Below are 121896 nucleotides of genomic sequence, written 5' to 3'. Positions count from 1 at the left end.
CTCTCTGCTCGTATTGTAAAATCGTTTGCAAATAACTAATATTACAAAATGATTCATGTACGCAAGAGATCAAGAAATGGTGATGCAATTCAATATCGTTTTGTACATACCAGTACTTCGTCAGTTCAATAAATTTGTTTTTTCATCACAATTGCCTGTAATCGAGTTTTATTCCCCATTTTCATAAAACTGTACATCCATTGTGCTTTAATAAATTTGATCTGTATGTCTAGTTGCAAAATTTAGTGCAGCATGTGAAAACCGTTGTGAATTTTGTACTTACAAGCCCTTATCAGACTGAGCATCAGAAGTACCTGCATACCAGTATATATAGTATATAGAATGTTGTAGTTTTCTTTTTGAAAAGAAATGAGACATGAGGGTAGTATCATTTCACTCAGCCATGTGATCAGGAGTGAGATATTCTCCCTTGAGAACCTTGACTTTGTGAGTGACCAATCATATTCGGTACTGTAGTAGTTAAGTCCCAAAACGGCATTTTTACCTTCGCCATGGCGATGACAAAAAAAAAAGACTCCAAGGCCAAAACACTCCATTTAGATTTAGGCTCAGTCACTGAGCAAAAGTTGGTTTTTAATATATTATATATTAATATGCTGAATAATTTTAAAGAAAATGCCACACGCAAACTTGATTCGAAAATCATTTTTATTCAGAAAATGTCGAGGTGAATGCAATATTGAGTAGCATTAGATGAGCGAGAATGGTGGCATTTCATATAAGTTCAACATTATTTAAGTATTCACAGTGACAGTGGATTTCAAATCCACATAAAAAACCTCAAATCTAAACTACAAATTGCTGCAGTTCACAAGTAGAAATATCAATCCATGTGACAAGTAAGCATGAGACTGGAACACCACCTGATAAATAAAAAATCTGTTGTACTTTCTAACTCTCACATTAATCAGTTCCTGGTAATGAAAAATACACAAATCTAAACCACAAGCTTTGCCTCTGCATGGACGGACTTTGATGTACATGTATGTGCAAAATTTCCAAAACAATCTTGTCTCATTTAGTGCAGAATGACAAACACACATTGTCAAATTATATAAACTACTATAAATTTGAAGTGATTTTTTCTGTTTTATATAAACTTTCTTACTTTTCAAGGATTTTTTCCAAGCGCACAAAATCACATTTGCCCACAATTGATAGACATTATTTGGAATATTTTGTAAATATGTTGTCATAAGCGATAAACTGACACTACATGTATGTTTCAATTGGTTTTAAATTAAATATTTGGCCAGGAGAACATACAGAGTATGTATTAACTTTATATCATTTTGTATGTTTTGTAAACAATTTGAGTATTGGCAAAATTTAATTATTATTGGCAATGGAGTGAGAATAAATTAACCTTATTTGTTACAATTACTTTAATAATGTCTATTTCTACACATGCCATGTGACCTTTGGCACTGGGATGTATATTTCACATGGTGCAATGATATGTACAATATTTACACATCTGTACATTTAAATCAACAACTTCAACTTATGTAAACATTTTGATCCATACAAAATTATATTTTACACTCATTTACTCTAGCAAACTTACAAAAATTTACAACTTGTCCCTCTGCCCAGACCAACCATCATAAAACAAGAAAACAACTTTGAAAAGAATTGCGCAAAGAAAGCCTCGAATCGGTCAACTGCATAGCTATTTTGACTTTGAACGTAAAGAAGATGGACGGAAAATTATTGGAGTACTAGCCTACTGGTGTATATACATGTAACATGTTTGATCACTTCACTAGCACCAAATTTTGGCACAGTTGTTGAATTTCTCTGACAGAGTCATTATGGAGTATATCGGAGTAAACAGGGATATAAGCTTTATAAAGTCAGAGGTCATAGATCTGGTTTTTGATTGCAAATCGTTTTTCTCAGAAGTGCAAAATATTATCTTAGCCTAGATGATTTGATGCCAAAGGAAAATCCTATAATTTAGCAAACTCGTAAAATGTTGGCACTAGATTAAGGTATTTTTCTGTTTTATCATTGTTTCCATGATCATGGCGTTACACGTAAACACCTATGATTTTACGGTTTAATAATTTATGCTTTACCACATGAATAGCTCACTGTTGACCTGACTGTTAAAAAACTTGAGGGAAAGACTGTTCCTTGACACGATTTCAGTGAAAATCTTCACAAGTGATACTCTCAAATGCGAGAGGCTGAGCCTAAAAGAATTACCATTCAGCAAAGGAAGGAAGAAATATACATTGATTTTCATGACAAACACAAAGAACTGGGGGCACCTTGGCTCCATTTAGTCTAGACCCTATTTCTTCGCTTGAAATTAGCCTCCGTGCAGAGTGCGGTCAGCGGAATGGAGGCCAAAGCGAAGAAACGGGGTTTAGGCTAGGCTCTATTAGGCTTCAGAAAGAATTAACTCACTACATAATCTCATAATGTAAATGTCACTGAACAATCTGGAAGACATTTGCTTTGTCACCATTGTGGTGATCTGATATGATGTATGTGTTGCGGCAAGGTGGTCAATCATTTCTTTCGACGTTTCTGAACAGAAAGTGTTCAAAATCTGAAAATCAGCCTGTTGACAAATTTAAGTGAATAATAATTGTGTTATATTTACAACCAAAAAAATACTGACAGTGTTGCAACATGACAAAATGAAGATACCTCATTGCAGTTTTGAAGACAAAGCCCACTGTTCAGTATGAAACTTGATGATATTATTAATATTTCTGCATACAGTTTGGCACCGTTGCATTTTCAGAAATTTGGATGGAATGTTTGGCAGAAAGCTTGAATTAGAGCATTTACAAATACATGCATTTGCTTTACTCCTCTATTTAAAATGAAGCTGTACAAGAAAAAAAAAACTTGCTTCAAACATTCATACAGCACATTAAATTCACAAAGGAAAACAAAAAATAGGTGAGATCTGCATCTCAAATGTACACAATTCACCTCCCCATTAGTAAAGTAATCTGACACCTGATTGGAAAGACACAGTTCACAGACCATTACAGCCCTAGGTGGGGTATACACAGGGTCAGTATCAACAATGTCAACACTGTCATGCATACCAAAGTGACACTAAAGTTGCTTGTATTATAGTTTGATGGAATTGTGAGCTTTGACTAAAGTCGTCCCTGCCTTGGTAATCACTTCTCTGCAGTGTTTATTTGTCAGTCTCCAAGCCTTTTCAATCAGCAATGCCAAATTACATATTACATTCACCATCCAACTACTGATGAAGCCGTAATGATGCATACATAATTTGTGTACAATCAATACAATGTACTGGTACTCATCTTTATGATGTCCTTTCTATGATTGGCGCCACCATGGTCGAGATTGAGAAATGGTGGTTGGGCAATGCCTGTGCAAGCACATCATGTCATACATTATCTTAGCTCAATCTTGGTAACAGAGTGCCCAACTGATCTGTAAAATGTGGTTTAATTACTCAAGCACATTGGATATGTTTTTCATTCAAGGAGAAATTCTGCTTGCATCACTGAGGGTTTAATCAATGGATGGATGGACTCACAAATGCCTGAATGAAAGACTCATAACTGAGTAACCAACCCGGGTAATCAATGCCACTGAGGAGCAGCTGGATTCCCTGCTATTTCTCAAATGGAATACACTCACTCTGCCGAAGTCAGTTTTCTCACATACGGCATGTAGACTTTCCTGACAGCCTCCTTGTGTCTGGCCATGATATTCTCTGATCTGCTGTGCAACAGGAAGTGGCTATAATCCCTCCTCTGCTCAGTGCCGGCAAGCGATAGTGTCGGCTCCTGCTGGACGGGTACGCGATCCATAGATGCGGTGGTGCCCGGCTTTGACCTTGACCACTTTGGGTTTCTGTTTGGGCTGGCCGACGGCGTCTATGGATTGCAGGGCTTGCGGTTTCAGCGAGTAATCGTGCCAGTCGTGTGCCTTCATCATGTAGTAACGATACTCGGCCTGGAGATCATTCAAACTGGATGGAAGAGAGATGTGGGACAAAATATTGATGAATATGCTTGTCAAGAGACAGGTGTCATTGCAAATATACAAAAGATAGGCTTTGTTGATAATTACACATCAAATTTGACACGGTAGTTTTAGTAATGGCATTGCTCTATTATAATATGATACAGGTACATTTTGAGTTTGGTTGAACCCATTCAGTGCTGTAATTTTCCCACCAAAATTTTTTGTGCTGTAGTTTATCAGGTTTTATGAATTTTTCAGCAATTATTTGATAATTTTAACCAGATGGGCATACTTTCTATCGGCTGTAGTTTTTGGTCAAAATTTTGGGAAATTTGACAAAGACGTTGTCTGGAACTGAAAACAAAGTTTCTGCATTATTTTAATCAAAGGCAACACGTAATGATTCTGGCACTCAAAGGGTTAATCATCTTAAAAACCACAACTTCCTACGTAGACTTCAAATTTAAAGTTTGCAATAAAAACGAAATAAGATGCAAAACATTTGCTGATGAGAGGTTTGAGGTTCCTAAGGTGTTTGTGCTTAATTGATTGTTGTAAGATTTATGATTTGATGACCATAAGTGGTCATGTGACAGTCTTTATCGTTCTGGTTAGCAATACTTTAAATGAGTAATTTTGCAAAAACTGCACATATTATGCCAAAGCAGATTTCTTCCTGGAATGTCAAGAAACTTACAAACTTTCCTACATGTTGAATTACTCGATAAACTGATAACTTTATTTTCTTCTGCACAAACATGATGAAGAGGAATTTCACAATTATAAAGAGTGCTCCTCTGTTGAAATGGCATGCATGTGTACACTGGCAACCAGTTCATTTGATGCAAATGACAATTGGTCATTTTTCTTACCTTCTTGCCATCTTCATCTTCTCCTTGATTCCTCCGCATCACTTTCCATTGACAACCACGGAGTAGACATGTGGATCTGTACAGAGAGAAAACAGTGATTGATAATCAGAGCTGATGATAAACATCCTATGAGAATGCGACAAACGTCACTATGGTATCATGAATACAATGCTAAATTGAAAGCAATTTCAAGGAACAAGGGAAAAGTCTGAGAGTAATTAGATGCCAATGTCCTAAACCGGGGCTGTACATCACAATGACTTTCAGATACATATCCAATGTCATATCAAATTCTGATTTTGTCAGCTTAGGGAGTTATGGCCATCATCAACATTTGGCGACATTGACATGTAGATTAGATATTCGTGTTTATCCTCATCAGAAAGTGAAACTATGAGCTACAGTTTGTATGTCAACTGCACGTACATGTATTGCATCCTTTAAATATGTACCGGTATATCATAGGGCAAACTGTACCATAAAACACAGTGGGGATAGATCATCAAACTCCAGTTGAAAATTTCAAAAGGACCAACAAAGTAACATAAATGGCTATTGTAATACAGTTCTCATAACTGTTAAAAACTAAAACACAAATGTCCAACGGTGTGACATTTACCCTATTTCTGGCCAACAAAACTGGATTGAGTGAGGGCAGCTTGACTTGAAGACGCCCTCTTGTGAGCACTGGCAGATCTGATCTTGGCACTGGTTACACCTAGGTAGTTGATGTCCACCTTCTTCAACATGGCTTCTCCCTTCTCACCTAGCACTGCAGCCAACACATGCAGACTACCATTGAGCAGTTTTCTGTAAAAGTGAAAATATTTCATTAATATTATAGAAACAGTGGGTGGACTTGATTGGGATGACTGGTGTACACTGGTGCAGCAGGCCAACTACAGTAAGTTCGTACTTGATTGGTTGTGGGATTGTGTGCGCGCATTTATTTGGGGAACCCCGACTAGCCCGATCGATTTTGGTCGGGAGCAGATGAATACAATATGGCGGCCACTTGATTGGGGAATCTGCCGGATGACCCTGACAACGTGACAGAAAAACTGGTCACGCTCTGGTCAGGTCAACTAGGGTGCCTCAATCAAGTCCACCCAGTTAGACTGAAAGATCCATCGTTTGAGGGCGGTCTTCCCCCTCCCCTAAGATGGGAAGAGTAGAGCAAGCCCTTTCGGTCTAAGATACATTTCCCATACCAAACTATTAAACATTGAGTTGGTGATACAATTTGGCTCTTCTAAAGTCAAAATATGATTTCTTAGAGGCCCATCTTTAGAGCAGTACTGTATCTGAGAAAGCGATAATATTCAGATATATTTGTGAAAGGAAACTATCAGAACCATTACCTGTTTACACTTGTATTGGTGAAGAGCAGCAGTATGCCGACTTGTTTGAAACCAATGGAGAGCAAGAAGTCTCTGCTGGTGTGATGACCCCAGAGCGTCTTGACCCCGATGTCGGTGACCTTGAGTTGAACTTCCCAGGTATGCTTGGTGATGCTCACCTTGATGGGCAAAGAGACAACAGAAAGTAATATGAGTAACTTTAGAGGAAAACCCTTGAGAATTAGATGGTGATATAAATTTATATTTACGTGTATTCTTCTTGTACACTGGTGTGATCTTACCCCTGACAACATTTTGGCAATATGAAACAGCAGAGATCTGAATTAATATGTAATATAAGACTGTCAGTAACATTTGACTACAAAGAGTTTTACTTTTTAGGTTGCTCTTCTCACACACTAACTGCTTTTTATGTTCCATTTATATTTGATTAAAAATGAGAAATGTTTAATTGTTTTCACCAACATTACCGAGTAAGCCTCCAAACATTTCACATCATTTTGCAGTATACAATAATTTGAAGAATGGGATTCACAAACTTTTTCTACAGGCACAACAAAATATATGCAGTAAAGTTAATGATAGGATTTTTGCACCACTGAAGTTCACTCATTTTCATCAATTTTGTACTTACAATATCAATCAAGCCAGAGAGAGCATCTTCCGGACCAACAAGTAACTTAGCCAATGAATTGCAGCACGGTGGATTGCTTGATAAATCTGCACAAAGAGAAATGACAAATTATTCATTAGTTCATCTTTCCCATTATTCAAGCCATTATTACATGAATTGTCCTTCACTGTCCCATGTGAAGATTGAAAAATGTGATTTACAGGCTGTCTGTAATTTGGTATGTCTATACTATCTCTGAGTGTTTGAGGGAAAGGGTGATAATCTGTTGATTAGCTCCATACAACTTTAGCTGAATCAAGCATGGTAATTAATGAATACACAAAAGTGTATGTACACTTATCATATGTAATAATGTACATTTATATGCAATGTTTGTGCCACTGTTAGAGTACATACAGGTAGGTATCAACATGTTTGGAACCTCAAAACTTTTGTGCCCCTGGCATGTCCAAGTATGATAAATGCACTGTGCAAGAGAATGCAGTATAATGACATATAGCAAATTTACTTGGGGTCTACGTACCCTGTACAAAACACTGAAGGACATATCATCTTGGCCAGCGCATTACCGTCATATCTGCCAACTTCAGTATATGACCGGTCCACCAGAAAAACTCAATTTTCTAATAATTGCAGCAATAATATGTGAAGCATATTCTTATAGATATTGAATAATGGTTTTACACAAAGATTTCACTTTAATTCGATTTCAGCCTATTTAACAAGTCATTCTCGGTTATTTTTTGAATGTCAGTCATAACTTTCTTGCACTATGAAATGATACAAGTGTCATGTACCAGGGTACATGTATGTCTATACTGTATGTACCTCTGGATACATAAAATTTCATGCTATACAGTATCCAATGTCAGTTCAACTTATCACGGTCACATTACCAAGCAGTGATTAGCTCTTTATGAAAACATTGAAGAAATGACCAGACAACTATGTTTCAATGACTTACCTACGAGGGCATGCAAAGCCATCTGTGTGGGCTGTACCAGGCCATCGTGGTCCCAGTGTGGGAACACCACGTACGGATCGGTCTTGTGAGCTCCCCTGGCCTGGAAGTGAAAACCCAACAGATTCAACAGGGACATTGCTCCTGGCGACAGCATTGCATCGTGGGACAGCTGCCTGGTCAGCAGATCCTTCTGCGGGTTGTCAAGCAGGGCTACACTCTCATTGACCTTGAAAATGAAAAGAAAAAGTATTAAAAAATACCCGGTACAAGAAAACACAGAAAGACATGTAAAGCTATGATGCATGATATCATGATGTTGGGCATGAATTAGACACTGTGCAGTGGCTGTCCCTGATGACACAACCTTCAAACTAAGCACCTACAATCTTGTGTAAAATTCAAGCATCATCCGATATAAATGACAGTATGTAGCTGCACAGTCTCAATTGAATATCCATCGATTCTCATATTGTTGCTGAGGCATTTACAGAATTGATAAAGACTACAGGATTTGCACTGCATCTATGATGTGATTGATGAGCTTATACTGGTGCATGCGTTCACACTGTGTAATCTTTTGGCACAACCAGAGACGGTTTCATTTGTTTTGGTGAAAAAGACGTGACCTTTCAACTCACCAGCTGTAGTAACTGTGGAATTGCTGTCGGATGATCAAGATGGTGCAGAGCCAGTTCAGAAAGTGCCTGTCTCAGCTTGGGCAGGGTGATCTCTGTCGAGGAGACTTCCGCCGGCTCGGGGGGAATGTTCAGTGCGTTGACCGGCATGGCTTTCAGGGCATCGCTTTCCACACTGTCAACCAACTGGTCCAGCATTGCTGATTTGATGTGACGGATACTGATGAAGATGTCTTGGCCAATCAGCATGAAGGGAGCCCAGTACATAGGATCAGTGAACCTGTGAGTTGCAAAGATTTGTAACATATCTGTCAGTGACAAAGCGGTTCACCATTATTGAAACAAAGCCTGTGATTTGTGTTATTGTACTTGTTCCGTAATACTTTTATGTATACTATACAAGCACAGCCAAGTAATAGCAATGCACATGTACAGCTGTACGATCGACTACATGAATCACACAATCTTGTCCAGTCTGTACATTTGTGATCTTATTGTTTCGCAAGACACAGTTCAACCCATACATTAGAAGTCACAGAATGAATACTGTGAAAAACTGACTCAGTTCCATCCATACATTAGAAGTCACAGAATGAATACTGTGAAAAACTGACTCTCAAAACTATTTCATTATTGTAAAATCTCCAGTCGTCAGTTTGGTAATGTAAATTAAGTCAAGTAGATAAATGAAGTCAAGGTTTGATTGAACAGTGAAACAGACTCGACTGAAATTTCATGGAGTTTCAACGGAACACAGAGAGTCTCCTATACCGTACCTTTCATCCTGTGCCAGACATTCCTTGGCTTTGGCGACAGCGACGGACACATAGTTACCTTCCTGAAGTACTTTGTAGAAATGAAACCAGAATTTATCCCTGGCTATGTCTGGTATCAACCATAGCACTACCAGCACACATTTACAACCTGGGAAGAGAGTGTGAACAGCAATGTTTAAATGTTTAATAAGATTTGTCAACAAGGATGCAAAAGAGTATATGCCTTGTATTTAGAGGCATTTCAGGACTACTGTGTAGCATTTTTCTCTTTATCAGTGTTCCTCCCGCTGACTTTTTGGCAAGACTTAACTACACTGGACAAACACCAAAAATTTACAAATTAACATAATCTTAGAGGCCTCCTTGCAATTGTTTTATAGTGAAAATTGGGCCTAGAGTTCTACAGATGCACTGATATTCTTTGACCTGCTCAACTCTTATTTGCTATAAACAGGTCAACAATCACCATTGATAACTATGGGCTTGGCCAAACCATCGTGGTGAGAAGGGCTAATGCTTCTGTCTAGATAATTTCCAGTCTGTATGAAAGCAGTATGCACATCTTGCTTTAAGAGAATAATTCACCTCTACAGCAGTTTGTGTTGTCATTATTGCAAGCTCTAGATTTTACAGAAGATGGACGTTGAGTCTATCACAAATGATGACAGTAAAGCATCTTAGAAACCTTTATATCTTTCTAAAACGGTCATGGTTGTGCATGAATACTCCTTCACTACGTATAGATGTCCTGAACTGATGGTATGGCCATATCTAACAATGCTAGATTTTACCACATTTTACTTTCCTCTGAAATACCAAAGTTTTATCCTCACCTGCTGCCAACAGGGCTGACGGCAAAGTGAAATCAATGTCCCTGTGTATTTCACCATAGCAACAACTCAATACAACCAGGTCTGCCTTCATTTCAACATTCATGATGTCTTTGACGCCGATCTGGTAATGGCTTTCATTGTAGCTGCCGTCTGGGTTTGGTTGACTGGTGGGACTGGGGCGAAACACCAGTACACTGTCCTCCCAGGAACCATAGGTCGCTGTGAAGAGAGCACATTGATATTGTCATATTTGTTACAATCATGTGCTTCATATGATGAATTTCAATGGATTTTAACAGATTATTCACAATACGTGTAGTGACAGAACATCATTGCGATAAAGCACACTTCATGCATAGCTACACATTCCAAACATATGACTGAGACCAAACATAGAAGTTATCTGTTTGTCCACATGTAAATTGTACACACAATGTAGCAAAGCTGGTATTGGCTCTTCACACACATTTAGTACTTGTTGGTTGAAGTTAACTCATATTCTTTTCAAGCTGTGTATTGCCCTGTTCATTTAGACCATAAAGTGGTCATGTGACTTGCATGCCTGGCATGACACTGACTTACTTTCAGACAAGCCTGCAACTAGTTTACATCCTATAAGGGCCATACACTAATCCTTTCATTGGCACACTCATTGTAAACTTACCAATATGAATAAGAGTTGTCTCAGAGAACTTTGACAAGACGTTTCCTTTGGTTGCATTAGATCCTATCAAAGCCTTGGTGTCTAGGTAATCAGCGACATTGAAAGCCTCACACTGAGACACAATCAGCTCTCCAGCTGGCTGCCATATCTTAAATTGAAAGACAAGACAATATCACATTTAATATTCCACCATTCGATTTATATGTGTATTGTGAGCATGGGTGCCTCGGCCATCAAACAATGAATTTTTGGGGTGAATATTGGTTGTAACTACAACACGTGCATGTTGTTCTCGTGAAGGTTGTGTTTTCGACTGTAATAATAACAAATACAGCAGTATGATACCAATAAATGGCATTGTATACTTTTAAGCATAGGAGGGACTGTTTTGAAAACAATACACACTGCAGTGTACATGTGAACTGTACGGAATTTTACAATATGACTCAATTGTTAGCCACACATAACCAGTCATCCACTAATTTCAGCAAAGTAATTTTCCAAAAGCAACTTTCTCATCAATGACAAGTTGAAACATTTTTTCAGGATCCTGGCCATGAAATGTTGACAAGAGAACATTTCTCTCACCGTAGTTGACACATAAAGCTTGTCAAAAATATTCAGTCCTCTAATGATTTCAGAGCTCTACTGTATTTGTAGGTTTAACCATTATGGTAGATGAATGAACGAGTTTACCGTACGCCTACTGATTCACATATAAACAACATGACTTGAATTATTTGCAGACAACCTTTTGCTGGAAAAATTGAATAAAGGGACTAGACTGAAATTATTTGGGGATAAAGTTTTGTCAGTTCAAATGATCAAAGCATCCATGCACATTTTCCTTGGTATTCTATTGTCAAGTCTTTTAAGACTACAAAATTGATTCATGAACTTTCTCTTCCGCTATTCTTCACAACCTGAAGCAATATTTGTGTCGTATATTCATCACAAAATACTGTACATGTAATCATGAGGCGATGTAACGTGACTGGTACACAAACATTAGTGAGTAACATTTTAAGTAAGCATAATGTCATTGAGGTCATTCCTTTACCTGTCCATGTAATTTCAATTTCTTTGGTAGAATCGGATTTCCAATGACAGAGACTTGTGTTGTAGACTGTCTTGTTTGAACTCTGTCACAGCGCCTTCACCTTTGCTGACTTCAGTATCCGTAGATGAGTGCGTAATGAGAGTGCCCACTTTGGCGCGTTCCCTGGCTAGGATCACCTGGGCCTTGTCCTGCCTGTGCCGGGGAGTGGGAACGTAGTCGTAGTGATTTGTTCCAAATGTGATCATGCTGGGATTATGTTCTTTTCCCGGGCCATCAGCGGCGCCTGCCCTCAGCTGCTTGCGGATTGGACTGAGAGGTCTTTGGTCTGGTGGTACGACCACGCGCAAGTGATCATCAAGGTACACGGGAAAGAATTCGTGGTACGACTTTTTCGCTTTCTGTTCCCTCTCTTCGTGTTGAGTTTGCTTGGTAAGAACATCAAGAACTGCTATGCTTGGCACGCAGCTTATCTTAAATGTAGCATTCAGTTTCACATTTTTTTCATTCTCGAGCAAGTCCACTGGCACTTGACTTATCTCCTTGTCAGGGATAATTAATACTTGCTCCACACCAGTCAGAGATTTCTCAATAGGAGCAATGATGATATCGTAGAGTTGTCGTTGAGGAGACAGTTTTGCAGTCTTCAGCCGTTCTTCTCTTTCAGCGTCTTTTTTCATTTCTTTCGACTTCCACTCTTTTGACTTGGCAAGGTTCTTCCTCTGCAGGTACTGGACGGTTCTGTCGCTGGACGGCAAAGCACGATTTTCACAATCTATGTCGCTCTGTCTTTCATGCAGCTGCTGAAGTTGCTCAAGGGCGCTTCTGATCTTCTTCCGACAGCTCTCCCTGATGGCTTTCTCAACCTGCACTTTGACAACGCCTTTGTCGGGCTGCAAGACCCAAACCAAGAGGTACGCGTCAGTTATGGAGTAGTACAGCACGGTTGCTTTCTGTCTGTTGACGATCTTGATCAATTCCTCCTGGGACGGCATCTTGGAAGTCTCATTCTCGTTGCGCGGCTCTTCCTCATCGGTGCTCAGCTTCTGTTTCAGGATTTGTTCAAATTTCTGTTGGCGATACCCTTCGGCATAGCTCAGGGCCATATCTGCTTGATCTAATTTGCATAGAGCGATCTGCACACCGTCATAGCAGTTTTGCAAGGCTGTCTTCAGTTCATCTGCGCACTCGATGCTTTCGCTGTCACACTTCTGAATCTTCTTGGTGTAAAACGGAATCAGTTCATCAAATACCAGCCGTGCCCTTTCCATGTCGTCTTTTGAGATCGAAAGCGTCAAAGCAAATGCGACTTCACAACGGCACAGATTGACGAGGTCCACATTGTCATTCAGTTTCTCACCGACAGCAGCAGCCATTTCGTAATAATACTGCGCATGCTGGTGCCTCCCTTGGCTCTTGAAGACATCTCCTATCTTTAGGAAAGCTCGGCACTCAGTCTCATACTCGTCAAGTCTGCGACTGACACGCAAGTAGCGTTCAAAGTAAGACAAAGCCTTATCAAAGTCTTCCTTGGCAAGGTTAAGGTCACCTAAACTACAGAGGGCTTTGGCCTGCTTGTCATTGTCTTTCAGTTTGTCGACCATGTGCAGTGCTGTTCAAGGTACATTTCAGCCAACTTGAAATTGCACAGAATTTGGTACACATACCCAAGCGATGCATAAGCTGTAGCCATAGCAACCTTGTCTCTTTTCTCTTTCGCGAGCGTGAGGTAGACCTCGTGATGTTTCAAAGCAATGTATAGTCTTTGACCATTTCGTAATACTTGCCGGCATTGTGGTGTGCCAAAGGTAACAACGTCTCCACATCCTCGCTGCTCTGTACAAGGTCAAGGTGAGCTAAGGTGTGATGGAGGGCTCTGGGATAGTTCCGTATTTCCTTGTAGGCGATGCTGAGATTCTGATGCAAGGCACATCTCAGTTCCATGGACCAGTATTCCGGGTAGTCTCCGTCTTTGCTGTTCTCCTTCAGGTCATCGCCGATGGCCAGCAACTTCTCGTAGTAAGCGATTGCCTGTGGAATCTCGTTTTCAAGTAGGTACACGTTAGCCAGGTTCACATAGCACTGCGACTCGAACTCCAAGTCTTCTTGACTCATGGCCAGGCTCAAGCACTGCTCAAAGTAGTTCTTGGCCTTGGCAAGGTCTTTCAAGGTGAGGTATGAACTCCCCAAGGTGAATAATGCTTTGATCATGTACTTGATTTTGTCAGATCTGATCTTGAGGGCCCTTGTCATGACTTCTATGCACAGGTCGTGGTGGTTTTCCTGCTGTAGCTGCATACCAACCTCAACTAATTTCTGCAATGGGTTCATATCTGCAATAAAGGACAAATAATACATGAATTATTTCATCGAAAACATGTATTATGTAGTAGATTAGTTATTTAAATCTTGAATTCAAAACAATTCTTATCATGAGTTATTTCATAAATAAATTAATATCTGGTTTTTCTTTCTTCAATTCAAACTGCCTCATAACTGCAAAAACCATTTTGAGCCCAAAAATGTCTCTCTTTCATTCGAACCAATTTCAAAAATTTCCAAATTGTGAACAATTGTGGTTCCCATTCATTAAAACTAAGATTAAACGATACATGTATACTAAGATTTGTGGGTGCACAGTTTGTGGCTACACAAACATGTACAAGTGCCAGTACCAAAAACCATGGGTCAAAACTAAGTTAGGGTCCCAATATTGTATTTAAGGTACTGTAGTATGCGCCTCAAAAGTGAAAGACTTAAACTTTCGCCAAAACTTTCCTAAAGAATATTTCAACCATTCTCTTTCAAAATCAAGAATAAAATCAAAGGTTGCCAGAAACTTTTGTTACTAGAGAAACAAATTACCCAAGATTTACCAATATTTGAAATTCAAAATGGCCTCCATCCCTATGGTAATTATACCAGGAAGAATGAAATTTGCAATTTTCAAAAAAAATTGTAAAAACATTTCTGACTCAAAGAGCTCTAAAATGAGCCCCTATAAGTGTAGATCAGACTAAAATTGAAAAGTGTGAGCTCAGAGTAAGAATATCTGTCCCCAAGACACATTCTACTTTCATTGGCAAAAAAGTGACCCCCCTTGATGTCATACATGTATTATCGTAACACTGCTCTTACCTTCAAATCCTTTGATGATATCTTCAGGAAAGCTGCAGAGATTGGATGCTACCACTGTTATGTTGTCCACCAACTGTTCCTCATGCTCGGCATCATGGTCTAGGGCATTCAGGAATGAGGTAATCGCTTTGTCATAGTAACTCTGGTGGTCAAGGCTAACTGCCAGTAGGTAGTGACCCTGAAAATTTCAAAAAAGTAAGATGACATTATACAAATGCAGTGAATACCGGTATTACATGCTACAGAAATGAGAGAATAATAATATTGAATTATTTGTAGCTTTGTCATTCTTGATCACTTTATTTTATTATTTTATAAATACATTTTTGGTTTCAGAAATGGATTTTTTAACCTTAGATTACAAAGGACCAACTCAAACCACAGGCGACCCAATAAGTATTACTGAGTTTTTCACACTGTTTTCTCTACCATTTCTCTTCTTTCTTCTCTGAATGATCGGAATAAATAAAATAAATGGTTTATATAACCTAACCTAGCCTCTGTGACTCTTTATTTATTTTACACCCCATTACAAGGACGTATATCTCTCATACACACATGCTGTAATTAATTAGTCAACACAACTAATTATGCTAATCCGTGGACTTATCAGAGGTTGGTCAACATCGGAAAGATAGTGATGTTAATGAAAAAGGAGTAACCATTCCTATCTTTCGCGATGTTGACCAACCCGTAAAATCCCTGATAAGTCCACGGATTAAAACTAAAACACTGCACCTGGTTGTAGTTCAACCGAGCTCTGATTGGAGGCAGATACGAGGCTGTTACAATTGCTGTTACTAAAGCCGGTGTTCTGCCATCTATACTCATTGCCATCTACACTCCATTTGACCTTTGACACATACACTGGCATATCACTCAATTGTTATGCAATAAAATATCGCATTCAATCTATACTCTGCCCTTGACACGGCTCAGGGAAATCGGGAGGAAAACATCTTTTACAAATTGAATTTACGATCAACAGGCTGACTTGCCCAAGCAGAACCATGACAACGGACTCAACAAAGCGAGGGCTTGTATAGTCTATGGCCAGAAGAAACGGTTGCAGGGAGTAAAGATGGCAATGGGTGGAGTATAGATGGCAGGAGTATTGATGGCAAGTGCACTTGCCATCTATACTCCGTTGCCATCTATACTACATTGCTGTTGATACTTTGTTGTCATCCATACTCCATCACTAACTATACTCCATTGCTATCTATACTTATTGCTTTCTAATCAATACCAATTGCTTTCTATACTCCATTACCATCTATACTCCATTGCTGTTGATAGTTTGTTGTCATCCATACTTTGTTGTCATCCATACTCCATTGCTATCTATACTCCATTGCTATCTATACTTAATTGCTTTCTATACTCAATTGCTATCGATCTTTACTCCATTGCTCTTTATATTTTTAACCTTGACGAGAAAGAAGTTTTGAAAGGTACACAATGAATGGAGCACTGAGGAGTAAAGTGCCTTGCTCAAGGGCATGAATTTATTTTAGACATTATGTTTGACAGTGACTCAACAAATCGAGGGCCAGTATAGTCTATGGCCAGTAGGGAGTAAAGATGGCAATGGATGGAGTATAGATGGCAGGAGTATTGATGGCAAGTGCACTTGCCATCTATACTCCGTTGCCATCTATACTACATTGCTGTTGATACTTTGTTGTCATCCATACTCCATCACTATCTATACTCCATTTATCTATACTTAATTGCTTTCTATACTCAATTGCTTTCTATACTCCATTACCATCTATACTCCATTGCTGTTGATAGTTTGTTGTCATCCATACTTTGTTGTCATCCATACTCCATTGCTATCTATACTCCATTGTATCTATACTTAATTGCTTTCTATACTCAATTGCTATCGATCTTTACTCCATTGCTCTTTATATTTTTTAACCTTGACGAGAAAGAAGTTTGAAAGGTACACAATGAATGGAGCACTGAGGAGTAAAGTGCCTTGCTCAAGGGCATGAATTTATTTAGACATTATGTTTGACAGTGACTCAACAAATCGAGGGCCAGTATAGTCTATGGCCAGTAGGGAGTAAAGATGGCAATGGATGGAGTATAGATGGCAGGAGTATTGATGGCAAGTGCACTTGCCATCTATACTCCATTGCCATCTTTACTCCAATGCTGTCCACAAATATACTTAATTGCTATCTATACTCCATTTCTATTCATTACTATGACAAGAGAGAGGTTTTGAAAGGTACACAATAGATTCTAAACTTTATAAAAATAAAAAAACCGAGAAGAGACTTCTTGGGGCTGTACATTATTTCTTTGTTCATTATATTTCACGAGGATTTAATTAATTTTGGAAATAAGTTTGACAATGACTCGACAAATCGAGGGCAAGTATAGTGTGTGGCCGGTAGAAATTTGGTTGTACAAAGAATAGATGGTAGGAGTATAGATGGCATGTGTACATGCCATTTATACTCCACTGCTATCTATACTGTTTTGCTGTCTATACTTTGTTGTCATGTATACTCGATTGCTACCTGTATATGATAGGTTCCTAACTGAATTTCTGATACGGAGCTTCATTGTAAAAGCTGCACTGACATATTTTTAATATACCAGAGGGACAGTGAATAAAGATGATTACTGCTGTGAGTTAACGGAATCATTGACAAATTCTGCCAGTCAGCGACTTTGGTAAATGGATGCTTGGAGTACAGTTGGCAATTGCTTTCAATAATCAAGATTAACTACGGGCGTTTTGCAAGAAAAAAATGTTAGAAATGGATCTGAAATATATTAAAGCATTAGTACATTACGGAGACAAAAAAAACAACAAAAAAAAACAATGAAAACATGACTGACAACACAAAAAACTACCAACTTCAGAATGTGAGTTCACATAAAAATATCACGGATCAACCAATCGCCAGTATAGCTACAGGACCCGGGCCACTACCCATGCACTGTACACCTAGCGAAGTTCGTACATAGAGATTGGATCTGGAAGATTGGTGAGCTTAGGTGTGCACAGTGCAGCGGATTCTGCAATGAAATCAAACATTTTATATCCTTTTTGCAATTTCTTAACATCGGAAAACGATATTTTTTTCTGTTGATAAAACTGATAAAAGTGGAGTATAGATGGCAAGAGAGCATAGATGGCACCTTGCACTGCCATCAACACTCACACTGGCAGTTATTTGCATAACAATGGAGTGACATGCCAGTGTATGTATCAAAGGTCAAACAGAGTGTAGATGGCAATGAGTATAGATGGCAGAACACCGGTAGCTTGAATTTTGTTTTGTGAAACTATTTATAATAAAAAAATATAAAATTTGATTGACAACTCACGCAAAATTTGCAAAATATCCCCCAAAAATAAATAGAAGTGGGACACGGGGTCCCCTGGTTTAAAATTCCTGGCTGCAACACTAGACATACAGTAACAATTGTATGGAGTGTACAGAGTATGACTAATTACCTGAGGTATGAGGGGGTTGATCTTCACCAGATGTTCGCATCTTTCTGTGCCAGGTCATACTTTCCAACTTCCAGGTAGACTGCAGCCCTTGCACTCAGCACCTCTGGCTTCTGTTCATCAATCTCCAGTGCTTCACTGTAGTATTTGATGGCTTCGATGTAATCCTTGGCTTGGAAAGCTGAGTCTCCTTTGCTTTGGAGATCTAGAACCTGAAAATATCAAGATGCAGAAACGAAGAAAATGATGGGAATGGTTTTTACATATGGTGTTCAGACTTTAATTAGTGTCCACCACTGTATGCTGCATGGCCCTTCATGTTCATGATATGTGTAGCAGTGTGATAAAGCACTGGTACTGGTTAAAGGCACTTCTAGCGATCCCTGGGATGGCTTTGTTCTAGTATGTAAGAGGATTATGGAGGTGTGGTAGCCTTTTGTTTTCCATTGAAATTGTAATCTAGCAAGTAAATTTTCTGATGAGACAATCTTGTGCCAATGCAAGATCATCTAATTGATGCATGAATATTTTTTCCTTGTAAGATACTTGTATTATGACATACGGGCCTAATACAGAGACTGTAAGATTGTTAATATTTTTTCAAAAAGAAATCATTAATTTAAAATAACTTACACTTTGTATTCATCATTTTCACTGATTGGTTCACTGCCTTCAGCTATGCTGTACAAACTGCCAATGCTGACACTCCGTATCTGACCATTGACAACAGCCGCCAGTGCTGGGGAGAGGGGGAGGCAGGATTCATCTTGCAAACTGGGGGTTCCTGTGCAGGGGAAAAAAAATGTTAATATCCTTTTTTCATTCATATTGACTAATGTGCAGCTGATGTCTTTGAATGTCACATACATGTTATAAAACTTGTATGTGACAATAGACAATCTCCAAGAACTCTAAACTTGGGTTTTCCAAGATTATTGGCCTTTCTGTCAATGATGTCAGCATACCTAATATACTAATGATCAATCCACCCCTCACCAACAACATGCAATTGTGACAAGCCAATTTCGAATCCATGCAAATTAGATTGTCTGTTGATTGGGAATGCTCTGAAAATGGCCTGAATACTCAATGACACATCATTTCTCCATGGCCCCTGCTTTACATGTCGCACAGCCCACCTGGACATCTCAATGCCTGACCTAACGACTTGCTCTAAGGTGGTAGAAATTTTGGAAATCAACAAGGAAGGAATAGTGAGCTATTTGAAGGCCACATGCACTACTTGGACAGTCAGAGTCAGCTCCCTCCCTATCGTTTACTGTTTAGAGAGTAGTACTTGTGACCGCGCATCAAGTTACTGTTCAAGTTTCATTTCAATGCTGCCACAGTGTAACTATATTGACCATATTTCTGAGGGTCTGCTACATGTACATGTACAACTACATGTATGTGAATTTGGTATAAATACTGATATCATTTAGGATTTGAGTGATATAGGGTACTTTTGTAAGAGTACAATAATGATAGAAATATTACTTTTTATCAAGAATATTCAGAATCATAAATTTATTAATGGTCTGTAATACAACTGCACGAATTGGCACGGAAACTGATCATCGTTCAAGATTTGAGTGGCGTAGGGTACTTGCGTAAGACTGTAAGTATACAATAATGACAGAAATATTTAATTTTTTTGACAAAAATATTCATAATCATAAATTTATTAGTTTTTTTCACACTCTTGCTATGACTGACAATGCTTATGGCCCTGTGCTATTTCAGGAATAAGCACAACTTTGCTGATTTTTCTTTGAATGACATACTCATCAGTTACTGGAAGCATACCAGCAAAATTGCTTTTAATCATAATATCTTTCTTTCAAGCATTTCTAACTGTTTGACCATACTTTATGGTAGAATGCACATCAAGGATAGATATTTGGACTTAAAAAACTATTGCAATACTGTTTTGGTCTACATTTTGTGGTAGTTCATTTTGTTGCTCATGACATAAATAAACTGAATTTTTTCCCCCTGAGTTAACACAGGATGGTGGAATTGTGTAAGGAAATATCCGTTTATTATAAAAGTACCAAATTTTGCACGGTGACCCCTGTTTTTTTCCTTGATTTTGAAAGTGAGTTGTTTAAAGTTCCATTCCAGATAGTTTGAGCAAAATTTATGTCTTTTAATTTGGAGGTGCATATTACCAAATGGACCTGCAACGATACATTTAATTTTAACATTTAAATGGGCATTACAGACTTTTTACAAAATCCTGCTACATCTACAAAGGGTATGAGGAGCAATCTCTCTTTTCAGAAAAGAATGTGAATTTTTTTTCGAGAGTTATTCCTTAGTCAGTGCATACATGTGTAGCTAGTTAACTGTGGTATGGTTGATTGAGTCTTGTTTGTTCGTTTGTTTCTAGAGGGCACTCTACCTATATACCTGAGAATGTCAAATTTGTGGTCAAGCAAGTCAATTAGCAGTTCATAACATTAAACTTTTATACCTTCTCTCACTCTATCCTGTATATTAAATTGCAAAGCTGATATTTTCGGGAAAAGGCAATGGGGCCATAGCCGCATTAATAAACTTTTGACAATGGCCAAAACCAATGTAAATGCATAAGTTTCATGACAAGCAACAATATACTGGTACTCTGGAGGGAGTGACTTTGTCACACCTATTACTCCCTGAACAAGAATTTGCACGCTAGAGTATACCAGTACAGTCCCTGTGAGGTACGCACATCTTTTTCTACTATCTGTAACCAATGGTTGGTACTTATATAGCTGGCAACTACGGGCAAGTTTGTTGCATCTGCTGTCCCTGTTCATACAGAATAACAAGGTCACTGCACTGAATTTCACAAAAAAACCTTATAAAATCATAGCATAGACTGATTATACAGAGACAAAATGAGACAATCATTCATTTGTACAACAGTCACTCCGACAAATCGTGCTTCAATCATTGAATGATTTCTTATACAACAGTCTTCCACACAAAATGGTATGACTGATCTCAGCTGCAGTACAGTAGCTCAAGGTTTTGCCTGGGTATTTGGGTCGGACGGCATACTCAGGCAAAACCTCGAGCTACTACATGTACTGCAGCTAGACTGTTCTTGGATTTTGCTGAGGAACTTACAAACGAATCAGACGATTCCCAGACACTTCGCACCAAAACCACTTCGCACCATACCATCTCGTCCCATACCATTTCGCACCAAAACCACTTCGCACCAAAACAACCTCGTACCAAAACCTCTTCGCCCCAAAAATCACGTCGCCCAAAACCATTGCGACCCGAAAAAAAAACACGACTTAATTCCCCAATTTATCGGTAACCGTTAAAAGCTGAAAATAACCAACCACTGCCAGTGAAGTTTTAATCACCTTTCTACCATCCCAGGACTAAAATCTTGAAATTGTACACATTTCGAGAAAATGACATCGCAATGTACTGCGCAGGGCACCTGAAATGTACCATTTAGTAGTTTGTGTGTTTCTTTTATCTAATATATGGTATGGTTTCATGGAAGAATAAATGGTTCGTGGTAGCCAAGTTGCAGGTAAAAACAACATTATGATACATCGTGACATCAATGTTTTAGGACGAGTTAACGGAACTATACGGTAAGCTAGGTGGTTTTAGTACGAGGTGGTACTTGGGGCGAAGTGGCGTTGGACGAGGTAGTACTTGGGACGAGGTGGTTTTGGTGCGAAATGGTTTTGGGACGAAGTTGTGTGGGGCGAACTGGTTTTGGTGCTAAGTGTCTGGACCCCAATCAGACAGATCTGATTTTGTGCCACTACTGTATTTCTACAAGGTCCCCTTTGCCATCCTTTCTACTGCTGACATTTATTATAAAATTGCGTTTTGCCATGCTTTAATAGACTACAGTTGTGTTTCAACATTTGATTGTGCTCTATTATATTCAATTGCTTTAGATTCAGCTGGTGTATAATTTCTTTCAAGTTTGATGTGTTAAGTACTGTCTGTTTGAATTTTTCTGTAAAATTGTTTGTTGTGAGTCCTTCACACTGGAGCGTTTCTGGGACACCTGATTATATTCAGTCACCTCAAACTACATATGCTTCTCAAATGTTTACCCGTCAAGTTGGTAAGGTAATAATAATATAGTGTAACTGTAATTCAATGTATAGCAAAGTGTACATGTACAATGTAATTGTGTAAATGAACGTGTAATGTATCTACCGTCATATTCATAACCACAGAGCAACGGTGCACTCCGGAGATGCACAATTACAAATGTTTGGAGCAAATAAAATGAAGAGCAAATTTTACAATAATATGTTTGTAAGCGTTACAATCCTGGGTCAGGTTGCCTGTAGATAATTTAGGGCATGGAGCTCGGAGGTACCTCTTGACTGGGGTGACATGAATATGATGATCATGGACACACGTCTTCACAACAACTACACAAACTTGCTTTGATATAGAAGAAAGTGACGGCTGGAAATTAACTGACTTACATCAACCAGGACTCTGTTGTATTCTTGTCACTGCTTACATTGTGTCAGCACCTGCAGTATTCAGTAAGTGGTACAATTCCGGTGATTTTCCGGATAACGACAATCCATTACAACGTACCCGCCATTACAAACACTGTACTTTGCATATCGATGCACTCTTCCCTGGCAACATGCGTTTAGTTTACATCGATATAAACTACATTAGCTTAAAGGGTCTTTTTAATAACTGGATTTGTAGTCAGAGTAGATTTTAAAGTTTATAATAGCTACGATGTTACATTTGAATATCATCTAGTTACAAATGAATATTTTTCAATCGTTTGTTTCCATAAGTGGGCGACTTTTAATGTATGTTAGCAAATTACAAAATTACAATTTTTTTTAGTTAGTTAGGTGGTAAATGGCCCTTTGAATGACCTCGACAGCCATCCCCCTCTCCCCATGTTTCTTACGGCGCATGCACAGCAAACCGCGTAATTTCAATACTGCGCGCTGTTCGTCAAGTTCCCCCCAGTTTCACTTTCAGGCGTAATTTTTCTAGTGTCGTGTACGTCCATTTCGTACAAAATAGAATACATTTAAACAGGTGGTTTGGCTGAAATGCAAAGGCGAAAAAAATGTCCGGTAAGTTTGGGTTTTTTTTCATATTTTAACATTGGCACGTCGGATCACAACAATTTGAAACAGGAACTCTTCATGTCTGCGGCAACTTCCTCTGAAAACTGTCGTTTTGCGCCGTAGTTGTTCACACAACATCAACTTCTGAATTCAAAACCGTAAGTTGAGAATAAATGTGGTTTTGCAACAGACTGTGAGTGGGACCTGTCTCATTTTCATCCCAAGGTGTCAGGTCACCTGGCCTTGGTGTTCGAACACAAGTTGTCTCATGTCAGGTCATTCACCTGCTATTGAACCATGATTTTAACGCCTTCATCCATTTTCGATGAACTTGCCAGTCGAAATATCCTCCATAGTACATGTGTACTTTCCTTTTATTTAACTTATCATATATACATACTCTACGTGTTTCTCCAACAGGCAATATCACAGGCTTTCGACTCAATGTAAGCAAACCGTCAAACCGCCACTGATGCAATAGAACAAATTCTATTGCAACAGTGACGGTTGGCTTGCATTGAGTCGAAAGCCTGTGGGCAATACAGTGAATATCACATGGTGAGGGGTAGGACGATGAGACTTAAGAAAAACAATAAAACTAGCTAAATGTTTCACTTCTTAAATTGTGCCAAAAAATGCAAGACTCCAACTTTTGCTGCAACTTTCCACAATGAAATCTTCAACAATATTTTTACAAAATCAGGGATAAAACTCAGGGTCATCAAGCAAAATTTGAAACTAAAGAAACAAATTATATAATGTTTAATATACAGATGTTACAGTGATACCTATTTTTGGGAAAAAAATTCAATTTTCAAAGAACTAAGACTGAAAAGTTTTCGTGCTCCAAGAGCCTGAAAATGAGCAGAGGTGCATTCTACCTTAAAAAGCAGTTTAAATGTCTCCCTGGAATGATCCGTTTTACACAAATGTATAATTTTTGTGCCTTTTTACATCTCTACAGCCTCTGTTGTGTAAATCTTTTCCTGGGGCAGAAGAAACTGTTTCAGCTGAAAATGCGGCATCTGCATTAAAGTTATCAACGCAGAGGCGTCCTCTTCAAACGAACAGACTTTGGATCGATGCAACAACAAAACCCAGCACAGTAAGGGGTAAAACAGACAGCAGCATATCCAGTGCTTCGAATGCCACCACCTGTTGTACCTCTGACACCAGTGCGTCAGTCAAAGGGTTTGTCAAAAAGGCATTCCAAAGCTGCCCTTGGTCAACACAAACACATCGATGATAGGCGTTTCAGACAAGAGATACCATCATCACAGTTTCTCAGTACCCTGCATGTAGAAAAGACCAAGATGGTATCCAAAAGTTCCAACCAAGTCCGTCAACAGCTTATGGTAATGAACCCTACCATAGTGTGGATACGGGGCCCAGGCATAAACCACCTTCAATGCACAGAAGCATGTCCTTGACTCACAATCTCGACAAGTGCGAGACCAGACTTAACAAAAGTGAAGGTATATTTGTCACAAGGGCAAACCGGGAGCAGCTGTCTGTCAGTGGATACAGCCTGTCTCGTAGCCTTTCAATCGGTAGAGTTGAAACTGCAAACAGTAAGCCTGAGATGTTACCAGGGAATGCCTCATGGAGACCTAGCTTCCAGAGAAGCCAGTCTGTGAATGCTGTTCGAACTCCAACAGTTTATTCTGTGAGTGCAAGAGTGTCTTATCCAGGCCGTAGTCTCACAGGAAGTACATCTATGAAAAGACAAAAGCAGAAAAGGAGAGTGGACCGTCAACAGACGTTCGTGAAGAGCTCCACAAGTGTGGAAACTCTGTGAAAGATTTGTCTCAAGAGAAACAAAGTCACAGGTGTTCAAGATTCATTTATTGGTTGCTCTTCCCTGTGGTGGTAACCCTACTGCTTGGAACTCTCAATGTCGCTTACAATGTTGATTTACAAGCAAAACTCCAAGGAAGAACACAGTTTATAGCATCAGAAGTTTGAATCTAAGTACCCCGGGCTGAAAGAGAATTTTCAGGAAATGGTGTTCGGTCAGCACATTGTTTCAGAGGTTTACCTCAGATCATCATGGACTATGTTTCCTCTGATGCTGATCCAAATCCACTGGTTCTGTCGTTTCATGGCTGGATTGGAACCGGTAAAACTTTTGTCACCGATCTCCTTATGGAACAGCTCTTCAAGAAACAAAACCTTGTAAAGTGTACCCACAGGTTTGTTTCCTCCTATGATTTTCCTCTTCAAGACAGACATGATCAGTACAGTGCCAGGCTCATGCAAGTCATCAATTCAACTGCTCTCAACCGTTGCAAAGTCATACTTATTATCTTTGATGAAGCTGATGCCATCCCATTAGGTTTAATTCCAACACTGGTGGTGCTGTTCAAGGACACAGCTGAAGGTGTAGGATTTGGGAAGGGGATCTACATTCTAGAGAGCAACCTCTTTGGGCAAGAGATCAACAGATTCTTGATTCATCATGTACTTCAAGGGCAATCACTGGAGTCTGTGACAGCATCGGAGATAACTGACTTCCTGCACAATACTGCTGTCCGCCAAGTGGATTTCCAGCAACCTGACATGGAGGGTGATGATGAATTTGACAGTCACAGGGCGCTTGTGGGTCACCACCAACTAGAGTCTGTCATAGACTATAAGATACCTTTCCTACCTCTCACACGGGATGCTGTAAAGCAATGTGTCCAGCGGGACCTGAAGCAGAAACGCCATGAAGTCACTAGTTCCATTGTGGACCAAATCACTGAGCAGTTAAAGTTTTTCCCTTCAAATTTAGGACTGTTCTCCGTCACTGGGTGTAAGAAGGTTTCACCTCATGTTGATCTTGTCATGGGTTAAATGGAAAGTGTTATTTATATGTTAAAGCCCATTTTGTGAAAGTTCTGACTTGTCCACTGATCCCAGTGTGATAGGGTATAGAAAAATCAGCTGTAACTTACTTTCTTAAAACGTATAATGTACGGTAAATTACTCGTACATTTATTAAGGCAGTTTGCACCTTGGAAATGAAAGACAAACTTTCACTCAAAATTTTTCTCAAGTAAACTTTTAACCATTCGCTTTCATTAGCAAGAAGATAAATCAGGATTCACCATCCAAATTTTGGTACTAGAGAACTAAATTACCCAATGTTTACATTTATAGCTTTGTCAATACCAGTGAATTTATTGTGTCACACCCTCAGATTATTGCTGCTAATGTATCTGACTATCCAGCATTGTGGCCCAAGATGTTTTCTACATCTACAAATTCACTGGCATTGGCAAACCTATAAAATAATAGCAATAACGTACGCTCCCAGCCATAATGGACTCAAGCAAACTCTGCACTCCATAATTTACTCAGCTCCGCCTTGTCTTAGCTTTGCCTTGTACATTATGTCGTTCAAAGTTTGCTTTTGTCCATTATGGCCCGGGAGGGGATACATTATTGTTTAAATTTTTCAGATTCAAAATGGCTGCCATCCCTGAGTGATCTCAACTTGATGGGAAAAAATAAAATTCCTGATTTTCCACAAAACTAAGCCAGTGAAAACTTTACTTACTGCAAGAGCTTCAAGATAAGCCCCCACAAGTGGTAAGCCAAACAGAATTGTGAAAGTTTGAAAGTTCAAATATCTGTTACTGAGATGCGTTAGATCTTAAAACTGCCAGTGAGATAGTGAAACTCATATCAAATAGAGACTTTGATGTGCTCACTTTGAAAAAGGAACACTCATCAGTCAGATAACTGATTCATTCCAATTGACCAAAATCCAGCATTGATTGTATATTTTTTGTTAATATATATCTTCTCTCAGCATAATTGTATTTATTTCAAGAGACATTTACTGTTATTACAGCCTTAAAAAGATTCTGAGGATTGAAGAAGTGCCAGTACCTTTCTGTCAATATTAATATGAACTGGCTTTACTACCGGTCAATGATCTCTGTAATAATTCATTTACATTTACATACATTTACCTTGAAAAGTTTTTTCATTTGTCATTTCTTAATTATCAGCAAGCATTGTGTAAGCTACTGTAGATGTTCTAGATTTCAATACTACTGGGTCTGAAGAGTTGCTCGCCTAACCTGTTCACCCCATTCCCAGTAAACAGGTCAACAATCACTGTTGATAACAATGGGTTTGGGTCAAACCATTGTGGTGAAAGGGTCAATGAGACCCGGTGTTTGCTCCAGTGGTGTTGTGAAAACAAATTCTGTGCTTTCCGTTTATCACACTTCCTAACCGTAAAGTATGATCACAGTTGGCAACCACAATGCAAAACGAATAAGAGGAGTGTGTAAACCTTAGCAATCACTGTACAGGTCTTATGTGAATGCCGTGTCAGACAAATGGTGTATATAGTTCCATTTCACCATAATAGGTTGTGAATTTCTCTTGACCATATGTATGTTTTTGCTTACTCTTTCACGGTTTTGCTTAGACTATTATTGTATTTCCTCTTTGAACGTAACAGCAACACAAACATTTTGTATTTCATCTCAATAAGGAGTTGAACCCAAAAGTTATGTAGGTCACAAATATTTCATGATGTTAATGTTTTCATGGATTGGACTGATAAGAATGCCAAGTACTGTCAATGTCGTTGCAGAGATTACAATACACAGGTCAGGTGTTAGTACCAGTATTTCCCTCGTAGAGGTATTTTTCAAGGTAACAGTGAAGATATTGGACACAGACAGCATCATCAAATTTATAATGTATAGCGTAGGGGGGTTGTTTTTGTTAAGGACAGAGTGCATAGCTACAGATTCACTCGCTTCCAAAAAAAACACTTTCAGTTTGTATCCAAAAAGTTTGTTTCCTTTTATCATCACTCAATGCATTTGAAAAGACAATATTCTGAAGCACTGGCATGTAAACTTAAAGAATCAAGGGGTTGCTTGCCCTGCTAGACTATTGTTTGGGTTTTGTTTGTTATCATTGCACATTTTGTGCAAACATACGTAAGCAATTTATGTGTAATCATGTTGAAGATGTAACAATGTACCTAGCATGACCATTTGTGCATGTGATCAATCTCACAGGGTCAGCTACATGTCACATTCAAGATCCCATTAAAATTTTGAATGTTACAAAACTACAGTCATGTTTGACTGATCAAACACAATACCTTGGTAATAGTCTTCCATAATGGCAAAACTTACACCAACAAAAAATTTCATTCGTTTGAGTTATGAAGTATATCATTTTGGTGCTATTTTGGAAATCTTTCATGGTATTCAGGCTTATACAAAGATTGGTTGTAAAAGAAACCCTCTGGTTTACCTTACTCTAGTGATCATGTTGTTCGGTACAAGCAGTACCTCAGTTGAATTGGTTAAAAATGTTGTTTCAATAAAGTTCTTTTGATCAGACCATACAAGTATCTTTTGTTGGCTTGTTCCTCCCCCCCCTCCACAATTACACACTTTTGACCCAAGATTTAACAGAAATCATATGGTGTGCGCTTCATAGTTTCACAGTCCGGGGTACACCTGTACAAAATCAGTGGACAGCCCCTATCCTCACAACCTATAGGATTAGAAGCAGTAGGCGTGCATGATTTTGTAATGACAATTTCCATATGGCTCTTGCATTAACAAGGGTTTGGCAATCTTTTATGAGTTTTGAGTGTTATTATTCTCACATTCTTGCTTTTCTTCCCAGAGCATGTTCAAGAGCTGTGCATGTGACAGATTAGCATCTGACACAAATTCAATTGCCAACACTAGAATTGCATTTTACGCTGACACAAATTTTGATTATACACCCTATCATGGCTATTTCAAGATCTGCATGTAGTAGACCATGGAAGATGTTACACAGAATAAAATTACAAGTTGTACAACAAGCAAAATACTCTCACATCATGAGTACTCAAAATGATCCGTCACTTTTATTGTCATATTTAAAAACATTTTCCAAATATTGCACCAATTATAGATTTTACACATACATAAAATCTTTCAGTAAAAAATAATCAACTGTCTGAAAACATTCCCCTTTCCTGATATACAGGAATGTCTTCAAAATGCAATCAAGACAGCAAGCGTCACAATGCAAAATAAATTAATAGCAAATCGTGGTAGAGACGCTGTACAACGATGGTACCATATATCTCTCAAGCGGTTCAGAGTTCTCAGCTGCTGAGAATAATAGAATCTCACACCCTCAAGGACCTGGGATCAGATTTCTCACACGAGTGTGAGAAATCTGATTCCAGGTCCTTGGTGTGTGAGATTCTTTTTCTCACATGACCACAAAATGCGTTAAATTCATATTGGACACGTACAATATTATCCAAAATCGTGACAACTCTGTCGTCTACCGCTGTACTTTGACCTGCTTACTTTGTAGTTCTAGTCCGTGCGTTACTCGTCGTGCCATTGGATAACATTTTGCGCGTGAACAAAACAGACTGCTTATCATCCAATCAGAGGTCGTGTAATATTTACTGCAGAGTGTGGGACGGTTTCTGAGAGTGTGGGATCGATTTATCCCACACTCTCGATCCCGCACTCCCAGCAGCCAGGAATGTGAGAAAGAGCAGTCTATCTGTTTGTTTGTATTAGAAACTAAAAAACTTCCAGAACAAGACTTCATCCATACCTTACAGATAGGATCTCATTTCCTGAACAACACTACAGACCATACACATTGAATTTGCTTCAAGTTCAAGTGTGAGGTATCAGCGTACCTTACGAACACTGGGCCACGTTTCTCCTACAGTAGTAATCAATGCTTTTCTTAGGGTGCCTTGCATGATGAAGAAGTGCAAGCATACCCCCTAAGATACTGTTAAATTGTACTAAAGCTTAGTGTGGGCCCAGGATTTGTTAGACTTCCAGGAGTTGCCACTAGTGTATAGTATTGATATGTGGTAAATACACTATGGTTCATTGGTAAATATGAAGGTATCATACAACAAATCTTATCAGACACATTTCACAGGCCATGTCTGGGTTGAAACAATCCACTGTTGATACAATAACTTAAATACATGCAGCTGCGGTAAGTTTACATTTCAGTTTGATGATTTATAACCTGAGAAATATCACAATAATTAGTGTAATTGACTTTGACTGTGTCACTGTTGAAATGCATCTGCATTTAGAATGAAAAAACTTAATTATCCATGAGCAAATATTTAAATATCAAAAAGCATACACAAACCATAGACAAGATGAACATGTAAGCTTTCAAACTTTCAAACATGTTGTTTCAGGTGAGAAGCATTGTGCCTCTTCAAATCAGGTCACCCATACTTTTTTAAAAGTCGGTATTCGTTTAACATTTTCCACATTCACAAAATGATCAATTGGGATCTAAAATAATACTGATAAATCCCATTATGTAGACTTGGTTCAAGTCAGGGGGTTATAATGCATTGATGACACTCTTTGTGTGAAATGCTTTGAATGAGATGATCGCAGTATGATCAGATCTTGTAGTACATTTGTGCATGCGTTGAGTGAATGCAATCTACAGCAAGTTTCTCATGGAACGTGAATCCAGCGACAGCTTCAGTATGTTGTGGTCAGAAAAAAACAGTCGCAATTTCTCTACTACATCGCATTTGCCAAATTAGTTCTTTATTCTCAGACATGGACCAAGTCTACACTTAATTGAAAATGCCATCAAAGTTTGGCAAACTTTTAATCTGTGCAGAAGAGTTTGGATTTCTTGTAAGTTTGGATGATTAAGTCGAATTTTGATCAAAAGCTGATTTCAAAAGGCCATGAAGAAATGGGAATTTTAATTTCCATACTTTTTTTTTCTGTTTTTAACCTTTCACCACCATGGTTTGTCCCAAATCCATTGTTTTCTATGGTAAAGTTGGACCTGTACACAGGGAACTGGGGGTGAAAGGGTTAAGACAGATATCCCTATCACATGGCTTATAAGCCAATACTCTGGTCACTAATGGAAAAATCACTCACGCCAGACCAAGTCATCTGAGCTGTAGTTTCAGAAAAATGAGATTTTATATGCACCAAAAGCGTACCGTTTTATGTCTTCTAAATTTGATCATGGGTTCCCTTTTGGAAAATTTATTGAAATAACACTGATGAGACCGGGGACTGGCGGCTTTAGGTTTTTTCTAAATAAATGCAAGCAGGAAAGACCTGAGTTCCAGATTTGCTGCCTTTTCATTTGGGCAAGGTAAAATATGGCAACAACTGGACCAAACATCATGATGAACACATACCGGTAAACTAGGTTCTTATCAAGGTTATTAACCCTTTGAGTGCTGTACATTTTTTGCCATCAAAATTTTAGTGCAAAATTTTACCATTTTTTATAAAATTTTTTGTAAATGTTTTAACAATTTTGGACAAAAAAGACTTCACTTGTCATTGGCTACAATTTTTGATAAAAATTTTGGAAAAATCTGAAAAAAAAATTGTTGAGGTCACATTTTATAAAGGTGAAAAAAAATTGACTTTGGCACTCAAAGGGTTAACAAGAGGATTAGGACACTGTAGGAAAGCTACTTTTAGTTTGCTACCTCTGCCAGGTTCACTGTTATGAACCCAGTCAGGCCTAAACCCCCTGTATGTGGAGATTACTCTGGTAAGTTATCAGAAAGTCCGGCCCAAAAGAGCTAATGTATAGCAGAGAGATTATCGTTATTAGACTCCAGTTTTGATGGATTGTGCAAATTTCATAATATAACGTCATGGTCATTTTGATGATTTTGGATATTAGAAGTCGTTTGCATTGGTTTGCATTTGAACCATATTACAACCATTGATGCACAGACACTAATCTGCTTCACCATCTATGATTGACAGTAATTTGTGTTCTTATTTTTCTTTTCTATCAAAATTTAAACATAAAAGAAATTTGCATCTCTACACATTTTTCTTTGGCAATTGGATAATTTTATACCACGATTGCCCAGTTTGCCATCAATCTCTCTTGTATTTTCTCCTGTATGTCTGTTCCATTGCCACCAGTTTCTTGTAAAGTTGCATTGGGACGTCCTTCTCATAAGTCAGCTGAAATATCATGAAAAGAAAAGAAAACAGAGAAGAGGAGTAAACATTTAGTTGACACTTATATAGGGCATAGATCAAACAATAAAGCTGTTTGCAAGTATCAAAACTTGTCTGCAATATTTGCATACATTTTTAGAAACTGTGCCAGTAAAAACAACAAAAATGCACCTTAATGGACAACCGTTAATGTTGATATAAACACTAGTAAAGGCATATAAATGGCTCAGACTACAACCTGCATGCAACAACAGCCATGCATGCAACACTAAAAATGTCACAAAATTCCTGGCAGCAGTGCCCGATGTTGTACGCAGGCAGCTTGGGGTACAGTTATATGTACCAAATGATTTTGGGAATATCTAAGCTCTGAGTTAAACAAAACGATTTGTATAGTGTTCTTAAAATTGAAATACATTTGAAAACTACAAATAGCTTCACTGGGGATGAAAATAGGCTACAGAATCAGAATGTGAGTCTCAGAATGGTTCTTAAAGACATTTTATTTTATTGTCACTGTTTTTGGACACAGACTCGCAATGACAAGAGTTAGATTGTTAGACACTTTGGTAATGCGCAGAGTAACTTCAATTTTGCTGAGGTCAAAACTTGCTGTCACATTGCATGGTTATTAACCCTTTGAGTGCTGTAATTGTTCCCACCAAAATGCTAGTGCAACATTTTTACCAATTACAAATTTTTCTGTAATTTTTAAAATAATTTTTGACCAAATGGACATAACATTTCATTGGCTACAGTTGGTTATCAAAATTTTGACAAAAATCTGAAAAAAATTGACTGGAGTATATTTTCTAAAGGTGACAAAAATTGGCTTTGGTGCTCAAAGGGGTAACATATGAATAGACTGCTATAAGAGCAGAGGGGTGGCGCACCTCTGAAAATCCCCTTGTAGAGAGCTATGTTTGAATCATAATGTAGTTATCAATCCAGATGTTATTACAATATCCTATTTTCCACTTCTTTAAGGTAGTATGCACCTCGAAAGTGAAAGACTTAAACTTTTGCTCTAACTTTTCTCAAGGGATCTTTCAATCATTCTCTTTCAAAATCAAGAATAAAAATAGGGGGTCACCGTGCAAATTTTTGTACTAGAGAAACAAATTACCGGGTACCCAAGATTTACCGATATGGAAATTCAAATGGCCGCCATCCCTGTGTTAACTCTATGGAGAAAAATAAAAATTTTCGAATTTCGAAAAACTTAGCCGGTGAAAAGTATTCTTTCACCAAGAGCTTTAAAATGAACCCCCACATGTGGTACATCAGAAGAGAATTGTAAAAGTTTGAGAGTCCGAATGTCTGTCCCCGAGGTGCGTTCTACCTTAACTTGTCACAATGAACTCTTTGTCAGTTTCCCACTCTGTGGCTGTTAACAGAAATTCATTTCTATCTTTCTTCACAATTCACTTTACAGCCAATTAACCTTTTTATGGACTAGAAAAAACTAATCAAATATCTGGACTTTTGTTAAGGTATTTAAGACCAACCTTTTCTTGTCGTAGGAACCTGTTTCCAAGGACTGTTGCACTGCTGTGGTACTTTTTATCTACGTCTATTTTTGATGGGTCTTTGTTGAAGAACCAGAACTGTAAGAGCAATAAAATGGTCTAAAGGTATCTGCATATTGATATCTACAGTGTACTTAATTATCTATTAAAGGCAAAATTTATTTGGTGCCTGGTATTTTTGAAAGATTTGAGTGTCAACTCAGTTGTTTGTCTGTAATCACAATATCGCTTGTACCAGTATGTATGCATTCAAAGAAAACTGAAATATACCACATTGTTGGGATGACATTGAACTGAATGCAGCTTGGCTCAAAACAACTCACTATGGAGATGTTAAATATCTACATTTGCAAAGCCTGACCTGCTGCCTTACAGAATGAAAGCTGCCTCATCCACACAGATGTGACGTCAAAATGGGTGGACACTAACATCATGATGCGAAATAAATTTGCTGGGTTGCTATGGACAGACTCCACTACTTACCAAACACTCGGCACCATTGTATGGACTCAGTGTCATGGTTGGTGATACAATACGAAACTGGAAAAAAGAAAAACATGCAATTGAAATGTATTAACGTGCCAATCATTCAGTAAATTTTGTACAGCTTTATTCAGTATGTCTTCAACGTAAACTGTCAGGGTACTGAATTTTCTCATGTCACCTGCACATTGTTGTTCTTTTCTACATCACTGGCAAGGCTTCTTTTCCATATCAAGGTAGAATGCACCTCGGGGATAGATACCGGTATTTGGACTCGCAAACTTTCATAATGATGTGTTAGTCTAACACTTTTTGTGGTTCATTTTGAAACTCACAAAGTAAACAAAGTTTTCATCGATTTATTTTCTTGAATAAACAGTAGAAATTTTATTTTTCCCTTTGGAGTTAACACAGGATGGCGGCCATTTTAAATTTAAAACATTATTTTTGTTGAAAAAAAAAATCTTGTGTGCCTAACCATGACTCCTAGCAAACTTACCAAAATCAATATCGGTATGAACAAAGACCAGAACCAGCTTGGCATGATGTTGTTTGTCATGTTGGTCATGACAAGTCCCGGATTGGTCACATGATTGTAGATTCCTTTGGAATTGAGTTCTTGGTTGATGGCGATGCTCAGTAGATCCACTGCGTATTTAGACGAGGCGTAAGGCTCATACCTGAAGGAGTAAATTTCATGTGACAGTCTGTGAGTCAATCTGTTTTGACGTCAGATCTGATGTTGAACAGAAAAACAACTACTGGGCGATTGGGGGTTTGGGAACAGTAAAACCGTTTCAGGTAGGGTAGCATGCATCTCATAAACCGTTAATTTGAACTGTGGTTCAACCTTTCTTACAGACAACTTTGAACCATATTGTGCAAGTTTTGACTTTTTGAAATTATACTTTCTGGCAAAAAAAGTCATAATTTCAATTATCACAAAAAACATGAGTCAACATGGAGGCTGTTCCAGGAGATCATACTCCTCCCCCTGATTTTCTAATAAAACCTACGTTTTTCATTAATTTAGTAGCTGTTAGGTAGATTTGAAAGTTCATTTTTACAATTCCCTATCTCCAGTTACAATCACATCTTCCTACCAAGTATCATTGGTGTATGCTGCCCTTTTCAAACCTTTACTGTTGACAGACACTAAACAAACACAAAGTCTAACAACTCTCTTGACTCTCGCTCTACAATGAAACAGTAAAAATTTCATTGACTTTACAAGCTTCAAATGAGTACACACAAGGGGCAGATCAAAAAGCAGTCATCACCAAGAGTAGATATTACTAAGTTGTAAAAAAAAGAATTCAGTGGCATACCCATTCTCGTGTTGTATATCATCTAAACTAAATGCAGCTTTCTTTGCATTGCTGGAAGACGTCCACACAACTGTTGCCGGCCTGGACTGTTTACTGAGTAAGTCTTCAAGTTCCTTCAACTGTAGACAAAACAGCACAGCATACAGATTCAACCTTTCAATAGTACTGATCGCAAATGGCGTCATTTTTCTCTCATTAATATGCATAAATAAACATTTGTCCACATTTTCCGCGTAAATGACGAAAATAAAACCTGCTCACGTTACAATGGCTACTAAAAGTCACCCTTATTTGTATGAATTTATGGCTCAGACTACAAGCTGCAACAACAGCCACGCATGCAATGATAAAATTTGTCTGAAGTTTAGGCACCCTTGTCCGATGTCACGCGTGTGCAGCTATATTCAGTAACAGACCTGAAATCACGATCAATGCTATTATATACTATGCTGTGAGATGACGAAGTTCAATGAGGCCGTTGTAAAGACGTCACATTTCATTATCAATATGCAAAAGTTCAAATCTGTCTGAAATTATTTGATGACAATTAATTAATGCAGAAAAACGGTAAAGTTAGCACTTTGTTGCTACCAATATGACCAAAACCAGAAGATTCGCATTTAAAAAGATCCGACAAAAAAGGCTGCAGAACTGAAAGATACAGTAAGAAAGGGACAAAATTTGTCCAAATTTCTATCTGAAACAGGAAATGAGGCGTGTGCGAAGCTGCAATGATGAAGGCTGCCCCTGAACATGGTGAGTGTATAAAAGAGTTGGGAATGATTTCAATTAAACCAATCAACACCGACTCTTATCTGATTCAACACAGTGTTCTCCCAGGATTTTGTTAAAAGAGGGCGAAGACGTGGTGCAAAGCACCACAAGCGACCGCGGGGAGGGTCAGGAGGGGGGTGGTCCCCCTCCTGCCATTGGAGCTTTTTGAAAACAGAGATTAAAATAGTGTTATTTGGTGGCACTTGGGGAGTATTTTTCCAGATTTTTTTCATATAAAAAAGCTCAAAGGAAAAGAAATCTGAGACAGTGTTCCATAACTTTTATTCCAGTTCACTGATTTCAATGAAGATTATATTTTTTGAAAACGAAAACATAGCGACAGACATACATTTATTCATCGATGTCAAAATTATCACCATAACACTTACGCTTATGTGTTCTCAGCCTGATACACGTACATGTCCGACCGAGTCTAACAATAGGTCGTTTTGCTTTGGGAAGGAATACACAAGCGAAATTCTAACCTCCTATAAAAACTTCAGAGTACTCTGCTGTCCTTGGTTACCCTCAAGTTCCTAGACATGTTTATGCAGCTAAGTCGGTTACCTAATGCACGGCCCCTATGGAGGGACCGACCGTGGCTAACATTACGGCCTGTGCATGCAAATATGGCTGCCATCAATCACCGTCCCTCCACCCATGCACGAGGGAAGAGGGACGGTGCATCAATGAATGAGTTGCACATGGGATGATCTCGGATGACATCACAAACTCGCGAGATTTGCATGATCGATGAGAGTTATGTGTGAAGCCTGCAGGATCGACGCTCATGCTTGAATTTTGCCTGTAATCACTGTCAACTTTTTTCCCGTACATTTTATTGTTTTATTTTTCAAAAAAATAAATCTTTTCATTTCTGGCAAGGGGGCGCTCGGAATTTACAAGAGGGCGCCACGTCCCTGTTACCTTATTCAGGGAGAACACTACAACACTCTTTACTGACACTTTGCATCATGTCATTCAAGGTACGAGTTCACAAGGTCAAAACTATACAAGGTCACAAGGTCAAACCTCAAGCAACCAAGCATCACTATTCAAAGTATTCATGTAGTTGATTGTCTTGTAAGTGTCCACATCAGTACATCACCTTTGCTTAACCCTTTTCCTGCCAAGTTCATATTACACCATAAGATCAAGTTGGTTAAAACTCTGGTAATAAAGCAACACGTGTCCCATGTGGTGCATTTAACTGAGACTTGAAAACTTGAAAGTCCCTGAAGACAGAGATGATGTAAAAATGATTTTTATAGACTAAAGCTGCTATAACATACCAAGCCAAGTGGGTGAAAATACATACGGTTTTGGCTTGATACCGCTTTTTATTGACTTGGCATATGGGGAAGTGATACTGTCTGGCAGGTCAAGGGTTAAAGGGACAAAGTCGGCCATTTTTAATGATTTTTGTTTGATACGAGATACTACTGATATTGTTTGACATGTTGTAAGGTACTGAATAAATGGGTGACCATGCATATATTCGAACTAAGCTTTAGACAAATTAAATGAAACCATCGCGAAAATGAATTAATGGTAATGACATTAATTCATTTTTGCAATGGTTTCGTCTATCGTCTCTAAAACTATGGTCAAATATATGTATGGTCACCCATTCATTATCTTTCAACATGTCAAACAAAATAATAGTATCTCGTATCAAACAAAAATCATGAAAAATGGCCAACTTTGTCCCGTTAATAAAGGTGGACCATCATTAACAACACTGCCCTCTAGTCTGATCCAATCCTGTCAATCCACTTGTGTTCTTGGACATACTGCATATCAACAATGCAGTTGTGGGTTGAAATGGTTAAAGTCTGGAAGAGGAAAGGATGAACCTGCGTTTACTCACCAGTACGAAGTGACCAAACACATTGGTGGTAAAAACTGCCCTGAGACCATCTTTCGTAGTACTGTCCTGCTGCATTAAGAGACCCTCACCAGTGGAAATCATATGAACAACTTTCCTACATTGAATGAAGAAACAAAAATCACTCAAATCATTTTGTACTTGTCCAGTCCTCTCACAGTCGGATTGTGAGGATCTCCATGTCAAGCATGTAAGGAAAAGAATAATGTGGTGTGTAAAAGATGGGTAAAAATCTCATGTGGTGGTGTACCACATATTGGCCTATGGGGCACAGTGATGTATTTTAGTATATTTTAACTTGCCTTTGTTCAGCTAATGATTTGAGACTGACTGTTGCTATGGCGTGCCGGACATGATGCCAGTCACGGCATCAGTGTTCCAATTGACTTAGGATGCTGTGCAGCTTATCAACACTATACAACTTACAAGTTTCAGTTTCAAGTTGTCACGGAGCTACAAAGTGCTGGTAATGTCAACACTGGCATTATTGATCAGTACATGTACCAGGGCAGACACTATAAATCACTGTTCTGTGTGGTTGCAGCAGAATGCTGATTTGGTTAGAGCAAAAAATCACAATTCAAAAATTCAAATAGGTCCTAAAAAGTATGACAACACGCATCTATGGATATTATAACAGGGAATCAATGCATTTCATGAAGCTAGTGACACCTACATGTACCTCTCTCTCTCTCTCTCTCTCTCTATATATATATATATATATATATATTATATATATATATATATATATATTATATATATATATATATATATATATATATATATATATATATATATATATCCAACAACACTCTCTAAACATTACCAACACAAAAACTGCCACTTACGTGGAAAATAGACCCCTGAAAAAATTGCCCCAATCAACTGATGGATTTGGCATAATCCCTGCATTGAAGTAAAGGTAATCAATACGACTATATCTGAAAGGAAAGAACATGAGAGTATGAAAGAAACACACAACCAACACTATTTACACATTGTTGCTTTTGTTGTTGTTCACAATATTTTTAGGAACATTTGTGTTTTGCAGACACTAGTAAATTACAGTTTTAGTAAATGCATTAGGAATTACTGACATGATGAAATGGTTAAAATGAATTTTCTTTTGCACTTAATTTCTGTGTCAGGCATCAGATTGTCTTGCCAGGCAATTTACTTAATACATTACAATTTCAAAAAAGGTTTGACACCTCCATAATCCTCTCCCAGACTAGAACAAACTGATCCTTGGGAGCAAGTCCCTACCTTTAATTTTCTTTTGAAAATCACATTTACCTTTGATTATGTTAGTATACATGCATACATACATACACACATACACAAGATTATATTATCAGCCCTTTCTAATGTTGTAATGTTGGCAGTAATAAATTGAAGACTTACATACCTTTCTTTGAGTTCATCTGCAGCATTGTAAACTGACTGTACATCACTGACATCAATTTTCAAAGTATCTACATGAGATCCCGGGTGAGAGAGTTGTAATGCTTTCTGGGCGGCATCAGCTTTGGTCATGTTACGACAAGCAAGGCAGACCCTCACAGTCTGATCAGCTGTCAGGAGCCTCTCAGCCAATGCTAGACCAATACCTCTGTCAAAAACAGAATTGAAACATTAGCCTTTCTTTGCACAGACTGTATGTGGGTTGTCCCTACGACAGGGCTCGAAATTAACTTTTTTCCCGGGTAGTCCACTTGGGCTACCATTTTCTGAAGTTGGTAGTCCAGTAACAATGGTTGGTAGCCCATGCATATTTTAGTTCAGGGATATTTTTTCTTTTTGTGAACTAGACAAGAAAAGGCTATTTTTCAAGATTCTGCCCGTGAAGTGAATTGTCTAGTCATTTGATGTAAATATTGCACAACTTTAAAGGAATAGTCCACCCAAATAACAACCTGCCTTTAAAAGTTGAAGAAGATTATAATTGTAACATTTATGATGAAAAGATGAAAAATGTGCTGTTTATTATCCTAGAAATTAATGTTTTATTAACTGATGTGTATGACGCCATTTTCGCGATATGGAAGCGCCGCCTATCGGAATTCCTCAGAGAGGCTTAACTTTTGATGACGTAAAGTTTTCGTGTTTGGTTGAGGAAGTTAGGGGGTATCGCTAGGGGGTCTGGTCTACCGTACGTTTCTATTGAGCTACTGCCCCATAGATGCACTTTGCCTTCAACCTATAACTTTGAACCGGAATTCAGCGACTCCGAACTCCAGGATTTCGAACTTGGTTTTTCCGACGAAAAGACGGACACATGGACGATAGTGATACTCAAAAGTTTGGTGACCTATGGACAACCCTTTTCACTCTCAGAGTTGTATGCAAACTTTGATAGTCATCATGGCAACGACACATTCTTCTCCGCACTGAGACATACTGTAGCAGGGCTAAAAATAGACCATGGGCTTTGTGTAGGAGGAGGCATAATTTTCGTGTAATTGTGATTGATACATTATGATCAAAGTCACCGTCCCTGTCAAAATGCAATGAAAATGCGTTTCCATTGACCATCATTTCCTGTGCCTGTCATTCAAGTACATCAGAGTTCAAATATTGAAACTTTACTGCAAAGTTCCACTACACGGTGGTCTTCGTAATTTGCATAACGAAGTCAACTCTGGCCTTTTTTTTATGTGTCCATCTGGGTTTGACTGCATTTAGTCCGGCATTTAGCTCTTCCCAAAATAACGGACCAGACATGGCATGCCAAGTACCGACTGAATTTCAGGTCCGAGGCTTTGGTAGTCCATGTGGACTACCATTTCACGGATTTGGTAGTCCCCGAGAAAAGTTGGTAGTCTGTGGATGCCGGACTATCGCTAATTTCGAGCCCTGTACGAGTATGGTGAGAGTGTACGGTATTGGCCATGCTGCCTGTGGGAAGCAGCATTGCCAATGCCGGATACTCTCATCATATTCATAGGGTTACATAATGGGCTACATTTTTTTGCCTGAATGTGGCAGGCCCAATCCCTGGTTCTTGCATTAGTAGTAATGGTACTTGTTAACATATATCTATTAAAGTCTTGTTTTCCCATGGAGCTAGAAATATGTTTTTCGTATCTTCTCCTTTGGAACTTGAGTCAAGTTGATCAATAGACTACTAGTATTGATTTAGAGATAAAGCAAATGAAATCCTGTCCAACTACCGGTAAGCTCAAACTAGAGGGCTTTTGAAAACATTCTTGTTCTCCAACCCCCTGTAAAAATAGGGAACAGACAGACTGGTATTTTGCAACATAGATGTACAAGCTTACCACCATGATTGCAACAATATCACATTATTGACTGGCCATAAGGGCGACAGCATACGTCTGTACTCTGAGGGACTGTGAGTCGCCCCAAAACAGACTGTTTCCCGAGGCCAAAGGCCGAGGGAAACAGTCTGTCTTTTTTTGGGTGACTCACAGGCTGAGGGGTTAAAGAAGTATGCTGTTGCCCTTATGGCTAGTGTGTGTTTTATAACACACCTCATAAGACAGTACCATACACAAAACTTGTCGCATATTATATGTGGAGTGGTTCGGCAAGAAAAAGTTGGTTTTTAATCTGACAGAGTCGCAATACCTCTGCAGAACGTCAATGCACCTTCAATTATCATGTTCATCCGTTACGAGTCCTTGTTGGCAAGCAGAGCATGCAGTTCTTCTTCAGAAAGTAGGATAAACTGAAAAATTTCTCGACTATCGTTTCGCTCAGCTGCAGACGACATGTTTGTTTACATTCCAGTTCGATGATGTACAAATTTCACTTTTGAAGTCAGCAGGCATCAGTTTTCGGGACTGATTCCTGGCAGGCAACGGTTCTGACAAATGATGCCTGATGACGTCGTTTACATGATCAGCACAAAAAGAACGCATCCCATGTGACTATCAATTGACGAATTAGAATACAGACTGCAGATGAGGTGTGTTATAATCATCACTATACGCAATGCCTTCCAGCTGTCCACATCCCCTTTACTGTGTTCCTGTGGGGTCATGGAGGTAGCATGGCACACAGCAGATTACATGCATTAATTGCTGGGATTGACAGCTGAGCCGCGCAAAAGACAACTGTAACTCTGTAATTTGTAAAAAGTCATAAAGTATTCACGGTCCCAAGCACAGCCATTCAACTCAATGCAAGCAAACCGTGGTTGCATCAGTGACGTTTTGCTTGCATTGAGTAGAATGCCTGTGGTCTCAAGGGTTCCCTATTCAACTTTTTAAACTTTAAAAGGCGAAGCTAAAATCGCCACCCAGAGAAAAGTCTGACTTCGCTCTGCGTGGCAGGGGTGTGTGTTACCGGCTACAGGCCTGAAAACACAGGCCTGTAGCCGGTAACACACAGCCCTGCAACGCAGATCTTGGTCTGACCTAGCTCCATGGTCAAACTGTCCGAACGTCCATAGATACAAGGAATACAGCATATACATGTTCAAAGGTCATCGGTTCTCAGACTGGTGCCAGGGCTGGGGTGGTGTTGTTCGAGGTTCATGGTCGGCTCTGTACAATAACGCATCGGGTCACATCTACGTACGAGAAAATTTCTGACATTCTCTTCTGAGTTTGTGTCAGTTCTCGTGATTTAAACTCATTACGACTGCACTTACGCATTTCCTCCTGTAATGACAGCGACTTTACAGTCCGTCGTCGACGGGCAGCTATCCGACATCTTTCGAACTTTGCGACATCACCTGATATTCGTTTCCCAAATCTGCCGCTAGCGGCGTGCTGTAAGTCGATCTCGACGCGACGGCCAAGTTGACCCACAGTGGACCCAAGGAGAGCAACTGTCTGTTGTTGTTGATATACCTATTGTTCCCATAGGTGCAAGCAAAAAATAACCTAAAATTACCCCACTGCTTTAGAATTCATTGCGTACTTCTAGTCTGTGTGAAGTATCGAAACGTTAAATGTAAATATTGAGCAGAAACATTGTTTGACTCTTTGAGCGTGAGGTAACACATTATAAACAAACAACCATCATTTCCGAGAATTTGAAGTGAGCATGGCCTACGCACAGTGCCTCGATGCGAAAATGCATTTCTCAAAAACGATGTCATAATATCTTGCAACGTGATTTTGATTAATATGTAAGTAGTCTTACAGTTTACATCTTCGATTGTCCCCTCTTACGGCAGCGCCGCTATGAGATGGATGTTTGACTCTGGGTGTATCTGTTGCACGATCAGAACAGCACAACCACTTTGTCACTTTCAATTTTGACAGGTGTAGCAAGCTAGCAGGGTACGCTTACCCATTCGCGTATTCGGATACCTGGTACCATCCCACTTAACTAGTGGTTCGAGATTGCACCATCGATTTTGTCATTTTTGTTAGCTCATATTTGGTATGTATATAAATACCAAAAAGAGCTTATGGTGAGTTGGTGGTGTATGTAAGTTAGCTGTGATATCGCAGCGGTACTTGTGGCGTGTATCGAACGCGATCGGGTCATTGAGGTCATCGCCACAGTCCCGCTGCGAGCCAACGCATAGGCTTCGTTGGCAGTTTACTATGAGACCGACCGGTATCGTAGATTTAGCTCGCAAAATAATAAAATAGATAAAGCATGCAAAAAATAAAAGTATACCTACTGTATCACTGACTATCTGAGACTCATCTTCTACTCCTGCTAACGAGCCCGACCGTGACAACATGTATTTTCGACCGTTTTTCGATGAGTCGTCGATGGTTCCTGCTTGAATTTGAACTTTTGACCTCCAACGTATTCAATGCGTTGTACGCGCGATCGAGCAAACATCGTAGAACCGTCGACGGCTCACGGGAAAATGGTCGAAAATACGTGTTCTTATCTTCAAGAAAGTTAGCAGGCGCACAGAATGAGTCTCAGATAGTCAATGATAAAGATGATACAAGTTTATTTATTCAAAGGCTAATATAGTTCATTATTTTGCAAGCTAAATCTACGACACCGGTCGGTGTCGTCGTAAACTGCCAACGAAGCCTATGCGTTGGCTCGCAGCGGGACTGTGGCGATGACCTCAATGACCCGATCGCGTTCGATACACGCCACAAGTACCGCTGCGATATCACAGCTATATGTAAGTATATGTGGATGTATGTCCGTCACACGCAAAAGCTCCCAAACCGCCGCACCTAACATCACAGTATTTGGTGTACAGGTAGACCCAGGAGTTGAGATGTGACGTTGCTCAAATGAACTGTCAGAGTCAAAAATATGCAAATGAGGTAAGAAAATGGGAAATCCTACAAATGTGCGGGAGTGGTGGCATTAACTGAAACAGCCCACACATAGATTCTGTAATCTCTAAGCTATTTGTATGCCATATACCTACTATGTGTAGGAGTGGTGGCAGTAACTGAAACAGGCTACTCCACTGACCTTGAGTCATTTCCTGTCATTGTTCATGAACTGATACATATTGGCAGACCTGCTGAAACCATGAAGGACTGTGTTGAAACATTCTTCTGCTAAGCTGTTCCTAAAGTTGACCTCCAGTACCTAAAGTTTACTTTTGTCATTGTGTTTCTGGTTTAAATATTTCTTGAAGGACCAATTCAAAGCAAATATGAGCACACTGTCCTTGACAGTATTTTTGTTGTTTTGTTTGTTTGTTTGGACCTGGTGATTTACTTGCCCTGAGTTAGAACGATAGCTGGAATCATGGAGCTAGAAATGGAATTGATTTGATGTCATATTACATTTGTTGTCAGATGGTATAGGGAACTCATATTAAAGAGCTTGGTTTCGTCAAGAACATTCAATAGTTTCTCACTATTAATAAGAAAATACTTATTAGCATACAGTGTTATTGTTACCATTCCATGATACACTTCTTCAAGTTCTTGGATAATTTCCCAGTTCTGTATGGGCCGGATAATATCATTCACCGTTACTATTTTGCATTTCTTCCATTTGATTTTCACGCAGTTGAGAACAGCCACTGAGTCAGGATGAGTCGATCACACGTCAGAGGGCGTGCACCGATAACACGGTCACGAGCAAAGAAGGCTGGGATTGATATGGAAGATATTGGCAAGGAAAATCAAACATCAGCCAGCTTCTCTTCAAACCAATTCCAGAGGTCACCATCAAAACGGTAATTGCTTATTACTACCACTAAAAGAAGCACTGGTACATACAGGAATATGGCTGAGACATATCCCGTATGTAAAAAAGTTACATTGGCTTTCAATGACATAAAACCAAATTTATTCTAGCATTGTATAGACCTGTAGCCACTGTGAATTTGAAGTCAAAGCGAGGCCACTGGGGAACGTCCTCCAGCCCCTGCCCAGGGTTTTCCCCAGTGGCCTCGCTTTGACTTCAAATTCACAGTGGCCACAGGATAGTCTGGTTCCCTGACCCATTTGCCCGGTAGAGGGCGTGGGGAAATATAGGGTCAGGTACCGGGTAGCCATCTTGAACAGAATTTTGTTCAAGATGGCGGAGGTTAGTCACCTGACAGAACATGCTACAACAAATATGGCTGCTACCATGAAAACGCCGGTCAAAATTCGACTGGATCAGAATTATGTTCGAACACTGGTATCCGAACCAAAAACATTGGCACACGAGACGGGAAACATAAACTGAAAGGATTAATCCAGAAGTACGGGGAAATAGAGATGATTGAAGGCTGGCTGTGATATCGCAGCAGTACTTGTTGCGTGTATCGAACGCGCTAGGGTCATTGAGGTCATCGCCGACTGTGGCGTGACCCAATGACCCGAGCACGTCGATACACGCCACAAGTACTGCTGCGATATCACAGCTAATTGAAAGCAAACTTTGTTGGAACTGTGAACGATGATTGATTTCGATGGATAGAATGGTGTCCGAATTTCGTGAAAAATGCCAGGCATCATGTCGACGTTCTAAAAGTATTAAGAGGTGTGCTAAATCACAGTGGCTAAATCATGGAGGTAGAAAGTCTTTCTTTCTACCTCCACGGCTTTGTGGTACAAACAAGAAGTTGGTGTCAAGTGAGCCTGAAAGTGCGAAACCCAAGAAAGATGAGAAAAAGTTACAAGTGTTACTTTCATCCAATCACAGCTTGTTTTATTTTAACCCAATAGCGTCCATGTTTACATTAGCCGGTACCTGACCCTATATTTCCCCACGCCCTCTACCGGGGAAATGGGTCAGGGAACCAGACTAGCCACAGGAGGGCACTAGACTTATGAAAAGGGTCAATGGATTAGGAGAAAACAGGATGACTCTTTATCGAGGGTATCTCAGTACCTGAATGCTTTATGAGTGACATTTACATTGACATAGGGGAAAAATTATCATACAAATCCTTCATTAAGTAATTCATGTTAAACACAACAATGTCAGTCTCTTGCACAGTACACCTACAAATGTACCATAGCTGTTTTCCATTCACTGTCCGATACTAACACAGAATAATTTCAATTGTACTCCCTTGTCAAGTGTATATCTTCATATAAGACATGCAAATCTTGTAAGATACAGCGTTTGCAAAACTTTGCTTACTTGGTTTGTTCTAAGCATAGCCAGTGGAATCCTTTCTGTACTACTTGTTTGTTCTGAGAAATTGGTTCATATCAGTATCATGTGCGAATATTGACTCCTAGTGAACTCCACTTTTCAAAATGTGTAGCCATGCCATTTTTTTTTCATGTACCAGTCTTGTCTCTCTTTAAAGGGCTAGTAATGCTAACTTTTGATAATTTTTTCACCATTTTTAGCTCATATTTGGTTTTGTATATAAATACCAAAAAGAGCTTATATGATGAGTCTGAGTGGCGTCTGTATGTCTGTATATTTGTGGGTATGTGCAGATGCAGTGTTTCCCCTGGGTTACAAAATCTTGTAGCAAATTTGGCTAGAAGCCCTAAAAAATTATTCGCCAAACCAGATATTCAATTAGCCAAGCTGATACCACTGATCACAAATGACGTCATTTCTTTCTCATTAATATGCAAAAATAAATATTTGTCTGCATTTTCCGTAAGAATGACGGAAATAAACCCTGTTAGTGCTACTATGGATACTAAAAGTAACACCAATTTATGGTTCAGATTACAAGGTGCCATCATCAGCCACGCATACAACATAAAATTTGTCTGAATTTCAAGTGACACTTGTCCAAAGTTAGGCGTATGCAACTACATTTAGTAACAAACCTGAAATCGCTATCGTGTGATACTGTACATATCGCTACAGACAACGGCACGAAACCTGGTTCAGCATACTAGTTTTTTCAAACGAATCAGATATCCATTCTCGTAGCAGTTCGAAAGTAAAATACTCTCAGACTTAAGAAATATGTGCATTTTTTTAGACTTCCAATACATTTGCTTTACGCTTGAAGTTTAGCAAGCGAAGCTCGCACAGCCTATCAATGGCGCTTGGGTCAGAGGTCATCATCAAAGACGTCAGTGTGTATTCACAGCCAACTTGAATCATGCTATGGATCGCGGAAATCACGGATCATAAATCCAAATGTTCACGTCTATTATGTTAAAAGAACCGTAAAATATCAAATATATACCCTTTTGATATGGAGAAACATCTTTTTGTTTCACTGACGATCAAGTTAAATGCTCAAATATCGCGACAAGACTTTGCGTATAATTTATTTGCACGATGTGAACGCGGAACTGGGCCGACTCGGCGGACGAGCGAGGGCTTCTCTGAAAGTCTGTATTACGATGTCACGTCACAATACACCACGGTCCGTGATACACTGAAAATTGCCGCGAATTTATATTTAAGGAAGCCAATTCACACAAGTTTCTAACGCCAGTAAAGGTATTTTCTTGTTGGCAGCAATACACCACGAACATTTTCGCTATTCAGGAGTGCCTTACTCGCTCTACGTTCTAAAAAATGCCATGTGTATGCTTTTGACCACCGTCCCTCCACCTTTTGACCTTGCATGCCGCTACCTTCCTTTCCAAATTCACGGTCGACTTTCCTACATTGATCATAATTTTTCTTTCCATTTCATAGCTTTACTTGCGCTTAGAATGTGTGTTGTAGGGGTGGTTCCCCCATATTGGTGGAGCAGCCAAAGTCAAAAAGGAAAGTTTGCCGTTTTTGCTTAGTTTCACCGTCTCTACGATCCTTCAATTCAGTGTTGACGATGACATGGCTGTCACTGCACGGAGTTATCTGTAGGAACACATTGCGCGTAGTCAAACCCAAAACTTCGCAACATTTTAGTCAACTAGTCATGATATACATGCGGTACTATTGATTTGTGAGTTATTTCGTTGCAATTTTATTCATACTGTATGTGTTACAAATACGATCTCCTGATGCATGAGGTCGGGGATGCACAGAGATAAAGCATTACGTCTCAAGTTGAATGCAGGACATGTGCGCGCGGACAGACAAAGTGATGACGTCATAGTGCAATTTTCGATTCGCAAGTTTGGCTAACTTTTGCCAAAATCTTCTCGCCAAACGCTACTTTTTTCTCGCATTTGCGATTTGGCGAGCGGGCAGCGGAAACACTGACATGTATGTTCGTCACACACAAAGGCTCCCATACCGCCAAAGCTACCATCTCAGTATTTGGTGTACAGGTAGATGTAGGGGTTGAGATGTGACTTTGTTCAAATGAACTTGTCAGTGTCAAAAATGTGCATATGAGGTAAGAAAAGCGAAATCTTGCAAATGTGCAGGAGTGATGGCCAGTGTTTGAAACAGGCTTGAGTCATTTCCTGTCATTGTTTATGAACTGTTACATATTAACAGACCAGATCAAACCATAGACAGTAGAGGGGGGAAGACTGTCTATGGTCCAACTAAGAGGGACTAACTGTTTCTGCTATGCATGTTGCTAAAGTTGAACTCCAGTACCTAAAGTTTCAGACCTTATTTACTTTTGTCATTCTTTTTTGCTGGTTTAAATATTTCTTGTTGTTTTTCTGGTTGTACTGTGCAGAAATCATTGTCATAACATCAGCGTAGAATTTTCCTGCACTGAACAGATAGAAACAATATGTATTGTTGATCTTTGGTACCCATACTGGTATATACCAATTCTGATCAAATTTGAGCGACACCGAATAATTGCGGTATTTTTGTTTTTAATGTCAACCACAATTCTTTGTTCTACTCCTAAAGCATGTTGATATACACAGTATCAGCTTGTCAACTCGGCCATTTCGTGTGTAAACTGCATTATTATTGTTTAAAAGTGAGTTCTGGTCCAGACTAGAATTCAAATGTAAACAATAAAAATGCATTTTACACATGCAGGCGCTAAGTTGACAAGCTAATTTGTGGGTGTTTCAACATTCTTTTGGGAGTAGAATAAGAAGTTTCAGTCGACAAACAAATAAAAATAATGAAAAAAAAATCATCAAAAGTTAGCATCACTGACCCTTTAAAGTAGTTTCTCATATATTTCTCTTGCATCTCAGAAAGCACACTGAGAGGTGGAAATTCGCCTGATAAGCTGAGCACATCAGTGATTAGTGACATTGACGTTGAGGGCTTCAGCCCAAGAAGGCCATCAGATGACTCTTCAGTCAGTGACATCCATGGCAGTCCAGTCAGAAGAAAGAACAGAAACAGGTCAACAAGTAGCGGTGCGCAAGAAGTTGCCGACAGTCCTAGACTCTCGCCTGTAGATGTTAAGAAAAGTAAATTACTTGAGAGAAGTCCGACGTCAGAAATCAAGAAACCAAGGAAGACTGAAGAACAGGAAACAAGGAAGACTGTTTCTGGTTCTCATCACCATGGCAACAAGTACTTTGGGTTAATTTGTGTATCATGTGCGGTGGTCTTCATTTTGATAGTTGCAATCATCTTTCAGCACGTCAGAGGGGGTCCCTTGAAGGAGAAGACAGTAGAAGAGGCAACAGACATGGCGACAGATTTCACGAACAGTTTTCGCCAGCTGCAGAAATCTTACCCTGGACTGAGCAAGAGGTTTTGGAAAATCTGTGGGGCTCCCATATACTCGGTGATGCAAAGTCCAGCGCCGAGCCAACCAGCTGTAATTCTCATCGCCATACCGCCGGAACGGTACAGACAAGGGGAGGAGATAGCCCATCAGCTCAGCAAGATATACCCAGGCAAGGCAGAGCCTGTCTACATCAACAGTACTCACTACAACTCAACAGACCCTGATTCTGCCAAGCTGGACATCGACACCATGTTAAACGATGGCTTCGGGAAGGGCAGTAAAGCAGCAGTTTTGTACAGATTGGAGGAGATACCCCCACCCGCCATGTTGATTTTCTACAAATACTGCGATAACGAAAACGCTCCGTACAAAGATGCCGTGATAATCTTCACTGTCAACCTGCCTGAGCCAATTAGCGAAGATCTCAACAATCAGGAACAGGAAAAGGCCGTCCAGGAGTTCTTGAGGTCAAAGTGGGAAGGTCGTGCAGACCTGGACATCGATAAGATAGGTGCCCTTTTCAGCAGAATTGCAAATTCAGTCGCCATAATGAACACAGAATATAACCCAAATCCAATGATTTGAAATAATTATTGTATAAATGCTGAAAAAATACAACTTACTCTGGGAAAAATGCAACTTGTGAAGTTAAGTTTCTCCTCTAATAATTTATTTTCATATGCAAATGCGCAAATGTCTAACATGATGTACAGTCTGTTCCTATATTGCCAAGTATTCTTTTACACTACCATAGACAATAAAATCTATAACACTACCTTCTATGCTAGCTTATCAGTCAGAGTATGTGTACTTACGGAATGTAGGGTTTTGTTTGTCAGAAGTGTGTGACCATTGTCAAGTTCGACAGCTTTATGTCACAGTATTTGACTGATTGATATCACACTAGAACTTGTGATAAACCGGCACTTTCAGAATGTAATACAAAAATTCTACAGATTTGAAACAGTAGAGTATCCCCGACAATGCTTTGTGTTCACGAATATAGTACTTCACTGTTATGTGATTGACAACTCAAGAATAGTACAAGGACTTGAATAAACTGTAGTTTCTAGAAAGTGATTGCCAAAGAAGTCAGTTAGCAAAACTTTCATATTTTAGAGCTGGTGCATTGGGATTTACCATGGTAGACTTGCCATTGTGATGCCTTCACGCGCACTTGACCACGCAAGTTACTGAGTATGAGGTAGAATCGGACAACTTTCAGTTTTGGTTTCGGCCACTTGTAAATCATATGTTGGCACAATCTAAAATTTTGAAAATTTAAAAGTGGACTTCCTTATTCATCATTTTCTTAAATGTAATTTTTTCTGTCAAAGTTGACTCTAAATAATGATTTTCAATTTTCATTCCGTTTGGCAACCACAATCATCAAAAGTAGGCCAAAAAAAAAAAAAGAAATGTTTCTGGTCAGCGCGCGCGTCACTTGAACAACAGCGCGTCACCCTTTTTTTTCTGTTTGTGGCCGGCGGCCGTGGCTGACACCAAACCAAAATGGCTGAAGAGAAAGACAAAATTCTTTGGGGGGAATGATCAGTGACTGCATGAACAGTATATATGTGACTTTATTGATAAAACTATAAAACTGACCCTCCCTCCCTCCATTGAGATAAAATAAAAATAAAATAAAATGCGCGTCACCGCACCATTTTTTAAAGAAAGACCTGACCAGAAACATTTCTTTTTTTTTTTGGCCTAATGTAGAAAATAGATTGTCCCCTGTGAAGAATTGCTTCTCTTTGATCTTTTAATGTCACTTTTTCAGCAAATATTCCTCATGTTTGGGAACTAATTTGTGAAATTCTTTTATGGTTCCTGAACTTTATATGGTCAATAGGGCACAAAGGCAATCATAGAAAGTCAAATTACAGTAAGGAAAATGTATATGTTTATTGATTTTTCAGGTTTCCTGTATGCTTAAAGGAAAACTGGCTCTCTACTATCCATTTGAAGAGTACCGAGTCTTTGAAAAACTAAGTAGCACCAGGATGTGTGACCTTTGACATCCATTCTGTGGCTACAGCTGAAACTTAAATTAAGATACACATGCATTCTGTGCTTGGTTTCAAAAACCAGGATATTGTATTGTTGACATGCAAAGCAAATAAAAATTTTGTATCGCAAGTTTTTGCTTGTCTTAGTTTTTTTGATACATGGTATTACAGATGCCTATGTTTCATGCTTTTGAAGCCAGCTAAATACTGACGACACTTTCACAATAATCCATTCATAGCAGGTGGAACAATAGTGTCTGCTTGACCAAAGATAAATTGTCACCTTTAGAAAATATACTCCTGTTAATTTTTTCAGATTTTGTCAAAATTTGTGATAACAAACTGTAGCCAATGAAATGTGATGTCCATTTGGTCCAAAATTATCAAAAAAACTTCAAAAAAATCATAAAACTTTTCAAAATGTGGCAGCAAAGTTTTGGTGGGGAAAATTACAGCACTCAAAGTGTTAAAGGTAAAATACGACAATATTTCAAAACTTTGCAAATACTGTGACTAGAACTATAAGGGAAGGTACTGTATTACAAAAAGAGCGAAATAAAACAGGTACTGTACATGTATAGAGAACAGTCTAGCAATTGAACTCTATAGAAAACTTGGTTGCAAATTCAGTATGTTTGTTTGTTTTTTATTCTGCTCATCAAAGGTGTACCCATAGCATGTCACATGTAAATCATGCAAAAATGAATCACTTGCTTGGCAGAGGTATGGAGGTAGAACCTGCATGACGGGAGACAAAGACCGCTCTTATAGAACTCAGAACGTTCTACCGCCCCCTCTGCTGGCCACAGGTTATCGTAATGTTGCTTGAATAGTCGAGTCGTTCCACAGGCGATCCAATAGGTTCTGAGTTTTTCACACTGTTTTCTCTATCATTTTCTCTTCTTTCTTCATGCTCTGAATGATCGGAATAAATAAAATAAATGGTTTATATACCTAACCTAGCCTCTGTGACTCTTTATTTATTTTACACTCCATTACAAGGACGTATATCTCTCATACACACATGCTGTAATTAATTAGTCAACACAACTAATTATGCTAATCCTTGGATTATCAGAGGTTAGTCAACATCGGAAAGATAGTGATGTTAAAGGGACATTATTTGTATCTTTTGACCTTATATTGTTGCAAACAAGAAGTTGATAATGTTGTTCGACTAATTGAAAGATGTCTAAAGAACGGTCGACCATAGACAACTTCCATCCCGTTTGCGTACACTGTATAGAAAAACCTTGGATCAGGGGTTAATGGTGGGCTACCGTTGACCTGCGATCAGACCACACTGCTAACTGGGCCGCTGTAAGCATCCGCGTGTAAAAAATTAACCACACGAAGTGAAAGTCGTCGAGAGCGCAGTGTAGCAGTTTCGGGATTCCCTATTACCAATGCCGTTTGCTCAGTTACATTTTGACAGTCAGTTTTTCATGGAGATCCTGACGGCCAATCCTGCTCTTAGATACACCATTCTTTGCTGCTACAGAGCACATTTTTGTGATGGGCATTTCAAATGCCTACAAGCTGCAAGAAGCCGACGACAAGGCCCGGTGACAAGGCCTATAATTGCTGATTTTTTTCGTCTCGTTTGTACCTCCATATGTAGACTTGCCCAAAGCCTGTGGGCATAGAAATGTCAAAACAGAGGAAAATGAAGGGATAAACTTCAGTAGACAGTCACGTTATTGTCGAGGTGATCGCGAAATTGAAGCATATAAAACAGAGGGGCCTCTACTGTCTGTGATTGAAGCTGCTTTGGCGACTGACACGTACATCATGTACATTGTTGGGTGAAAGCTAACTCTGCGTAGCAGGGCTGTGCCAAATCGCTGGCAGCACCTCGGTTGCGGTGTGCAGTTTCTCCACAAATAACAACCCATTTTTAATCCCAAACTCGCACTGAGTTTCGTTTTCAAGCACACCCGCCTCGCCTGGGTACACGATTAGCCCTGCGTACAGGTCTTTGTGTTCCCGGCGTTAAACGGCCTCCACGCCGTATAACGCCAGGAACACAGACCTGCACGCAGGGCTAGGTACAGGATGTGCTCAGCTACGCAAAACCCACTTTTGGGAGTGGACGGAGGCCGTAAGCGACGTTTAGGGTCTAGGCAGCTGTCATTGCGATGTACTCACTTTTGGTTCGAAATGGGATTCGAACTGATCACTACAAATAATTACACGATGCATTGAGAATAACAACATTCGAACAGATCTTGTGTGTCGAGATGTGACTCCAATCGCGAGCAGTATCAATCGACAGTACAGTACCCGCTCAGCGTGGTGTCACGATGTCACAGATGCTACGCCGTGCACTGTTCTGTCCGGTGCGATGTTTCCAAGTTCAACAAGTTATCATGTCATGTTTGTAAAACAAACCAACGTAATGGCAAGAAAATGCCCTAAAAATCTTAAAAGTTGCCGAAGATTTGTTAACGATCAAATGCACAGGAAATGCATTACTCTGTACCTGTTTCACTACCACCACAGCAATCTGACATTGTTTTAGTTTTACCATTGACCCAATTGCGTTTATGGTCTTATTTCTGTTTCACAGTCCCTATCATCGATACTAAAATCAGACTTACAAGCAAATGCCCTGTTTATTTCACTATTTGACAGTAGTTTGTGAGACGTGCATTTGTTTATGCGACGTGAGCTCATCGATATGCATTGTGCTGAAGATAGTGTGTAGGTGACGGCCGCTCAGCGTTCTAGTACTTTGATAGTTGACGTGTGCGTAGTAATATCGGTCATGTGCTGGGGTTCAATCATGGCGGTTGGTTCAAATCGCGCGGACGCCCTTACCAACATTGAACCTTGCCGTAAAGAGCAAGAAGGTGGTTTTACATATCCTTGAAGCCGTCCATAGTCACAATTTAGGTCTCCCATTGATTTGACCGGGGATCTCAGTCATCGAAAAAATGAAAAAAAATCAAAAGATACAAATAATGTCCCTTTAATGAAAAAGGGGCCATTCCTATCTTTCGCGATGTTGACTAACCCGTAAAATCCCTGATAAGTCCACGGATTAGCATAATTAGTTGTGTTGACTACTTAATCACAACATGTGTGTATGAGAGATATACGTCCTTGTAATGGAGTTTAAAATAAATAAAGAGTCACAGAGGCTAGGTTAGGTTATATAACCATTTATTTTATTTACTCCGATCATTCAGAGCATGAAGAAAAGAGAAAATGATAGAGAAAACAGTGTGAAAAACTCAGAACCTATTGGGTCGCCTGTGGTCGTTCGAGGCGGGCGGCCGCAGGTCGCCGTTTACTTGGGAAAAAAAAGACGGCGACCTGCAGTCACCTGCCTCGAACGACTATCCAAGCAACGTTACGATAACCTGTGCTGCTGGCTATGATTCTATACTCACTACATTGTCAGGCTAACAGGTGTGAAAAGGCATCAGTCAAGAGAAACAAAGTATACTACATGCATCTTGCTTCTTCTGCCATTATATTGGCCACAGCTCACTCTGGTGAGACTAGCACATTCTGCATACAAAGTAACTACCTTTAGGTGTTTAAGAAGTCAACAACTCATTGAGCTCTGTTCACTTTTGATAAAATGTCTCATGTATGCCAAGGATTTTCTATTGATCTCAGAATCTAAAGTAGACTTGCCATGCGTCCAGATAAGCTGCATGTTTTTTTTTTTTTCTGACTGGAAACTGATACCAACATAAAAAAACTAAAATTTTCATCTTTAATAAAAACCATCTTCTGAAACTACTACAGCAAAAAACAGGATGGTTGAACAGTCTCATATACGTTACGTTTACTTTTTTATACGTGGCACACAAGTTTTGTAGATAACATTGTAGATAAGAAGAGCCGACTCATTTGAGTGTCTGGATAGTCCTGTTTCATAAGTCAGGTCCATGACATATGTACCAACATCAGTGATTGGTTCATCTGGTAATTTAAGGTCCATTTGCGTTACGCTGATTGGTGGGACCTCATGCGTTAGGTCTCATTACTATGTATTATTCACTTTACAACTCCCTGATTGGTTAATGTGTAGGTCCGGTCCTCCAGTGTTCACTGCCTCATTATGCAATGTCCCACGTGCTTCCTGGCTACCGCTGAAGTAATACGTTATTCGTGATGTTCACGGATCGGCCGAAAGTTACAACGAAAAATGCCCGACAGACCTTCATGCGTTAAATTTCCATGTTTTTACTTATCCCTGCCCCTTTATGCATTAAGTAGACTCGGTTCAAGTCTGTGATTTGTCAATGTTTGAGTTGAGAGAACGCAACGATACTAGTATTTTGCTTTCATGTGAAACGCGCGCGTGAGTGGAGTGGACGCGATGTGTCGGGTGAACGCGGGGGAGTTTCACCTGGAGGTGAATCCGGCAGAAACTAACTCACTATACTGCGCAGACTCAAAGGTCACCCATTCAATCGCTAGGAAAAACCCCGGAAAAACATGGCCTGGGCTACCAAATTCCGAATAGTTTTGTACGAAATTGGAGAGACACAAGAGAAACTATTATAAATGATTTTATTTTTTTTAAATTCATCGACTTGAATCAAATCTAGCATAACAGGCATGTTGGCTCTTTGTTTCCAATTGTTGGTTACGTACAAGTTCACGCTTTTCGTTTTCATTTTGATTTGACGGGGGCAATGGCCGCATCCACAGCAGTGAGGCCTGTGAATGACAAGAGGAAACAATAGAGCTTCAAGGCATTACGTAACAAAAATTACGTAACGGTTTCAGGCGTCAGTAGCTCATTTCAACCAACTCGTGCAGAAAAAAGGACAAAATTTCTCCTGACAATATTTAATTCGTGTATAATTCACAGTATCACATAAAATGCCATGAATACTGAAGGAACTCTCGAACAAGGTCAAATCTAACTAGATATTTTGACAAATACTCGGCATGAGTACCTTTCTTCATATACTGGGATCGAGCTGCGACCAAGTGCAAGCATCATCCAAACGTACATGGGACATTGCATAATGAGGCAGTGAACACTGGAGGACCGGAACTATACATTAACCAATCAGGAAGCTGTAAATTGAATAATACATAATAATGAGACCTAACACATGAGGTCCCTCCAATGACTGCTCCGAAAGTGGACCTTAGAGAAGCGGATTAACCAATCAGAGCATGCAGTACATGTGTGTAGGACGTGTAATGTAGGTCATTTTGAAACAGGACTAATGGACCACACAAGGGAATAGCTAAATTAGTTATCGAGTTGATAGTAGAGACCGAAGTTAATTAGGACAGCACTCTGGCTAAACAAACCATAATACAACGTATACGTACTGGTGCCAATCTGTCTAGACACACAAGGATAAACAGTGGAGTGGAGAGTTACATGATTAGTATTTCACTCAAATGAGTCGGTTCTTGTTATCTACAATGTATCTACAAACTTGTGTGGGACGTACAAAAAAGTAAACGTAATGTATATGAGACTGTCCAACCATCCTGTTTTTTGCTGTATGCTCTATATACTCAAAATGGAGTGGCCCTAGATTTAATGAAGAATACTGTTACCTGGGTTATGTCACTTCTCGAAATGATAAGTTCAAAAGAAATTTTCGTGATTTTAAATTAAAGACAATTAAATCTCTTTTTTTTGCCTTCACAAGGGTCTATTTCAAAATGGTTGAGTACCTGTGAAATTATTAAGAGTTACCTCTTTTTGATAGCTTAATTGTACCTATGACATAGTTGATGTGAAATTTTAGGACACAAAATTAATTTCAAGGGTATATTCTTAATGGTGTTATCAGATTTATAGATTTATTCCCGTGTTCAGTAAAGCATGCCTCTTTGCTGGTACTGTTGGAGAATTTTCATAGGCTATTGAACTTATACACCGGGAGAGTACATGTTTGCGTGTTTGTAATATCAATGCTACAGTCAGTTCTGTTTGTGATAATCTGTGTAAGAGACTCAACTCAGCGATTTGGATAATGATTCAACATATTCAAGGAATGTGGAATTAAAAAAAAAATCAGAACATCCAGACTAGTTAAGACTACATGTAATTGTATATCACTCACTCATTCACTGTTGTTGAGCAATATAAAGTGAGTGACTGATTAATTTGTGCGAGAAAAACGAGGGTCTGTGATTTGTCCTGCATGGAGTGAGCCCGTCCAGCCAGAGTTGGTCATTTATTTGCATCCGGACCAAAAAACCTTCGATAAACTTCTCAAAAGTCTGTGTATGGATAGGCCGGTGTTCTGCCATGTATACTCGTTGCCATCTACACTCCGTTTGACCTTTGATACATACACTGGCATGTCACTCTATTGTTATGCAAATAACTGCCAGTGTGAGTGTTGATGGCAGTGTAAGGTGCCATCTATGCTCTCTTGCCATCTATACTCCACTTTTATTAACAGAAAAAATATCGTTTTCCCAATGTTAAAGAAATTGCAAAAGGATATAAAATGTTTGATTTCATTGCAGAATCCACTGCACTGTGCACACCTAAGCTCACCAGTTTCCAGATCGGATCTGTATGAACTTCATAGGGTGTACAGTGCATGGCTAGTGGCCCGGGTCTCGTAGCTATCCTGGCGATTGGTTAATCGTGATATTTTTGTGTGAACTCACATTCTGAAGTTTGGTAGTTTTTTGTGTTGTCAGTCATGTTTTCATTGTTTTTTTTTGTTTTTTGTTTTGTCTCCGTAATGTACTAATGCTTTAATATATTTCAGATCCATTTCTAACATTTTTTCCTTGCAAAACGCCCGTAGTTTGTAGTCTTGATTATTGAAAGCAATTGCCAACTGTACTCCAAGCATCCATTTACCAAAGTCGCTGACTGGCAGAATTTGTCAATGATTCCGTTAACTTTAACAGCAGTAATCGTCTTTATTCACTGTCCCTCTGGTGTATAAAAATATGTCAGTGCAGCTTTTACAATGAAGCTCCGTATCAGAAATTTAGTTCAGAACCTATCATATATAGGTAGTAATTGATTATAGATGACAACAAAGTATAGACAGCAAAAGAGTGTAGATAGCAGTGGAGTATAAATGGCATGTACACATGCCATCTATACTCCTGCCATCTATTGTCTGTACAACCATTTCTACCGGCCATACACTATACTTGCCCTCGATTTGTCGAGTTATTGTCAAACTTATTTCCAAAATTCATTAAATCCTAGTGAAATATAATGAACAAAGAAATAATGTACCGGCCCCAAGAAGTCTCTTCTCAGTTTTTTGTATTTATTATAAAAAAACACCCTTATTGAAGTTTTCATTGTTCTGAATAAAAACAGTATATGATTTAAATGAATTGGCCTTGGATCAAATGAATTAAGTTTAGAATCCATTGTGTACCTTTCAAAACCTCTCTTTTGTCATAGTAATGAATAGAAATAGCAATGGAGTATAGATAGCAATTACGTAAATTCAACTTGTAAAAGATGTTTCCTCCCGATTTCCCTGAGCCATGTCAAGGGCAGAGTATAGATTGAATGCGATATTTTATTTGCATAACAATCGCGTGATATGCCAGTGTATGTGTCAAAGGTCAAATGGAGTGTAGATGGCAATGAGTATAGATGGCAGAACACCGGCAAGGCAGCGCTCTTTCAACAGAGTTTCGTGTAGGACAACATTCCTGTGACTGCGTCTAGGGGCCAGTACCGTTACACCCCCATAGATGTAAAAAAATAAAGGATTTGTTTTTTTGGTGTTTTTTTTTGTTTTGAGTGTATTTGTTGTGTTTTGTTTTCCTATTATTTACCACAGTCCCTGTGTATTTACAAAGTCTAGCCATGGATGATGGAGGTAGGAACACAGGTGCGATGTGGACTGGGTAGTTTTAATAGTGCAGTGTAGAGTTTATGCTTCGACGTTCCAATCGTATCAGAACGTTATTGGAGCTTACAGGCATTGCATTGCTACACCGTACACGTCGCTTTGCGATCGGTACTGATTCACAGTACACATGGCAAACAGATAAAGCTTTCTCTGTGTGAATCAGTACCGATCGCGTGTCGCATGCTGTGTTCTGAATCGCGAGCCCGTCGAGCTGTCATGTACATGTCCACATGGAGGTCCCAGCCTGCAGCAGCTGGTTGTCACGGTCACTCGTGAGCTATTCAGCTCTGGGACTATTCGCCCCATAGACGTGTGTACATAAGCGAGAAAAAACTCCAAGAGCGGAATAGATCACAGGGGACTGTGGTCTTGTACCTGTCAATGGACCCATAGCTATCACGGATGTTCCCAACCACCTCCCATTCCCGAAGCAGACGTCTCGTCTCCACAAGCATTCATATGCAAATTTTATTAGATCAAACGAGGCCATGGGGATTTGCCGAGTCCAATATAAAGGCGTAACAGTGCTGTAGCATGTGTCTTTTGGAGATCTTATCTACAACTATTTATTAATCACTTAATTAAAGTGTATTATGCTGAATAAAAACGTAATCTTTACACTGCTGGTGCTGTAAATTAATTTTTCGGACAGACAAGTCTGCACATGCGCAGTAGTTCAACATATTCCCTTCATAGTGAACCGCACATCAAGTTCCGTACACATGGGTATAAAGTTTATGTAACAGAAATACTAGGCATACTTACCTGGCACAGAGGTTAACCGTGATCACGTAGGCGGTTCCTCCAGGGCGAGGCCTGTCCATTGCACTCCGGGCGGGTTGACCCTTGCGATCACCCCAAATGTGGGTGACTCGGGTGCATAATTTCTGGTAGTGGGGGACTGCGTTCGCGCTATCCCCTGATAATCAAAATACAAAAGTAGACTCCAAAAGATGGCAAAGCTTTAATTAATGCTCTTAATCTCGCAATCCACCACTGTGTGGTTCTTTTGTCTATAGGCCTATAAATGAGACACAAGTTGTGTATGTACCTCATTAGTACACTATTAGTACGCAAAGTTAGCGTCATCCTCATCCTGGCTGACGCTGAAATATGACATTAGGGACGGACCATTAGATCTTGAAAGGGGTGGTCAAAAACAGAAAAAAAATTTCAGAGCAGAAAGTTAGGGAAAAAAAATCTCGAAACCAGTTTGCAAAATAAATACGAAGACAATGCGTAAAAAAAAATCTGCAAAAGTCTTTAAAATCTTGATTTTTTTTTAGATTTTACCGACAGGAAGCAACTTTCTGAACATCCTCCAGGCACATTTTAAATTTTAATGTATACATTTAGAGTGACTATATTCCTTATACTGGAAGTTGTGATTATCTTATCTTTTCAGGACTTTTGTATTCTGATCACTTGAAAATTATAAAATTATAGAGCCTGTTTTCTCCTTGTTTCCTGCGTACAAACCAAGCAGGTACACTAGGTAAAACATTGAAGCTATGGTATTGTTTGTCAAGACAGAAAGTTATATATGCCTTTTAAGATCAAGGTAAACAGATGCAGGCCACATCAGGTTCTTTTTTTACAGCATTTTATTGCAATGATGAATGCAAGAATGGGTGAACAAGTAGAAAAACGTCAATAATGATAAAACAACATATCAAGTCATTATGTATTATTTTGCTTTTAAAAGGCATTTTCAATTCTTTTTTCTCAAAAATCAGCCTCAAAAACAACAGCAACACATTTTTTAACATTCAACAATACACTACGTAGAATGCCATCTATCCAACAAATCCCGACACAAAAACACACAAAATGGTTGAACTTTTGAAAGTTTCTCGATAGCAAATACTGAATAAATCTGCATGAATAATCGTTTGTGTGTAGCAAATGCTAAATGACAATTATCTGAAGAATTTTTCCACCACAAAAAGAGCATGATTAAAACAAATCTTAAGGGACTTATGTAGCAAATTTCAAAGAAATTGGACAAGCCCTTTCAGAGAATACAGATTTTTTGACCATGAATGGCATTAATTGCCCTAAAAAGACAATTATTGAAATTTCACCACATCTATACACATCCAATCAATTTGGACATGCTGCTACAGAGAAATAGATATTTGATCAAAAAAAGGCAACAATTGCTCTAAAAACACAAATATGCAAAACATTGAAACTATGGTATTGTTTGTCAAGACAGAAAGTTATATTTGCTTTTAAGATCAAGGTAAACAGATGCAGGCCACGTCAGGGTTTTTTTTCACAGCATTTTAGTTCACTGCATTTTGCAAACAGCTTCTCAGCTTGTCAAAATCAATTGTAAATCATGAGATATGCATGATGTTTGGTGGGGTGAATGTACCGTAGGCATTTCACCACGCAGTAGAAAGGGAAGCCAGGAAACCAAAATAGTCAATTTTCAAACTATAGGAAGCTACTGAGGAGCAAGATGACCATGTTTCAGAGGAAGAACTGGTTCGCAACACAGTCCTTCCACTAGACTGTAAAAGCTCAGTCGCGTGTGCGGGCGCTCCGTACCTCCGCCCCCTAACGACTGTACATGATTTAGCCGGCTGCAACACAGAAAAAAAGCCACGCCCGTACATGTCAAAATCCTGCCGATATACATGATATATGCAAACTTCCCCAGTGATCTATTAAAATTAAATATTCGTCATCCAACTTCATTTGCATGCATAATACTCCGATAGTCATGACAATATCTGTCAATCACAGCTTTGCCGAGACAGTGGGATCTCGAACATGTGGCATCGGGGATTGCATAAATTGACTAAAATCGAAACATCACAACGTGAGAGCCAGCCCTGCGTACATGTCTGTGTATTCCCGGCGTTATACGGCCTCCACCACAGGCCGTATAACGCCGGGAACACAAAGACGTGAGAGCGCACTACTATCGCACTGCGTTAGCGTTCAAGATCGCGTTTGGGAGTTTGCAAGTTGTTGAGTTTCATGGAGATTTTCCTCATGTGAATTTTGGTTCTATATTCTTACATGGCGTTAAAAGCAACACCTACGAAGAAAATTCTGGGATCGTTCTCGTTGACGTTGACTGAATGCGCAGTTTGCGGTGACACATTGGACGCAAGGAAAAGACGATCTATCTTTTCTGATACTACGGACATTCATCAGAAGTTGCAGCAAATTTACAATCAGCCTGGCGCCGGATCTACATAAAGGATCCAGTATTTGCAAGAGATGCTACGACAACGTGCAAAGTTTGTATGCTGGTCGGGCGAAAATGGACGCACTGGAAAGAAATCTCAAATCCCGCCGCGGCGTTTTGCCCAATGTGACTACACGCATCTTCACTTGCCAAGGCCTGCCTGCTGTTCGGGCAGCCGGATGCTTCCGAAATCAGGTAGGTAGTGGAAGACTCCTGTCTGGCTAACGAGCCGCTACACGTAGCAAACGTTTTTCGCAAATAACTTCGCCATCCTCGAAACGGCATAGGGCGACTGTCAAGGAAAACCAAAGCAGGCGTTCAACAGCGCAGCTTTTCAGAGATGACGCAGTACAAGTGAGTTTAGTTTATTTTTCCAGTTTATATTTATTACTTGATTTTATCGCTCAACGTTAATAACCATACAAATGAAGTTCAAGCCAACCATTAAAAACTGTTACACGGATTTGTCTTCAACGTCAACCCCTTTACACTGTACATTTACCAGTGTCAGCTGAAATTGAATCAAGAGCCAAAAATGAAAATGTTACCATGTCAGCGGACAATTGAAGACTTAATGATCTTGAAGTCACTTGTGAGACGAAATTTCAAGAAGTTTGCGTCAGAAATACTGGTGTGTCCGGAAGTTAAGAGGAAGTAATCAACAGAGTGGTGTACGAAGCTGCAAGCGAATGTCAGAAATTATGTTCTGACAAGAATAAGTCTATCCTCAGAGGATGTGGGCCAGATGACCTGACGTCACTTACCTGGAGTTCAATTCTTGATGAATGGAACAAAAGGGCACCGTGTTCAATCAGTTTTGACCAGCTGCAGTAAGTTTGTAAGTGTGAAATCTTAATGAATTATAACCCTGTTTGCAGATAAAATTAGTTTGATAATTTGAAATTTGTGATTAATTTTAAATCAAAATTTGGAAGTAAGGATGTTTCCAGACAGGGAATCTATAATTATTGTGAGTTGTGTTACAAAAACTATTGTTTCTCAGCTAGCAACATTCACACATTTGTATGACACTAAGTGCATCAGCATTGTTATTTCACAATGGATGACAGGAAGTATATAAAGTCTTTACAGGGGCTTCAGGTATGAAAGTAAGCATAAGCATGATGTTTATTTTATTTCAATAGCAAAGATTTTTTTTCATTCTAGAAAATTTATAACCAACGTTAAATGGCTTACAGAACAAAATGAAAATAGGGGTATTACATCTAATTTGCAATGACAAATTATTCTATCAAAACCTTACTTAATTTTTTTTTAATTTTTTAAAAAGGTACGTCAAGGCGAGCCTCAATTGGAAACTCAATGACTGCAAAATTGCTACGGCTAGCAGTCTACTGCTGTTTGCTCGGTCTCACAAAATGAATGCGGTACAGTACTTCAAGAGTCTCATCATGGCTGGTTCAAACTGTGAATCAATCTATGGCAAGTATATGATACATACCTTTTTGTTGTTATTCAATCACGATGCTTTAATCGTGTGTGTGCTTATAATATTAGAACTTAAAGGCATGCGACACGTCGCTTTGCGATCGGTACTGATTCACAGTAAACTTGGCAAACAGATAAAGCTTCTCTGTGTGAATCAGTACCGATCGCGTGTCGCATGCTGTGTTCTGAATCACGAGCCGTCGAGCTGTCATGTACATGCCTCATGTCCACATGGAGGTCCCAGCACAGAGGAAAGAAATCAGTCCCCAGGGGTGGGCACGGAAGGTTTTTTGGTGCAACGGTTTACCTCATTTGATTTTATTAATTTTGAATGTGATATTTCAAATAAAGATTTCAACTCCACACCGTCTGACTGCTTTATATATTACCAACAAGTCCTTATCTCCTCTCCAACTTGTGTATACACCCCTGTGATTGTTCCGAACTTGCTAATCCGGTGTCCGTATCAGCGGATTAATTGATTGAGTCAATTATTCCGCTGATACGGACAGCGGATTAGCAAGTTGGCAATGTTTTCGGAGCAATTACAGTGGTGTGTACACAAGTTAGAGAGGAGAAAAGGACTTGTCGGTAATATATAAAGCAGTCAGACGGTGTGGAGTCGAACTATTTTTTAAAATATCACAGTCAAAATTAATAAAATCAAATAAGGTAAACTTTTGCACAAAAAACCCTCCCTCCTCACCCCACGGACGGATTTCTTTCCCCTGTGGTCCCAGCAGTTGGTTTTGTACCTGTGGTGATGTGGACCCATAGTTATGGATGTTCCCAGCCACCTCCCATTCCGGAAGCGGACGTCTCGTCTCCACAAGCATTCATATGCAAATTTTATTAGACCAAACGAGGCCATGGGGATTTGCAGAGTCCAATATAAAGGCGTAACAGTGCTGTAGCATGTATCGTTTGGAGATCTTATCTACAACTATTTATTAATCACTATAAAGTGTTCTATGCTTAATCAAAACGTAATCTTTACACAGCTGGTGCTGTAAATAGGTTTTTCGAACAGACAAGTCTGCACATGCGCAGTAGTTAATATCCCTTCATAGTGCCAACCGACCATGAAGTTCGGTACACATGGGTATAAAGTTTATGTAACAGTGATATTAGGCATACTTACCTGGCACAGAGGTAACCGTGATCACGTAGGCGGTTCCTCCAGGGCGAGGCCTGTCCATTGCACTCCGGGCGGGTTGACCCTTGCGATCACCCCAAATGTGGGTGACTCGGGTGCATAATTTCTGGTAGTGGGGGACTGCGTTCGCGCTATCCCCTGATAATGAAATCGAAAAGTAGACTCCAAAGATGCTAAGACTTGTGCGGTTCTTTCGTCTATAATAAGGGACCGAGCACAATTAACGGCGGGGGGGGGGGGGCGGAAGAGAAATGAGTGTTCTTGGGGTGGGCCATGAAAATTCCAAGGAAGGTAAGGGGTGGGCCACCAAAATTTTTTACACCATGACAGACAGAGAATATTTTTCAGCATTTTTGTTCCTTGTTGAGGTTGGAGTTCCTTGTTAAACTTCTTGTAGCGTGATGAAATACCAAGTCTTGAACCTCACAATGCAGTTGTTCTGTGTAAAATCAGCAATATTATGATTAAAATAGCAAACACAATACTGACAAGTATATTCCCTTACAAAACTGAACTGCCTATTAGCCAGTCCACATAACTGTGTGGAACAGGTGGCATGGCTATTTGAGGGAAAATAGGCAGTCCATAGCAGCCAACCTGCCACATGCCAGTATTGGAAATACGACATGTTAAAATTTGAACATTCATCACAAGCTATGCATGTGAAATCAGGCTCAGCCATGTGAAGTAACCATTCATTAGCAGTCCTATTGAATTCATGACAGAAGGGAAGATTGTCAATGGATTGAATGGTAGCTTACACATGTGGCAGTAAAAATTTAGACATGCATTAATAAACTCCAAGGACTGACTTGTTTGTCAATTCTCATGTTTTCATATCCCTATTGTCTATTTAATTTAAATAAATTAGGCAGCACTCATGTGTAGAGTTGTTTTTACTTGAGTTAAGTTTTTCAGGTGAAATTACTCATGTTTGCACATAGAAATGTCACATGGGTCACATGCACTGGTTACCAGTTAAATTGTTCTCAGACTTAAATATTTAGTGGATACAGAAGCAACGGTTTGCCATTTTAAAGTGACAGTGTAAAGCTGTAAGTTTTTGATTTTGTTAATATTTTTGTTATGTATTACTTTATTGGTTCACAAATTAAGTTGAATTAGCTCGTTGATATTATCAATACAACCAACATACACTTTGTGTGCATGTATATTATAAAAGTCCACGTGTTATTGTGTTCAATTAAAGTTTAGTCCAGACCAAAATGTGTTTACCAACAATAACAATGCTGACTTTACATAATACAGGTTGTGAACACTGGACATTTGAACGTGTTTTAGAAAATAGAATAACATTTGCAATACTGGCTAACATGATTTTGAAAAGAGAGAAAAACCTGTAGTCGATGTACGAAGAACAAAATTTCTGCCAAAATTATGAAGTTACAGACTATCCCTTAAATATAGTTAGAATTAATTTAATTCATCTCCATTCAAAAAAAGAGACCAGGATTTTCAGCATAACCAATGAATATGACAAGAGGGGAGTAATGCAGATGGCTGCGAACGTCTGTGAGTAGTAAATTAAATCAGATAAATCAGCACAGATCAAATTTTAAACATCGTTTATTTTTATTTTCAAAATGTGAAATAATTAACACATGTTCACCGCTAATATTCAATATGATCGGAACCTGCATTCTATTGAAAGGTACTCACATGGTTGGATCTGTCAATAAATTTTGTCAGATCATCACACAACGACGAACACACTTGCGAAGGTTCTGCATCTGCCATTGTAAAACTTTCGCGATCACAACTTACATAAACTTAATGGAAACGCAGTACAGGTACTGTTCATCCCCAAACCGTTCAAAAATCGAGCCGGATCGACTAACGGTTCTGACGATGTATGATGTCGTGACTTTGGAAAGAGTTGCGTTTCCGAGAGTGGACGGCACGCAACAGGGTATGAACGTAAGGGTCCCGTAAATGAGTATGCTGGAATTTAACAAGGCTGATCAGTATTGCAACGGGGTTCACTTAGTGTGCTGGCTTAGTGTGCTGGACTTCCGTATTTTAACTGATCTCTTCATATAAAGTCATTTTTTGCTTATTAGAAAAATCTAAAAGAACAGTTTACGCGTACTTGAAATGTCAAATTTTGCGACGGTCACGACCCTTGACCTTTCGAATTTGACCAATGCTTTGTGTTCCCACGCGATCGTTATCGGACACATTATGCGTTGCATCTCTCAAATGAGATAACGCATAGTTTTTTCAAGTATTAACGGCTGTTCAAATCTCCAGCTGAATCTTACGAATTATGGCTGATTTCTCAGTCATTTCTTCCCCCAGTGACGACACATTTTTAGTCAAAACAGCAAGTGAGTTAGGTCTATGTATGTTTCGGTGGACATTTCCCCGCGACATTGTTGGATGCAGTGACCGAGATAGCAAGTCGCCGTGGACGATAATTTTCCATTGATCCGGTAAGTATTTGAAATGCATATTTATAAAGGGCAATTACGAAATTAGTATGCCTTATAGAGAGGCTTTTCTCTGCACATCGATGTTTCCCTGGGAAGCTTGGCTTTGTATATGGCCCGACATTTTTAACCTGAGCTTGAGGGCCAGTGGCAACAACTAGTCAAGTCAATACAACTTACACAAGCCCAATACATTTCTAGATATGTTACACTTTTAATGTGTTAATTTTGCACTCGCAAAGATGCATGTAAAAATTCCTCTATGTGTATGTAACAAATCACACACATGTTCTGAAACTGTATTGTAAATTTGTTGTCTTAATAAATGTTGCTAAGTTCATTCTCTTCTTTCTGTTTCATTTCAGTGTGCATATCAGCCAAGGCCCAAGAAAAATTCGGCAAGAATAATCATGACCTACCTAAAGAAGTCTTCAATATCAAATTTCAAACAAAATAGGACATGAAAGACGAGACTTGGCCAGAGCTAAATGAACTCTTTTAAAAACTAATCTTTGACTAAATCACTTTTCACTGTGTCTATGAAATTTGTTGAAGCCAAAAATTTATTAAATTGGTCATCAGACTTACAGATATAGGCCTATTTTGTGCTTTTTATTTTGAACGTTTGGAAAGGTGAGTCTGCTTGTGTTTGCTGTGATCAGGTGAGTCTGAGTTGCTTTTAACTCTGTTTGGCCTGTCTTAGTTTTAGGCCAAATATGGTTAAATTACATCTCTAACCAATTGTATCATATAATACATGTACACTAAAAGAGCCTGTGTAAAAAGTACTTGATTTCACTGGAATTTGATTTCACTTATTTGATATTTGCTTACACCTTGCAAACATGCAAATGTAACAATGTTTACCAAATTCGTACCAGCAACATCAATAAAAGTAAAATCTGGTGTCAAATCAGTACTTTTCATGGTGCTCTTTTTCTGCCAGGATGACCCTGTCATTCATATGTGCATTCAAAATAACCGTTCGTTCACATACATGTGAACAGTTCAAAATAACCATTCGTTATTCAAATAACCATTCGTTCACATTTATGTGAATGGCTAGCTGAAATGAATGTGTACTGCCTAACTGCCTATTCCCTATGCACATACAGTTAGCCATGCCAACTAGCCATGTGAATGCTAATTTCACATGGTACTGACAGGCATTCCTGTTCTATAAGCTAGCTGTAGGTGTTACAAGTAGTAAAGCTTGAACATATGTTATTTTGTTTATTATTTATATATTTATTTGTTTATTATTTATTTCAAGAATGCAAGAATGTTGTTTTCACTAAAGCATATATTAAAAGTTATAAGGATTATATATATGTGTACAACTTTGTACCCATGTAATCTTTCTTTTTTTTCGGGGGGGGGGGGCCACAAAAATTTTGTTGCCGGTGATGGGGGGGCCACTAAAATTTTTGCTGGTGTTAGGGGGGGGCCTGTAAAAAATTTTTGCACCACATATTTTCTCTTCCAGCCCCCCCCCCCGCCGTTAATTGTGCTCGTTCCCTAAAACACAAGTTATTATGCAACACGTTTTAACGGGCGTAAAGTTAGCGTCATCCTCATCCTAGCTGACGCTGAAAATGACGCTACTCAGTTTTATATCCGAAGAATGCCGAAGTGACACTACCCGATGACGGATAAATGATAAATTCGCCTACGTCTTAAAAAATAACAACTATGTTCTTTCACAATTTTCTTGTGGTAAAACTGGTTCGCAACAAAGTCCCTCCCCTAGACTGTAAAGCCCAGTCGTGTGCGGGCGCTCCGTACAGTCGTGTGCGGGCGCTCCGTACCTCCGCCCCCGAACGACTTTTTCAATTGCAGGAATCGAAAATGATAATAACGCAACATCTGACATTATTTGTTGTATTACTTCCCTTGTAAAATACACAGTGTGGAATATTCCAAATTAATTTACTCTTGATTGGATTAAAGTTTCCCTTCAAACCTATGTTATGCAATTAAAATGTTATCTTTCCTCGTGGATGAACACATTATACTTCATAATAATAATAATAATAATAATAATAATAATAATAATAATAATAATAATAATAATAATAATACTTTATTGTCCAATCTAAGTGGAAAATTATCTTTGGCACCAGGCGTTAAAAAGCAAAACACTTCAACTACATAAAGAACAGTTACACAAAACGACAAACTACACATAAGCCAATCCTAAAATCCTCTGTTAAAAATGGAAGCTCTGCTTCCTGACGATAGTTTTGACATATTCTTATTTAAAATGGCAACAGCAGACGGGATGAACGATTTCTTAAAAACATTTTTCTTTGCTCTAGGCACCAATAATCGGCGACCCGAAGGTAAATATTGGAAATGACTATGTAATGGGTGAGATTTGTCATTCAAAATCAACAAGCTTTTCCTCCGAAGAGCCTGTGTGTACATTTTTTCCAGGTCATTGAATCGTACCCCAACTAGTTTGTTGCAGATATTAACAAGTCTTGATAATCTCGTTTTATCTCTGACGGAGAGATGGCCAAACCAAGAGATAATATTAAAGTTAGCACACACTCGATACAACAACGATAAACCGAAACTAGTACATGGGTGCTGACATTGAAATTCTTAAGTTTACGTAAAAGATACATGCGTTGCTGAGCTTTTTTGTAGATGTTATCGGTGTTTAACCTGAAACTGAGATCCTTATCTAAGTGTGAGCCCAAATACTTGAACGATGTCACAATTTCTACATCTTGACTGTCAATACGAATGGGTGTCATTTCATTTGATTTACAATTACCAAGAACCAACTCTTTCGTCTTTAGTGATACAATGTGAGGAAATTATCTTTAAACCAACAACATAAGTGTTCTATTTCAGAAAAGTAGGTAGACAGTGAAGCTTCATTTTTCAGTCTGGCAACTAACGCCATGTCGTCGGCGAATTTTATATCAAAGTTAACAGGTTATTTGAAAGAATGACATCATTCGTGTAAATTGAAACAAAACGGGAGAAAGAACACAGCCCTGTGGGGCGCCCGTATTTAGCGTTAGTTCACCAGACATGTGACCATTAACAATAACACGTTGTGGTCGATCGCTAAGAAACTGTCTTATCCAAAGCACGATAGTATGGTTGACCTCTAAATCTAAAAGCCTTTTGATCAACAGATGGGGCTGGATTGTATTAAATGCTGAGGAAAAGTCCATGAAGAGAATACGAATGTAATTTGTGGAATTATCAAGATGGCTTGCAATCAGGTTAATGAGAGTTAAACTCACATCTTCTACCCCTCTTTTGGGCTTGTATGCAAATTGGAAAGGGTCTAAGCGATCGGACACAGACGCCTTGAGCTGAGTACCTACTAATCTTTCCATACATTTGGCAATGATTGATGTCAATGCGACTGGTCTATAATCATTCAACTGGTTTGGATTTCTTTTCTTAGGTACAGGGACGCTACTCAGTTTAATGATAATAACGCAACATCTGACATTATTTGTTGTATTACTTCCCTTGTAAAATACACAGTGTGGAATATTCCAAATTAATTACTCTTGATGGGATTCACTTATAAGATGACGATAAAACTTAGGATTTCATCGCAAAGTTTCAAGTCTTGTAAGACCTGAAGGAGAAGAATGATCTTGAATGCTTCGTATGATGATCTTTGTAATTACACAGCTAATTATTTTTTGTTTGTTTTTCGTTTCAGACAAGACGCATTGTAATTTTAATGCATTCACAGTTATGTAGATTTGTCTTATTTGTGACCACGTTGAAATAAATTTATCTTTTTCAAAAAAACTGTGAGCAGTCTGTACATTTAGCCGGCTGCATCACAGAAACAAAGCCACGCCCGTACATGTCAAAATCCTGCCGATATCATAGGGCGATGCCTACGTGTCCGTCCCCAGAGGTGGGTAGGTGTTTCGTTGTATTGCTAATAAAGATATATTCTACCAACCTTTGGTGTTTTGGTCTTAAACTTAGCACTGCCCTTGACAATCTTGCGTTAACGTTTTATCAACATGCTGTATCTATTATCTGATGAGTTTGAGTGCCTAATTGGCTAAAGTAAGCAAGGGTAAATTACTAATCTGTGAACGCTATCACCAGATTATCACCGGATTAAATTTGACAAAGTCAACAACGAACGCGCCAGCAAGGTATAACTAAAGGTGATCTAAATTCAATATTCATCACGCAACTTTATTTGCATGCAATGCGATAGTCATGACAATATCTGCCAATCAACAGCTTTGCCGAGACAGTGGGATCTCGAGCACGAGTTTAGTTTATTTTTCCAGTGTATATTTATTACATTGATTTTATCGCTAATGACCATACAACAATCGACAAATGAAGTTCAAGCCAACCAGTAAAAACTATTAAAAGGATTTGTCTTCAACGTCAATCCCTTTATACTGTACATTTACCTGTATCTCCACAGCTGAAATTGAATCAAGAGCCGAAATGTTACCATGTCAGCGGACAAATTGAGGACTTGGTGATCTTGAAGTAACTTGTGAGACGAAATTTCAAGAAGTCTGCGTCAGAAATACTGGTGTGTCCGGAAGTTAAAGAGGAAGTAATCAACAGAGTGGTGTACGAAGCTGCAAGCAAATGTCAGAAATTATGTTCAGACAAGAATAAGTCTATCCTCAGAAGATGTGGGCCAGATGACCTGACGTCACTTTCCCGGAGTTCATGGAACCATGGAGGTAGGAAGAGATCTCTTCCTACCTCCATGATGGAACAAAAGGGCACCGGTGTTCAATCAGATTTTGACCAGCTGCAGTAAGTTTGTATATGTGAAATTTTAATAAACAACCCTGTTTGCAGATAAAATTAGTTTTGATAATTTGAAATTTGTGATTAATTTAAATCAAATTTGGAAGTAAGGATGTTTCCAGACAGGGAATCTATAATTTTGTGAGTTGTGTTACAACAACTATTGTTTCTCAGCTAGCAACATTCACACCTTTGTGTGACACTAAATGCATCAGCATTGTTATTTCACAATGGATGACAGAAGGTATATAAAGTCTTCACAGGGGCTGCAGGTATGAAAGCAAGCATAAGCATGATGTTTATTTTATTTCAATAGCAAAGATTTTTTCATTCTAGAAAATTTATAACCAAAGTTAAATGGCTTACAGAAAAAAATAAAAATAGGGATATTACAACTAATTTTCAATGACAAATTATTCAATAATAATGAATATACTGATGAAGATAATTGTGTACAGAGTCTGGATAAATCTCCCTCTGAAGTAGTACAGGTCGTCGCACACAGTGAAGAAATCTCAACAGCGGAGAAAACTGTGTGCTGTGAGCTTGAAAAAGTTTGACATCCTGGCTCAAGCTGTGATACCGAAGAAAGGAATCATGAAAGTGAGCTTTGCATAGACCATGAGAAAACCCTATGCAATACAAATGTTGTGAGTGAACTAGTTCATAGCTGTGATGGCATATCCTACACAGATGAAGCAAACTGCTTAACATCTACTCCTCACACACACCCACACAATCTGATGGAAAGGTTAAATACAGACCAGAACCTGGCCATTTCCATTCCATAGTTTCTGAAAACTTAGACCTGCATAAGAAGACCAGGACATGACAACAGAAAAGCAAAATCAGAGCTTCCATTTTGTCAATACATATGCTGTGAGAGACAGGGTAAACTGTGAAGATTTACCGGATGACACGCCAAGCTGTGACATTTTGACACTGAAAACTTCTGCATTTCTGCCAACAGCACAAGATACTTCAGCCCTGAGAGCAAACTTGTCCACGTTGATATCCAGGATCATTGTGAATGACATTAACTTTTTTCAATAAGTTCACTTAAAACACGGTCCCTCTATCATCGTGCTTCAAAGAAGCAGTTGACTATCACATACCGCACACGTATGCACATGAGTCAACTCAAAAGTCGGAATTGACAAGTTTTTTGGTCGGATAAAATCAACTAAATCAACCAGGACATTGTAGGTCTGAGAATATTCAATGCTTCGCCAGAACCACTGCTTCTTTTGCACATTGTATATTTTTAGATTCAAATACGATAAGTACCTTGAATGTTAATTCACATCTCCTCCCTCAATTATCTGCAGCCTTTATTGACAAAAAAATCGACATAAAATTGTGAATAATGCAATCTGTAGTCACTGTGGCTTAATTCAAATTGTTTCCTGAAATTTTATTGCAGATTCGGGTTGGCATTCTGATGGAAAATGAATACATTACTGAAGAGTGCATAGATGTTCTGCGATATCTTCATCAGTATGTCCCTGGAGCAACATGCAGTGCATCAAACGGGCACCACGATACTGGTAGTATCTCAGTGATAAAAGCGAAGATGATTCTGACTTGGAGGAGGCATCCTCTGTCCTGAAACCTCCCAGCTGTGTAGATCCTGTAAATGAACTGAATAATGAGGACTGTGTCATCAGAGGTCAACGAGTCCAGGTATGTTACCTGTTATTAGTTTTATTGTTCTCATCATATTTTCCATATATTTCAAGCCTCACAAACGTAATGAGATCATTTTCCACTTGCATGAAAGATAGTCAACAGGTCAATGTCAGTGTTTATCGTTTTCCTATGGCAGTGTATTTTGTTTTCAACAGTACCACCCAGCTTCAAGGTCATCACAAACACAAGTTTTCTGTGTTTATTTATTATTATATTTTTTGAAAATACAGAGAACACAGTCGCACTTTGAAGAAGATAGTGTGTACTGGTGACCAACTTAGTGTGAGAGAGCTGTCTATGGTGTTGAAGCACTGATGGATAGAGAGACACCAGAAGACAGGCTGGAAGGCCTAGAGATGAAAATTGCAGACCGGCATGCTGACCAGATTTACCTTCGCGTAAGGTCAAAGTTCAATTTTCTAAGAATTTGCTCTCAGTTAATGTACAACCACAAAAAATATACTTTTCCACTTAAGCTTAAAAATTGTGACTAAACCTCACTCACACGTCACTCTCCACAGACTCACTTGAATGACATCTGAGTAGCACTTTCAACTTGCACCCTTGACAACTTTTGATTAATTTCCAATATTTGAATTACAACAACACTTTTTTACAGATTATTTGGTCAGAATTTTATAATACTGGATCGGCCAGAGATGAAGGAACTCTTTATCAATTACGAAACAGGTTTGATAAAAGAAATGTGGTGAAAGTTGTTCACAAAAAGTATATTCAGCCAGGGACTTCAACGACATTGTTCTTCGTGGTCACATTGTAGCAGCTGCGATGAAACATGGTCAGCATGGCAGACAAGAATGGACGTCCTAAAACTCTGCCACGGGGAATAGAAGTTTACATACTTAAGGTAGTATGCGCCTCGAAGGTGAAACTTTGAATCATTCTCTTACCAATAAAGAATAAAAATCAGGGGGTCACCGTGCAAATTTTGAAACTAGCGGAACAAATTACCAAAAATTTTGCGATATTTGAAATTCAAAATGGCGGCCACCCCTGTGTTAACTCTATGGAGAAATATAAAATTTTTAATTTTCGAAAAACTGATTAAGTGAAAAGTTTTCTTATATCAAGAGCTTTAAAATGAACCCCCAACAAGTTGTAGATCAGAAAAGAATTGTAAAAGTTTGAGAGTCTGAATATCTGTCCACGAGGCGCGATCTACCTTAAAGACAAGAGGGATTACCTTCTACCAATTGCATTATCAATACTTGATAATGATGTTTTAGCACATTCCATCCAGAGGAACTTTGCAATGAACCAACATATAACACATCTGTAGTAGAGGGGTTCAAGTGTGGATACCCTGGTTGTGATAAAGTATATAAAAAGAATGGTAAACGCATGGCTGATCATAGAGCTAAATTTGTAAACAGACGCCTTGAGAGGACTGTGATAGACTCAAGGGACAGTATGGACCAGCAGAACAGTGACAATCATGAGCCTGTGAATGAAACAACCACAAGGCCAAATAAGGTCACAAACACAGCCAAGAAGAAATCTGAAGAGGACTGCATCTTTGATTACCATTGCAGTTATCTGAGGATGCACTGTTGGATGCAGCACTCCGAGACAGCACCAGAGAAAATGATGGTGGAACGATGAGATGGGACATTCGGCCGTGAATTGTAAGAACAGTATAAAGTGTACCATTTGTAGAGAAACGGGCCACGTTTATAGAAACTGTACTTTATCATTCGCCAGTAAAGTTTCGATGTCCAAGTCATGGACATCCGCGGCCTCTCAGCCACCTGAGGCTCCTCGTGGAGACATGCCATCCCAGGCGGCTGCGGAGGAAGGCGGAACAGAAAAAGTAGGTTCTGATGAAAAAAATGACGACCAGGTGATTGGAAGTGATATGGAATGTAGTATTGATAAAGTTGATTCTGAGGGGCATAAATTAGATTCAGGCACAGATCCGGATGAGGACGTGGAACCTGCCACGTCACCGGGTGACCCAGATGACATTGCAACAGACTCAGTGGATACTCAGGGTCACACCTGGTCAAAGAGAAAGGGCAGAAGTTGAAGATGTGATTTAGATTATAGTCCGAACACTGGCTCGCCCACCTCAAGCCAGGTGTCGGACGCAGAACCTGACAACACTAGCGGTGACAAAACAGTTCACATGGAAGCTGGTTCTTGCTCGTTGCAAACAAAACGTCCTGCCCCTGACTGTTTCCTCAGACGACGACACTAAACGCCTCAATTTGGAGGACAGTACAAGCGATAGACTTGTTATTGACGAGAGTAGCTTTGACGAAGGGATTATTTCACCAAACCCTGTCTACCCATCGGCCCCGAGTCCCTCACCATGTATTAAATCAATATGGGGAGGTCCAAGCTTCCCGTAAATGTGTGTATGCGGACCATCCGCAAGTATTTAATGGTATAAGACAGTATCGTATGAAGTTGACTAGGAATATTCCTTCGGAAATAAGAATTGGGAATAGAAATGTGGGGTTGTCCTATGCAGGGCAACCTAACGCGTTTCAAATGCGGTAGATTTGGTCACATGAGCAAAGATTGTCGTGAAAAATGTTTTCAAATGTTAGAGATTGCGCATTCTGCCGAGGACTGCAAAGAATGTCACAAAGTGCACTATTTGTGGGGAAACTGGTCACGTGTTTAGAAATTGTTCCTTGTCAATCGAAAGTAAAGTTTCAATGTCAAAAGTCTTGGACAATCGCGGCCTACGAACCACCTGCTGCTCCTCGTGGACACGTAGGTTCTAATGACAAAAATGACGACCAGTTAATAACATTTTTTAGACTTACATTTTAAATTAGATTGTTAGGTTGTGTTTGATATTAATTTTTTTAATAATTTCAATTTTGTAGACATTTTTGAATTTGCTTTTATTCATTTACTATTTTTAAGTGTATTTTAAGCGTCTCTGATCAGTGTTTTTATGTGGATTTAGACGCTATAGAAATAAATTATTATTATTATTATTATTATTATTATTATTATTATTGTTATTATTATTATTATTATTTCGGGAAGCGACATGGAATGTGGTATTTAAAGGAAAATTCTGAGGTGGATTTTTTAGATTCTGGTACAGAACCTGATGAAGATGACCGACTTGCCACATCACAAGGTGACCTCGATGACGAGGTTATCGACTCATTGGATACTCAAATTACACCTGCTCAAAGACAAAGGAATGAAGTTGACGAAAGTGACATCAATTACAGTACGAACACTGGCTCGTCTATCTCTAGCCAGGTGTCAGACATGGGACCTGACATTACAGGTGGTGATAAAACAGTACACGTGGATCCCAGCCCTAGCTCTTTGCCGACAAAACGTCCACCCCCTGATTCTATTTCGTCTGACGATGACACGAAACGTCCCAATTTGGAGGATAGTGCAGGTGAAAGGCTGGTCATTGATGAAGATAACATTGATGAGATATATTCCGCCGCATCCGGTTTATCCATCGGCCCAGAGTCCTTCCACGGGTCAGTCTAATGTTCGCAAGGCGATTGATGGATGGAAACTTCAGTCTCTGGTTATTCCTTGTGGTTCGATATCTGGTAAGAAATGTGATACGGAGTTGGTTGGATGGGAAGCCGTAGTGAGTCATTGTAGAGATCGATAAGCACAAATGATCAAAAATTGTACAGTAAATCAGAGATTTAAGAGACCATTTGGCCCGTCCATTTGGCTTGACCAGTTAGACAAAGGGTTCCATGTTCTTTCTTCTTTCTTCACTTAAATTATGGTACACTTTGCTCTCTTTTTCTGCTTTTGTTTTCTATTTGTTCACTCAACCTAAGCGGCCGTCAGGATGCTCGTCAACGAAGTTAGTAGTAGTGTTTTGACGTATCTTTTATAGAGACCAAGCATGATGTGGCCTTTTTACAAGAAACTCGTATTTCTTCAAGTATGAGGCCCGTCTAGCGGCTGTGGAATAAGGACTGGGGAGGGGAAGATTTTTGGAGTATTGGTTCAAATGTTAGTTGTTGGTTTGGAATACTGGTTAAAGAGGTGTCAATTGTTCTTTCGAAAATGTCAGGGTAGATGACATGGCGAGAGTGATTGGTGGAACTCTGGAAATTGATGGCTCTCTAAGTGTATAATGTTTATGCTCCGAATAACATCAGTCAGCGGCCCCAGTGTTTTAGAAATCTTTCAACACTTCATGGCGGGTTCCAGTCCAATTCTTTTAGGAGATTTCAATATTTCAATTGCACAGAAAGCATGTTAGATGTTTTTTTGTTTTGTTTTTTTTTTTGGGGGGGGGGGTTATGACTAGTAATTCTCGCTTTATTGGTGGTAAAGAACTTGCTGAAATTTGTGCTGATTTTAATCTTTTAACGTGTTTCTGGTACAAAATCCCACTAGCCGTATTTATACATGGCGGGATAAAAATAATAGTTTGGGTAGTCGTCTTGATAGATGGTATGCTTCGAGGTTTCTCAATTGTAGCTCCAGTCTTTTTCGTGTCCTTTTTCAGATCACGATGGAGTTTCCAGAGAGGCTCCGGGTACTGGAAATGTAATGACAGTATTATCGATCACTGACAGTACTATTGATTCCTTTCTACATAGTCAATTTGATAAAAAAGGTTTCGATTCTATGAGTGGTTGGTGGGACATGGTCAAAATACGCATCAGATCTCTAATAAAATACGATGTCTTCAATCGAGGTTCGAAGAGCAAGGGAGGTGGATAAACGTCGTAAACAAATTCAAAATTACAGAGTCATTTGACTGAGCTGACGTCGAGCTTAAATTCGTACGAAAAATCACGTAAGATTTTGGCGAATTTTTATTACACCAGGGATAAGTTCACTTTATAATGATTAATGTGTGGGAGCCAACATCCACTCTCGTGCGAGACTGCTTGATGAGGATGAGAAACAATCGCGTCAATTTTTTTCAAGGAGAGAAACGGGGGCTCGCAGTAAATTAACTACAAAGCTGATTGATGATAATGGCACTGTTTACTCTGATCAAACAGACATTATTTGAACATTACTTTAGTTACAAAATTGTAGCGCTACGGTGAGGCGGTAGGTGGATTTTTTTTTGCGACCTCGCTCGCCAGTAGCTACTGTCGAGCAGCGAGTAGCTATACTGGCAAGGTCGCAAAAACCAACCAGATATGAACTGAATATGCTCATGTGTTTTACAACAGGTTCATTAATAGTAGTGCGCTTCACAGAACAATGAGATATATGTTATCACTATATGTAGCAGGTTTTTTTCAACTTCGCACAGTACTCTCAGAGTTTAATCACTAATTATAAAACTTTATTTAATATGCAAATGAGCTGTTCATTAACTTGACACTGCTCAATGCTTTATGGGACAATTAGATATCCATCAGATCAACATTTGTGGCACGTTTTATTTAATTTAATGCTGTAATTTTAGAGTAATGTCACTAATTACAAAGTTCATTAAATATGCAAATAAACCCTAAATTAACTTGACACTGTTCAATGATTCGTAGCACAATTAAATATTTATCAAATCAATATCTGTAGCACGTTTCACAAAATTTTGGTGCCGAAATTTCAGAGTTATATACCTAATTACAAAGTTTATTAAATATGCAAATGAACCCTTAATTAACTTTACACTACTAAATGCTTTACAACACAGTTAGATATCTGTCGTATCAGTATGTACAGCAGTTTTCATCACATTTGATGCAGTTATTTCGGAGTTATATGACTAATTATAAGACTTCATGAAATATGCAAATGAGCTAATTATTAACTTGACACATTTTCAATGCTTCTCAGTACAATTGGATATTTATCAGATCAACATCTGTAGCAAGTGTCATCAATTTAACAGTGTAATTTTGGAGTAATATCACTAATTACAAAGTTCATTAAATATGCAAATGAACCCTTAATTAACTTCACACAACTAAATGTTCTACACCACAATTAGATATCTGTCGGATCAGTATCTGCAGAAGATTTCATCACATTTGGTGCAATTATTTTGGATTATATCACTAATTACAAAACTTCATAAAATATGCAAATGACCTATTTGTTAATTTGACACTGCCAAATGCTTCTCAGTACAATTAGATATTTATCAAAACAATATCTGTACCCAATTTCACTGACTTTGGTGCCGTAATTTCAGAGTTATATACCTAATTACAAAGTTCATTAAATATGCAAATCAACCCTTAATTAATTTCACACTACTAAATGCTTTACACTACAGTTAGATATCAGTCGGATCAGTATCTGCAGCAGATATCATCACATTTGGTGAAGTTATATCGGAGTTATATGACTAATTACAAACCTTCATAAAATATGCAAATGAGCTATTTATTAACTTGACACTGCCTTATGCTTCTAAGTATAATTAGATATATATCAGATCAATATTTGTTGCAAGTATCATCAAGTTTGGTGCAGGACTTTCAGGTTATCTCACAAATAACAAAAGTTCATCAATATGCAAATGAGAAGATCATTGACATGACACTCACAGTATCATAATAATGTTCTTAGATTGTCATCTGTGAAAAGTTTCATGAAATTGTGTGCAGTATTTCTTGATATATGTCTACACTGTCATTACCGTCTCCATAGGGAAACCATTGTACGGAAAAAAAAACGATATTGCATAACTTCATTGATATGCAAGCCACACGAACCAAAATCTAATCAGTTCTTGCAAGTAGCATATAGTACCTGTGTACCAAATCTGACTTGAATCCGTTCAGGCGTTTTTGAGTTATCGTGTAAACAGACAGACAGACAGACAGACAGACAGACACACAGACACACACACACACACACACACACACACGGACAGACAGACATCGCTATGATATTAGCCCACGTGTTTACACACGTGAGCTAAAAATCACCGACCGCCTCACCGTAGCGCTACAATTTTGCGGCTAAAAATTAATTAATAAGTAGAATTTGTTTACTCACATCACAAGAGCTATTGGAAAGTGCAGAGTCTTTTCGTATTGGAGTATTAGTGATTATCCACATCATCCATAAGTGTACCGGCGACTTGCAGGAGACTTGCTTGTAGAACTGCACAGAATTGACCTGCACAGAATTGAAGTCCACGTGGCGCTCAGAAAGCTCGATGCATGCACATACAACTGGCTGGCGTGTTGCAGCACGGTGTCAGTGTCCGGTTTATGTGTGAAAACTGGCTGGTTCAAATTCAGCTTTCTTTGTTACTTTGCTGGGCTGAGCAGGCAAGGTGATCCTTCAGCTGGAGTAGATAGGAGTGAGCACCTAAATTTAGGAACACTGTATTTTATACGTCAAACACCTTGTGCACAAACAAGTATGATAATAGTTGAGAAGGAAGGTGCACACACCCTAACATGCAAATGATCGGCAGAGTACAATCACCTGTTATCGGTAGAATACAATTATCTTTGGGTACAATATAATCATCGCTGAGTACAAAACTAGACTTAGTTAAAGTCGGTGAATTTCTAAAAATAAATCATTTGCAGTATTTTCTCATGTGTCTCTCCTTTTTTCATACAAACCTATTTGGAATTTGGCAGCCCAGGCCAGGTTTTCCTTGCGATTGAATGCGTTATCTATGAGTCTGCGCAGTCGTGAGTTAGTTTCCGCGAGATTCACTGTGATTCCGAGAGAAACTAGCTCCCCTGTATAGAGTTCACCCCACTCACGCGATTCAAATTAAAACAGCCTGAGAACATAAATCATCGCCCCACTCAGAAATTCACAAATCACAGACTTGAACCAAGTCTAGCAAATCAGAATTGTCAACGGAACAGCGTAAGGTTAGAAATTGTCTGACAAAAATCTTACCTTGACACTTACAATCAAAATATCTCTCTTCGCTGTTTGTACGTATGATCTACTAAAACCAATCGCCTTATCACGTACCACCAATATGTCTTTGTATTTCGCGAACAATAAGAGACAGTGCTAGATGCCTTTCCACGGACGTTCGTTCTTCCCTTTATGTACTGTATTGTCTATTCTTTCGATGTATTACTCCAAGGCAATAAATATAAGAAGGTATGACGATAAACAGTTCGTCAAACGTCACACGGACATGTTTTCATTTTCTCTAAGACTTGCTAGAGAGACAATATGCATGACCGACACTCCGAAGTTTTGAGCCAATCATCTGGGCCGGATTTTCTCTCGACTGCGCAATCGCGCAAATTGAGCATTTCGAGCCATTTTCTGCCGTTTAAAAGTTACTGACCGCGCGAAAATCGCGCACAAAACACACCAATTCAGCAAATGATCGTGACCCAAGCTCACACGGTGACCTGTGATTTTGCTGTTGTTTCTGCCCTCCCCCTAAAATGTCGTCTCCCCCCCCTAATTTTGATGAATGGGGCAGAAATTGCCCCTTTCAGTGAACATGCAGAGAAAACACCGAATCATACGCCTGATTTGAGAAAAAAAAACTTTTTCGAGAGGTAAAAGTTCTGCTGCAGTGCATTTATTTTTTATGATAAGAGAACGTGGGGCAATCGACAGTCAATCGGTGTGACTGTGCCAAACGCTGAAACTCCAAACTCACATGACAAGGGCTGTATGTGTAGCTTTTCGGACGGACACAGATTACATCAGCTCGCTAATGTTAAAGTAACTTGATGCTTTGTGAATAATTGACCATGAAACATCAAAGTCTTGGTCCTTGTTCTTGAGAGAATAAATAAACGTTGATAGTTCAGTACTCTTCTCATACTTTTTGTTGCGGAACGATTGCATGTGATTAGCGAAGCGTGTCTTAAAGTGTTATCAGTGAGGCCATGTAAATATTCTCCTTACTTTCTCCTGTTGAGACTATGGTTCAAAGTGACATTATCAAGCGATGTAATCTTTGTCTGTGAGAAAAGCTACACATCACCAATGCTGAATAATCTACGCTGTTAAATAAAAGATCTGAGTAGGTTTCAAAAGCAATATTAATTATATCATGCCACCATGCGCCATTCTGATTGGACGAGAGCTCATTTAGTCCGTGGGCTAGAGGGGTCTACGTGCACCCCCCCCCCCACAGGATAACAAAACCTGTATTTTTCAGAAGCCTTGGGATCCCTAGAATACGAAATGGAATTTTAACAGAAAAATATAGGGATGGAATAGCTGTTATGGTCATGTTTTGAAGGGTACCGCAAAATCACGATTTTCCAAGCCAAATGCATTTTCGTCAAATGTGTCTTCTTGTAAGTCATGTGCTGAGCTCATTTTTTAACATAACCTCACTTGTTTGGTATCATTAGAAAGGGAATTTAGTCCTCTTTAAGATGACATATTGTACTATGCAATATCTTCTACAGTTTTTGTCAAATATAACCAAAACTTACCCCTTACCCCAATTTAACATTGCAAATTACAGTAAATCTCAAATTCTACCAATTTTTTAGCTAGGCATAATAAAAAATGCAATGCTTTGTCTGAAATCTGTTTTATTTCATACAGGGACATGTCAGAAATATGAAATAGACTTTTAACAGAAAAAATATTGGGAATCTACAGCTGTAACAGTCATATTTTGAAGGGTACCGCAAAATAACAGTGTTGCAGATTTGCATGCATTTTTGTTAAAACTGTCTTCCTATAAGTATCTGCTGAGCTTGTTTTTCAATATAACCTGGCTTGTTAGGTATCATTAGAAAGATAATTTACTAATCTTCAGAATGATATATTGTAACATGCAATATCTTCTATAGTTTTCATGATATATAACCAAAACTTACCCCCTTACCCCAAAGTTTACATTGAAAATTTCAGTCATAGCTAAAACCAAATTTTACAATTTTTTTAGCTTGACACAAAAAATCTGGCCCTTTTTGCTATTAAATCTATTTTATTTGGTACAGGGACATGTCAGAATATGAAATAGACTTTTAACAGAAAAAATATTACGAATCTACAGCTGTAACAGTCATATTTTGAAGGGTACCGCAAAATAACAGTGTTGCAGATTTGCATGCATTTTTGTTAAAACTGTCTTCCTATAAGTTATCTGCTGAGCTTGTTTTTCAATATAACCTGGCTTGTTAGGTATCATTAGAAAGATAATTTACTAATCTTCAGAATGACATATTGTAACATGCAATATCTTCTATAGTTTTCTTGATATGTAACCAAAACGTACCCCTTACCCCAAAGTTTATATTGAAAATTTCTGTCATAGCTAAAACCAAATTTTACAATTTTGTAGCTTGACACAAAAAATATGGCTGTTTTTGCTATTAAATCTGTTTTATTTGGTACAAGGACATGTCAGAAATATGAAATAGACTTTTAACAGAAAAAATATTAGGAATCTACAGCTGTAACAGTCATATTTTGAAGGGTACCGCAAAATAACAGTGTTGCAGATTTGCATGCATTTTTGTTAAATTTTTCTTCTTATACGTTATCTGCTGAGCTTGTTTTTGAATATAACCTGGCTTGTTAGGTATCATTAGAAAGATAATTCACTAATCTTCAGAATGATATATTGTAACATGCAATATCTTCTATAGTTTTCATGATATATAACCAAAACCTACCCCTTACCCCAAAGTTTACATTGAAAATTGCAGTCAAAGCTAAAACCAAATTCTACAATTTTTTTAGCTTGACACAAAAACTCTGGCCGTTTTTGCTATTAAATCTGTTTTATTTTGTACAGGGACATGTCAGAAATATGAAATAGACTTTTAACAGAAAAAATATTACAAATCTACAGCTGTAACAGTCATATTTTGAAGGGTACCGCAAAATAACAGTGTTGCAGATTTGCATGCATTTTTGTTAAATTTTTCTTCTTATACGTTATCTGCTGAGCTTGTTTTTGAATATAACCTGGCTTGTTAGGTATCATTAGAAAGATAATTTACTAATCTTCAGAATGACATATTGTAACATGCAATATCTTCTATAGTTTTCATGATATATAACCAAAACTTACCCCTTACCCCAAAGTTTACATTAAAAATTTCTGTCATAGCTAAAACCAAATTCTACAATTCTTTTAGCTTGACACAAAAAATCTGGCCCTTTTTGCTATTAAATCTATTTTATTTGGTACAGGGACATGTCAGAAATATGAAATAGACTTGTAACAGAAAAAATATTGGGAATCTACAGCTGTAACAGTCATATTTTCAAGGGTCTCGCAAAATCACAGTAATGAAAACTCGCTTGCTTTTTTGTTAAATCTGTCTTCTTATAAGTCATCTGCTGAGCTTGATTTTTGACATAACCTGGCTTCTTAGGTATCAATAGAAAGGTAATTTACTGGTCTTTAAAATGACATATTGTAATATGCAATGTCTTGTTTAGGTTTCATGAAATAGGACCAAAGCTTACCCCATACCCCAAGGTTTACACAGCAAATTACTACAAATCTGAAACTCGACCTTTTTTACAATTTATTAACTTTATATACAAAAGGCAATGCTTGTATGCAATCTACGAAATCTGTGTTTTTGTTAGAAAAGTATGTTACAAATATGAAATTAACTTTTAACAGGAACATAATATGATTTTGTAGCCTTTTGGATCATATTTGGAAGGGTACCCAGGTATCAGGGCAAATTTGCCGAAACACATACATTTGCAATATTTGGGTTCCCCCTCCAAAAATGATCCAAGTGGCTACTAAATTGTATCATCTTCCCGTGAAAAGGTAATTTTATACTTGTAACATACTTTTGTAACAAATAAATCAGATTTTAAATAAGAATTGCCTTTTGTATTATGTGCAGCAAAAAATGGTAGAATTTGTGATAAGCTGTAATTTGCGATTTGAACTTTTAGGGTATGGGGTAAAGTTTGACCATATTCCAGGAAAACTATGAATGACATTGTATATTACAATATGTCATCTTAAAGAAGAATAAATTTCCCTACTAATGATACCTCACAAGCCAGGTTGTGTCACAAAATAAGTTCAGCAGATGACTTACAAGAAGAAGAATTTAACAAAAAGGTGCCAGTTTGCGGTACTGCGATTTTGCATTTCTCTTCAAAATATGGCTGATACAACTATTTTTTCTTTTAAAAGTCTATTTCACATTTCTGACATGATCCAGTACCATATACAACAGATTTAATACCGAAACAGAACTATTTTTATCATGTCTAGCTAAAAATTCACGGAAATTGATCACGTTATCTATGACAGTACTTCCAATATAAACCTTGGGGTATGGGGTATGTTTGGGTCATATTCCATGAAAACTATACAAGATATTGCCTGTTACAATATTTCATTGTAAATACCAGTTAATTACCTTTCCAATGATACTAAACAAACCCGGCTATAATCAATAACAAGCTCAGTAGACTACTTATAAGATGACAGATTTAACAAAAACGCATACGAATCAGGAATACTGAGATTTTGCTGTACCCTTAAAAATACAGCTGTTACAGCTATAGATCCCAATACTTTTTCTGTTAAAAGTTCATTTCATATTTCTGATATGGCCAAGTACAAAATTAAACAGATTTCATACAAAAAAATTGCCTAATTTTTTATGTCTGCGTAAAAAAATTGCTTGAATTTGATATTAGCTATGACAGTAGTTTTCGATGTAAATTTTGGGGTATGGGGTAACTTTTGTCATATTTTATGTAAACTATGCAAGATATTGCATGTTACAATATGTCAGTTTAAAGATTAGTTAATTATCTTTCTAATGATATCTAACAACTTACATTACATTCTATAAGAAGCTCAGCAGATGACTCATAAGAAGATAGATTCAACAAAAATGCACGAAAGTCAGGAATACTGAGGTTTTGCTGTAACCTTCAAAATCTGACTGTTACTACTACAGAATTTCAATCTTTTTCTGTTTAAAGTCTATTTTATATTCTGAGATGACCCACTACCGAATGAAATAGATTTCATACAAACAATGTCTGATTTTGTATGTCTAGGTAAAGAAAATGGTAGAATTTGATTTTAGCTATGACTACAATTTTCAATGTAAATTTTGGGGTATGGGGTATGTTTTGGTCATATTTCATGAAAACTATGCAAGATATTACATATTACAAGATGTCATTTTAAAGATTAGTTAATTATCTTTCTAATGATACCTAACAAGCCATTATATATTCAAAAACATGCTCAGCAGATAACTTATAAGAAGAACAATTTAACAAAAATGCATGCAAATCTGCAACACTGATATTTTGCGGACCCTTCAAAATATGACCGCTACAGTAGTAGAGTCCTAATATTTTTTTTCTGTTAAAAGTCTATTTCATATTTTTGACATGTCCCTGTACCAAATAAAACAGATTTAATAGCAAAAACGGGCAGAGATTTTGTTTCTAGCTAAAAAATTTGTAGAATTTGGTTTTAGCTATGACTGAATTTTCAATGTAAACTTGGGGTAAGGGGTAGGTTTTGGTTATATATCATGAAAACTATAGAAGATATTGCATGTTACAATATGTCATTCTGAAGATTAGTGAAGTATCTTTCTAATGATACCTAACAAGCCATTATATATTCAAAAACAAGCTCAACAGATAACTTATAAGAAGAAAATTTAACAAAAATGCATGCAAATCTGCAATACTGTGATTTTGCAGTACCCTTCAAAATATGACTGTTACAGCTGTAGATTCCCAATTTTTTTCTGTTAAAAGTCTATTCGATAATTCTGACATGTCCCAGAACCAAATAAACAGATTTTATAGCAAAAACAGCCAGATTTTTTGTGTCAAACTAAAAAATTGTAGAATTTGGTTTTAGCTATGACAGAAATTTTCAATGTAAACTTTTGGGTAAGGGGTAAGTTTTGGTTATATATCATGAAAACTATAGAAGATATTGCATGTTACAATATATCATTCTGAAGATTAGTAAATTATCTTTCTAATGATACCTAACAAGCCAGGTTATATTGAAAAACAAGCTCAGCAGATAACTTATAGGAAGACAGTTTTAACAAAAATGCATGCAAATCTGCAACACTGTTATTTTGCGGTACCCTTCAAAATATGACTGTTACAGCTGTAGATTCCTAATATTTTTTCTGTTAAAAGTCTATTTCATATTTCTGACATGTCCCTGTACCAAATAAAACAGATTTAATAGCAAAAAGGGCCAGATTTTTTGTGTCAAGCTAAAAAAATTGTAAAATTTGGTTTTAGCTATGACAGACATTTTAATGTAAACTTTGGGGTAAGGGGTAAGTTTTGGTTATATATCATGAAAACTATAGAAGATATTGCATGTTACAATATATCATTCTGAAGATTAGTAAATTATCTTTCTAATGATACCTAACAAGCCAGGTTATATTGAAAAACAAGCTCAGCAGATAACTTATAGGAAGACAGTTTTAACAAAAATGCATGCAAATCTGCAACACTGTTATTTGCGGTACCCTTCAAAATATGACTGTTACAGCTGTAGATTCCCAATATTTTTCTGTTAAAAGTCTATTTCATATTTCTGACATGTCCCTGTATGAAATAAAACAGATTTCAGACAAAGCATTGCATTTTTTATTATGCCTAGCTAAAAAATTGGTAGAATTTGAGATTTACTGTAATTTGCAATGTTAAATTTTGGGGTAAGGGGTAAGTTTTGGTATATTTGACAAAAACTGTAGAAGATATTGCATAGTACAATATGTCATCTAAAGAGGACTAAATTCCCTTTCTAATGATACCAAACAAGTGAGGTTATGTTAAAAAATGAGCTCAGCACATGACTTACAAGAAGACACATTTGACGAAATGCATTTGGCTTGGAAAATCGTGATTTTGCGGTACCCTTCAAACATGACCATAACAGCTATTCCATCCTATATTTTTTCTGTTAAATTCCATTTCGTATTCTAGGGATCCCAAGGCTTCTGAAAAATACAGGTTTGTTATCCTGTGGGGGGGGGGGGTGCACGTAGACCCCCTCTAGCCCACGGCCTAATTCCACCGATGCTAAAACACTGTTTTAGCAGTGCTAAAACGGGCCCCTAAACCAGCATTTTCGAAAATTGCCCAGTCGGTGCATTTGAACGTACCGATCTAAACTTAATCCGAAACAGTCCGCTTTGTTTCAAAGACCGAAGTCCGAATTTCGAGACACAGATAAAAGTATGGGTCTGTAACTCACCTCTTGATGAAAATACGTTGGGGTCACTGGGTCAATGACGAAAGACTGGACACCTCTGAAGCAACACATTTGAGTTTGATCTATACACGGCACACCGTGCACTTTTGCTTGACAAAGCGGGAGTCGAGGCATGACACAGCTGCACAGCTCTGTAAAATGAAGCTGCAGTTTTCGTTCATATGTACACAAATAAATTGACACTTCCTCACCGAAACGGTATGTCAGACATTCTTTGCCAAAGTTTGGGCTGTAACAGACGAGGATGTTCTAACGATGTAGACCAAGAAGTTCAAATAACAATGGGATTATTCCTGGTGACTGCGACGAAAGTTGACATATACAGTATTACAAATGCAATGTAAACAAGCAGTGTCAGCGTCCAGCTCTCGCTGAATCGGGCAGCACAGTTGATCACAGTTGCTGTCATCCCAAGTCTGGATTATTTCAAAACTGCTTGTTTACTGGTACACAACGTCCAAACTATCCATCATTCAAAAAAAAACGCCTCTAAGGGATGGAGCATTAGATCTTCGAGGGGAGGGGTGGTCAAAACAGAAAAAAAAATTCAGAGCAGAAAGTTAGGAAAAAAAATCTTCAAACTAGTTTGCAAAATAAAAAAAAATAAATAAGAAGACAAATGCGTAAAAAAAATCTGCAAAAGTCTTTGAAATCTTGAATTTTTTTTAGATTTTACCGACAGGAAGCAACTTTCTGTATTTTTAGTACATCCTCCAGGCACATTTTTAATTTTAATTTATACATTTAGAGTGACTGTATCCCTTATACTGGAAGTTGTGATTATCTTATCTTTTCAGGACTTTTGTATTCTGATCACTTGAAAATTATAAAATTATAGAGCGGTTTCGATAGCTCTGCTGGTGGACAGAATTGTCCCCGAGGCTATCTTCCGCCCGGTGTAAAGCGTTGTATTCATTGCTTCGCTTCGATATAGTTTGTGTGAGATGTATGATAGCGTGTGTGCTAGCGTGAGTGCTTCACGAACTCTACGGCGAGTGGAGAGGGCGCAGTCAAAATTGTAACATCCTTAGCTCGGTTATTGAACCAATCTTTTGGATTGGGGAATTAGTCGAGCGGTTTGACTGGTGTCCTCTGCGCTAGGTGATTGGGTGCCGTACGTTGTGGGTTCGAGTCCCGGTTGATACCATCGTATTTCTCTTTCCGGGTCGATAGCTCTGCTGGTGGACAGAATTGTCCCCGAGGCTATCTTCCGCCCGGTGTAAAGCGTTGTATTCATTGCTTCGCTTCGATATAGTTTGTGTGAGATGTATGATAGCGTGTGTGCTAGCGTGAGTGCTTCACGAACTCTACGGCGAGTGGAGAGGGCGCAGTCAAAATTGTAACATCCTTAGCTCGGTTATTGAACCAATCTTTTTGGATTGGGGAATTAGTCGAGCGGTTTGACTGGTGTCCTCTGCGCTAGGTGATTGGGTGCCGTACGTTGTGGGTTCGAGTCCCGGTTGATACCATCGTATTTCTCTTTCCCGGGTCGATAGCTCTGCTGGTGGACAGAATTGTCCCCAGGCTATCTTCCGCCCGTGTAAAGCGTTGTATTCATTGCTTCGCTTCGATATAGTTTGTGTGAGAGATGTATGATAGCGTGTGTGCTAGCGTGAGTGCTTCACGAACTCTACGGCGAGTGGAGGGGGCGCAGTCAAAATTGTAGCATCCTTAGCTCGGTTATTGAACCAATCTTTTTTAGGATTGGGGATTTAGTCGAGCGGTTTGACTGTTGTCCTCTGCGCTAGGTGATTGGGTGCCGTACGTTGTGGGTTCGAGTCCCGGTTGATACCATCGTATTTCTCTTTCCCGGGTCGATAGCTCTGCTGGTGGACAGAATTGTCCCCGAGGCTATCTTCCGCCCGGTGTAAAGCGTTGTATTCATTGCTTCGCTTCGATATAGTTTGTGTGAGATGTATGATAGCGTGTGTGCTAGCGTGAGTGCTTCACGAACTCTACGGCGAGTGGAGAGGGCGCAGTCAAAATTGTAACATCCTTAGCTCGGTTATTGAACCAATCTTTTTGGATTGGGGATTTAGTCGAGCGGTTTGACTGGTGTCCTCTGCGCTAGGTGATGGGTGCCGTACGTTGTGGGTTCGAGTCCCGGTTGATACCATCGTATTTCTCTTTCCGGGTCGATAGCTCTGCTGGTGGACAGAATTGTCCCCGAGGCTATCTTCCGCCCGGTGTAAAGCGTTGTATTCATTGCTTCGCTTCGATATAGTTTGTGTGAGATGTATGATAGCGTGTGTGCTAGCGTGAGTGCTTCACGAACTCTACGGCGAGTGGAGAGGGCGCAGTCAAAATTGTAACATCCTTAGCTCGGTTATTGAACCAATCTTTTGGATTGGGGATTTAGTCGAGCGGTTTGACTGTTGTCCTCTGCGCTAGGTGATTGGGTGCCGTACGTTGTGGGTTCGAGTCCCGGTTGATACCATCGTATTTCTCTTTCCCGGGTCGATAGCTCTGCTGGTGGACAGAATTGTCCCCGAGGCTATCTTCCGCCCGGTGTAAAGCGTTGTATTCATTGCTTCGCTTCGATATAGTTTGTGTGAGATGTATGATAGCGTGTGTGCTAGCGTGAGTGCTTCACGAACTCTACGGCGAGTGGAGAGGGCGCAGTCAAAATTGTAACATCCTTAGCTCGGTTATTGAACCAATCTTTTTGGATTGGGGATTTAGTCGAGCGGTTTGACTGGTGTCCTCTGCGCTAGGTGATTGGGTGCCGTACGTTGTGGGTTCCAGTCCCGGTTGATACCATCGTATTTCTCTTTCCCGGGTCGATAGCTCTGCTGGTGGACAGAATTGTCCCCGAGGCTATCTTCCGCCCGGTGTAAAGCGTTGTATTCATTGCTTCGCTTCGATATAGTTTGTGTGAGATGTATGATAGCGTGTGTGCTAGCGTGAGTGCTTCACGAACTCTACGGCGAGTGGAGAGGGCGCAGTCAAAATTGTAACATCCTTAGCTCGGTTATTGAACCAATCTTTTTGGATTGGGGATTTAGTCGAGCGGTTTGACTGTTGTCCTCTGCGCTAGGTGATTGGGTGCCGTACGTTGTGGGTTCGAGTCCCGGTTGATACCATCTTATTTCTCTTTCCCGGGTCGATAGCTCTGCTGGTGGACAGAATTGTCCCGAGGCTATCTTCCGCCCGGTGTAAAGCGTTGTATTCATTGCTTCGCTTCGATATAGTTTGTGTGAGATGTATGATAGCGTGTGTGCTAGCGTGAGTGCTTCACGAACTCTACGGTGAGTGGAGAGGGCACAGTCAAAATTGTAACATCCTTAGCTCGGTTATTGAACCAATCTTTTTGGATTGGGGATTTAGTCGAGCGGTTTTGACTGGTGTCCTCTGCGCTAGGTGATTGGGTGCCGTACGTTGTGGTTTCGAGTCCCGGTTGATACCATCGTATTTCTCTTTCCCGGGTCGATAGCTCTGCTGGTGGACGAATTGTCCCCGAGGCTATCTTCCGCCCGGTGTAAAGCGTTGTATTCATTGCTTCGCTTCGATATAGTTTGTGTGAGATGTATGATAGCGTGTGTGCTAGCGTGAGTGCTTCACGAACTCTACGGCAAGTGGAGAGGGCGCAGTCAAAATTGTAACATCCTTAGCTCGGTTATTGAACCAATCTTTTTGGATTGGGGATTTAGTCGAGCGGTTTGTCTGTTGTCCTCTGCGCTAGGTGATTGGGTGCCGTGCGTTGTGGGTTCGAGTCCGGTTGATACCATCGTATTTCTCTTTCCCGGGTCGATAGCTCTGCTGTGGACAGAATTGTCCCCGAGGCTATCTTCCGCCCGGTGTAAAGCGTTGTATTCATTGCTTCGCTTCGATATAGTTTGTGTGAGATGTATGATAGCGTGTGTGCTAGCGTGAGTGCTTCACGAACTCTACGGCGAGTGGAGAGGGCGCAGTCAGAATTGTAACATCCTTAGCTCGGTTATTGAACCAATCTTTTTGAGATTGAGGATTTAGTCGAGCGGTTTGTCTGTTGTCCTCTGCGCTAGGTGATTTGGTGCCATGCGTTGTGGGTTCAAGTCCGGGTTGAAACCATTGTATTACTCTTTCCTGGGTTGATAGCTCTGCTGGTGTACAGAATTGTCCCCGAGGCTATCTTCCACCCGGTGGAAAGCATTGTATTCATTGCTTCGCTTCGATATAGTTTGTGTGAGATGTATGATAGCGTGTGTGCTAGCTTGAGTGCTTCACGAACTCTACGGTGAGTGGAGAGGGCGCAGTCAGAATTGTAACATCCTTAGCTCGGTTATTGAACCAATCTTTTTGAGATTGGGGATTTAGTCGAGCGGTTTGTCTGTTGTCCTCTGCGCTAGGTGATTGGGTGCCGTACGTTGTGGGTTCGAGTCCCGGTTGATACCATCGTATTTCTCTTTCCCGGGTCGATAGCTCTGCTGGTGGACAGAATTGTCCCCGAGGCTATCTTCTGCCCGGTGTAAAGCGTTGTATTCATTGCTTCGCTTCGATATAGTTTGTGTGAGATGTATGATAGCGTGTGTGCTAGCGTGAGTGCTTCACGAACTCTACGGCAAGTGGAGAGGGCGCAGTCAGAATTGTAACATCCTTAGCTCGGTTATTGAACCAATCTTTTTGGATTGGGGATTTAGTCGAGCGGTTTGACTGGTGTCCTCTGCGCTAGGTGATTGGGTGCCGTACGTTGTGGGTTCGAGTCCCGGTTGATACCATCGTATTTCTCTTTCCCGGTCGATAGCTCTGCTGGTGGACAGAATTGTCCCCGAGGCTATCTTCCGCCCGGGTGTAAAGCGTTGTATTCATTGCTTCGCTTCGATATAGTTTGTGTGAGATGTATGATAGCGTGTGTGCTAGCGTGAGTGCTTCACGAACTCTACGGCGAGTGGAGAGGGCGCAGTCAAAATTGTAACATCCTTAGCTCGGTTATTGAACCAATCTTTTGGATTGGGGATTTAGTCGAGCGGTTTGACTGGTGTCCTCTGCGCTAGGTGATTGGGTGCCGTACGTTGTGGGTTCGAGTCCCGGTTGATACCATCGTATTTCTACATGTTTCCTGCATACAAACCAAGCAGGTACACTAGGTAAAACATTGAAACTATGGTATGGTTGTCAAGACAGAAAGTTATATTTGCCTTTTAAGATCAAGGTAAACAGATGCAGGCCACATCAGGTTCATTTTTTTCACAAGCATTTTATTGCAATGATGAATGCAAGAATGGTGAACAAGTAGAAACACGTCAATAATGATAAAACAACATATCAAGTCATTATGTATTATTTTGCTTATAAAAGGCATTTTCAATCCTTTTTTCTCAAAAAACCGCCTCAAAAAACAACAGCAACACATTTTTTAACATTCAACAATACACTACGTAGAATGCCATAAACCCCGACACAAAAACACACAAAAGGGTTGAACTTTGAAAGTTTCTCGATAGCAAATACTGAATAAATCTGCATGAATAATCGTTTGTGTGTAGCAAATGCTGAATGACAATTATCGGAAGAATTATGTCACCACAAAAAAGATTATGATTTAAACAAATCTTAAGGGACGTATGTATCAAATTTCAAAGAAATTGGACAAGCCCTTTCAAAGAATACAGATTTTTTTACCATGACTGGCATAAATTGCCCTAAAAAGACAAATATTGAAATTTCACCACATCTATACACATCCAATCAATTTGGACCTGCTGCTACAGAGAAATAGATGTTTTGATCAAAAAGGGCAACAATTGCCTCTAGAAACACAAATATGCAAATTTCACTGTATTTTGCAAACAGCTTCTCAGCTTGTCAAAATCAATTGTAAATCATGAGATATGCATGATGTTTGGTGGGGTGAATGTAGGCATTTCACCACGCAGTAGAAAGGGAAGCCAGGAAACCAAAATAGTCAATTTTCAAAACTATAGGAAGCTACTGAGGAGCAAGAAGACCATGTTTCAGAGGAAGATGTGTAATCTGAAAAAAATACTCCCCAAGTGCCACCAAATAACACCATTTTAATCTCTATTTTTCAAAGCTCCAACGACAGGAGGGGGACAACCCCTCCTGCCGTCCCCCCGTGACCACTTGCGCGGTCGCATCTTTGCCCTCTTTATCTTCAGGCAGCGACGAACTAAAAAAAATTATAAATCTGAAAATTTACTCTGAAAAAAAATTTGCACAGCTAATTTCAATTGCAAAAAAATTTTTTTAGAAATTTACAATAGTAAAAATAAATTTTTTACAATTTCATTGTGACCACCCCCTCCCAAGATTTAATGGTCCATCCCTAACCTCACTGTATACCAAGACTGAATTTTGCGATGGTCGACGCATCGCGCATCGGTACAAAATGAGACAAATATATTTTTAGTATGCCAGGGCTATTGTTCTTATGTAAATTTACGAAAAAAATTGTTACTTTTTCTTGTGATTTGAACTCTTGACCCATTTTCTGTGTCTGCAGCTTAGCAGGTCGCAAGTTAGTGTTTTCGTTGTATGTGAATAAAATTAAAATTAAATGCAATGTTGATGAACGTTATTATCGTAGGATATAGCTGCAATAATTGTAGCCCTTGGTTGGTGGGGTTTGGGCTTCTGTCGTTCGGCTCGCGCCTTTCGCCAACAAGGGCTACAATTTCTCCCTAAGCTTATAGGCCTACCTGCTCGTGTAAAAGCTTCAGTGCGGATCTGAACTGAACGCTCTCGCCTTACGTCACGGTACGCGTGTGCAAATTTCACCATAATCCCGCTCCCGGATAATGTTAGAAACCTTGTAACTGGTTGGGGCAAGGCGCGAGCCGCACGACAGAAGCCCAAACCCACTAACCAAGGGCTACAATTATTGCAGCTACGTTGGACACTGTGTGCGTCTGTTGTCAACGTAATCCAAACTTATAAAAATGCTCGATCTCGGGCGCTGAATTTCCGGCGTTCGATTTCTATGTCCGTTTTCTGCATTTTGGGCTTAAAAGTGACGAAAATATCCAAACAAGACAACAAAGACACACAAGTTGATATAATATAATAGCCATAACCCCCTTCGCAGTCGGGTATACACTCGATTTTGGTACAATTCGCTCCATATAGCACTCGCCTGTCGGCTCGTGCTATATATGTCGCGCATTGTACCAAAATCTCGTGTATACCCTCCTGCGGCGGGGGTTATTGCTTTATCGCATTACAACACCACCTAGAACTATAGTTGGTGTGTATACACGTGTGTAAGTGTATGTATGTATGTATGTATGTATGTATGTATGTATGTATGTATGTATGTATGTATGTATGTATGTATGTATGTATGTATGTATGTATGTATGTATGTATGTATGTATGTATGTATGCATGTATGCATATAGAATCTTTCAAGATATATTAAGTCGATCCAAAGAAAACGTTGACTAGGTTTGGATGTACATATATATATTTATCTTTATTATATGTTATAACATTACATAAGAGGAAGAAGCTAAATATAATATTTAGAAATTACAATATTAAGGAAATATTTCAGCTTTTTCCAAGGGAGGAGAAAGACATAAGAAACAAGTAATAATTTCTACCCAAAATTCTTAAAAGTTGAAAAATCATCAGAGTGCTCTTTTGAACTTTTGCATTGATTGTTGATATTTCAGTATTCTTAAATCCAATTATTTTTTTTCCTCAGAAATACTATGTTACATCAACGTATATTTTCCCCGCGAAATGTTTGTAGTCCATGAATATTTCCAAGGGAATCACACAGTTTACATTTGGTTTAAGATGAAGGAGAATGCAGGCAATCACTTACTTGGTAGGCCGATATCTAGTACTTTGGATGTACATGTTTGTCGAAATTTTGTACACTCACCAACCAGACACAACAAAGTACTATAGTTACGTTTTAACCCTTTCACAACCAATATGCCACTGACTCTTCCTTCTGAGTACATCCATCAGTCGAATCTTCTCAATTTGGTTCGTCATTTTGACCTATTTCTGATCTGAAAGCGCTCTGCAGTATTACGAAACTTGCAGAGCCTATCGACGGCAGTCTCGTGAGAATACCTGTGATTGGTCTGTTTCTCTTATGCTTTAATATGTTAGCAATCTGTGAACCCTTACAGCAAAAATGCAAATACTATGGCTTGCTAAATGCTCGGACCCTTCAATGCACTCCGACTAGCTGGCATGTGGTTCTAAAAATTACAAGTGACTATATCCACACGTTGTACTTTGGAGTTAACGGTTTCTTTCCCTAGATGGAAGTTATCTCAAAGACTGCGACAAAAATACAGCCTGCATAGCTCCTTCAATGTCGTCCATGGAAAATATATGACATATTGAATACCAGGATGTGTGACCTTTGAACTTTCAGAAAAACATGTTGCATTGGAAGTTGCTTCTTGTGTGTCTACGACTGTAATTGCTCTTGGACAGACTAAAATCAAAATACGATTACATACTCTCATTGGTTTGAAATATGAAGACATATATATTGCCCTGACATTAGTTATTGGAGTACACTGTTTTGCATTGCAAGTTGCTTTCTTTCCGTCAATATTTGGACAATCTCTATACAATCATGTTTGAACAATCTCTATAACAATCAATGTTTGAACAATCTCTATAACAATCATGTTTGAACAATCTCTATAACAAACTACACACACGAAATACAATTGCATACCTTGTTCTTTGCACTGTGAATGCGTAAACCTGGTCAATGATATGTGGCATGCAAAAGATGTGCCTTAAAAGCAAAAAATGAAAATAAAATCGATGTATGGAAACATCTGATTTGTAATATCATGATGCACCGTGTGTTACAACAGTTACCCTTGCGTCGGTATAAGATGATTTTTGTTCCATTAAAGAATTTAAATACCTCAAATATTTTATTTTGTATTGTTGACCGCGATAACAGAAATGATGCCACTGATGTGCACATTTCTCTTTATCCTTAACTTGTTCTGTTTAATCCACTTCCCTACATTACAGTTCATTGTTCATCTGACAAATGTGACAGTGAAAGTCAAGGCGTTTCCGAGTTCTGTAAAACTTTCGGGGACTTGCGTCCTCTAAGTTGGAAAATTAGTGATGCTACTTTTTACACCTGTGTGTCTTAACATCGGGTTGTAGGATGATCTCAGTTGCATCGTGAAGTATGCATTGTATATTTTACATGATTTTTGGACATTTGATGAATAAGTTACGTAATCTTGAAGAGTATATTTCAATGTCATGGGCCACGGACTCAAGAGACATTATTCTGCAGAACAATTAATGCGTCACATTTGTGCAGAAAATAATCTGATACAGGCAATTTCAAATTTACAAGATTTGACAGAAAAAAAAAAGTTCTGCAGAGATTACCGCCAAAATACTGATAAAAAGTGATCTTGTAAAATTTTCTGTCATCCCTACATGTTTTGAAATAATTGACTCGCTAGAAACAATGAGCATTTGAGTACGAAGCAGAGATGTATCTGTTTCATACATTTCGGCAGTAGCTAGATCTCCATGTGGTACAAGAATTTAAGATTCAAGATTCAATTAAAAGCAATAATCTACCAAAACGTAAACTCTATCATCTACCAAAATACAAAATATGAATAATTACATATATTCGAAGCTGTGCATGTCTAGAAATATACATCTTCACTCTTCATGAATATATACTTATGTATAAACTTATATAAACATTACGGAATGAGTTTATCATCTTTGCCTCAAAAGACTGTCATTTTCACACGATCGTCTTCTTTTTCAAGCAGAGTGTTTCGAATTGAATTGGTTTGCATTGATTTCGTAGGTATTGTGATAAGACAATTCAAAGCACAGGATTGGTCCTAGCTTGGGCTGAAATGTGACAACACTAAATTTGCATACGTCAGACAAAACTGATAGCTGGATTTTGCATTTAAACTACTGAGTAAAAACCATAGGATTGTCCTAGTTTGGATTTAAATGTAAACACACTAACCTTTGCATGAGAGATAAGAGCTTACATTTGCACTGATAATGTGACACCATTGTCACGGAGTTAAATTTTATAGATGAGAGTATCGTAATAAGCGTGGTCAAAGATCCTACATACTTGCATAAATACAGTACAATGATGACACTAACATCCAGCTAACCCTAAGCCATGAAACAAACCCGTGATACCACCGCAGAATGTTGGAAAGAACGGGTTGTACCACACTTTGCTGTGAGGTGCAAATTTCCGTGGATCAGCCTGGTTTTTGGCAAATCCAGTTGCTGTGTGCAGAGTTCGCCCTAGTCTGGCAGAGACCCTGCGATTCGCGTTCTTCCCTGTTGGAACGCGCGCGCCCTTCAGAGACGCGACGCGAATCCCAGGGTCTGGACGTTCTTGCAAGCGACCGGTCGGATTTCTGCCTGATCCGGGTACTTTATAGAACCAGACACATCTGTTAATCAAAACAAAAACGACACGTACCATAGCCAAATAAAATGAAAAATGAAAAATAAAACCATACCGCGTATATAGGTTTACTAGCTACTAGTATACATTCTCTCCGCCAAGTTAGATAGGTGTTTGTTTTGACATCACTACCCTTATGAATATTCATACCCTTGCAAAAACGGACAGTCGCTGTGTCTGGCAGCGCGTGCTCACAGCTGCACAGCGTAGCCTTCGAATGCAGGCCCACCGTGGGCGCGCACAAAACAAGGCACAGCGACTGTGGAGAGTCTAAGTTCGCCCGTGCACGTTCATGAGAGCAAATGCAAACATACAGGCGATTCCTGTATTATTTCACAAGTACTTTTAGATGTAGCACAGACACGAAGCGAAGACCATGGTTTGAGACCCAAGGAAAATTATTTATACTGACACATTGAGGATACTGATTTATGATAAAAGATCCTATTCAAACTATGTTGTGACTACATGAAACACACAAATACGACAAGATATCTTGCGTGAGTGAAAATCAACATCTCTGATGGACAAAGCAAATATGCCTCCTCGTTCTTTTACAAACTAGTCGAAAACTAGTTTTTGTCAGATAATCTATACCTGCAGAAATTTCGCTTGGGCTTTTTGCCAACATATTTATCATGTCAGGTTGTCTCGTTTTCTTTGCTTCTAATCGCTTGTCTCGATTTTCTATAGCGTTGGGATCATAACACTGGCAAGCAGTTGTACAGTCTTCCGGGAATGGAGTGACTTCCTTTGCCGGCTGTGGAGGCGCAGCAATCACCGCCATCCCAGTCACAGTAGGCCCGGTTGTTTTCTGCATCACAGAAGCCATCTTCAATGAACCGCTGCAAGAAAGAGTCAGAGAGTGCGAATAGTCAATAATGAGGCTGTTTTGTCAGAAATAATACACTCAGGCATCAATGAGTCAATTTACAAAAAAATTGTAAAAACCTGTGGTCCACTTATCAAGTCGTTTCATGAATGTGGCTTGGCCCTGTCCATTGTTTCGATAGTGATTCTGTACGTCATTTCCTAATTTTCAACAAGTTCCATTTTGCACTGGAAATCACTTACCCTGCTACAGTGTTCCACGCACTTGAAGGCCATTGGCTCTGGGTACCATTTTTTCTGGCGGTACACATGATCTCATCGACGTTGATGACGCCATTCTTGGCATTTATGTCCATGATGACCGGGTTGTCTCCCGCAAGGCATCTCACTGTACAAGTATCACCTATCAAACAGAGAATTAGTTTGGAATTTCATATTACTGAAGAAAACTGAATGGGTACATAATTTCCAAAAAGTGCGCATAACATACACAGTATATCGCCCACCATCATGGAGAACACTCCTTTAACCACTTAGTGGCCAACACCTCAATACCTAGTATCGGACACTAGACTTGGTTCAAGTCGGTGAATTTTAAAAAAATAAAATCATTTATAATAGTTTCTCTTGTGTCTCTCCTATTTCGTACAAACCTGTCCGGAATTTGGCAGCTCACGCCAGGTTTTCCCAGCGATTGAATGCGTCACGTTTGAGTCTGCGCAGTAGTGAGTTAGTTTCTGCCGGATTCCGGGTGAAACTCCGCTGTATAGCGTTCACCCCACTCATCGCGTTCACCCTACTCATCGCGTCCACTCACGCGCGCGTTTCACATGAAAGCAAAATACAAATCATTGCGTTCACTCCACTCAAACATTCACAAATCACAGACTTGAACCAAGTCTAATCGGACACTTGAATTATGATGTACATGATAAGATTGACCGTTATCCGGCCAAGCAGTTTCAATTCTCAGTCTGCCGAGTCGGTTAAAATCGGCATTTAAGGTAGTATGCACCTCGAAAGTGAAAGACTTAAACTTTTGCTCTAACTTTCCTCAAGGAATCTTTTAATCATTCTCTTTCAAAGTCAAGAATAAAATAGGGGGTCACCGTGCCAATTTGGTACTAGAGAAACAAATTACTCAAGATTTACCGATATTAAAAATTCAAAATGGCCGCCATCCATGTGTGTTAACTCGATGAGAAAAATAAAGATATTGATTTTCGAAAAACTAAGATGGTACAAAGTTTTCTTTCACTAAGAGCTTTAAAATGAGCCCCCACATGTGGTAGATCAGAAAAGAATTGTAAAAGTTTGAGAGCCTGAATATCTGTCCCCGAGGCGCATTCTACCTGAACCAATGTTGTAGCAGGTTCAGTAAGTAAAAATCACGTTTACAGAATCTGTTTTCAAGTGGCCTTGAAATGCCCAAGTCCTTATCGAAATGCAACATATGCGAAATGGTATGACTCGCTGGTTTAATTAAGCTGACCTAATGGTGGTATATGAACGAAGCAGGATAACGTTAACCAAATCGATTTCTGCTACTGAAAATACTGCAATATGAACATTGCCATTGTGAATATTACAGAATCATTTATTTATTTGAAAATGTTATTATTTCGGATTGCAAGTGATTGTAAGACTTACCGATTGAATTATCTTTACATTTGAATTCTACAAGTTTGCTTGAAGGCGGTGGCGGACACTGTCCAGTCAGCTGCCTGCATCTTTTAAAACTTCCCTCCCAGGTACCATCACGGCCACAGACAATGCTGTTTGAATTCTGTAGTGAAATCAGACCACGAAAAATCAGATCAAATCCAAGTTTAAAGAAAAGACATTATGTAAGTTGAACTGTAAAATTAAATGTAAGCTTACTTAGCTCTTGTTTTTCAAAAAATGTTAGAGGTTAGCTTTTTTATACCAATCCTTTAGTGATATCCATTTACTTTTATCGTGGCAAGTTCAAATGTCATCATAAGGTCAAGTTGGTTAAAACCAGTATTTTTCAGAAAAAAAAGTTCAATATTTAAAGCACTTGACAACAGTGAAATTATTTGATTTTACCTGACTAAATCTGCTTTAATATGATGCCCAGTAGGTGACAGCGTGTATTGGTTTTGGCGCAATACCGCGTTCTACTTATTTGGCAAATGAATGAATTGTTTATTTCACAAGGTAAAGGTACAATTACAGGAAAAATATTACAGTGAAAGTATGACTTTATCTGGTTTGGACCATAGAAACAGTCCACAAGGACTAGTCGAGTTCATGGCCCACTGTCAGCTCATAACTGTAAGCGATGATGGGGAAGTGATATGTCTTGCAGGATAAGGGTTACGAGTTACCATACGTAAAATGTCACTTTCCGTTTATGTCATCAAACTGGAAATGTAAATCCTCTTTTTGTCTTCAAAAGTAAGACAGATCACACTGTAAATGACACATTCAATATTTACCAAACTGCGGTTTTACAGTATATCTTATTCATTGAAGTGCGCTGAAAAAGATGACCAGATGACACACGACACCACAGAGAGTGATCATGAAAAGAAAGCGTATCTCACCCTGTCGTTTTCCCCGGGGCATCTAAGTCTACATTCACTTCCATAGTAGAATTTGTCTGTGCAATTGTACATGCCGAGGTACAGAGGAGAGGGTGGATCACACGTGACACGCTCGCATGTGCCACCCTGCCACTCAGCAGTCTCTTCACAACTCATGCGAAATGTTCTCCTGAAAGAGAAAACATTAAATGACAGGGTGTGTTTCGTTTCACTTTAGAAATTGCCTAGCAACAAAATTTAACGCTAGAATTGAGATATACATGTACTTATAGGCAATGCATTGGGAGGATGTTTAGATAACATTGTTTCAGTTGACTAAAAAAATCTGTTGCATTTTTGCTTTGCTTTTGTTGTTTTGCCATTTGGTGCTAAGTTTCTACAGAGGGAGTGGTAATATAATGGATCACCAGATTCGGTCATCTACGTCTATTCTATCATATGAAGGTATGTCTACATTTAGGACATTGGAGGCGTGACACAATAAATCTGTGAACGCCCTAGAGGATACATGATGAATATTTGGTGTAATCATAGATAGTAAAGTGGGGATACTGCCTATGGTTTAATCTGGGTACGTTTCTTTTTACTGTTGTACTCTATACTTATATCATACTGAGACTGGCACAAAGGTAAAGGGACTTTAAGCCAGAAAGCTATTATTACATATTAAGAGGTCAACCAAAAGAATTCATTGACACATTTTTATGGTACGAGTGGGGATGTGAAAATCACTAAATTGATGCCATCAACATTCTCTTACTTCCTCTTTGCCAGGCCCTTCACGTAATATCCCACTTTACAGCGGATTTTACAAGTCTCCCCGATATTCAAACCACCTTGCTGACACTTCTGTGAGACAAGGACAGAGTTAGGTGGAACATCTGGCTTGTCGCAAACCAGCTGGCAAAAGGATTCCGGTAGACTGTACAGCCCATCTGCCTGGCACACAAGCTTGTTGTCAGTGCCTGAAAGTGAAAGTTAAAGAGACCCTGTTATTTCTCCGCTACTTTGTATCCATTTGCATCTTTAATGATGACAAAAGTAATTGACATATATGTACACGTTTAAAATTACAGTTTAATTCACATACATCGGGTAATTTAATGTCTATTATTTTCATATATGGGCAAGTCAGTTAATAGCGACCATACATTAATTCTTTCCCTCAGGATCCCAACATTACACTCAAGTCTTGAGCTCACACTCTTCAATTGTGAGTCTGGTACTCAGGTCGTTCTTGATCTTGTATTCACCATCCTCTGATAGTGAGTCTGGTATGATCCTTCTCATTTTGTCATTATAATTCCCCAATTAAATATAACTATTTCATTATAATGAAATTTAATAGCAATAGCATAGTGGCACATACCCTGTAATTTAGCCGGTGCTATGCATTTGAATGTGCACTCTTTGCCATAGGTTGTTCCCAGTGAGCAGACCACTTCTGCGTTTGTGATGATCGGCATTCCACAGTCAATGGGAAAACACCCCAAAGTTGACAAGCCCTCCCACTGTCCATCAATACACATCACCTGAAGAAAAGAAAACATAATGCAGACACATTGATTAATGAGCAGGCGTTTTGAGGTCATTACTAATGTGTTAACTTGGTTATAAAACATATGGAACAAATGATATACAGAAAAGTATACGATGTTGAAATCATCTACGTAACGGTTGAGATACATCATCAAGCAGCTTTTTGCATAATTACATGTTCAATGGCAATACACGTCGATAGTACTTTGTTAACATAATCAAAAATGGGGTAACGCGGTCAGTGTTAACAGATGGCACTATAACAATAATATTTGTGATACATGGGTACATTTTCCGAGATTATATCTGCCTGAATGCTGTGTGTTGCTTCTAATAGTAATCGAAGTAACGGTGAAACCTTTGACATATGAATGGCTGGCTTGTAATAGAATATCTTCTTAATGACCATCTCTAAAGTTCACAACTGTCATCATCCCGACTTCAAATACAAATTATTTATTATTTTATTTTGTTGCTGTTGTCGATTTGTTCTTGTGTAGATGTTGAACCTTTATTGTATTTTTATACATCAAGATCCCAAAGGAGATACGATTTCAATAAACGCTAGGAACTTTCGTATGTTCCATCTTAGTTAAACATGCAGTTACCATAGTCGAAAGTTTTGAATGTAGCATTACCTCTTGTGTCGCTGATGGTACATAACCAACATGACACTTCACCTCGCACACATCCCCTTCTTCGAAGTTGTTGTCAGGGTAACACTCAAGGTCAGCGTGTTTGATATTCAGTTTGGCGCAAGCCGGCTTCTTGCACTGATACGCTGAACACTGCCTGGTGTACGGATTGTAAACCTCGTCTCGGCCACACTGGCTTATCGTGATCGGTCAAGTCCGTTGTGTGACCTCAGTGCCACCGCAGAGATCTTTACATGGGGCGACTTGAACTTGATGATGGCCGCCTCAGTCATGTAGAACGGCTTGCTGAGATCGTGCAGAACGTTGATTTGGATGGGATTGTCCCTGCAGTAGATGAAGATCTCCTTGCTGCTCAGAGGGTGGCTCTCACCATATGTGTCCAGCAATGCCACAGATATGGACTTGGCTTCTGGACTCAACTTTAAAGCATCGATACCGTCTGACGCAAGGTATATAATGATGGACGTTGCAATGACCGGCTTTCGGAAACCAACCTGTATGACGGAATCACACAAATGTAAAGCAATGGGTATATTCAGAGGAAATAAAAACACTTTTGTTTCATAAAAGTGAGTGTAGGTGGCCAACCAGTCTCCACGATTCCTCTTCAGTAACTTTTATTTTGTGTTAGATACACGAGCACATCACACCGTAAAAAGACATAAAATATCCAGATATCGGTCTGACACATTATTTGTATAACCAATTGAAAGTAATAGATGTACAAGTGGACACTACGTGTTCTGTCAGCTGTCTTACTGCATACTCACCCTAACCAATATCTTCATCATGCAGATCCGGGTTGCACGGATGCCATGATGCGGTTGGGTCATTGTCCAATCCGCATTTCTGAAAAAAAAGTCACGGCTGATTTCTGAGCTTTCTTGGAACAATTACTGGCAGTGCAACAATTACACCCGTAGCGAAGATCTTTTTTTCAATTTTTCAATTCAAGTCAGCATCTATCTCTCTCCACTATCTTGCAACGTGCAACTGTTTCTCTGATCTTACACTACAAAACTACGAATCAGTAACAGATGTCAAACGCAGCCAACAACTGGAGATAGAATGACAAATCAATCTTTCTGCGTCTTTGTCTATGTCTGTCACCCCTTTCATCACTTTGGTTTGGCCCAAATCTATATTTTTCTGTCACAAACTGGACCTCAATATTTGTAAATCATTGAGTCTGATCCTGGCAAAGTAATGTAATCTTCAAATTCCTTCCTTCTAACAAGTCTATAATCCCTAAATAGCTTGACAGAAGTTTAAAGACTATCCACTATACCAAAATTTGGGATCAGAAACTCACCTGTGTATGTGCTGGTTGACCAATCACAACACTTTCTGGACACTCATCTGTTTGATATTCCGGATTGGCTAATGCTGTGGATGCCCATTGGTCAGAGTAGCCAGGTGGCGTGTAAAAACCACAGTCTCGGACGCTGAATGTCTTTCGAATTCTTCACAGATGCCATCACCATCGTAGCGGTAGCACAGGCTCGGCTCTCCTGACATTTTAAAAGGAAAATTCCCATAAATAAACGTGTTAAGTTGACAACATCCTGGGCTTTCAAGTTTAAACCACAATGATTTTGGGTCACTTTGGGCCATCTATTGGGTCGAGAATGGAAAATATGATAACTATTTCCATTTCTCTCTTTTGCAAAAATCTCAAATATAGGGTCATGCCTAAAGTTAATGAACTTTTGTGCGTATGTAAACTTTTACGCATGGTGTACCACATTTATTGTAAATCATTTAATAGTCGCAGGTGAGACTCAGTTCCCTTCAAGGATCATCTGATACAATTGTCAAAACAACCGATATAACTTCGATTAAAAATCGGTGAGCATCGATAATAAAAATGTCTGCCAAGCAACTCAGATAACCATCTCCATCAACTGCATAGCCATCGTCGCATATTCTTCCTCACTGAGTATGCACTCGCTGATGAAGATGGTTTATTGATCTGTTAGCTTCAAAAATACAGCATAGCCATTAACCATTACATCACCACGTAAATAGTGCAATTGACAGAATGACAAGATATTAATCACGCACCTTCACAATGAAAGAATTCATCCTTGTGGCATTTCAGACTACATCCATCTCCATCAACTGCATTACCATCGTCACATTCTTCACCAATGGATCTGTTATGTCATATAAACCATAGAAAAAAACTTTTATGAAATAGGTTTAGCAAACCAAGTCACATATTATTTCTTGTCTAGTGATCCCTGCCTTGAAAAGTACAGTCACCACTGAAAACACACGTCATATATTTTGCACAATTTGAAACTTTAAACGATAATACTGCAACTATTAATGTTTTAATCATGTTTTTTGCTCCTTGAGACGAATATCTTTTCCTGTTTATCTCCCTACACGAGAGAATGTTGAAATACAAAGCGTACCAAAGTCATGCCCTGTCTTCAACATGCAATGTTATTCTTTACGAATGAATTCTAGTCTGGTTTTTCAACGATATCATTTGGCACTGCGCACAAACAGACTTTATCGACAAATTGAAAAACTGAACTTTTGATGAAATTAAAGTTAGTTCATGAAGTTGTAATCAAATTTGTGTTGAAATTAAAATAAGGAAGTGTTTTCTACAGTAAGGTAGAATGCATCTCGGGACGGATATTCAGACTTTCAAATGTCAAAATTCTTTATGATCTACCACTACTATATTGGGGCTTATTTTAAAGCTCTTACAGTAAGGAAAACTTTCATCGTCTTAGTTTTTCGAAATCAAAAATTGAACATTTTGGTTTTCCCAATACGGTTAACACCGGGATGGCGGCCATTTTGAATTTCGAATATCTGTTAATGTTGGGTAATTGTTTTATTGTACCTAACTTTGCGGATTCACCCTGATTTTTATTCTGGGTTTGGTAGAAAATGTTGAAATATTCATTTGGGAAAGCGTGAGCCAAAGTTTAAGTCTTTCACTTTCGAGGTGCCTACTGCTTTAAGGTTAGTGGTATCTTCATTTGAAAAGCGTGTTACTGATTTTTGTTTGTTTTTCATTTATGAAGTTTCATTACCTGTCAATGATGCCATCACCACAGAATGTGTGACCGTGTTGGTACACGAGAGGAGGTGAAAGGTCACTGCTCTTTGAACCCTGCACTGCTTCTATACGGTATACGTATTCTGGGCCGGAGACCACATCACTGCAAACGAAGAGTACATTGAACTAGAAACGAAGAGTACATTGAACACTTTACAACAGGAATGCCAGAATTTGTCAACCATGCATAATTGCTGTACATAAATGCAATACATGATTCTTTGTGATTTCGTATTATGGTAAACACGATTGGAACTAATTTGGGATAATTGGATAGTGAAGTGATGTCCGCTTAAACTGCAAAATAAGCTCATCTGCTTTTCTTTTTAAGTTATACACTTGTTTTATGAGTAATTTGTAATATTGCAACATTCAACCACAGGGCACCTAACACTTTTAAGAAATTTGAATAATATGAAGATCCAATTCTCCGAAATTAGTTCCAATTGTGTTAGTAATATCTGCATTTCAGTGTTGTTGATGTTCTAATTTGTTCATTATGATGATTATACCTATATACCACTAGAATGTTTAACTAGACAGTAGATCAAGTGCGCATCCCACAAATCAGTTTTAACCCTTTCACCGTCATGGGGTAAGCCCGAACCGATTGTTCCAAATTGTTGTAAATGGTGTGCGTGTGGACATGTTTACAGCGAACTTGGTGAGCAAATTTAATTATAACACACCTCTTCCGCAGTCTGTGTTCTAATTCGTCAACTGATAGTCACGATGGATGCTTTCTTTTTTGTTGCTGATCCACGAAAACGGTGTCATCAGGCATCATTTGTTGGAACTGTTGCCTGCCAGGCATCGGTTCCGAAAAGCGATGCCCGCTGACGTCAAAAACGACATTTGCGCATGCGCGAACTAGAATGTTAACAAAGATGTCGTCTGCGGCCGAACGAAATGATAGTCGAGAAATTTCTTGGTTTATCGTACTTTCTGAAGAAAAAGAACTGAATGCTCTGGTTTCCAACAAGGACTCGAAACGGATGAAAACGATAACCAAAGGTGCATTGAACGTTTTGCAGAAGTATTGCGACGCTGTCGGGGAACACATTTTCTTGCCGAACCCCCGGGCCGAACCACTCAAACATGTCACGTTCGGTAAGCTTAAGTTTTGTGTATGGAACGTTCTATGCATGACTGTGGTTGAGTTGTGTTATAAAACACATATTGACTGGCCATTAGGGCAACAGCATACGTCTTTCCTGTGAGTCGACCCCCAAAACAGACTGTTTTGGGGGTGACTCGCAGTCCCTCGGGGTACAGACGTATGCTGCTGCCATCATGGCAAGTCAACATGAGTATACCGTATATTTGTTCCAGAACCTTCAACTGTCTATTTCATAGGATAAATTAAATCCTTTGGGACTTAAACTAGTTTTAAATCCCAACTTTTTCACTGTTATCTTCGCTAAACTTTACACAGAAAACAGCATACCTGGGTTTCTTGCAGACGAAATAGTAAGAAGGCCGATAACCTATTTCTTACAATCTTCAAACAAGTTCCTGAAAGCTTGGTTTTTCTGTGAAATACAGGTAAGATGAAAAGTACATTTATTTCTTTGAAAACATACCTGTCCGCGTATCTCGGCGTCTCAACGGTTACTGTGTTTTCACCTGATGGAAAAGCTGGTGTACGGTGCACTGTATACTTCAGTGGTTCGCATGGCTGGCAGACAGGATTGTTCGGTTCGGATGTGATCTGCACCGCATCGATGCTGACGAACGGCTTCTTGATGTGCACGCGGACTTTTGATACCCGCTTATTGACGTTCAGTCGTGTCGTGTACGGCATGTCGCAGTAGACGTCGATCTCACCGAGTGACTTTTCCAATCCGTCGGTGAACACTAGCACCATGTCCTTCACGCCGTTTGTCGGATACCAGGCGACCCAGAGCGAAAGCTGTACCGGTATGACGGGGATGTTGAAGCCAAGTTCAATGTAACAGTCGTCGCACACACCGTCGACTGGGTCCGGCATCCACGCTTTTGTGCTGGCATCACAGCTTTCAGCATCAGGTGGGCCTGAAAGAAGAAAGCGATCGATTGTGTGACAGCCACCGTGAATCTAACAGGTCGCAGAAGGTTCATCCTTCGAGAAAAATCCAGTGAGGCAAGCGAAGCTGCGCTATGGCACAATTCAAATTTTCTGATATTAGAGAGATTATATGAAACTTTAGGTAACACAATCTGGCGGTGGGCAGCCTCAGTACATTTTGGAAACAACTTCCCCGTGACTTTGGTACACCGTTTGGTACACTGTTGGAAGATAACATTTCTGTATAAAATGTGATGTGCTTTGCAAAATGCAAAGCATATACAATATACACCATGTACTCTTTAGGGTCAGAAAATGGCACAATGATAATACTTACCGAGTGCCTGCTTTGGGTCCCAAAACCCTTGATCACGGGAAGGATTCGGTGAATATGCCGTGCTAGCATACTGCTGGAGGGTATTATCGTTTAGGCACTGGTTGCAATCGCTGTCTGGTCCTCCCAGATTCCCACTCAATGGTGGTACCCACGCGAGTACAATAGTTGACGACGGTTTGTGGACGGAGATGATGGTTGGCGCCATTGGGACTGAAGAGGGTGCCCTGTCGTTCTCCCAAGGTTTATACATCAAGTCGATATAGCAGTGCATCCGGGCGCCCTGTTGCGGTGTAAATGAGTTTGTACAATCGTCGTCTGAAACGATACAAAAAAAATTCATCACACTGTCCGGCACTGAATCGCTCAGAAGGACTTCGTTCAGGTAATAATCTGATATGAAGAAAGACAAAGGTGAATGAATTGCGCCATCGGCTGACTCTATAAACGAAGACTTTTGTTTTTACAAAGTCTACATAGTTTACACATAGTTTGGAACTGAACATTGCGAACTGAATTGCGCGTCGTGAAAATTTCAGTTATTTAGTAGAAGGGGACGTGAATTAAGTCTTTCCAATTACGAGAGGCAGTATGTGTATTTTTCTTACCCGCATAACTCATGTAATTTGTGTACGGTGTATTTCTATATACAGTCTCTAAACCACATTTATCATATTCACACGGCTCGGGGTCTCTACAGTAGGTGTTGAATGGTGTAGGTGCCGTGTCCTCGACCATGTCTCCCAATTCCAAGGAAGGATGCAGTTCAAGGCATTCATCGTTGCATTCCATCTCCGATATGCCATGGTGTACGTGCCACAATCCAAGGACGTGGCCGAACTCATGGATGGTGGAATCCACCTTGCCCGGCTTGCCATAGTGGCTAGGTTGCAATACCACGCCACCTGTACGGAACAAAAGACCAAATTATCAAAGACGCTGCGCAATAGTTCTTACCCACCGACCTACCTGCATGCATAGCTGCATGGATGCCTTCCAGATTACCTACCTACATACGTATACCTACCTAACTACGTTTACCTACATACCTAGGTACATACATGTACATAGATACATAGATATATAGATAGATAGATAGATAGATAGATAGATAGATAGATAGATAGATAGATAGATAGATAGATAGATAGATAGATAGATAGATAGATAGATAGATAGATAGATAGATAGATAGATAGATAGATAGATAGATAGATAGATAGATAGATAGATAGATAGTTAGATAGATAGATGGATAGATGCATGCATGCAGGCATGCATGCATGCATGCATACATACATACATACATACATACATACATACATACATACATACATACATACATACATACATACATACATACATACATACATACATACATACATACATACATACATACATACATACAGACAGACATACATACATACAGTCAGACATACATACATACAGTCATACAGTCATACAGTCATACAGTCATACAGTGTTTGTTTGACACCTACCTAAAACATCAAAAACCGTCTTTTCCCAAGGAAATGTAGCAATTCCTTGCAGTCTTTGTGCTGTCCATGATGCGAAGTATACGTTCAGGTGAGTGGTGCTGTCTAAACCAAGAATGCTTTTGTATTCGTTCACATGCATGTACGTTCTGCAATGAGAGAGAAATTGATTTGTATGAAGAATATCTCTAGATAAATAAATTTTAATTTTATTCGTTCTCTACTTTGCCAGACTGTATGACACCCTCTACCCCTCAACAAATTCAGTACAGTGTAGCAAGAAGGTGGTAGCACGAACACCTCACGGTGGTTTGGCCGCGCATTGCTTTGGCTAATGTTCAGCGAAAGTGTTCAGGGAATGTCAGTGAAAGGCACAGAGCAGAAGCGATATAGCACGTTAGGGTTTGTGAGTCTCCGATTTGTCATATCTGTCCAAATCCAGAGAAGTGCAATGTAACTGTTGGGGTCAAATAGTGTGTGACTTTGTGTGTCCGTCCATTGCCCGATTCGTCTTCCAGTTCATTTAGAATGCCGCGAAGGGTCCCAGCATGTAGTGTAAAACTGTGACACATCTCATAGGGTATCTGAAACTTTGGACAACTGCCACGGCAGATGTCTGAGCTGAAACAGAGTGGTGTTTGTAGTTACTTTGCAACCGTGGTTGTACTCACGAGCGTCAATTATTGTTTTAAAACGTTGCATCTGACGATGGAGACACCAAATGCCGGTCGCTGTCGACGAACGCTGTGTACCGTGTATGACCCTCTACAGTGTACAGTCGCTTTTCAACTTGAAAAACGAGTTTGGCAAGATGGAGTTGCCTTGCTTCGTGACCATGCAAGAACAGAGATCCTCAATATACAGCGACGGGTCACATAAAAATGTTATTTGCTTACATCTCTGGCAACTGTCTGTCTGAGTTATAATGGGGAACACGGTGTATGTAAATAAACCGCCATGCAGCTATAGCATAACACTTAATATTCCACTTTTCAGCAATATCACAAAGTGTGGCACGTCAGATTTGCAACAGCAATAGTTGAACAACGCATGTTGTAAGTTGTAGGTTTAATTACGTTGGACGATAGACATTGCACGCTCGTCAGGTTGCACCTTTGATTGCGGGGTGAATTACAGACAGCGACCGCAGCAACGACGGCCTTGCGGTCGCCAAGGTGATGTACTTTGATCTCCGCGCGACTTTGGCATTAATCATCGGCATTGTATATTGTTTCACGGTGACGTGACATCGCACAGCGCCCACTTTTCACTGAGTTGGCCCAATGTGTCCACCAACAGAGTGACGACATATGTTTTCATCTTCTGAATGAAAAGTCTCTAAGAGTTCAGAATCCCCGACCCGCTGCTATTCAGGACACAGCTTTAGTGGGTCTACCACCCATCCAGTATGATCTCTGTCTGCCAGCGGGCTGCACCTATTGCCTGTACTCTTTTGCTGCTTGAAAAATGTATAGCCAACACAGAAAGCGCCAATTGCAGCACTAAAGAAAGCACCGTATGTAAACCGTGAACCTTCACCGCTCGTAAACTAACTATGAGTTGAGAAACCGGATCCCCACACTGAAAAGATGGAATGGATTTCGAAAACAACCAATCGATGTCCTTCCTGACAGCCTTAGCGTCTCTCCGTTCTAAGAATATCTTCTCTGTTATCGCAACCCATGACTTTTAACCGATTGAAAATGTAATATCCGCAGTTCCTCTACTTTGTTGTGTAATATCCAGTTTCTTTTAGAAGTACTCGGGGTTTGTTGAGCTTATCCCCCAAACCTTCGGGTAAAATCTTATCCGCAAAAATTAAAATAACCTTTGCGTGGCTGATAAGTTTTGAATCAAAAAGTGGAACTAAGCAATGTGTTAAGAAAATGTTTCTATAAAAGGCAACAAATCTCTAATTTCAATAACATTCCAGGAATTTTTTGTCCTGAGATTATTTTGCCCTTTCTTCACTTCTGAAATACGTCGAAATGTGGGCGACTAAGATATTTGTTTACCCATAGACCCTGGAGCGTCTTGCTTCAGGGCCTGTGGTTTGACATAATGCGATCAAATGATGACAAAACACTTACGTCATATTAGCTTACATCATGCCGACGAGTCATTGTGTGGGCAGTAGAGTTGGTTTTCATGCCAAAAATATTGTGGTAACCGTAAGGAGGAGGACTGTATGTCGAGGGGCGACCTACTGAAATGATGCTTGTGAATGGCGGCCATTTTTTATCAGATTAACCGATTTGAAATGCGGTGCTTCAAATGAAGATTTGTGTGAACTTACCGTAAATGAATGTCAAAATGTTGTCATGATTGACTTATAATGAGAAAGGACGAGACGAATCATTTCAGTCAATGTCTTTTTAAACATGCATCGACGGTAATTTTTGGCGCGAAGTTAAATATAGAACGCAATGGAAATGAAATTTTCTTTCAGCCACGCCGTCTCCTCTCTCATTCACTTATAATAATCATCTACTGAATACGCCATCGGACTTGGTGATTTATTCACTATTCTCGTGATTACATTTCCAGAAAAGTCGAACCTATAGCGATCAATAGCCCCCCCCTCTCTCTCTGTCTTTCCCTGACTCTCCCTGTCTGTTTCTCTCTGTGTATCCCTGTATCTATCTATCTGTCTGTCTGTCAGTCTCTCTCTGTGTCTGTCCCTCTGTCTCTGTCTCTCTCCCGACCCTGGGACCAATTCTTGATCGGTAGAATCATAAATAGTAGGGGGCCTCCTCAACTGTCTATGATTTAATTATAAAAGGTAGAAGCAATAACTCCGTTCCTAGATCCCTAGTGGGATTCTTACAGACTTGTCAACGTCGTAATATCAATGTTGATTACAATATATGAATAAAAGCTGAGTTGCTTGTGGCCTTAGCCTCTCATGGTCGACATATACCAAACACGTGAGCACAACTCACACGAAATTGTGTTCGATCGGCAAAACGTCGAAGGCAGAAGCAAGGCTTTAATATAACCACCTGTTGATTCTCACGACCTTTACACTTATTTTTAAAACGAAAGATCGGCTGATGTGCTAGCAGTATAAGCGCTACTCTTCAAAATACAGAGTTAATCGTATAAACAGGCTCGGTCATGCTACCCGCTTTTCGGTAGGCATAAGAGAAGACTTGATGGGTAGATATCTTCATATTGCTCATATGTATGTCTATATATATATATATATAATATATATATATATATATATATATATATATAATATATATATATATATTCAAATTCAAGAATGCTTATATATACATATATACATATATATATATATATATATATATATATATATATATATATATATATATATATATATTCAAGAATGCTTAGATTTCTTTTGAATCGTAATCATCACCGAAGTCAAAATACAGTTTTCTCCCCTCTCTCTCTCTCTCTCTCTCTCTCTCTCTCTCTCTCTCTCTCTCTCTCTCTCTCTCTCTCTCATCACATGACTTATTGATTTTAAAACTTATTCTTATGGGCACGTCCTTGTAAAAGATCGAGCCAATTAAGATTGGCAGCAACTCCTTTCAAACTTTGTGTCTCTTCGTTAGCTGACAGATCTGGCCGATTCTTGATTAGTTGAGTTGCAATCTCTACGGCGTGATTCTGGCAGACTAGCCAATCATAACTCAAATATACTGCCATCGCATTGCTTTTGCTGAGATAGTGGCTTATGTTTTTTTTTCATATTTTGTAGTCCAATCCTCTCAGGGTCTGCGTTGTCTTAGTATCGTATGTGAGTGAAAACACACGTGAATTCAAAAGAATTCGTTTTCGGATCCGAAGAGCTGAGACTTCATTACGACCACCTGTTGATTTTGAAGATTGTTTTCCCCTTACTTATTTAGGAGATGTGATACCACGATGCACCAAGGGTATTCCAAAAACAAATTCATCTGTTAACGCACTGCACACGTGTCTATTATACTAGCATATGGAGGTATGATCACACCGAATTTAAACATCCTATTTGGTTTGTAATGTTATGTCGCATAGTCATGCTTCGATACCCCAGTAAACTACTCATGGACTATACCTGTACGGTCAACCAATGGAGAGCAATGGAACATGAAACTAACAAGATAATAATGGGCATTGAGCTCCCGAGTATTAATATTTTTCTAAGTAAACATATCTCGTCATAGGACGAGGAAGGCCTTACCTATAGGGTGACATCGGATCGAAACAACGTGACGAGGAAGATCCGAAAGGACCAGGTCGGCAACAGTCACCCCCATCCCAACCATGATAATATCGGTTACACTCGTCGTCGCAATGGCCGTTCCCCATCTGCGCCTTCTGACAAGTTGTCTTCTTGGTGTCGCAGTCGCCGCCGTCGTTTCCCGTCTGCCCGTGTTTGCACTGGTCGTCGCACCTCCCGTCGCCAATAGTGTCGGCGGTGCAGTCGAATAGGATGGTCCGGCTCTGCAGCGACGAATTCAAAACGCTGACCACGGTCAGGTCCCATGTGATGTTGTGTCTTCTGAACGCGGCGTTGAGTTGCTCGTGCTGGTAGTTGATCTGTTCTTCGGTAACTGCCGGGTTGGCTCCGTCGTCATCGTAGACATTGACGACGCGGTAGCGTATGGTCTTTTGCCTCCGCAGAATCCAGTTTGCGGCATAGCTCTTTGCGACGTCGGAGTTGTCGCACACAGTCAGGCCACACTTCGGTGTGACAACGTGTACATCATGCATTCATTTGGCATGTCTGATTTTACGAGCTCCGGAGGGTTGTCCAGAACCATTTCCCACTCGTCTATGTTCGAGAAGTCTTCGTAGTGATCGAGGGTGCTGTGGTTCTCCTTTCTCCGCGATGTGCTGTGCATGCTGTGTTTGATCTCATCATGACTTCTAGCCTCTGACCACAGAAGAACTTCGTCCATGAGACCCCTGTAGTAAGCCCTTGAGATGACGTTCCCACCGATGTCGAGCTCCTTGCACTGACTAGCCGAGCGACTGAACAATCACCCGCCTTGCCATGGCTGGCGCCAACCTTGGCACCATTAATGAAGAGCATCATCCTGACACCATCGTAGCTGGCAGCCACGTGCACCCAGCTATTCGTTCGTATCTGACGTGCGAGGAGATGGTCGTGGACTCTCTCGAACGGTCGGTGCGGAGAGTAAAGTAAAATTTCGCGTCGCTCTCCGCATCTTTGGCCAGGGAGTGAATTCCGATCGACCACCCCTTATCAACAGTCCACATCCCACAAGTATCGACCAGACCTACCAGAAATAACACACAAAATCGGCAAAAAAAATAACCAGTGAGATAATCAAAATAGACAATATGTGAAGGCGCTAGACGAATACAACTAGATTTTCTAAAATTAACACATCGCCTAAAAGTATCTGCGAGATATTTATCGGAAAACAAGGAATAGAACGATGCATGTGATTGGAAAACTTGGACTCTTAGGTAAGCGAGAGATGCATGTGTGAACAAAACTAGACTTTTTTGATAAATCTGTCTTTCTTAAAGTTTAAGCGAGACATTTATCGTCGAACAAATTGATGTTTATGATCGGAAAAGTATCGCGCACTCAGGTCACCGATCGAGCGGCTACGGGGTCACCGATCGAGAATACCAGGAAATGAGGTGGGAGTGGGGAATATTATGTGTTTATCAAGCAACTGATTGGAGGTAAAGTGATTGTGAAGTTAGCACAGAGCTGTTGAGAATACCACAAAGCCATAAGTCACGGCATTCCAAACGCACACACTGCCAAAATCAGCAGGATATACGGTTGGTTGGAGTCAAACAACTGTATTCAACAGTAAAACGGTTTTTGTCTTATGTACAAACACACCTACTCGCTTAGTTTGGATAAACTTCTTTATATATCGAACCATGGAGGTCGTAGCGACTTCATGATCAATGTAAAAGAAAATCTTGTTTCGCACGGGTCTTCGATTGTGTGACAAGTCAACCGATTAGCCTCAAGTGAATAGGAAATAAAATGTTGACGTTAATTGCGAAAAAACATGGGATGTAGACAAACGTTTGGAATTCGCTTGGAGTGGAAGTACAAGAGACCCGTGTAGAACAGCCTGTTCTACGTCGCGTGAGATCGTGAGATTGTACAGGAACCTGCGTCAGCTTTCTATGGCATTTTACTGTAGCTCGTCTGAGACCTAAATAAGTTAGAAAGACCCCCGTGCTTTCAAGAAATCCACTGTTTTTGTTAGCGCTTAAATTCCACTAATCCGTTTACCTATGCCCAAAAATCCATTGAGAGTGATCGAGGATGCCAGTGACGATGAAGCGGTGATTTCGTTGCACAGTTACACGGATAAAAACAAAAGAAGCGTAAAAACGGACATGTTGCTCCGGCCCTCTTGAGAAATAACACGTTCACCCTGGAAGGAAATGACGCGATTAGGGAATACGAACTCACACGTTTCCTGACTGCTTATTTATTGCGGTTTTTATTGCCAGTTTGTGCGTGTCATACGCTCTATAGACGAGAGGGTATCAAAACAACACGCCGGCGGCGGGAGCGTTTTAAGTTGGATTACAGTTCTGCGGCAGTGTAAACGTGGACCTCCACGATTACACCGCGTGCTATGAAACCTCATTAACAGTTTGCGCACACACTCCATTGACCATAGTTCACACTTTACAGAATGCCACACACACTTCAACAAACATTGACAAGCGCGGGAGACAAACGTTAACCTTCTATTGACCAGGCTTTGAGCGCCCCGAACCATCAAGCCCAAGATAGGGATCACGATGGGCAGTAATAAACGTGTCATCGATTGTTAGGGAGTGTTTTAGGGAACAGAGATGATATCCAAATCCTAATAAATTTGATTTTTATTTTCAGTTGAAAACTGCACCAGAGGGCATGGCGTCACATTACCGTTGATTTGTTATTGCCGTCTTCAGGTTTTGAAAATGTCCGTTCCGTGTCAGTTGTGCGTTGTCTCCACAGGTATATCTCGATATACCTGACCATGCATGGTGTGTATCCTTGGCTAGGGTCCCAGTTGTTTTACAAAGCGATGTTTAATGCTTTGTTTGCGCGATAGGATAAATCACAGTCCCTGTGGATAGAGGGACTGTGGATAAATGTAACTAAGAGAAGTTGTGAGGATACTCATTCGCCATCGAAAAAAACTATGCTCGCTCGCTCATTATCCGAATCAAAATTACAATTTCGATCCCACGAAGATTAATCGAATGATATCTGTCGTTCTTTCATCGTTCGCTTTAAAACCCATTTGGGATTCATTGGGTAAGGTCACGCCGCTGCATTTACAGGTTCCTGTTCTTATAACTCTAACCCCGTCTTGTAGCACGTATACACATAATGTTATTCTGTTATTATTTGTGTTATTGTGCGAAGAACCTCCCGGGAACGATTATGTAGGACGGGCTACGTAGACCAACGCATACTGCAACAGAGACAGATTGCCCGTGGGACCCTATCACAAACCCTCATAATTTTGAGCCATATCCTGTACATTGTTTTTTCCCATTTTTTTCTTGTTATTATCGGAAACACTCGTTTGACGTGCATTTTTATGGGCTAGCGCCCCTGTGAATCGGTAAGATACCCGTTGTCTGAAATTCACATTGTGACCCGGTTAGGCCCCGCCTCTAAGAATTGGATCGGATAATGTTTGCACGAAAATTGGAATTGAGATAGATCAAACCATATTTCTGTGTGGTCCTAATCCTGCGTAAAATTGTCATACTTTGAAGCGAAGAGGCGTGGCCGTCGGTATCACCAGACGCAACTCCCCTTGTCGAACAGTTCTGCGTGCAGGTGTGTAGCCACACGAGTAGAAAGCTATGTTTATTAAGTGGAGTGATCTTTTCAAGTGTGTACTTTGGCAATACGAACCTTAAACCTAAATAAAAACCAAATATACGCAATCAAAATACCAGCGATAGAAACTATTCATCTGAAAAGTGACGCATCAAAAGATCTCACTCGAGATCGTTCCAATATCAACCCTTCAAGAGCAGTGATATGCCTTATACCATGCTCATCAGAGCGTTGGACGATTTGAGCTTTAAAAAAACGAATCATCGGAATTGCCTTTGAAAGAATAATCAGCCAGATTACTTCCGAAACAAATAAATCGGCGCGGCGGGTGCGAAAAGCATAAAAATTAATCAGGGGTGTCGAAGCGGAGAGCATGGACTCTCAGGCGGTTGATGGTGCGTGGAGAAGAATGCAACAATATGGAGTGGCGATTCGAACGCTTTTGTCAGACCACGGTCCGAGGGACCGTGGTCAGATTAAGGTGAAAAACGTGCGACAAACTACAAATAATTTACTAATTGGTTGCTAACAGCTACGTACGGCGGATTTTACGAACTTAGAAACGATATGTAAGACGATATCCTAGCTTTCAAGTTACCAGAAAGGGTAATCGCACTTTTGATGTTTAGTCAAACGTGCTTCGCGCATAGATGTCGTTCCTGCACGTATGTACGACCCAGAGGGGGTAGTATCTTGCCCTCTGGTTTTCAGGAGATGGTCGTCGATAAGCAGTTCACGCGTATTGAGAGGCCATTCAAATGCATGTGTCACCAATTCCCCCACCTCCGTTCAAGTTTTAAAAAGTGTCAATAATCGGGCTATCACGGGGCGATTTTTACACCTTCAAAATAATTGTTATCGACAAGTCAATTTCGAACACTAAGAAAAGGAAAAATGACTAAAGCAGTTTTTTTTTTTAGAAACGTACAGTAAAATGGCACTTTTCGTTTAAAACATCATAGATTAACTCCTACCTATGATCGTCGTTTGATTTTTCTGTCCTCCTTCAGGTTTTAGCCAGGCCTCAATAGTAATTCGGCCCTTGGTAGATCGTGGTTTAAGTCC

The 121896-nt window shown here is 39.3% G+C and overlaps 7 protein-coding genes, 3 long non-coding RNA genes and 2 other non-coding genes across 15 annotated transcripts in view; 6 read left to right on the top strand and 6 right to left on the bottom strand.

Annotated features, from left to right (window-relative positions):
• Window positions 1–653: 653 nt before the first annotated feature.
• LOC139114222 (tetratricopeptide repeat protein 28-like) lies at window positions 654–13393 on the bottom strand. Of its 2 annotated transcripts, XM_070675800.1 has the most exons (11): window positions 11793–13389; window positions 10733–10880; window positions 10069–10287; window positions 9236–9383; window positions 8463–8739; window positions 7825–8050; window positions 6861–6946; window positions 6227–6384; window positions 5485–5675; window positions 4866–4941; window positions 654–3997 (listed from the first exon to the last, which is right to left on the bottom strand). In XM_070675800.1, exons 3-9 carry the CDS (start codon window positions 10169–10171, stop codon window positions 5486–5488), a joined length of 1188 nt encoding a protein of 395 aa, XP_070531901.1. In that variant the 5' UTR covers window positions 10172–10287; window positions 10733–10880; window positions 11793–13389; the 3' UTR covers window positions 654–3997; window positions 4866–4941; window position 5485. The 2 variants fall into 2 exon arrangements, with proteins under 2 accessions (XP_070531901.1, XP_070531900.1); XM_070675799.1 differs by lacking the exons at window positions 654–3997; window positions 4866–4941; window positions 5485–5675; ... (4 more) ...; window positions 9236–9383; window positions 10069–10287 and having other exon boundaries at window positions 10739–10880; window positions 11793–13393.
• Window positions 13394–13535: 142 nt separating this feature from the next.
• On the bottom strand, window positions 13536–18614 carry LOC139114223 (G-protein-signaling modulator 2-like). Its single transcript, XM_070675801.1, has 3 exons — window positions 18412–18614; window positions 14928–15105; window positions 13536–14122 (listed from the first exon to the last, which is right to left on the bottom strand). Exon 3 carries the CDS (start codon window positions 14118–14120, stop codon window positions 13536–13538), a length of 585 nt encoding a protein of 194 aa, XP_070531902.1. The 5' UTR covers window positions 14121–14122; window positions 14928–15105; window positions 18412–18614.
• Window positions 18615–23315: 4701 nt separating this feature from the next.
• Window positions 23316–28852, top strand: LOC139114220 (torsin-2A-like). Its single transcript, XM_070675798.1, has 2 exons — window positions 23316–23498; window positions 24457–28852. The coding sequence occupies exon 2, from the start codon at window positions 25542–25544 to the stop codon at window positions 26325–26327; it is 786 nt and encodes a 261-aa protein (XP_070531899.1). The 5' UTR covers window positions 23316–23498; window positions 24457–25541; the 3' UTR covers window positions 26328–28852.
• A 499-nt stretch (window positions 28853–29351) lies between these two features.
• Window positions 29352–43435, bottom strand: LOC139114214 (3-keto-steroid reductase/17-beta-hydroxysteroid dehydrogenase 7-like). Of its 2 annotated transcripts, XM_070675790.1 has the most exons (9): window positions 43097–43435; window positions 39887–40090; window positions 39327–39419; window positions 38461–38575; window positions 35817–35935; window positions 34988–35168; window positions 34489–34545; window positions 33985–34083; window positions 29352–32479 (listed from the first exon to the last, which is right to left on the bottom strand). In XM_070675790.1, exons 1-9 carry the CDS (start codon window positions 43156–43158, stop codon window positions 32390–32392), a joined length of 1020 nt encoding a protein of 339 aa, XP_070531891.1. In that variant the 5' UTR covers window positions 43159–43435; the 3' UTR covers window positions 29352–32389. The 2 variants fall into 2 exon arrangements, with proteins under 2 accessions (XP_070531891.1, XP_070531892.1); XM_070675791.1 differs by lacking the exon at window positions 39327–39419 and having other exon boundaries at window positions 30522–32479; window positions 43097–43257.
• A 25-nt stretch (window positions 43436–43460) lies between these two features.
• LOC139114213 (torsin-1A-interacting protein 1-like) lies at window positions 43461–53296 on the top strand. Of its 2 annotated transcripts, XM_070675788.1 has the most exons (3): window positions 43461–43579; window positions 45403–45571; window positions 49875–53296. In XM_070675788.1, exon 3 carries the CDS (start codon window positions 50321–50323, stop codon window positions 50945–50947), a length of 627 nt encoding a protein of 208 aa, XP_070531889.1. In that variant the 5' UTR covers window positions 43461–43579; window positions 45403–45571; window positions 49875–50320; the 3' UTR covers window positions 50948–53296. The 2 variants fall into 2 exon arrangements, with proteins under 2 accessions (XP_070531889.1, XP_070531890.1); XM_070675789.1 differs by lacking the exons at window positions 43461–43579; window positions 45403–45571 and adding an exon at window positions 45620–45638.
• A 7673-nt stretch (window positions 53297–60969) lies between these two features.
• On the top strand, window positions 60970–61134 carry LOC139115058 (U1 spliceosomal RNA). The gene has a single exon (XR_011548037.1). It is a non-coding gene; the product is annotated as a U1 spliceosomal RNA (small nuclear RNA).
• A 4865-nt stretch (window positions 61135–65999) lies between these two features.
• On the top strand, window positions 66000–66163 carry LOC139115046 (U1 spliceosomal RNA). Its single transcript, XR_011548027.1, has one exon. It is a non-coding gene; the product is annotated as a U1 spliceosomal RNA (small nuclear RNA).
• Window positions 66164–68150: 1987 nt separating this feature from the next.
• LOC139114212 (uncharacterized) lies at window positions 68151–69063 on the top strand. The gene is made up of 2 exons (XR_011547826.1): window positions 68151–68475; window positions 68838–69063. It is a non-coding gene; the product is annotated as an uncharacterized lncRNA (long non-coding RNA).
• Window positions 69064–72669: 3606 nt separating this feature from the next.
• Window positions 72670–75789, top strand: LOC139114922 (uncharacterized). Its single transcript, XR_011547996.1, has 4 exons — window positions 72670–73254; window positions 74672–74931; window positions 75168–75335; window positions 75557–75789. It is a non-coding gene; the product is annotated as an uncharacterized lncRNA (long non-coding RNA).
• Window positions 75790–98496: 22707 nt separating this feature from the next.
• LOC139114211 (pappalysin-1-like) lies at window positions 98497–105393 on the bottom strand. The gene is made up of 6 exons (XM_070675787.1): window positions 105237–105393; window positions 104628–104832; window positions 103868–104036; window positions 102948–103083; window positions 101541–101700; window positions 98497–101311 (listed from the first exon to the last, which is right to left on the bottom strand). The coding sequence occupies exons 1-6, from the start codon at window positions 105331–105333 to the stop codon at window positions 100978–100980; spliced, it is 1101 nt and encodes a 366-aa protein (XP_070531888.1). The 5' UTR covers window positions 105334–105393; the 3' UTR covers window positions 98497–100977.
• A 1439-nt stretch (window positions 105394–106832) lies between these two features.
• On the bottom strand, window positions 106833–108222 carry LOC139114210 (uncharacterized). The gene is made up of 3 exons (XR_011547825.1): window positions 108127–108222; window positions 107375–107573; window positions 106833–106911 (listed from the first exon to the last, which is right to left on the bottom strand). It is a non-coding gene; the product is annotated as an uncharacterized lncRNA (long non-coding RNA).
• Window positions 108223–109114: 892 nt separating this feature from the next.
• LOC139115019 (pappalysin-1-like) overlaps window positions 109115–121896 on the bottom strand; it is a 12895-nt gene continuing 113 nt past the window's right edge. The window contains exons 1-7 of the mRNA XM_070676928.1: window positions 121806–121896; window positions 117217–118279; window positions 113025–113170; window positions 112134–112430; window positions 111529–111843; window positions 110728–111178; window positions 109115–109247 (exon numbers count right to left, since the gene is read on the bottom strand). The exon at window positions 121806–121896 is cut by the window's right edge and continues 113 nt beyond it. Coding sequence (XP_070533029.1) covers window positions 109115–109247; window positions 110728–111178; window positions 111529–111843; window positions 112134–112430; window positions 113025–113170; window positions 117217–117749 — 1875 coding nt within the window. The 5' untranslated portion in view covers window positions 117750–118279; window positions 121806–121896. The remainder of the gene's footprint in view (window positions 109248–110727; window positions 111179–111528; window positions 111844–112133; window positions 112431–113024; window positions 113171–117216; window positions 118280–121805) is intronic.

Source organism: Ptychodera flava, chromosome 16, assembly GCF_041260155.1.
Source record: "Ptychodera flava strain L36383 chromosome 16, AS_Pfla_20210202, whole genome shotgun sequence".
Classification (NCBI taxonomy): Eukaryota; Metazoa; Hemichordata; class Enteropneusta; family Ptychoderidae; genus Ptychodera; species Ptychodera flava.
The sequence above is the reverse complement of the archived record's forward strand: the minus strand, read 5'-3'. Positions and strand labels throughout refer to the sequence as shown.

Bases quoted from the DNA above. Each gene is read 5' to 3' on its own strand.
- LOC139114214 (XM_070675790.1), bottom strand. From the start codon at position 43,158: ATGTCGGATAGCTGCCCGTCGACGACGGACTGTAAAGTCGCTGTCATT. The intron at 35,169-35,816 runs GTATGCCACTGA...TTACTCCTTCAG, and splicing joins GATATACAACACGAGAATGG to GTATGAGCCTTACGCCTCGT. The intron at 32,480-33,984 runs GTTGGTCTTAAA...ATGATATTTCAG, and splicing joins GGTTCCTACGACAAGAAAAG to CTGACTTATGAGAAGGACGT.
- LOC139114211 (XM_070675787.1), bottom strand. From the start codon at position 105,333: ATGCCGATCATCACAAACGCAGAAGTGGTCTGCTCACTGGGAACAACC. The intron at 104,833-105,236 runs GTATGTGCCACT...TTTCACTTTCAG, and splicing joins AGCACCGGCTAAATTACAGG to GCACTGACAACAAGCTTGTG. The intron at 103,084-103,867 runs GTGAGATACGCT...ATTTCACTACAG, and splicing joins GCCCCGGGGAAAACGACAGG to AATTCAAACAGCATTGTCTG.
- LOC139114223 (XM_070675801.1), bottom strand. From the start codon at position 14,120: ATGAACCCATTGCAGAAATTAGTTGAGGTTGGTATGCAGCTACAGCAG.
- LOC139114220 (XM_070675798.1), top strand. From the start codon at position 25,542: ATGGACTATGTTTCCTCTGATGCTGATCCAAATCCACTGGTTCTGTCG.
- LOC139114222 (XM_070675799.1), bottom strand. From the start codon at position 13,393: ATGGTCGACAAACTGAAAGACAATGACAAGCAGGCCAAAGCCCTCTGT.
- LOC139114213 (XM_070675788.1), top strand. From the start codon at position 50,321: ATGGCGACAGATTTCACGAACAGTTTTCGCCAGCTGCAGAAATCTTAC.